General features: G+C 55.1%; 2 protein-coding genes across 6 annotated transcripts; one reads left to right on the top strand and one right to left on the bottom strand.

The window, feature by feature from the left end:
• Positions 1–19,345: 19,345 nt before the first annotated feature.
• BRF1 (BRF1 general transcription factor IIIB subunit) lies at positions 19,346–91,097 on the top strand. 4 transcript variants are annotated; one of them, XM_044774425.2, is made up of 18 exons: positions 19,346–19,895; positions 30,383–30,463; positions 48,507–48,680; positions 62,795–62,826; positions 65,703–65,775; positions 73,011–73,160; positions 74,271–74,364; positions 75,629–75,755; positions 76,289–76,328; positions 76,413–76,505; positions 82,751–83,020; positions 84,485–84,546; positions 85,201–85,282; positions 85,422–85,477; positions 86,627–86,880; positions 88,323–88,374; positions 89,309–89,480; positions 90,013–91,097. In XM_044774425.2, the coding sequence occupies exons 1-18, from the start codon at positions 19,712–19,714 to the stop codon at positions 90,048–90,050; spliced, it is 2,034 nt and encodes a 677-aa protein (XP_044630360.2). In that variant the 5' UTR covers positions 19,346–19,711; the 3' UTR covers positions 90,051–91,097. The 4 variants fall into 4 exon arrangements, with proteins under 4 accessions (XP_044630360.2, XP_044630362.2, XP_044630363.2 ...); XM_044774427.2 differs by having other exon boundaries at positions 19,551–19,895; positions 84,488–84,546; XM_044774428.2 differs by lacking the exon at positions 48,507–48,680 and having other exon boundaries at positions 19,574–19,895; positions 62,744–62,826.
• On the bottom strand, positions 66,987–69,566 carry BTBD6 (BTB domain containing 6). Of its 2 annotated transcripts, XM_014854411.3 has the most exons (4): positions 68,826–69,186; positions 68,610–68,700; positions 68,356–68,474; positions 66,987–68,177 (listed from the first exon to the last, which is right to left on the bottom strand). In XM_014854411.3, exons 1-4 carry the CDS (start codon positions 69,182–69,184, stop codon positions 67,145–67,147), a joined length of 1,602 nt encoding a protein of 533 aa, XP_014709897.3. In that variant the 5' UTR covers positions 69,185–69,186; the 3' UTR covers positions 66,987–67,144. The 2 variants fall into 2 exon arrangements, with proteins under 2 accessions (XP_014709897.3, XP_070370572.1); XM_070514471.1 differs by lacking the exon at positions 68,610–68,700 and having other exon boundaries at positions 68,826–69,566.
• Positions 91,098–111,715: the final 20,618 nt, after the last annotated feature.

Genomic DNA, 111,715 nt, shown 5'->3' with positions numbered 1-111,715 from the left:
GAGACTGGAAACACACTGTGTGCGCTGTACCTGTGACCCTGTGCATGTCTGTTTGTTAAGGGGGGACCATACGGACACAAAAATGTTAGTGGTGATGAGATTGTGGCCTTCTGTATCTTCCAGGTTTTCTATAGTGGACAGATATCACTTTGGTCATCAGAGTTAGTTTTTTGGCCAGAACCTGTTATTTGCTTTGTCGCTCTCTGTGTTTAAAAATGATTCCATGTTCATCTTCCTTCCAAGGACCGTGGGTCCCAGGATGACTGCCCTGAGAGCTGAGAGGACACCCCATCAAATGAGCCCCCACCCCCAGCCCAGTGTTTGGAGCACGGCTGTTCTTTCTGATGGCTGTTTATTTGAAGCAGGAACTTAGTTCCAGAGGAACCTCTCTGGACGGCTGGAGTGGCTGGGTGTGGTTGGGGAGGAAGGCCCCCAGTAGACAGTTCCCTAGAGTCCTGGGATCCCAACAGGGCACCCTGAAAACCTTTGCTGAGGACCTGACAGTGCGCCACCTGCCCGTCAAGTTTGTAAAATAAATCAAAGCCGTGGATTTCCAAGTGGTTGTTTCCCGGCAGCACTCCCGCTCTGTTGGAACCCCAACTCCTGGAAGACTGGACTAAGTGAAGGCTGCCACCCCTTTACCGCGGTCCCGCCCCTCGTCGCTGGGGGGCCCTCCGCCTGCAGGTGGTGGCTCTGGCATTTCTAGTTGGTGGGTTGGGACCTCCTGCTCTTTGGAAACTCATTCATCTGTTCAGCCTGGGTTAAGATGATGCACCCCGGGGGCTGGCCCCGTAGCGCAATGGTTAAGTGCGCACGTTCCACTTCAGCAGCCCTAGGTTTGCCGGTTCGGATCCCGGTGCGGACATGGCACTGCTTGGCAAGCCATGCTGTGGTAGGCGTCCCACATATAAAGTAGAGGAAGATGGGCACGGATATTAGCTCAGGGCCAGCGTTCCTCAGGAAAAAGAGGAGGATTGGCAGCAGTTAGCTCAGGGCTAATCTTCCTCAAAAAAAAAAAAAAGATGATACACCCCAGGCTTGGGGACGTGATGAAGCACCAAGCAGGCACGAAACTCCCCTCCAGGAGAGGGGAGGAGGCAATCTCCAGGGTGTGGGCACTGTGGGGCTCCCCTCAGGCCAGGCACCATGATGTGCGTCTTTGAGCCGTGAGCACTGCAGGCTCTTGGGCCTGGAGTTAGCCACAGAGAGTGTGCTGGCACTTGCCTCCGCCATGCTCACGTGGGGCGGCTGCTGCACTCCTAGGCACTGTCACCTTTGGAGTGGCTCCAGCCAGTCAGGTGAGTGGCCAGGGCCTCCTTTAGGGCCCAGGCCTGGGTCAACTGGATGGTTCCAGCCTGCTCCAGCCCACAGCTCTTCAGTGCCTTCTCTGACTTCAGGAGCAGGGCAGAGTAAGCTGTCCCGAGTGGAACAATGGACAGATCTGGGAAACCTCTGGATGTGGCTTATGTCATATCCCACTCCCATGAGTGGGACACGTCATATGGCTGAGCCACCATCACTGAGGTTGGGGCTGAAACTCTTTGCATGGAAGGCACAGCGGCTCACAAGCAGTGGCCAGGGAGGCAGTCCCCTCACAAGGAAAGGAACAGTTGTGACCAGGGATTCAGGCAGCCTGGTACAGGGCAGGTGCACAGGGAATGACGTGAACAGGAAGCGTGGCTGCAGAGCTCCAGACCCCAGGGCATGTCTGAGATGCTCCATGAAGGTGGAACAGGAATGTGGGTATTTGGCACAAGAACTCCATAGGATGGGTGGACTCACCTTGAAGGCACCACCAATAATCCATCCTTTGATATTCAACATAGGGTTAGAGATTCAGACACCTAGGAGTGCCTGCCTGTCTTATTGCCCTGTCCACCCCTGACGAGAGCCTGCACTTCATGAGTCGAGACAGTATGTGGCACCACCCCTGGGATGCTCTGCTAAGTGGCATGGAGCAGGCATCCCATGAACTACGGCTGCTGACTGGCTGCTGTGGAAGCTAGAAATTCCACCAGGAGCTGTCCCAGGAAACATCCCAGGCGACCCTCACAGAGTTGAGTCAAAGGTTCAAACATTTGTTCGTTTAATAAATGATTGTCAAGCCAGTTTTAAACCCTGGGAACATAGGAAAGAAAAAGCAGGGCATGGTTCCCACCCTCGTGGAGCCTATATTCTCCTGGAGAGAGACTATGAATAGGTCAACCAATGCACAAAAACGGTGTACGTTCAGAGAATGGAAGTATAAACCCGAGTGGTGTGGCCAAGACAGGATGGAAGGGGAAGATGTCTGAGCTGAGGACTGAAGGACAGTGGGGAGCCAGCCACAGAATGGGCAGCACTGGGTCAGGAGCACCCAGGAAACATGTCTGCTTGGCTCAGGCTCTGGAGGGGTAGAATATTCCCCAAGAGTTTAGATCAGGGCTGCCCTCAGCCTGGTTTGCACTAAAAATTCATAATCCCTGTGTTGTCTGGGAGACCCTAAGCCAAGACATTATCCCAGAGTTCCAGGTTAGGAGGGTCCTAGGCGGCTGGCGGGAGAAGCACAAATTCCCCCGGGGGGGCCTCCTTCGTCCCAGACTGTGCAGAGTTGTCAAAGAGAAAGGCAACTAGGCTGGAGATGACAACACCAAAGGAAACAAGCCACCATGTGCTCGAGTTAAAAGAATCGACCGTGAAGGACTTCAGATACTGAAGTTATCGCCTATAGATGAAAACACAAGTGGGTTTAAAATAAACATGTGGAGGAAGAAGATAATATAAGAACAAAGGCCAGGCAGTTTTCAAAAACAAAAATTGAAGAGAACTTCTATAAACAACAGCAAAAAAATCAAAGTTTGTGAAGTTCAGTGGATGGGTTAAAATAGCAGATTAGACGCAGCTGGAGACAGAATCGATGAAGCGGAAGACAGATCTGGAGAAATTAACCAGATTGCAGTGCTAACAGAAAATGCAAAAGAGAGATAAAAAATGTGATGACAGGGGACCAGCCCACTGGCGTGGTGGTGAAGTTCGTGTGCTCCACTTCTGCAGCCTGGGGTTTGCTGTGGCAGCATCCCACATACAAAATAGAGGAAAATTGGCACAGATGTTAGCTCAGGGCCAATATTCCTCACCAAAAAAAGAGAAAAAAGGAGACAGGTGAGAAGGTCTGTCACACACATTTGCTCAGAGTTCCCCAACAATGAAGGAGGCCCTTTTGCCAATGGGAACCTCTAGAGTCGTGCAGCTTTAGGGCAGAGCATTCTGAGCAAGTGAGCAGAGTGAACAGCAAGTGTGGAGTCCTACAGTCAGAACTGGCGCCGCCCCGGCAGGAGCAGGGCCAGCAGGAATGAGAAGTGTGGGGACAGGTAGAGAGTGGGCGGGGAGCCTCGGCCCCACTCAAGCCTTTACTCCTATTCTGAGCATGCCCTGGGGAGCCACTGGAAGGTTCTCCACAGTGGGGAGAGACAATCTGCTTCCTGCTTCTGAAGGCTCCCGCGTTGTTCTGGGAGAATCAATTGTGGGGGCAAAAGTGGAGTGGGAGACCCTGGGAGGCATGGACGGAGGGGGAGCCAGGGAAGGGGGTGAGCTGTAATCGCAGGATCACATCCATTGTAAGATGGATTTTGGAGGAAGAGTCACCAGGATTCGGAAATGGACTGGAGGAGGAGGATGAAGATGTGAGATGGAGGTGGTGGTCGCTGTGCCTTCATTGCAGGGACAACTAGGGAGGCGAAAGATGAGAGGAGGAATGAGGGTGAGCCGTGCCGCACCCAGTGGGCAGGTGATGATGCTGTCAGTGGGCATAGTAACAATGTAATGTCGATAGATAAGGACAATAGTCTATCGGAAAAGTCCTTCCAGGAAACAGGCGGCGCCCTCCCATTGGCAGCAGGTGTAAGGGAATCCCAGACAGTGCAGGGCCCCAGGGGCAGGAGCTGAAAGGGGACAGGGAAGGAGAGTCCTGAGAACCTGGGAGGAGGGAGCAGCGTGGAGGGGCCTCCTCTATAGGGTGTGACTTTCAGACCTGGCCTGGGCCGGCACACAGAGGCTGATGCACCTGGAAGCCTGGAGATGAGGGAACCTGTTCATTCAGAGGCCGAGCTAGATAGAAGGAGTGGCTCCATGCAGGTCTGTTGAGTGACGGGATGAATGAGGAAGAGCTGGCAAAGGAAACCATGAGCCAGAGGCATGGCCCGCATCACTCCAACCCCAGCGGGTAGGAAACACCACGGAGAAGAGATCCTGCTTAGAACAGCAAAAGAAACCGAAAGGACCAGGGGATAAACCGGATAAGTTAGAAAGTGTTGAAATTTGGGAGATAAAAGAGGTTTACTCACTCCTTTAGTCTGTACCTGAACTGTGATCTTCATCGAAATGCTGATTTGGAAATACTTAAATTAATTCTCAGATGTTTACAGAAACCTGAACGTGAGCATATATGGCCAGGATGCTTTTGGAAAAGAAGAGTGAGGAGGCACCAGGTCTGTCACAAGGACGAGATGATCGATGTCGCTGAGCACCGATCAATGGAACAAAGTTAAGGGCCTGAGTCGTGTGGGAAGTTAGGACACGTGGAAGCTGCAGCTCAGGCATTAGGGAGAAGGCAGATGATCCACAAATGGAATTGAGGCAACTGGCTGGATCTTTATCTCACTCCTTAGCAAAATACGTTCCAGATGGAGAAAGAATTTAATTGTGACATATAAATCTATAAAAGCTCTACAAAAAATTAGAGTTTATAATCTTGGAGTGAGGAGGGCTTTTACAAGCAAGCCACACAACTCCAAAGGACAAGATTAATAATTTTGTCTATGCCTCAAAAAAAAAAAATTGTAGTCCTCTGACCACAAACTGGGAAAAAAATTGCAACAGATGCATCACAAGATGATTTTTTTAACTCATAAAATGCTCTTGTAAATCCGTAAGGAAGAAAAAGAACCTAATAGAAAAATCTGCAAAAGGATACAACCCCCATTGCACATCCACATTAAAAATTAAATTATATAACTTAATTTTATGAAAAATAAAGGTAATAAAGACACAGCACTCTTCCTAATAATTTTAATACATTTTACAATTATCCATGCTCTTGAGATGTTTATGTCTTTTCTATCTAGATGGTGGAAACACCGCTTGCATCTCTTCTCCAATGCATACTCAGCGACATCGCATTGGTGACATCGCACTGGCGGCTTGAAGCTGGCGGCGGTGGGAGCATTTACATAAAGGATATCGGCAGACAAAGGCCGCTTGATGTACTGCTCTGTTTGTTGCCAAACTTCTCAAAAGCAATACTCAGGGGCTCATCTCACAAGAACTCGGCTCTTGAAACTCCTCACCCACTGCCATGGACCCTACAGGGCATGTGGGTGTCACAGTTTCTGCAGATTTATTCTTCCAAATGAATCCTTTCAGGGTCAGGAAAATGATTTTTTTAAAAACCTTAAACAGAGTTGCAGATGCTTCATTTCCTGGAACAAAAGATAAAGTTCTGAAGCAAAGAAAGACAGGTAGCAGGCAGTGTCGTTCCTCCTGAATGAGTTTATGGGAAAGAGCTCGTTCCCTGCTCCTCCTGCTCCACGCCCCTTCCCTGAACTCGGCCTGCATCCAAACCCACAACTCTAGAGGCACCGCCAGAGCCAGGATTCTATCAGCGCCTCTGCCAGGCCCCCAACACCTACTACGACACGTGCAAAGGTCACCACCTGCATTTCACAGGAGAAGGCATTGCATGGCGGCAGCCTTGGCCAGGAGTGCAGGACGGGGATGGGGCACCCTGGATGGGGAGCCCGTCACCAGGCGGGCAACCCCTCGGCTCTGCCACCCAGACTCCCATCGAATATGGCAAAATGGGAAAGTGGCCTCGAGGGCACTTTCTGAGAATAGAAACACTGCAGGAAATTGCTGGCTGATAGCCAGGCTATGTTTGTGCACCTGGAGACGTCAGATGTCTCTGCATCCCCAAACCCACCATCAGTAGAATTAAAAAGCAAACAGGAGAAACATATCTACAACATATACTGTAGGCCAAGGGTTGATGCCCTTGGTACCTGAAAACTTCCTGCAAATGGATGGGAACAGAGATAGGGAAGCATGTTCCATGGAAGACTGTGGATGGAGACGGATTGGCTGGAAATCATGGGGATGGCCTTCACACATACAGAGATGCCCGTGTGGCCTGTCAGAAATCTGGAGAATGGAACCCCAGTGTCACTGTGTTGGCACTCGGTGGGAAACGGGTGCCAGGGCCCTGGAGGGGCTCCACCAAGGTCCCTTTGGGGAAGCCACTGGAGGATGGCTAGGAGCGCTAAGCCGCCCTCAGACCAGTGGGGAGTAGGGTGCGCCTGGAGGCCCAGCCAGCTCGGCATCTGAGGGTGAGAGCACAGAATCAGCTCCAGGGTCATGGATCAGGATGTGGTTAGATCAGCCATGGCACAGCCACCCCATGGAACATTCTACAGCTGTGAGAAATGATGGGCTCAAAAGTGGCTAAATATTGAATGTATAATACGATTCTATTTGGTTAACAAAATACACGCGTAAATGCATGTGGACACAAAATACGTGTTTACATGTATGTGATTATACACGTAAATGAACTGTTTACAGGCAGGGAAAAATACCAAAGGGTTAGAAATGAATCCAAAGTGTCAAGAAATTATCTCTGTGGAGGGAATTCAGTTGATTTTGTTTTTCCTTTTTGCTTATCTTTATTTCAAATTTTCTCCGCCGTGAACGCGTTAATTGTGTAATAAAAATAAAGGAAAAGAATACAAGCTTCTGCAGTCAAACCCCAGCCCGAATGAGCAGGCTGCTGACCAGCATCAGGCGCCACCTGGCTGGGGCTTCGCTGAGTCCTGGAAAAACCAAAGGAACAAGGGCCCCCACCCCAGCCCCAGCCCCAGCCCCGTGACACACTGGGCTGTTTTTGTGAGATGCTGTCTCACTGAAATAACGTATCTAACATTAAAGAAATCGTGCACATCTATGAGGCGGTGAAAAGGTCCCAGTGGAAATGGTTAGAGAAGTAACGATGATTCACAGTAGTAAGGATTCGAGACCGTCTGTGCATTGTTGCCAGTATTGTGAATTGAGAGTGAAAACAAGATGCACGCTTCTCCATCTCCTTGATGTAGACTTACACAGACTTAACGTGGCCTTAGGTCACGACAACACCCTGGCGTCTCCGTTTACTCGTGGCTGGTGTCCGCTGGTCGTGCTCAGCGCAGGTGAGGCTCAGGTGTGGCACCTCTGGGGCTGGGACCCGAAGCGGCCCTCTGCCCGGTGGCCTGGCAGCAGATCTCGGGCTCACAAATATCCCATGGCATCCTGCGGGTAAAACCAGAAATGTCAACAGGGATGTGGGAACAGGTGCATGCGACATTTCAAATAGCAGAGCTTATGGGGCTGGCCCCGTGGCCGAGTGGTTAAGTTCGCGCGCTCCGCTGCAGGCGGCCCAGTGTTTCGTTGGTTCAAATCCTGGATGCCGACATGGCACTGCTCATCAAACCATGCTGAGGCAGCGTCCCACATGCCACAACTAGAAGGACCCACAACGAAGAACATGCAACCATGTACTGGGGGGCTTTGGGGAGAAAAAGGGAAAAATAAAAAAATTAACAAAAAAAATTAGCAGAGCTTAGGGAAAGGAATGTCTTAACGACAGAGAAAATGTCGAAATCGGCCATGGCACATCCACCCCGTGGAACACGAAGTTTCAGGGAGAGAGAACGCAGTTTTAACAACGTGGGGAGATGCTCGCCGTACATTATGGTGTGAGAAATCAGGATAGATAGCTGCTTCCACAGTGTGCCCTGGGGTCAGGAACAGGGCACAGAAGCCCCAGCAGGACATTGCCTTCCCCCGCCCCGTCCCCCGCCTCTTCCTGGGGTTATTCTGGCCCTGAGCATAAGGGGCAACTTTGTGTTTAAATTTTAATACTTCTCTGTGTTTCCCACAATGGAAACAGTGTCACAATAAGCCAGTAAGTGAGTTAAATGTTGGAAGAGAAGGGAAAACAGGAGGCCCTAATACAGAAATCGGCAAAGGACGGTCATGGATAATTCATGACAGGTGGGACACCCGTGTCCAGCCTCAGTGCCGTTCTGATTAATGTAGGAATAATTTCTGCTTTTCCTTATTTTTCTAATGTTTTACAATTAGCAAAACTAATTGTAAAATTGTATAATTGATTTTGGTAATCCGAAAGCAACATTGTTTCTTTTCTATTCTTTTTTTTTTAAAGATTTTATTTTTTCCTTTTTCTCCCCAAAGCACCCCCCCGTACATAGTTGTATATTCTTAGTTGTGGGTCCTTCTAGTTGTGGCACATGGGACACTGCCTCAGCGTGGCCTGATGAGTGGTGCCATGTCCACACCCAGGATTCAAACTGGTGAAACACTGGGCCATCAAAGTGGAGCCCTCAAACTTAACACTTGGCCACCAGGCCAGCCCGTTTCTTAAGTCAAAGAAATAAAGTCGGGCCAGATGGAGGTGGGCCCGGCATGCTGGGGTTTATGCCATAACAAGCTCAGAGGTGGGAGGGGCGGTATAGTTTTGAGGAAAAAGAGACATGAGTGACACGGCATTTTTCAAAGACTTGTGTCATCAGTGGTGGTGTGGGATCCAGGAGAGAGGGACATCTGGGTGCATCTGCCGGCCACAGGTGGAAAGGCCGCAGGAGCCTGGGGGGCGCACGGCCCCGGACCAGCCTGGCTGGAGCTGTGAGCGAGAGCCACTGGAAAGATGGCCTGAGCGTGACTTGTGACTGCTTGGGTTTGGAGAGGAGGAGGAGAGAGGAGTAAGAACCAGCCCAGGTTTGGAAACTGATAGTCCCCCAGGAGAAAGAGAAACTTCAGGAGGGGAGGCGCAGTGCAGAAAGCAAAACCAACACCAAGCCACCCGGGAGTGTGTGGGATGTGGAACGACCGGGTGGGAGCTGGGCTCTATGTCATAGAACTGCAAGGGGCACTGAACATCACAGACCCAAAGCACCTCCTGGGGAACTTCCAGACCCCATACACCGGTGAGACTCGCCCTGACATGTTTGTTGGGGGTAACTTAACTGGGGCGGGAGGGGATTAACGGGAGGTGCAGGGAGGGGAGGTTCGTCCCGAGGGCCGCCTGCACAGAGTGGAGGGCCAGGCACTTCCCACGACCAGGGAGCCTAGAGGAGAGCAGGTGAGGAATGTCCTTGTCCAGCGAGGAAAACTTACCCATCCAAAGAATAACTAGTGGGCGTTGTCCCCTGTGGGCCATGGGATTGTGTTTTGTACATAATGTTAAACTTTGCAGTAGGCTGGGAGTTTGCAGAAATAGGTCCAGCTATTCTACTGACTAATACTGTATGCTGACTTTAATCCAGGAGGACTCTGGCTCAGGGGCTGTGTCACCGTTGCGCTGTCCCCTCCCCAGGTCCTTCCCTTCTTGGGATATGTACTGGGGTCATTGGGGTTAGCCAAGGCTTGGAGACATCAGGACATCCAGAGGTCCCTGGTCCTTAACCTCAAGGTCCTCTCCCCAAGGATGCCCTGCTCGGAGGACCCGGGTGCTCCTGCAGGTGCCTCCCTTGGAACTTCTGGACCCTGTGCACCACGAGCTGATTGGGGCCCTCAGTGAGGCCCCAGGGACGGTCATGGGAGGTGACACCGTGACTGTAGGCAGCCTCAGAGCACAGGGATCGCATAGCACCCAGGGACCCCTCAGATTCTCCATTTGCCAAGCCTGACCCTTGCAGGGTTGTAGCAGAATCGCATACGTGTTAATTTGGCCTTAAAGGTTTTTCACACTGGTAAAGGATGAGGTGATTCCTGGCTTGCTAAATTATGAACTGCCAGCTTTTATCCTCCCTTGCCCGCCTTGGTGCATCCCCTGGTGAACTTCTTCCTACCAATCAAGGAGGTGCCTTCTCTGAGCAGATGGATCCAGGAAAAGTCTCCATCCCCAAAAGGCAGTGGCCACAGCCGCGCACCCACTCACGAAACAATGCTCCTGTATCTCAGGACACTGGATGTCTTGACCTCAGGAACTTTCCAGTGGCCTGCAGAATTCAGGGTTCAAAGGAACCATGGAAAGAGGTCAGGCCTCCCTCCACTCTGTCCAGGGGTGGGACCAGAGAGATGCTGGCCAGGCAGACGAACCTGCACGAGGGACTCCTCCTGCCCCTTGTGGAAGTGGGAGACTCCAGGTGACTGACTGTGCAGAGGTTGTCTGGCTGTGCTGGGCCAGGAGGTGGGACCCCAGGGCTCTGGCCCTTGGCCTCTGTGGTGGAAGATGGACTGACCCCCACCAAGTCACGCAATGAGGGCTGGTGGATTTGCATTCTGAGCAGTCTGAAAATGTAGCTACTGTCCATGGCCTGTAGGTTATTTCCCCTAGAGCTCCCTACAGTGCTGGGCTGGAGGTGCCATCAGCCCGGTCACGCAGATGAGGACGTACAAACTTGGAGAAGTCGCCCACGGCCATGTAGCAGGTGATGTTCAGGCGAGGTGATGGGAGCCTGCATGCCCAGCCTTGGTCCTCGCATTTGCACTGACGGCTGCCTGTGGGAAAATGTTTTAAAATGTACCTGGGATTCATCTTAATTAGTATTGCAAGGTAATAGACTCAAGACAACTGCCTTTGAAAGAAGACTTTATTCCTTATAGTTCCCAGACAGCGGGGCACAGAATGCCACGCAGGGCCATGTAGGAAGCATCTGTGTGGGTCGTGAGGCAGAGGGAGCAAGGGGGAGGCATGGGCAGAGCTTTCATTGGGGTTTCCAGGGGAAGGAAGGGGCAAGAAGGTGGGCATGCTGAGCAGGCTTAAGATTGGCCTCTGGGCTGGAAGGTGGGCTCCAGTCCAGAACCTGGCTCTGGGGGCATTTAGGGCAGGAGGACAGTGTCCTGGACTGGAGGAGCCCATAAATGGAGGGGGGGGGGTGTCTGCATATTTGCAGATGGGTTGGTTTGCATATCAAAGGAGCGCCCCACCTCCCTGAGTTGTTTGTTATCTCTAAGAATTATCTAACCCAGGTTTGCAAGGCCCCAGGATGTCAAAGCATCATGAAATATACGAAATAAAAAACATGATTAATACAGAAAGCCACGAGGAGTGGGCAGTTTGCAGGCACCTGGTCTTTCCCTTGAAACTGTAATTCAGCGGGCAGGTCATTTTTCTCGGGCCCTACAGAATGGAAGTCCTTCCTGGTTTGTGTTTCAGGAAACCTCCAGCTTAGATGAAAGCTGCTCTCTCTGCATCCTGACAGGACAGTGCGGTGCTCCAGCTCTCGGCGGCCCCTCCAAGAAACGATTATGCCCCAGGCCCCAGCTGGGCCCCCCTCCCCGTCTGCTCTGTGTCCCTGGGGTCAGAGAGGTCTGGAGAGGACCCAGGGCCCCTGTTTACTGGTGAGGGGAGACATGGCTTGACCTCCCTGCGCCCTGGCTTCCTCTTCTGTGCAGGGCAGGGAGGGTCCTGAGCTGCTCATGCCGGGAGCCCACGTGGGTGCTCAGGGTGTGGTGCCCTCCGTCTCCCCACGCTTGGCTCTTATAGCTTGTCAATCAGCGCTTGCACCTGTCAGCCAGTCCTAAATGCTTAGTGAGTGTCGCCTGTGTGCTAGCTGTTGGGGGTCCCCAGGGGAACCTGACAGATGTTCCCAGGGAGGCAGCTGCCTACATCCTCACTCCAAGCTGGCTTCATTCTTTATACCCTCACGCCACCTCGGGGTGCCTCACTCCCGCTCTGTCGTCTGTTCTGAGCAAAGACTTCTTAGTCCAGGCAGCAGCCACCTTCCGGCCATCACTCAACTGAGCCACACTCTTTCAATGTCTTGGCTTTGTGGGTGTTGTCACCTCCACACCCCCACTCCTTTGACCAATGAAACTCCAGTCCTGCCCTGCCAGACTCAAATGCTGTGCCTGGGGTCCCCAGCTCCTTTGCACGTGCCTCCATCAGTGACCTCACACAGGAGCCCTCCAGTGCATCAGGTGAGAGCAGGATTCAGGGACCACCCGGGGCCAGGTTGAATTCTGGCTTTGCCTCCTACTGGCTGTGTGATGGGAGCTGTCACCCCTCAAATTCTCAGGGCGTTCCTCTGTAAATGGGAGCAGTATCTGCAACATACTGTCACCATAAGGATTGAATGCATTGTGCACATTTTGCATAGAAATTAATTACAGAAATTTATTTGAGAAATCCCCAAATATTTGGAAATTAAACAACATACTTCCAAATAACTCTTGGGTCCAAGAAGAAATCAAAAGGGAAATTAGAAATAATTTTGAACTGAATGAAAATGGAAACTCAACATATCCAAATATGTGGAATTCAGCTAAACTAGTAATTTTAATTTAGTAACACTATTTAGTAATGTACAGCGCTGAAATGCCTATCTTGTAAAAGAAGGGAGATCTTAAATTGATGATCTCAGCTTCTCCTTTACAAAACTAGAAAAAAAGAGAAATTAAACCCCAATTAAGCAGAAGGAAGGATAGAATAAGAATCAGAGTAGAAATCAATGAAATAGAAAACAGAAGAACAACAGAGAAAATGAATATACCAAATGCGCTCCTTTGAGAAGGTCGGTACAACTGGTAAATGTCTAGACTGATCAGGAGAACGAGGACAGAGACAGACAGGACCAGCCCCCGGGTCTGGATGGGAGGAGATGTTGCTCATTGTCTTGATTGTGGTGATGGTTTCATGGGTGTAAAGGCCAATCAAACTTATCAGATAACCTTTGGGTCCAAGAAGAAACCAAAAGGGAAGCTTATCAAATTATAAATTTTAATATGTGTGGTGATTATGTCAGCTATACCTCAATGAAGCTGTTAAAAACACAAAAGCATTACTGGCAGAAATTTTCAGACCTAAATAAAAGGTGAGAAAAAAAAGCCAAGCAGAGATATCAGAATTCTAGGGGGGTGCCTGGGGACCCCTCAGACTCTCAGTTTGATCCCTGAAGGGCATTGCTGTGGAAGCAGGAAGACCGGGAGCCCTGCAAAGCCTGGAATAACTCTGGAATCCTATCAGAGCCAGATTATATCAAGGAGTGGGCCCCAGCCTATTTGATTGACGGAAGAAAAATAAATTCTCTCTGAATAACAAAGACATCTCCCAGAGACACACAGTTTTTCTTCACAATGATCATCATTTATTCCAAAATTACCAGGAGTGCCAGGAAACAGGCTCGCATAAAGCAAGAACAAGCAACAGACATAAATCTATAGGTCACCAGATATTGAATTATTAGAATGAACCTTAACATGTGATTAATATGTTCAAGAAAATAAATGAAAAAACAGGGAATTTCATCAGAGAATTGAAATCTAAAGAAAAAGAATCCAATGGAAATTCTAGAACTGAAATATAAAGTAACTGAACCAACAATTGAATAGATGGTTTTAAAAGCAGATTACACACAGCAGAAGAGAGGATTAGTGAAACGGAAACTAGATAAGCAGAAAATCCCCAGATGGAAGCGTGGAGGGAAAAAGGAGTGAAAACACAGAGGATGAGGAATACAGGACCTAGTCAAAATCGAACAGGGGTGTAATTGGAATCCTAGAAAGAGAGGCGTGAGAGAGAATGGCCCGGAAGCAATATTTGAACAATTTTGGCCAAGAATTTTAAAAATCGAGGGTGAGGTGTTGTTCAGTCACTGGACTCAGGACATGAGGAAATTTTGTATGTGTACACGTACATGCACATAAAGACAAAAAGCCATAGATTCAAGAAGCTCTGTGAATTATGATAGCATAAATACAAAGAAAATACCCCCTGGGAACATTGTGGTAAAACTGCTGAAAATCAAAATTTTAAAAGCATCTGGGGGAAGAAAAGGTACACTATCTTTAAAGTGGAACGCAAAGATACAAAGCAGACTTTTTCAACAGAAATGATGGGAGCGACCCACAACGAAGAATATACAACTATGTACTGGGGGGCTTTGGGGAGAAAAAGGAAAAAATAAAATCTAAAAAAACAAAAAGAAATGATGGGAGCAAGAGAGCAAGAAGACAATCTCATGACGTGTGGAAAGCGCTGGAGGAGAATGACCCGCAGCTCCGCCCCCGCGCCGGCCGGCCCCTCCGCTGTCCAGCCGCCAGCTGCGTCCCCGCGTCCCCACCGCCCGGGGCAGCAGCCGGGCTGCAGTGTCCCTGGGCGCTCAACGCGGGGACGCGCATCCGGGGCCCCGCGCCCTCTCTCACCGCCCCCTCCCCGGGGCCAGCATCTCGTGGCCCTGTGGGCGTCTTCAGAGCAGTCAGCCCCGCCAGGCCGAGAGGGAGGCTCCCCGCACTCTTCTCCCGCAGGAGGGGGAGAAGAGCCTCCTGCTCCCGTGAGCGCCCCCCGCAAGGAGGCCGCCAGGGTCCAGCCCCATCCCACGTGGACCGCAGGGATCTTGTGAGCCGGGCCGCTGTCCTCGAGTGTGGGGGCTGGACACCGCCTGCTCTTACTCTGGATAGGAGCCCCACTGCACACCTGGTCACCCTCCCCTTTGTCCACATCCATGATGGGCACCAGGGAGAGAGCGACAGTGCTCTCTTGTCGTGGCCCACTGGTTCTCCGACCATTCCCCCACTGGGGTGGTGACACACTCTCGGGACCACATCTCCAGCATCTGCTATGGGGCCGGCGCTCGTCCTCTCCAGCCCGTGGCGGCTCTCCTGGTCTGAGTGCCTGCCCTAGATGGACGTCCAGCGTGTGCACTCATGTGTGTGCCACATGCGCTTTCAAGGACGTGTCCCCAGTCCTCCTCCTCCAAGAAGCGTGCTCACCCCCTGACTGTGGCTGGACTTACACATGGAGCTAGGGGCGTGAGTGGTCATCATCAAAGTCCATTGCCTGGCTCTGGCCCACTGCTGTGGGGCAGCTGGCCGCCCAGTGGCAGGACAGCCTAGCAGTGCAGTGGGAGGCCCACTGCTGTGGAGTCCGGGCCACACCACAGCCATGCAACCCTCCAGGTCCACTCGTCTTCAGAGGACTGCAGCCGTGGCCCATGAAGTGACCGAGCCTCCTAGAGACCCCAAGCCAGAACCATCCAGAGCCACTGCTAAGCTGCTTCCACATCCCGACCCTCAGAAGCGGTGGGATCATAAATGCAAAATCAATAAAAGAAACCTTAAGGAAACTGGACTGGAGGGCCTGTTGGGGGTTCTCACGCCCTGTCACACCTTGTCACTTACACCAGCCAGAAAGAGACTGAGTCTTAGGACAGGATGTAAGACTACCTTACCAGGAAAGGAAGATTTCTCTCCCCACCTGGCAACAGCCCAGCCAATGAGACGGCGTCGCTGCCCTGAACTGTTACTTTCCCCCAACGGCCTTTCCATCAGAACAGCGCCTCCCTGCTCCCCCTTTACTCTATAAAAGCAGCTCCCTGCCTTGTTCTCTGGGCTTGCTTAGTAGGGCTTGCCATAGGTACTGCCATAGGTCCTGCATCCGGAATTCTAATTATTTTGGCTATTCCCAAATGAACTCATTTTGAGGTAAAATAACAGGTGGATTTGATTTTCAAGTTGACATAAATATTTGTCATTTTAAGCTGCCAAGTTTTGTGGTAATTTTTTTTTTTTTCTGAGGAAGATTAGCCCTGAGCTAACTGCTGCCAATCCTCCTCTTTTTGCTGAGGAAGACTGGCCCTGAGCTAACGTCCATGCCCATCTTCCTCTACTTTATACATGGGACGCCTACCACAGCATGGCGTGCCAAGCAGTGCCATGTCCGCACCCGGGATCTGAACCGGCGAACCCCAGGCCGCCGAGAAGTGGAACGTGCGAACTTAGCCGCTGTGCCACCGGGCCAGCCCCTGTGGTAATTTGTTATGCAGCAATTGACAATTAATATACCAGGAGCTGGCCCCATGGCTGAGAGGTTAAGTTTGTGGGCTCCACTTTGGCGGCCCAGGGTTTTGCAGGTTTCGGTTTTGGGCGTGGACATAGCACCGCTCATCATGCCACAACTAGAAGAACCCACAACTAAAATATACAACTATGCACCATGGGGATTTGGGGAGCAAAAGCAAAAGAAAAAAAAGATTGGCAACAGTTGTTAGCTCAGGTGCCAATCTTTAAAAGTAAATAAAAAAAGGGGGCCGGCCGGTGGCACAGCGGTTAAGTGCACACGTTCCGCTTTGGCAGCTCAGGGTTTGCCAGTTCGGATCCTGGGTGTGGACATGGCACCGCTTGTCAAGCCATGCTGTGGCAGGCGTCCCACATACAAAGTAGAGGAAGATGGGCACGGATGTTAGCTCAGGGCCAGTCTTCCTCAGTAAAAAGAGGAGGATAGGCAGCAGATGTTAGCCCAGGGCTGATCTTCCTCAAAAAAAATAAAAAAATTAAAAAAAATAAATAAATAACCAAAAGTTGGCCAAAATATGGAGCAATATTGGACTATGGGACTGTAAGTTCATAGAAGAATTTTGGGGAACAGTACATAGCATGTTGAGGGTACACATGTTCTGCACTCCAGCGATGCCTCCTGGGGTCTTCCCCTGGAGAAACATCCACATATGTTGGGGTGGGGGTGGTGGGGAGGGGAGCTGGGAGGGCTGGGGGAACAGAGGGGCACAAAGACGAGGACTGTCACCACAGCAACCTCAGTTTCCTCAGCACAAGATTAATAAAAAAAAAGTCTGCTCTGTTCTCCCAAGGAAAGACTGTACAGCAGAAAAAAGGAATGTCTGGGTGTAACTAAGTCTCAGAAACATTGAGGAGAAAGAAAAGCAAGCTATGGAAGGTTAGGTATGATGTCATTTATGCATAATTGTAAAATATGTGAAACCATAGTGTCCATTGACTATGGACAGTATTAAAATATGCTTGGCATTGATGATGACCCCGGGCTGGGTAGTGGTTACCTTCGAGCAGGGAGGGAGGAGAGTGGACTCTGGGGGACTCAAGGGCTGTGTTCTTCACAACCCAGACCTAACAAATCAAAACAAGGCAAACAAAACAAAGATAAGTGAACCAAATAGCAAATGTGGGAAAATGCTAAACTTTGGTGTGGCAGAGTGGTTGCTCCTTAGGTCTTTTCCTATTTTCTCTTTACTTTTAGGTGTGCTTGAAAGATTTTTATTAAAAAATAGAAAAGCCACTAGTTTAGGCTTTTGAGAGCAGATAGGTCCTTCTGCTTTGCATGTTGTCATGACCCATCCATGCACTGTTTCCCAGCTTCACTGCTGGCTTGCCCCCACCCCGTGGTGAGAAAGGCTGGACTGGGTGCTGGCAGGTGCTGGAGAGGACGGAGGCCGCACCCAGAGGAAGGGGCTCACGTGGCAGCCACCCTCCCCCCCCACGGTAAATTTCCACTGGAGATTTATGATGTCCTCCTGTATTTGATTCCAATAGACTTGAAGTTTTGTTTTTACTTTTAGCTCTTAAGGCCACTTGGAATTTATTTTTAGAACAGTGTGACATTGGGCTTCAATTTACCCTTTTCCTCCTTTAAATGGAAATCCCAAAACCGTTGAAGACTCTATCTTTTCTTCAGTGATTTGGGGCTGTTAAATTTCCTTGTATATTTGGGTTTATTTCTGGATTCCTGGTTTTATTCCACTTGTCCACTTGTCTGTCCCTGTACAAATACCACATGGTTTTAATAGCTGTAATTTGATATAATATTTTGATATACAGAAGGGCAATTTTCCACTCCTTGAGTTTTTCTTTTATAATTTTCTTGACTGCTCTTGTGGATTATCTCTTCCAGATGACCTTAGGATTGTCTTATCAAGTTATTTGAAAATCTCGTTGACATTTTGATTGGGATCAAATCGACTTAACAAACTGACTCATGAAGAGTTTATGTACTTATAACTTTGCTTCCAAGTGGGAATGGAACGTTTTCCAATTTAGTTTGAGCTCCTATTGCATCCTACAGTCAAGGTTTAGAGTTTTAAAAAAATGTAGTCTTGCCCATTTCTTTTTAGGCTTATTCTCAGGGATGTCATGGGTGTTGCGGCGACCGTGAATGGCCCCTGCCCATACTTGAGGGTGCGTGTGGCTGGGGGGACACAGAAACGTGATTGTCATGGGTAACCACAGGTGGCACAAGTAGCTGTCAGGACGCGGGGAGTCCTAGGGGGACAGACAACACGTGGTAGGGGTCGCATGGAGGCGTCCCGGCACCCCGGGCCCGAGTCTCCGCCCTTGACTTGAGCCGTCTGGTCCCTGAGCTCCGTTTCTCAGACCTCGCTCCAGGCCACCCCTCATCCCGGCCCCCAGGCCCTGGTCCCGCCCCGCGTCCCACCCTAGGCCCAGCCCACAGTCCCTGGTCCCGCCCCGCGCCCTACCCTAGGCCCGGCCCCCAGCTCCGGGTCCCGCCTCACACCCTACCCTAGGCCCCGCCCACAGCTCCTGGTCCCGCCCCGCGCCCTACCCTAGGCCCGGCCCCCAGCTCCGGGTCCCGCCTCACACCCTACCCTAGGCCCCGCCCACAGCTCCGGGTCCCGCCCCGCGTCCCACCCTAGGCCCAGCCCACAGTCCCTGGTCCCGCCCCGCGCCCTACCCTAGGCCCGGCCCCCAGCTCCGGGTCCCGCCTCACACCCTACCCTAGGCCCGGCCCACAGCTCCTGGTCCCGCCCCGCGCCCTACCCTAGGCCCGGCCCCCAGCTCCGGGTCCCGCCTCACACCCTACCCTAGGCCCGGCCCACAGCTCCTGGTCCCGCCCCGCGCCCTACCCTAGGCCCGGCCCCCAGCTCCGGGTCCCGCCTCACACCCTACCCTAGGCCCCGCCCACAGCTCCGGGTCCCGCCCCGCGTCCCACCCTAGGCCCAGCCCACAGTCCCTGGTCCCGCCCCGCGCCCTACCCTAGGCCCGGCCCCCAGCTCCGGGTCCCGCCTCACACCCTACCCTAGGCCCCGCCCACAGCTCCGGGTCCCGCCCCGCGTCCCACCCTAGGCCCGGCCCCCAGCTCCGGGTCCCGCCTCACACCCTACCCTAGGCCCCGCCCACAGCTCCGGGTCCCGCCTCACACCCTACCCTAGGCCCGGCCCACAGCTCCTGGTCCCGCCCCGCGCCCTACCCTAGGCCCGGCCCCCAGCTCCGGGTCCCGCCCCGCGTCCCACCCTAGGCCCAGCCCACAGCTCCTGGTCCCGCCCCGCGCCCTACCCTAGGCCCGGCCCCCAGCTCCGGGTCCCGCCTCACACCCTACCCTAGGCCCCGCCCACAGCTCCGGGTCCCGCCCCGCGTCCCACCCTAGGCCCAGCCCACAGTCCCTGGTCCCACCCTAGGCCCCGCCCACAGCCCCTGGTCCCTCCCCGCGCCCTATCCTAGGCCCCACCCACAGCTCTTGGTCCCGCCCCGCGCCCCGCCCCACCCCAGCTCCAGGCCCCTCAGACCCCCGCCCACAACTCTCGGCCCCGCCTGCGCTGGCCGCCCGACCTCTCTTCCAGACGCTAGCAAGCGGCCCGCGAGGTCTGCTTGTTTTTCGTTCCGAGGTCCGGTGGCTGGCCCCGCCCCAGAGGTCGCGGGTTCGAGTCCTCGGGTCCTCGCCGCGGCCCCGGTGCCCCTCTCCGTCCCGCGGGCACGGCCGTTACAAGCGGCGCGACCCCGGCGCGCGCTGCGAATCTGCTGCTGCGAATCGGTGGGCTGAGCGGCGGCGGCGGTCTCGCGAGAGTCTGGGCGGCGCGGACAGGGCTGCGGGCGGGCCCGGCGGGCCCGGCGGACACGCGGGCGGGCGGGCTGACCCGTGGACGTGTGGACCGTGGTCAGGGGTCGGCGGGCGGAGCAGCCCGCGTCCGGAGCCGACGGCATGACGGGCCGCGTGTGCCGCGGCTGCGGCGGCACTGACATCGAGCTGGACGCGGCGCGCGGCGACGCGGTGTGCACTGGCTGCGGCTCGGTGCTCGAGGACAACATCATCGTGTCCGAGGTGCAGTTCGTGGAGAACAGCGGCGGCGGCTCGTCGGCCGTGGGCCAGTTCGTGTCGCTGGACGGTGGGTCCGGGCGGGCGGGCGGGGGAGCGGAGGCGGGCAGGCTGGGGCTCGGCGTGGCCCTAACCTGGGACTCAGAGAAGCGGGGCCCGGTGCGAGCGGGCGGCCTGGGCCGGGATCGCGCCCGCGCTCCGAGGGAGCGGCGGTGAGCCGGGCCTCGCGTCGCTGCAGTGAGCACACGGTGAGGACGAGGGGAGTTGCGCGGCCCCGCGGTCCACTCGGGCTGTCTCTTCACTGTCCCCCTCTCCCCACCCTCCTCGGGCGGCCGGGTTTGTTCTCCGCCCTATAGTTTTGTTTTTCAGGAATGTCCCATAGATGGAATCACACTACTGCCTTTGGGGACTGGCGTCTTTCCCTCAGCCCAGTACCTCTTGAGATTCGCCCAGGATGTTGCGAGTATCAGTTCTGGATCTTTTTGTGCCTGAGTGCTGGTACATCCTGTGGATGAGTTCTGGTCCATCCTGTGGCTGAGTGCTGGTCCGTCCTGTGGATGAGTTCTGGTCCATGCTGTGGCTGAGTGCTGGTCCATCCTGTGGCTGAGTAGTGGTCCATCCTGTGGCTGAGTGCTGGTCCATCCTGTGGATGAGTAGTGGTCTGTCCTGTGGCTGAGTGCTGGTCCATCTGTTGATGAGTAGTGGTCTGTCCTGTGGACAAACCATGATTTGTCGAAGGATACTTTGAGATTGTTCCAGTTTGGTGTGATTATGTATAGAGGTGCTAAACGCATTGGGTGTAGTTTTTTATGTGAACCTAAGTTTTCACTTCTCTGGGGTGGTTATGCGGGAGTGGAGTGGCTGGGTCGTACGGTAGCTGTATGTTGTTTCGTGAGAAGCTGTCAGGCTGGTTGTCAGTGTGGCTGAGCTGTTTTGTGTTCTCTCTGGTTGCTGCACATCTCTGAGCACTCGATGGTGTCACTGTTTTTGTTTATCATTCTCATGGGTGTCCATGGGCCTCATCTCAGTGTTAGTTTGCATCTCCCTAATGCCTAGTGATGTTCAACAGCGTTAGTGTTTATTTGCTGTCCCTCAGTCCTCTTTCTTTGCTGAAACGTCTGTCTTTTGCTTGTCTTTTATTCAGGTTGTTTGTTTTCCTACTGTTGAGTTTTGAGCGTTCTTTAAATATTCTAGTTACAAGTCTTTTGTTGGATATGTAATTCGTAGAGCAGAAGTTTAAAATTTTAATTACAAGTTTTAGATTTTGATGCAATCCAATTTATCAATTTTTTTCCTACATTGTACTTTTTGTGTCTTGTCTAAGAAATCTCACCCTAAGTCACAATGTTTTCTTCTGAAAGTTTTCTTTTCTTATGTCTTACATTTAGATCTATGACCGTTTTGCGTTTTCTGTAAGGTGTGTTGTGTAGGTTGAGGTTCAGTTTCTGCGTGACGTCCAGTTTTTCAGCACCACGTGTTCTCGAATTTCTTGAATTGCCTTCGCTCCTTTGGCAAAGATCCCTGGGCAGCGTTTGGTGGGTGCATTCCTGGGCCCTTTGTTCTGTTGATCAGAGGGCCAGTTCCCTTGTCTACACAACACTGTCTTGTCTACTGGGCTTTTGTAGTAAGTCTTGAAATCGGATACTGTGCATCCTCCAGCTTTGCTTTTCTTTTTCAGAATTGTTTTAACTATTGTAGTTCCTTTCCGTTTCTACTCAATTTTAGGATAAGTTTGTGTATATTTACAAAAATTCCTGCTGGGGTTTTGTTTGGAATTGCATTAAATCTCTTGACAAATTTGGGGAGATTTAACATTTTTACCATATTGTGTCTTTCAACCCACGAACACAATACGTCTCTCCGTTCATTTAGGTTTTCTTTGCTGTCTTCCATGAGTGTTGTGTGGTTTTCAGCATGTAGCTGCTGTACATTTTTTTTAGATGTATACCTAAGATCCAAATAGAGCTTTTGTAAGTGGTGTTTTTTTTTAATTGTTTTCAATTGTTCATTGCTAGTATATAGAAACATGGTTGGATTCTGTTGTTGGCCTGTTTCCTATGACCTTGCTAAACTTATTAGTTCTAGGAGTTTTTAAAATAGATTCCTTGGGATTTTCTATGTAGACAATCATGTTGGCTTCAAGGAGGGGCTGTTTTATTTTGTCCTCTTATTTCTCTTTGTTGCCTTACAGCAGACATGCTTGCCTTCTTCCCAGTCTTAGGGGGAAGCAGTCTCTTCCAGCTCAGTATGATGTCAGCTATAGGTTTTTGGTACCTGTTCTGTATCAATAAAGTTGTGGAAATTCCCTTTCTGCTCCTAGTTTGCTGAGAGTTTTTATCACGATGAGCGTTGAATTTTGCAGTATGCTTTTTCTTTATCCACTGAGACAGTCTTGCATTTTTCTTCCTTAGTCTGTCACTGAGGCTGATTTTTGAACGTTGAACCTGTCTTGGATTCCTGGGGTGAACTTGCTTGGTCGTAGGATATTGTTCTGTACACGTGGTGCTTGATTGGATTTGCTAAAGCTTGTTGAAGATTTTTATTCATATGTTCACGTGGAATATTCATCTGTAGTTTTGTTGTAAGGTCTTTGGTTTCAATATCAAGGTAATGCGCCATGTGGAATGAGTTGGGAAATGTTCCCTTCTCTTCTGTTTCCTGGAGGAGATTGTACAGCATTGGTGTTCTCTCTTCCTTGGATGTGTAGTAGGATTCACCATTACAGCCATCTGGGCCTGGAGATTTCTTTTTCAGAAGGTTTTAACTACAGGTTCAATTCCTCTAATAGCCATAGGTTATGGTCCTATTGTAGATTGTCTTGCACCTTGGGTGAGTTTCTGGTCTGCGGATGTGGCTCCTTTGTCTCAGTGGTTGCATTCACACACACAGAGTTGGTACCATTCCCTTAGGATCTTTCTGATGCTGCAGGGTCTGTAGTGATGCCTCTTTTCCTTTCAAGTATTCGTGGTTTTTTGTTTGTTTGTTTTAGTTTTTGAGGAGGATTAGTCCTGAGCTAACATCTGCTACCAATCCCCCACTTTTTGCTGAGGAAGACTTGCCCTGAGCTAACATCCATGCCCATCTTCCTCTACTTTCTATGTGAGATGCCTGCCACGGCATGGCTTTCGCCAAACGGTGCCATGTCTACACCCGGGATCCGAACCGGTGAACCCTGGGCTGCCAAAGTGGAACGTGCGTGCTTAACCACTGCGCCACCAGGCTGGCCCTAGGTGTTGGTGTTTTATGTCTTCTCTCTTTGTCCCGTTGTCTCTCTTGCTAGAAGTTCATCAATTTTATTGATCTTTTCAGAGTACTGGCTTTGGGTTCCTTGACTTTCTCTCCTGTTCTTCTCCCCGCGTCATTTCTTATGCACAGCACACATCTGTGTGTTCTCCCGTGGCGACTTCCTGGGACTGCTGGCATGGAGGCTCCATGGTGCTGTGTTTTCGGCTTTGTCACCTGTTGCCAAACTGCCTCCTCGAGTCATCCAAGACTTCATTTGATGCCTGTTGAGACGAGAGTAACAACAACAATGAGAATGAGTAATCGTGGTAGCTGACACTTAGGGTTTTCTGTGGGAGGGTGCTGTGCTGAGTGCACTCCTTGACCTGAGGACAGTGCCTGTCCTCACTGCAGACAGGGAAGTGGGTGCAGAGGAGATGGATGCCAGGGAGTCCCAGATGTGAGAGATGTGCTCCCACCCATGCACAGCAAAGTTGGTTGCACAGCCTTGTGAGCACAGCCTCAGAGCTGGGCCCCGTTTGGTGATGTGATTTAAAGGTCATACAAAGATGCCTCTCCAGCCCAGGCTGGCTCTGTCCTGTGGGCCCACTCTCCAGGCGTCCTGCTCTCTGGGGGGCCTGCAGGGAAGTGCTGTAGGGGTTATGGGTTCTTAGCCCCTGTGGGACCCAAGGAAGCAGCGCCTGGGCAGGGGCGGGGCAGAGAGGGGAGAGGGCAGCCGCTCCATCCCCCGGGTAGGGCTCTCCCAGATGCCTGGCCTCCTCCCTTCCCCATCACAGCAGCCACTGCACCAGGCTGTCCACCTTGGTTGCTCTCAGCCCCCTAGCACAGGAGTGTGTGCACAACCAGCCCTTTTTAGCTTTTCCTTTGCCCCACCCTCATCCTAGAAGCTGACCTTTCTCTCTGAGTTGCCCTTTTCTAGGTCCCAGGACTGCTGCATGCTGTCTTTCCTAAGCGTTCCTGCTTATTTTTTTTTTTTAGATTTTTTTTTTTTTAAAGATTTTCTTTTTTTCCTTTTTCTCCCCAAAGCCCCCCGGTACGTAGTTGTATATTCTTCGTTGTGGGTCCTTCTAGTTGTGGCATGTGGGACGCTGCCTCAGCGTGGCTTGATGAGCAGTGCCATGTCCGCACCCAGGATTCGAACCAACGAAACACTGGGCCTCCTGCAACGGAGCACACGAACTTAACCACTCGGCCACGGGGCCAGCCCCCCTGCTTATTTTTTGAGAACTGAGCGTGGACAGGTGGCTCAGCAGTTTACTTGGGAATATGTCAATTAGACATCAGGGCCATGTGGCCAGAGGCCCTGCCACTGAGGGCTCGTGACCAGGCTTCTGGAAACCACCCCAGTGCTCTGGTGTCCAGGGGCCTTTCTGAATGAGCAGCCACTGTGCTCCAGGCCGGGACCCAGAGGTGGAGGAACCTTGGTCTCCCTGGTTCCCTGGAAGATGTTTGTGGACCAGCAAAGTGTGGGTCCAGTGTCCTGGGCGGGACACACAGACAGCACCTTGCTGAGTGGTGGTGATAAAGGTGGTGCTGGGGACACCCAGGCTGAGTCCTTCAGCTGATGGGCAGCTGGCGAGGGGTTGGGCACAGGCAAGGGAAAGGTGATTGACCAAGAGAAGGAACCAGTGTGTAAGGACTGCAGGCAACCGGGTGTGGCCAGAATGGCAAGGCAGTGGGCAGAGCTGGAGCTGCTGGGGCCTCAGCTGGGTGCTAAGGAAGGGTCCTGCTGCTCCCTGGGCGAGAGGCTCGCTCCACGTGTGTCAGGGACCACGGAGTGGAACATGGTTTCCCAGTGGGGCTCAGAGAGTGTGTAGCGGGCCCACTTCAGTGTCCTGTGCCATGTGTCCTCACTGAGGGTGTCAGGGACAGCAGTCCTCTCCCCTAGGTGTCCCCTGCGCACTTGATGGTACCTGACACTCCTGTGGGGCGCTCCCCTGGGCTGCAGCCTGAGGCAGAGGGAGCTCCCACACCAGGCAGCCGAGGCTCCTGCTTCCCCAGGTCCTTCCCTCCCTCCCCTGGGGAGCCTTCCCATGGTGTCCATAGTCACAACTTGTTGTGGCTGCAGACTTTGTCTTTGAAGTCAGGGTGTCTGTAAGCGCTAGTGTGCTTGCAGTTATGAGTAATGAAGTCCTTTCAGCACATGTGTGGCGGGTGAATCCCCAATGCAGTGAGAAAGGTTTGCTGCCCCATCCCTGGGCGGGCGGTGGGGGGGCACCCAGGAGGTGGAGCCGCTCCTGTTTGCTGGGGAGCTCCCTCCGCCCTCTGCCCCTGGGGCTCTCCGGGCACAGCCTGGCGCCCACTTGGAAGGTTCTGCGTCTCTTTCTATCCTGTGGGCCCTCAGAGCCCCGCTGAGTTTCTGGCGGAAGGGACTTGCTCTCAGGAAACGGCTGAATCCTGTCCTGGAGGCACTTGGGTGAGAGGGGACCGTTGTTTGTCAAATGTTGTTTCTGCTTTTTTCACCCACCATGCTCCGTGCTGCATGGTGTCCTTAGTCAGAACTTCAGTCACCACAAAACAAGCAGCTTCCTGCTGGAAGAAGTTTAGGCTGCTGCCACTGTTCAGCTGTTTATTCATAAGCGGCGAGAGGTGTGTGTCCTCAGTACTTGGGGACTCCCCGCGGTCTCGTCAGTGTCTTTCGGATGCTTGGAGGGGCCTCCGTCCACGTGCAGCTCAGGCTGCAGACCACTGAGCTCCTCTTCCATCCTGGAACCGCTCAGCGGGGCCTTGTGTGGGTGTCTCCCCTTAGAAGGAGTTTCACAGCAGTGACAGACACCACTTGCCTTAATTACAGCTAATACAAAACGATTAAAGTTTTTGCTTGCCCATGTTGGAGGAATCCGTGAGTGAAACCAGGGCAGTGCTGGGCACGGGCGTCCTCCTCCACCGCGCCTCTCCCTTTCTGGTCTTGGGGTGTCGTTGTTGCTGGCTTTGTCCACGACGCTCAGAGTGGCAGAGCCGTGACGCTGGCCTTGCATCAGGCCTTTGTGCCTCTCGCTAGTGCAGCCGCGTGCCCTGGCTCTGCTGGGAGCGGGATTGCGGGTCCCTCCCCTGCTGGCCACAAGGGGGCGGTCTGGGCCCGGCCCCACCGGCAGAAACTGCACCTTCTGCTGTCCCGTTCGGCTCATTGTATTGTTTTTGTTACCAGATCTTGTTACAGAAAATAGCAGGTGTTTTTAGAAGTAGAGGGAATAGTAGGAAGGGCATCTGAAGAGCAGGGATGTCGTCTGGTGGCAGTTTTGGCCAGTGCTTCAGGTTTCTTCTTTCACGCTTCAAGGGACCCCAGCCTGGTGGTTTTAGCGAGAATTGCTGAATAAGCACTTTTCATACCATCCATGAGTGCTTTCCGGATGTTATCTTTTGTAACCGCTTCCCCAGTGGGTGGTGTTTGTTGAGTAGTGAATCTGTATCAGTTCAACAAGCAGGGTTTGACACCCCCCCCCCCCAGCTGCCTGGACCAGTGAGGTGCCGGCCTTGCAGCAAAGAACTTAGTCTGCGGAGGGCACTCCTGTTCCTGTTTCCCCTGGGATCACATGACAAACTGAGGCTACACAGGGAAATCGGAGAGCTGGGGGCGGGGCTGTGTGTCTGTGTGAGGGTGTGTGTGCATGCACATGTGTCAGTGAGTATGAGTGTACCTGTGTGTGTGTGTGAGTGTGCACGTGTCAGTGAGTATGAGTGTACCTGTGTGTGTGTGTGCATGCACACGTGTCAGTGAGTATGAGTGTACCTGTGTGTGTGTGTGCACATGTGTCAGTATGAGTGTACCTGTGTGTGTGTGTGCATGCACACGTGTCAGTGAGTATGAGTGTACCTGTGTGTGTGTGTGCATGCACATGTGTCAGTGAGTATGAGTGTACCTGTGTGTGTGTGTGTGAGTGTGCACGTGTGTCAGTGAGTATGAGTGTACCTGTGTGTGTGTGTGTGAACCTGTGTGTGTGTGCATGCACATGTGTCAGTGAGTATGAGTGTACCTGTGTGTGTGTGTGAGTGTGCACGTGTGTCAGTGAGTATGAGTGTACCTGTGTGTGTGTGTGTGAGTGTGCACGTGTGTCAGTGAGTATGAGTGTACCTGTGTGTGTGTGTGTGAACCTGTGTGTGTGTGTGTGCACATGTGTCAGTGAGTATGAGTGTACCTGTGTGTGTGTGTGTGAGTGTGCACGTGTCAGTGAGTATGAGTGTACCTGTGTGTGTGTGTGAACCTGTGTGTGTGTGTGTGCACATGTGTCAGTGAGTATGAGTGTACCTGTGTGTGTGTGAACCTGTGTGTGTGTGTGCATGCACATGTGTCAGTGAGTATGAGTGTACCTGTGTGTGTGTGTGAGTGTGCACGTGTCAGTGAGTATGAGTGTACCTGTGTGTGTGTGTGTGCATGCACATGTGTCAGTGAGTATGAGTGTACCTGTGTGAGTGTGCACATGTGTGCATGGGAGGAACAGGAGTCAGGAGACAGCTCCCAGAGCACCGGGAAGGTGCCTGGTGCAGGGGAGATGGAGAGGGACAGCAGAGGAATAGGAAACAGGTCCCAGAGGGTGCAGGGGGGGTGTTGGGTGGTTCTGTGGCAGTCCTGGGAGTGGAAGCTGGATTGGAGCCGGTCGGAGAGTGAGGAAATTGTGTTTGACACTCAATGAAAATGGGAGTATCTATTCTTCTTTCCTCCCCAGAGCCCAGTGCATGGTTGTACATCCTAGTTGTAAGTCATTGCAGTTCTGTGTGAGCAGCTGCCACAGCGTGGCAGGTGACAGATGGGTGGTGTGTTTCCATGACAGGAAGTGAACCCCGGCCGCTGAAGCGGTGAGCGCCAAACTTAACCACTGGGCCGTCAGGGCTGGCTCAGAAGTCTCCGCTCTTGTCCAGCACAGCATCGCTCTGTGATCTGTCCTGGCTGCCTTCCGTCTGTGTCTAAGCAGGGAGAGGTGGCTGGGAGGAAGGCCACTGCTATCTTTGTTCCTAGAAGATGGGGCTTCAGAGGGTTTATACTGTTTCATTGTCCTTTCTCTAATACAGTATTATTCTAATTATTTATTAAAAGCACGTATCCATTTTAGTTAAGACAATATGGGATTCTTCTTCTTTTTCTTAAATAAAAGTTGGGGGAAGGTGGAAACAAGCAGGTCAGGATGTGGCTGTGCCAGTCAGGTGACTGAGTGATGATGGCCTTCTTCAGCGATTCCATTGTCTACAAGATTTCAGATATAAAAATTCTCAAGTTTAAGAAAGCCACTGCCACCAGATCAGGAGGATAGGTGACGCAGACTGCTGGTCGCAGCCCTGTGAGCCCGTGTTGGGTTTCTGCAGAGCTCAGAGGTAACACACTGTGCTCTTGGAAGCCCCCTCATTCCTGGGCCCTTCTCCAGGCCCCGTGTGCCCCACCTGGGCTCTCCAGCCCCATGAGGATGCGTCGCTCAGCCCTCTCCCTCCTCGCCCTCCACAGCTAGCTTCTTTTTTTTATTTTAAAGATTTTATTTTTTTCCTTTTTCTCCCCAAAGCCCCCCAGTACATAGTTGTATATTCTTCATTGTGGGTCCTTCTAGTTGTGGCATGTGGGATGCCGCCTCAGCATGGCTTCATGAGCAGTGCCATGTCCGCGCCCAGGATTTGAACCAACAAAACACTGGACCGCCTGCAGCGGAGCGCGTGAACTTAACCACTTGGCCACGGGGCCAGCCCCCTTTTTTTTTCTTTTTAAAGATTTTATTTTTCCTTTTTCTCCCCAAAGTCCCCTGGTACACAGTTGTGTATTTTTAGTTGTGAGTCCTTCTAGTTGTGGCATGTGGGACCCCGCCTCAGCATGGCCTGGTGAGCAGTGCCATGTCTGCGCCCAGCATCTGAACCGGCGAAACCTGGGGCTGCCGAAGTGGAGGGCGCGAACTTAACCACTTGGCCACAGTAAGTCTATGGTGACCTGTGGGCAGCAGTGGGAGGCCAACACCCAGTGTGACAGCAAAGCCATCTCCAGGCCCTGCCACCTGTCCCCGGGCACTGTGCTCTACTGGACAGGGTCGTAGGCTCTGGCCAGTCCCCCACTGGTAGGCAGTGCTCATTCCCCACCAAATGGGGCTGGCCCTATGGTCGCCGTAACCATAGGAGGCAGCAGAGGACGCTGCCCAGCTCTGGCTCAGCCCTAAGGGGGCTGCTGTGGTGGGCGGTCGGGGGCCATCCGACTAGTGTTTTTGTCTGGAATTTGGTTGCAGTCACTGTTAAGTGGGGGACCATGCCTGTTCTGTGCTGTCTGTGCTGGTGGCTGCCCAGGGATGGCCCGAGGTCCCTGCTGGCCCCAGGAGGTGGGCCACATGCTTTCCCTGGAGGCCTGTTCCCAGACTTCAGAGAGCTGGCTTCCCAAATCCGCGTCACTCTGAGTTTCCATCTCATCCTCACACGTTTCTCTGTCTTTCTGATGGGCCCTGCACCCTTGCCTTCCCCCACATGGCTGAAGTTGTGTGGTCGTGTCCCCTAACTGCAGAGGCCTCCAATCCTTTGGTCTGTACTTGGTAACAAATGCACTGGCCTGTGGGATGGGTGGCCTTCCGGGCTTCGCTGCCTGTGCTTGGCCACTTGAGCCCCTCGCTCCGGTGAGGCACTTGTTGGAAGATTGCGGGGCTTGTAAGTCTGGTGAGCAATCCGGATGCCCACCTGGCTGTTTTCAAAGGGTAACGCCAGAAGCCCCAGGCCCGAGCCCTGCAGAGCAGGGTGTGTGGGACTTCCTGGGGTGCCTTGGAGACCTGAGTTCCCAGGCAGAGGGCCTGGGGCATCCTGGCCGCCACTCTGCGGATGGGCAGCACACGGGTGGATAGAGGGGCGAGCGCCTCCTGCAGACCGGCTGGTGCAGAGACTCAGGGCCACAGAGGACACAACCCTGCCCTCCAGGAACCTGCAGTCTCATGGGGAGATGGACGCAGTAACAAATGGCCACCCTGCAAGTGTGACTCCTGTGAATGGGCTGGCCCAGGGCACGCAGGGGGCCGGGGTGAGGGACCTGAGATGGGCCAGGCTGGTGCTGTAGTTTGGAGGCGAACTGTGTGCTTGCCTGACCGCTGTGGGAGCGTGGTCCACTCTGGACTTCGAGTCCGTCTGGAACATGGTTAGAGAATACAGATGGGCATGGTCCCCCTGCCTGGCTCCAGGTCAAGGCCACAGCCCGGTTGGCAGGGCAGAGCTGTGAATGGCAGGGAGGACCCCCCTTCCTGCTGTCTCCTACTGTGAGCACTGACCTGGCTGTGTTCTTGCTGCGGAAACACCCGCTGTGATGAGAGGGCTGTCAGCGTAGACTTTCTCTGCCCAGTTATGCCTAATCAGTCTGATTTGTGTTTCTAGGTGCTGGCAAAACCCCAACCCTGGGTGGTGGCTTCCACGTGAACCTGGGAAAGGAGTCGAGAGCACAGACCCTGCAGAACGGTATTTCCTGGCACGGGTGCTGCTGGACGAGGGCGGGTTCTGAGGGTGGGAATGAGGATGTGGGATGAAGGAGAAGAACAGGCAGCCTGCAGTGACCCCCATCGCCTCACCCTCCAAACCCAGCGCAGGCTGCACTTCTGGGAACAGTCCTGGAGTCCCTTCCCCTAGTCATCAAGACTCCCCTGGACTCCCCGCCCAGGTCCTCAGGATCCCCCTGGAGTCCCCTCCCCCAGGTCCTCAGGACCCCCTGGGTGTCCTACAAAGACTCTGCCAGGGCTACTGGGTGAGATATGTGGGTCCTGCTGGGCTCTCACCTGTTTGTTATTGGTCTCAGTCGAGACAAGTACAGAAAGAACAAATTTATGGCAATTTGACCTGCAGTGCCATTTCCATTGTATTTTATAACAGTACCAGCCAGTCCGCACCACGTTGGCCTGGTTTTAATTGGGCTGTCTCCTTATTATTGAATTATAAAAGTTATTCATATATTTTAGACACAAGGCTCTTATTGGTTATATAATTTACAGAAAATGTTCACCATTCTCGGGGCTGCCTTTTCACTGTCTTGCGGTGTCCTCTGAAGCAGGAAGGTTTTAGTTTTGGTCATGTGCAGTTTATCTGTTGAGTCCTTTGTTGCTGTGCTTTCTGTGTCATAACTGAGAAACATGCCTAATGCAGTCCCATCATGAAGATTTGTGCTCGTGTTGTCTACTGAGTTCTATGGTTGTAGCTCTCTGATTTAGGTTTCGATCCACTCTGAGTTGGTTTTACGTATGGTGTCAGGTAGGGGCCCAGCTGTGCCCTTGCCTATGGAGATCCAGCTTTCCCAGCATCATTTGGTGAAGAGATGATATTGAGCCAGTTGGTGCCTTTGTTGAAAATCGGTCGGCCATAAATATGACCAGGTGCAAACAAGACCACAAGTTCCAGTCATTGCAGCTTTGTAGCAAGTTTTGAGATTGGGAAATAGGAGTCCTCCAACTTTGTCCTTCCTTTTAAACATTGTTTTGTTGACTATTCTGGGTCCTTTAAATTTCCTTATGAATTTGAGGATCAGCTTGTCACTTTCTGCAAAGCAGCGTGCTGGGGTTTTGGTAGAGATGGTGTTGAACTGGGTAGATGAATCTGGGGAGTGCTGCCCTCTTGACAAGGTGAGCAGTCCCCGGTCCCTGAGCATGGCGTGTCTGGCTGTTGATTTAGGTTTTCTTTGATTTGTTTCAACAATTTTTGTGGTTTTCAGAATATGAGTTTTACATTTCTTTTGTTAAATTTACTCCTTAGTATTTTTTTTGATGCTGTTGTAAATGGAATTGTTTTCTTAATATTATTTTTGGTTGTTTCTTGCCAGTGTTTAGAAATATGGTAGATATTGTTCATTGATCTTGTATCCTGCAACCCTGGAAAACTCATTTATTATAATAGTTCTCTAGTGTATTGCTGAGGATTTTCTACACACAAGATCGTGACGTCTGCAGAGAGAGATGGCTTTACTCTCCTTTCCCACCCAGATGCCTTTTTGCTTTTCTTGGGCCTGGTTTCAGGGAGAGCATCCCTCTGCCACCACTGGGTGTGGTGTTTGCTGTGGTCAACTCTGGCAGGGACGCTTTCTGCCGGGACCTCTCAGACACATCCACGAGGACACTCTCAGGAACATGACGGCATATGCGAGCGCCTCCGGAGTTGGTGCGTCCCCATGCCCTGTGGTCTTTGCCTGCGCTCTGGGAAGGCGGGCTGGACCGCTAGAGCACCTTAGCTGCATGCTGGTCACTTCTTGGCTCTCTAGGACCCGCTTCCCCTCCCGGCTGCCACTGTGCGCGGGGCGGCCAGCAGCTCGCAGGGCCCGCACAGCCGACCTCCACGTCGGCTGACTAGACTACCGTGAGGGCGGGGTGAGCTTGTCGTATGTTTTTAGATTTCATGTGCTGCCTTCTTTGAGCTCATGGGTTTGTTATCCGTGTCGTTAGCGCTCATCTTGTTTCCAGCTTGATTCTGCTGTGGTTAGAGGTCATCCGCCAGAGCATTTCAGTCTTTTGAAACGATTTGACGCTTGCTTACGCCCTGCATGTGGTCACTTGTGGTCCATTTGTGGCACCTGAGTGTGTTCTCTGCAGTGAGTGGCAGTGAGGTCAACTTCCTCCTGACGCACGTTGACTTCAGTTCTGCTTGTTGTCTCTGTCGCTGAGAGGGCACATTACAGCCTCCCAGGGTGACATGGATGTGTCCATTTCTACCCAGAGTTTTGTTGGTTTTTAGGTTTGCTCGTTTTAAGACTCTCTTATTGAGGGCTGGCCCCATGGACGAGTGGTTATGTTCACGCCCTCTGCTTTGGTGGCCCAGGGTTTTGCCGGCTCGAATCCTGGGCGTGGACATGGCACTGCTCATCAAGCTATGCTGGAGCGGCGTCCCACATGCCACAACTAGAAGGACCCACAACTAAGAATACGCAACTATGTACTGAGGGGCTTGGGGGAGAAAAAGGAAAAATAAAATCTTTAAAAAAAAAAAAAAGACTCTGTTATTAGTGCATAGACATTTAGAACCATCCCTGCTGGCAGTGCGAGCCTCGTGGCTGAAGCTGTGCCCGGCCGTCATGCCCACCTGGCCTTGGCCCAGCCCCACCTTGTTCTTCTAGTTGGTGTGCCACAGAAGCGTTCTTTTTCCCTTTGGCTAACTTTAAAATCTTTTGCATGTGAAGCACTTTATTCAGTAGAGAATGTATTTCCAAAAACCCGTGGTATGTTTACTAGAGTAGGTTGTACTCAGACCCAAAGAAATTGTAAAGAGTGACATTCATGCAGACATATTCATGGCAGTAAAATTGGAAACTAACAATAAAGAGAGAAATAATCCATCTTATTAAAAAATACCTTCAGATAACCCTTGGTTTAAGTAAGAAATTAAAGCAGAACTCACAGGCTCCTCAGAACAGGGTGTCGGGGGCCTGGGCCCGGGGTCATGGGCCGAGGGAGGCCAGCGAGTCCAGCCTCTCGGGTTCTGTTGACTTTGACCAGAGCGGCTGCTGGCTTCTTCCGTCCTCCGAGATTGTCCTTTCTCTTCGCCCTGGTGAGTTTTTGCCGATTTTATCTCCTCACTGTCACTTTCTGTAGCTGTGGGGAGGGTTAAAGGGCAGATTGTATTGCGTCTCCCAGACGCTCTCTAAGAGGCACAGCTGCTGCATTTGGTGGGCTGGGCTGTCCTGCCGCCTCTTCCACCTCATGTGTTGGTCTTTTTCAATAGCCTTTCCTGCCATTGCCAGTTGAATCGTGTTTATGTTTCCCTGTTTCCTTCTTATTCCGTGTCCCCCTCCTCCCCTCCTGCCCGGCGTGGGGTTGTTGGTGGTGTCACCTCTCAGTGGTAGCCAGGTTGTGTTCACAGAGACGTGCTTCTCTCAGTGGCTGAGCTCGTCTGCGTCCTCCCACCTAGGAAGCCTCTCGCTGCGTTTCCTGCCCACCGCCCGCACCAGCCTGTTGGGTTTGGGTGAAATCTCTGAATTTAGCTTCAGCTGTTCCTATTTTCGTTCAGTTTTGGTGCCTTTCTTGGAAAACAAGAAAGTTGGAAACGGAACATTCTGACATCTCAGAGCCCCCTCATCCAGAGCTGCACATGGAGGCTGGCAGCTCCCGGCCTTCCTCCTTCCCTGCCTCCCGGGACTCCTGTGCCCACACCTGTCCCTTTCACGGGTCCTCTCTGCTTTTGTGGGGAACATGCTTGGTCGGTGAGAGAGGTGCTCTGGCCCGTGGGTGGCAGCGGGCTCTGTCTGCCCCGGGTGCTGCGGTCCTGCAGAAAGTGGGCTGCAGCCATCCGGGTCCTTAGCGAGGGAGCTCACTCCCAGTCTGCGTTTCGACCTCTCTTTCTTTCTTGACAGGGACCTTTTGGGGTTCTCTCTCTGACTGTGGGGTTCTGGAGTGCCACGAGGCTGCAACGTTTTCCACTGGCTTGATGAGCCCTTTCGTTTGGGAGACGTTTCTCGGGGGATGTTTTTTCTTTTCTTTTGTGTCTGTTTTTCTCGTTGTACCACACATATGGTAAAGCACATAAGATGAGCTGACTTGAGTGAGCTGCTGGGTGAAACTACGTGCGGTGGGGGCTGCCTGGCAGGGCCCGCTGGGACACGTGTCTTGTGCCCAGGAAGCCACCTCTTGCCCATTGATTTTTCTTTTTCTTTTTCTTTTTTTTTAAAAGATTTTATTTTTTTCCGTTTTCTCCCCAAAGCCCCCTAGTACATAGTTGTATATTCTTCGTTGTGGGTCCTTCTAGTTGTGGCATGTGGGATGCTGCCTCAGCGTGGTTTGATGAGCGGTGCCATGTCCGTGCCCAGGATTCGAACTGACGAAACACTGGGCCGCCTGCAGCAGAGCGGGCGAACTTAACCACTCGGCCACGGGGCCAGCCCCGATTTTGCTTCTTCTGTTCCACGAGACCGTTGGATCCATGGAGGACATCCTTGGCTGCATCGGCGGTGTGTCCCTTTGCTGCCAGCAGGACGTCCTAGTGTGAGAGACGGCGGTCATGTGTCTCTCTGCCTCTCGGGGACGTCCAGTGTCCCGTTTTGACTGCTGATCGTGAAGCTGCGTGCACGCTCCTGTGCGTCGTCTTCTGGTGGACGCGGCACCTGCGTGCCCAGGAACGGGCCGAGAGTGGGGTTCCTGGGCCCTCTACAGTTGGGGCGGCTGGGCGTTTGCCAGTGTGATGGGCGGTGCACCCTCCCGCCGGCCCTCGCCGTGGAGGCTGCAGCTCCTGGGCGTCAGTGCTGCGCGTCTGTTGGTCTTTCCAGAGTGAGTCGTCCTGGTGGGCATGTAGAGAGCTCACGCCGCTTCGTGTGCTGTCCGTCTGAGAAGCTGTGGCAGCCGCCTTCACCTGGGCCTTTGGGCCGTTTGGAGATTGTTTGTGAGGTGCCTGTTCATCGTGTCTTTTGCACAAGTTTTTTAAAAGATTGAATTATCTTTTTCTTTTTGGTTTGTGGATGCTCTTTATATATCCTAGATTTGAGTCCTGTGTTGGAGATATGTATTTGGAATCCTTCTCCCAGTTGATGGCTTGTCTTTTTGCTTCTTAGATTAGTTCTTTTTTTTTTTAAGGAAGATTAGCCCTGAGCTAACATCTGCCACCAATCCTCCTCTTTTTTTTTTAACTTTTTATTAAGATTATGATAGTTTGCAACCTTGTGAAATTTCAGTTGTATATTAGTGTTTGTCAGTTGTATTGTAGGTGCACCACTTCACCCTTTGTGCCCTCCCCCCACCCGCCCTTTCCCCTGGTAACCACCAATCAGTCCTCTTTGTCTATGTTTAACTTGCACCTATGAGTGGAGTCATACAGAGTTCGTCTTTCTCTATCTGGCTTATTTCACTTAACATAATACCTTCAAGGTCCATCCATGTTGTTGTGAATGGGATGATTTTATCCTTTTTTATGGCTGAGTAGTATTCCATTGCATATATATATACACCATATCTTCTTTATCCATTCATCAGTTGATGGGCACTTAGGTTGCTTCCACGTCTTGGCTATTGTGAATAATGCTGCGATGAACATAGGGGTGCATGGGACTTTTGGAATTGTTGATTTCAAGTTCTTTGGATAGATACCCAGTAGTGGGATGGCTGGGTCATATGGTATTTCTATTTTTAATTTTTTGAGAAATCTCCATACTGTTTTCCATAGTGGCTGCACCAGTTTGCATTCCCACCAGCAGTGTATGAGGGTTCCTTTTTCTCCACAACATCTCCAACATTCGTCACTTTTTGTTTTGGTTATTTTTCCATTCTAACAGGTGTAAGGTGATATCTTAGTGTAGTTTTGGTTTGCATTTCCCTGATGATTAGTGATGATGAGCATCTTTTCGTGTGTCTATTGGCCATCCATATATCTTCTTTGGAGAAATTCTTTGGAGAATGTCTGTTCATGTCCCCTGCCCATTTTTTGATCGGGTTGTTTGATATTTTGTTGTTGAGCTGTGTGGGTTCTTTATATGTTCCAGAGATTAACCCTTTGTCGGATATATAACTTGTAAATATCTTTTGCCAACTGGTGGGTTGTTTTTTTGTTTCAATCCTGTTTTCCCTTGCCTTGAAGAAGCTCTTAGTCTGATGAAGTCCCATTTGTTTATTCTTTCTATTGTTTCCCTTGTCTGAGGAGTTATGGTGTCCGAAAAGATCTTTTTGATACTGATGTCAAAGAGTGTACTGCCTATATTCTCTTCTAGAAGACTTATTGTTTCAGGCCTAATCTTTAGGTCTTTGATCCATTTTGAGTTTATTTTTGTGAATGGTGAAAAAGAATGGTCAATTTTCATTCTTTTACATGTGGCTGTCCAGTTTTCCCAGCACCATTTGTTAAAGAGAATTTCTTTTCTCCATTGTATGTTCTCAGCTCCTTTGTCAAAGATTAGCTGTCCATAGATGTGTGGTTTTATTTCTGGGCTTTCAATTCTGTTCCATTGATCTGTGCACCTGTTTTTTGTACCAGTACCATGCTGTTTTGATTGCCGTAGCTTTGTAGTATGCTTTGAAGTCAGGGATTGTGATGCCTCCGGCTTTGTTCTTTTTTCTCAGGATTGCTTTAGCAATTTGGGGTCTTTTGTTGCCCCATATGAATTTTAGGATTCTTTGCTCTATTTCTGTAACGAATGTCATTGGGATTCTGATTGGGATAGTGTTGAATCTGTAGTTTGCTTTAGGTAGTATGGACATTTTGACTATGTTTATTCTTCCAATCCATGTGCATGGAATGTCTTTCTATCTCTTTATCTCATTGTCAGTTTCTTTCAGGAAAGTCTTGTAGTTTTCATTGTATAGGTCTTTCACTTCCTTGGTTAAATTTCCCCCAAGGTATTTTATTCTTTTTGTTGCGATTGTGAATGGGATTGAGTTCTTGAGTTCTTTTTCTGTTAGTTTGTTGTTAGAGTATAGAAATGCTACTGATTTATGTATGTTGATTTTATACCCTGCAACTTTGCTGTAGTTGTTGATTATTTGTAACAGTTTTCCAATGGATTCTTTGGGGTTTTCTATATATAAGATCATGTTGTCTGCAAACAGCCAGAGTTTCACTTCTTCATTACCTATGTGGATTCCTTTTATTTCTTTTTCCTGCTGAATTGCTCTGGCCAAAACCTCCAATACTATGTTGAATAAGAGTGGTGAGAGTGGACACCCTTGTCTTGTTCCTGTTCACAGAGGGGTGGCTTTCAGTTTTTGCCCCTTGAGTATGATGTTGGCTGTGGGTTTGTCATATATGGCCTTTATTATGTTGAGGTACTTTCCTTCTATACCCATTTTATTTAATGTTTTATTCATAAATGGATGGTGGATCTTGTCGGATGCTTTCTCTGCATCTATTCAGATGATCATGTGGTTTTTGTTTCTCATTTTGTTAATGTGGTATATCACGTTGACTGACTGGTGGATGTTGAACCATTCCTGTGTCCCTGGTATAAATCCCACTTGGTTATGGTGTATAATCTTTTTGATGTATTGCTGTATTTGGTTTGCCAAAATTTTGTTGAGGATTTTTACATCTATGTTCATCAGTGATATTGGCCTGTAGTTTCCCTCTTTGTGTTGTCCTTGTCAGATTTTGGGATCAGGGTGATGTTGGCTTCATAGAATGTGTTAGGAAGTGCTCCATCTTCCTCAGTTTTCTGGAATAGTTTGAGAAGGATAGCTATTAAATCTTCTTTGAATGTTTGGTAGAATTCTCCAGAGAAGCTGTCTGGTCCTGGACTTTTATTTTTGGGGAGGTTTTTGATTACTGTTTCAAGTTCTTTACTTGTGATTGGTCTATTCAGATTCTCTATTTCTTCCTGCTTCAGTTTTGGGAGGTTGTAAAAGTCTAAGAATTTGTCCATTTCTTCTAGGTTGTCAAATTTGTTAGCAGATAGTTTTTCATAGTATTCTCTCATGATCTTTTGTATTTCTGTGGTATCCGTTGTGATTTCTCCTCTCTCATTTCTAATTTTATTTATTTGAGTCTTCTCTCTTTTTTTCTTAGTGAGTCTGGCTAAGGGTTTGGCAATTTTGTTTATTTTTTCAAAGAACCAACTGTTTGCTTCATTGATCCTTTCTACTGTCTTTTTTGTTTCAGTTTCATTTATTTCTACTCTAATTTTTATCATTTCCCTCCTTCTACTGACTTGGGGCTTTGTTTGTTCTTCTTTTTCTAATTCTGTTAGGTGTCATTTGAGATTGCTTATCTGAGATTTTTCTTGTCTTTTGAGGTGAGCCTGTATTGCAATGAATTTCCCTCTTAGGACCGCTTTTGCTGTGTCCCAAATGAGTTGGTATGGCGTATTTTCATTTTCATTTGTCTCCAGATAATATTTGATTTCTTCTTTAATTTCTTCAATAATCCATTGTTTGTTCAGTAGCATGTTGTTCAGTCTCCACATTTTTGCCCCTTTCCCAGCTTTATTCATGTAGTTGATTTCTAGTTTTATAGCATTATGATCGGAAAAGATGCTTTCTATTATTTCAACCCTCTTGAATTTATTGATGCTTGCTTTGTTTCCCAAGATATGGTCTATCCTTGAGAATGTTCCATGCGCACTTGAGAAGAATGTGTAACCTGCTGGTTTTGGATGGAGTGTTGTATATATATCTCTTAAGTCCATCTGGTCTAATTTTTCATTTAATTCTGTAATTTCCTTGTTGACTTTCTGTCTGGATGTTCTGTCCATTGGTGCTAATGGGGTGTTGAGGTCCCCTACTATTATTGTATTGTTGTTGATGTCTTCTTTCAGTTTTGTTAATAGTTGCTTTACATATTTTGGTGCTCCTGTGTTGGGTGCGTGTATATATTTATAAGTGTTATGTCATCTTGGTGGAGTGTCTCTTTTATCATTATAAACTGCCTCTCTTTGTCTTTCTTTATCTGTTTTGCTTTGAAGTCTGCTTTGTCTGATATAAGTATGGCAACACCTGCCTTCTTATGTTCATTATTAGCTTGGAGTATCGTCTTCCATCCCTTCACTCTGAGTCTGTGTTTGGGGCTGAAGTGTGTTTTCTGGAGGCGCATATTGTTGAGTCTTGTTCTTTAATCCATCCTGCCACTCTGTGTCTTTTGATTGGCGAGTTCAATCCATTTACATTTAGAGTGATTATTGAAATGTGGGGGCCTAACACTGCCATTTTATCACTTGTTTTCCGATTCTCTTGCATTTCCTTTGTTTCTCGTCCCATGATTTTTGGACTACCAATTCAGGTAGGTAGTTTTCTATATTTGCTTTCTTCTTATTTGTAATTTGTGTCTTTATTCTTGTTATTTGTTTAGTGGTTACCATGTGGTTTGTAGAAAACATCTCATAGATGAGATAGTCCATTATCTGATAGCCTCTTGTTTCCTTAGATTAAGATGTTCCATCCCTTTCCTCTTCCCCTTCTAGGTTGTTATTGTCAGATTTTTTTTTTCTTCCTTCTTGTGTTGTGAGTTTATGGTTAAAACAACAAGGTTATATTTATTCCTTTCCTTTTATCTTTAATGTTATATTTAACTTTTGCTAATCTGTTCTGGCGGAGAGCTGCTACTTTCTGTTATCGTCCTTCTACTTATTTCCTTTGATCTGGGTTTTGTAGCCCCGTTCCTTTTTTTGATTTTTCAGGTATGAGGGTTTTCCTGAGCATTTCTTGTAGGGGAGGTCTTGTGGCAATGAACTCCTTTAACTTTTGTTTATCTGGGAAAGTTTTTATTTCTCCATCATATTTGAAGGATATTTTCTCTGGATAGAGTATTTTTGGCTGCAAGTTTTTGTCCTTCAGAGTTTTGAATATATCATTCCACTCTCTTCTAGCTTGTGAAGGATCTGCTGAGAAATCTGCTGGAAGCCTTATGGGGGTTCCTTTGTAGGTTATTTTCTTCGCCTTGCTGCCCTTAGTATTTTCTCTTTGTCGTTGACTATTGCAAGCTTCACTACTATGTGCCTTGGGGTTGGTCTTTTTCCATTGATAAAGTTTGGAGATCTATTAGCTTCTGTCACATGGAGTTCCATCTCTCTCCCCAGATTTGGGAAGTTCTCAGCCATTATTTCTTTGAACAGGCTTTTTGCCCCCTTCTCCTTCTCTTCTCCCTCTGGGATACCTATAATTCTTATGTTGCATTTCCTAATTGAGTCAGATATTTCTTGGAGAGTTTCTTCATTTCTTTTTAGTCTTAGTTCTCTCTCCTCCTCTATCTGCAGCATTTCTATATTCCTATCCTCCAGATTTCTAATTCTGTCTTCCATATTATCAACCCTACTGTTCAGAGAGTCCAGATTTTTCTTAAACTCCTCCATTGTGTTCTTCATTTCCAATGTTTCTGATTGGTTCTTATTTATAGTCTCAAGCTCTTTTGTGACATGGCTCCTGAACTCGTTGAGTTGTCTATCTGTATTCTCTTTTAACTCACTGAGTTTTTTAATGATGGCTATTTTGAATTTATTGTCATTTAGGTTATAGATTTCAGTGTCTTTGGGATTGTTTTCTGGGTATTTGTCATTTTTTTTCTGTTCCAGAGATTTAATGTATTTTTTCATACTGCTTAATGGCGTGGATTTGTGCCTCCACAGAGAGATAGAGTTTACTTACTGCTTCCACTTGCTTGTACTGGAGTGTTGCGGGGGAGGGAGCAGCTGTTTAATCTGCACCGACCAGGAACCCTGTCAGCTGTTGCTGACCGGACCTGGGCCCCTCCTCATGGTCACAGTGGTCCTGTGGGGTCTCTTGTCAGCTGTGGGGACAATCGCGGGGGGTGGCCTCAGGCTGCTGGTGCCGACTGTCACAGACCACCTAGATGCGCTCCCTCCTTAGGGTCTGCAGTGGTGTTATGGTATTTCACAGCAGCCAGGGACAGGTTCACCTAGATTCGCAGCTCTGTCACCGTCAGGGCCCACAAGACCTCAGTTGTCCACTGTGGGCCGCAGCAGAGCTATGGGTATCTTCTGCAGTCTGTGGTTAGCTCACCCAGCTGTGCTACTTCTGTCTCAGGGCCTTCCAGCCTTGTGATTGCTGGATGGGGTCTCTCCAGTAGCCTCCCCAGAGGCTTTCCCTGCGGCTGCTGTGGGACCGTGGATTTTCCCCCTGGACTGCGGAGCAGGCTTGCTGGGGCTCCAACCTGCCCCAGCCCACTTACACGGGCTCACTGGGTTTCCCTTCCCTCCTCTGGGCCACAGCAGGAGACCATGAATCAGAGACAGCTGGTGGGCTGCTGTACCACCCGGGATCCTCCTGCCCTGGGGCCTCTCCACTAATGCCAAGTAGAGGCTTTCCCCACGGCTGCTGTGGGACCGTGGATTTTCCTGCTGGGCTTAGGGGCAGTCGTGGAGGGCTTAGGTAGGGCTGTCATCCCCGTTTACACTGTTGGTCTGCTGATGCGTGACATGCCCGCCCTTGATGTCGTGGTGATGCTATGAGAATGTCCACTGGTAGAAAGTCGCGTGCAGGTACTAGGCTGTCTGGGGGTCGGAGAGTTTTCACTTATCTCCACCTCCACCCAGGGAGAAGTCCGTCCACCTTCTGATGTATAGTGGCACGGGTCTCTCAGGTGTCCTGAGATGCTGTGTGTATATCCTTTGTTGACTGATGAATGTCCAATTAATTGTAGTTCGAAGGGGGAGAGACAATAAAACTGCTTACTCTGCCATGTTGCTGACGTCACTCTCCAATCCTCCTCTTTTTGCTGAGGAAGACTGGCTCTGAGCTAACATCCATTCCCATCTTCCTCTACTTTATATGTGGGACGCCTGCCACAGCATGGCTTGCCAAGCGGTGCCATGTCCGCACCCAGGATCCGAACTGGTGAACCTTGGGCCGCCGAAGCAGAATGTGCACATCTAACTGCTGTGCCACCAGGCCAGCCCCTGTCTTTTTGCTTCTTAATGTTGTCTTTTTTTTTTGCTGAGGAAGATTCACCCTGAGCTAACATCCACCACCAATCTTCCTCTTTTTGCTTGAGGAAGATTATCACTGAGCTGACATCTGTGCCAGTCTTCCTTTGTTTTGTCTGTGGGATACCACCCCAGTGTGGCTTGACGAGTGGTGTAGGTCCGTGCCCAGGATCCAAAGCCGTGAACCTGGGCAGCCAAAGTGGAGCTCACTGAACTTTAACCACTCGGCCATGGGGCTGGCCCCCTTAATGTTGTTTTTTGACAAATAGAAATTTCTTAACTTTAATGAAGTCTCAATATACTGTTTTTTTATGGTTAGGGTTTTTTGTGACTTATTTAAGAACTTCTTGTCCATCCCGAGGTCTGGAGATGCTGTCCTTTGTTTTTATCGAGAAAGCTTTATTGTTTTTGTTTTGCATTTGGTTTGTGATCTCCCTCAAGTCAGTTTTTTATATATGGTGTGAAGTGGGGGTCGGGGTTTTGTTTTTCAGCATCCAGTTGTTCCAGCACCATTTATCAAATAGACCAGCCTTTCCCCAGCACACTGCTCTGGTCCATTTGTCGTCCATCACCTGACCACATATGGATGAGTGGTGTGACACCACAGATCTGCTCTATGTGCTGTCTGTCTGTCTGTCCCTCCTGAGGCCAGTGCTATGTTGTCTCAATACTGTGGTGTTACAGTAAAAATCGGTAGTGTGAGTTCTCTGGCTCTGGTGTTCCTCAAGATTGTTTGGGCTATTCTAGCTCCTTTGTATTTCAAAATGAATGTTAGAATCAGCTTGTTGGTTTCCAGAAGAAAACTTGCCTAGATTTTGGTTGGGTTTACATTGAATCTGTAGATGAATTTGTAGGGAATTGCTCCATTTCCTCATGAAATCTAATAATCTGTAGATTCTTTTCTTCTTCGTTACCAGTCATGCAGCCAGCAAATAGGTATTATTGCTTCTCCCTTTCCTATCTTATAGGTGTCCTTTATCTTCAGGGCTCTGTTTCATTTTGTGTTGCTCTGTTGCGTAAGCTGCACCATGATGTTGAAGAGAGTGGCAGGGGGATGTCCTCGGTTGGTTCTTGACCCTCATGTGAGCGTGGTTGATATCCCCCCGTGTTAAGAATGATGTTAGCATTTTGTCACATGCTTCTTTGTATCTATTGAAACGATTATGTTTTTTTCCTGTTTATTTTGTTAATGTGATGAATTTCACTGATTGATTTTGTGACTGTTAAATTCATCTTTCATTGCTGGAATAAATCCTTTAGTCTTTCTCTGTTCTCTGTAAGAGCCAGTGTGTGACTTACCAGTTTCTTCCTTAAATGTGTGGTAGAATTTACTAGCAAAGCCATCTGGGCCTTGAGTTTTCTTTGTGAGATGATGTTAATTATAGATATAATATTTTTGGTAGAATTTTAACAGGACCATTTGGATTTTCTGTCTCCTCTTGTCAGTTTTGGTGAGGTGTACTTTTCTCCTTGTTGTTTGTCTCCATAATTCCAGTTCAACTTTGTTGTCCCAGAGTCATTCATAGTGTCCTCTTCTCATGTGTTGGTGTCTCCTCTTTGTTCCTCACCCTGGCAGTTTGCACTTCACCCCTTGTTTCTACACTGATCCTGCTGCGGTGTATGAGCCTGGCGCCCGTGTTGACCCCCTGGCGTCGGTGTGGCTGTGTGGGTCTGCCCTGTGGTGTATGAGCCTGGCGCCCGTGTTGATCCTCCAGTGTTGGTGTGGCTGTGTGGGTCTGCCCTGTGGTGTATAAGCCTGGCGCCCGTGTTGATCCCCCAGTGTTGGTGTGGCTGTGTGGGTCTGCCCTGCGGTGTATCAGCCGGGCGCCCGTGTTGGCCCCCTGGCGTTGGTGTGGCTGTGTGGGTCTGCCCTGGGCTCTCCCATTCTGTTTGGTTGGGTGCTGCTCTGGGTCATCCCCTTTGTTCAACATTTTCTGTTTACTTTTGTGTTCTTTTTCAGCTTCTCAAGTTGGAAGCTTCCATCACTTTTTCAAGCGTTCTTTTTCTCATATCTGCATTTAAAACTGCACATTTCTCTAATCTTTGGTCTAGCTGTAACCTACAAGTTTTGAGAGAGCTCTTTGGACTTTTAGTGCTGTGGGGTTTTTAAACGTTTTATGGGGAAACACATGTGGCCGTCTAGCAGGGTTGCAGAGAGGGCCTGAGTGCTCCCAGCCCTCCCCACCACAGGTACCTCCACGACCTGCACAGTGAGCAGAGCCGGACGGGACATGGCGCAGGACCACTGATGCTCCTGCCGCCTGGGGTGCCCTCCCAGTCCAGGGCCCTGTCCAGGATGCCAGGCTGCATGGAGCCTCATATTCCATAGCCTCCTCCGTCTGTGGCACCTTCTCCCAACCTGGACACATTTGAGAGTCCTGGGCAGGTACTGCGTGCAAGGTCCCTCGGCTGTCTGTTGGGGATCCCACATAGGTGGGGCGCCCTTCTCTTTGCCCCATATCAAGATGTACCTGAAGTCACGTGACTTGTCACGGGATGTTGGCCTTGGTCACTGCCAGGCTTCTCCATGAAAGGCCACCTGTATTTCCTCTGTTCCTTCGAAACAAGTCACTTGGTCCAGCCTGCGCTCAGACTGGGAGGAACTGCATCTGTCCTGGGTGGTGTTAACGTGTGTGGTCACTGGCGGTGTTGTAGGAGACACCGCGGCTCTGCAGTTGCCCTGTTTCTCCTTAAAGCTCTGCCTCCGCTCCTGGTGCCCATCAGCTGACCTCCCCTGCAGCCGTCTTGTCCTGGTGCCACCGTGTGGTCCCCACACTCCTTCACCATTCGTCTTCGGAATTTACTCTCCAGTAGGCAGCATGGGGCCTTCGCTGTCAGCTCTGTCGGTTTACACTCTGTTTGGAAGCTCGTTATCAAGTCCACACGATGTGGATTTTTATTTCTTCCTGTGGTGTTCCTTCATCTTTATGAGTGCCCTCTTTCTTTCTGAGAGTCCTTCTCGCCTAGAAGCTGTGCCCGCGGAGGGGGAGTCTGCAGGGGCGGCTGCATGTCTCCCCCCGGGTCCCAGCGGCCTTCTGTGGAGTTGTGGCTGGGAGGACCCCTTCCTCCAGCTCCTAGCTCACTTTTTAAATCTTCATCTGTGCCCACTCTGCTGTTCGTTATTTTTGAATTTTAAAAAAAGTTTAGTGATCATATTTTTAATTTTCAAGGACTGTGTCTTTTTCATTACAGCCCATTTATGCTTTTCTATGAATTGATGTCTTTTCTGACATTTTGAGGATGTGCTGGGGCTCTGAAAGCTGTCTTCTCTTAGCAGTCTGCTGGTCGAGCTTGGGGTTTTTCTGCCGTCCCGTTGCTGTTTCTCACAGAGGTTGGATGATTTGTGGTTGTTTGTTCACATTGATATGAATGTGAGTCTGAAGTTGAACCCCTTACTTCTGCAGCTCATGCAGGGCCCCTGACGGCTCTGGCTGGCCCCGGTCAGATCACAGGAGTGTCGTCTCCCGTGCAGCCAAGCGGGGACAGGTGTGATGTGTGGCCCTGCTAGTATACCCGAGTCTCTGGGCCAGGCCAGCAGCATTGCCTGGGTGGCATCGTGCAGGCCCTCCTGGCCTGGGGGAGGCTTGCTGGGGGGCCCTATGGCTTGGGGGCTTTTGTGTGGATCAGAGGGTCTGCAGATTCTTGAGCAACGTGAGGTAGATCCCTCCTTCCCCACATTCCCAGAGGCGCTTGCTCTGCTGAGCACTGCCTGTGTTCATTTTCACACTCGCTGTGCTGATGCCATGGTCCTGGAAGGATGCTGTTCAGCCACCTCTCAAATGAAAAGGCATGCCTTGTTTTGACAAAGTGTCAGAATTCCGCAGGCACCTCTGTGCTAGTGCATTTACTTCTGGCCCTCATTTATTGGGAGGAAGCCCAAGGAGAGTCAGCTATGGTTAGTTACTTAGGGATTGGTTCTACGTAAACTTCTGTTTATTAGTAACATCTTAGTACGTTTAAAAACTTTACAAATACCTGTGTCATATGACTTGTTCAGTCCGCAGTTGTGCTTACTGAACCAGCATGACTGCGGGGACATGGGGGTAACTGCTAATGGGTACAGGGTTTCTTTCTGCGGTGATGAAAATGTGCTAAATCATGGTAATGGTTGCACAGCTCTGAATATACTAGAACCATGGAATTGTACACTTTAAGTGGGTAAATTTGCAGTTTGTGAATTATAGTCTAATAAAGATACTGTAAAATAACTTACTGCGATAATTCCCAGCCCCTCAAGCCTCCGGGGAACCCAGCCTCTGTGTTTGGGGGTTGGGATGGGGGCCAGCCTTGAGTCAGCGCCCTCCAGGGCCACCTGTCTCTCTCCTTGTGTGGCGGGAATTCTCAAACATGCAGCAGAGTGCTGGTGGGGAGCGAGCGCCCAGCGTCGGTGGGTGTCCCGTCAGAGCCTCGCTGGGCAGCGGGTGACTGTGTTCGTCTGTCTGACGTGCTGAGCGTGCGGTGCTAATGGGGAGGCGGTGATCGGCTCTGTTGTCTTTCTGTCGAGTTGGTTGGGCTCTGCCCAGACCTTGGCTCTGGGGACGGTGACCCTGATCCGGCGTCAGTTCAGCCCACCTGGAGGCCTCAGAGCTGCATGGGCTCCGGGCAGCCCCCAGGGGCTGCTCGAGGGATCAGGACTGCAGCGGGAGGGGAGCTCTGTGGGTGTGCTGACCACCAGGTCCCTTGGGTGTAGTGAGGTTCGTGCCCTAGCTGCCAGTCCACACGCTGGCTGCCAGTTCTTCGGGGCGCTGCCTCCCTGGGTGCCCATCTTTGGCCAGTGGGCATTGTGAGGTGTATGTGGGGCAGGTGGGCCAGACTGTGAGACAGACCAGACTGGAAGAGACTGTGCAGCCCTTGCCTGCCCAGCCCACACCCTTGTCAAAGATAGCAGGGGAATTGGCGCTTAGCTCTCTGTGGGTGAAGTGGGGGTCCCTGGCTTCCTTCCCTGCCTGGCCTAAGGTGCCTTTGTCAGAAGAGAGAGGACGCCAAGGGGAACTGCGAGTCGCTGAGGGGTCTGCCTGCCCACCGTGCTGACACAGCAGATGGAGGTGTTGGGTGCAAGGGGACCCAGAGCGCGCTGGGAACGACCGTTGACTCCAGGCCTCACTGGTGTTTCTGCTGTGGCCTCTGGGCTGGTTCTGTGCTGTGCACCAGATGGCCCACGGTGCCTCTCCTTTGTGCGGGTCGCAGGTCTGCTGCTTCTCCTGCTGCTGTCTTTTAGGCCTATCGCTTGTGGGATGGGCTTGCTCCAGGAAGGGGGTGTGTGATTGTTTGCTGGGGTCAGTTGACATCTTGGTCCCCCAGGGGTCCCGTGCCCCTCCTCACCAGAAGGCCTGGTGTGGCACGTGCGCTTCCTAGGATGGCACACAGTAGGCTGGAGCAGTGCCATCTTCTCCGAGCCTGGAACCTGGCCAGGCAGTGGCTCTTGGAGGAGAGGCTGGCGGGGTCGCCAGCTGGCCACAGCAGATGGGGCCCTGCAGGGAAGGCTGAGGCGGGTGTGACCCAGCCCCTGGCTGTTGGAGCAGGAGGCGGAGCCTAGGGCACTCAGCCCGGGAGAGGGGGCCTTTCCACACAGGCCCACGGAGTCTTGTCTCCTGGCCGGAGGCTGTGTCTGTGAGACATTGCTCGGTGGTGGGGAGTGGCAGCAGGCCGGCCAGCCCAGACAGAGCCCTTTCCGGACACCCTGAGCTCAGGAGGCCTCGAGAGAGACACGTACCATGCTGCCCACGCCCACCCGGGCTTGGAACTAACGCCATTCGACGTGGAGGAGAGAGTTTCGTGTGGCACCTGAAAATTGTAGGAAATTCGCACCCAGTGTCCGTACGTGAAATTTTACTGGAACACATACAAGGAGTGAACTTAAAAATATAAAAGGAGGGCCAGCCCTGGTGGCCTAGTGGTTAAGTTTGGCGTGCTCCGCTTTGGCAGCCCTGGTTTGGTTCCTGGGCCTGGACCTACAGTGCTCTGTTAGCGGCCATGCTGTGCTGGCAGCCCACATGCAAAATAGAAGAAGGTTGGCATGGATGTTAACTAAGGGCGAATCTTCCTCAGGACGGAAAAGGGCAAATCTCTATTCTTAATCGTGAATTGCTGAGGCAGTCATGTGACACTTTTATTTTATTTTTAACAAGTTGTCAGTTAACCAACAGTTGGGAATCCGCGGTAACGTTTCATGTTGTGTCCTAGGGAGGCGTCAGATCCATCACCTGGGGAACCAGCTGCAGCTGAACCAACACTGCCTGGACACAGCCTTCAACTTCTTCAAGATGGCCGTGAGCAAGCACCTGACCCGCGGCCGGAAAATGGCCCACGTGATCGCGGCCTGCCTCTACCTAGTGTGCCGGACGGAAGGCACACCGCGTATCCTTTGGTTCGGGGCCTCCCGGAGGACCCTGTCTTGGCTCTTGGTTGGCCCCCTCCAGTGTGGCTGGTCATCACAGTAACTCGGTGTTTGTGTTTAATAGAGGCACCCGTTGGGTTAACTGTCAGGATGCGTGCAGGGCTTTCTGGACTCGAGGTGGCCGTCTACCGAGTGAGGAGCTGGGGAGCGGGGTGCCCATTCCTCCTCGGCCCTTGGGGAGGATGGGGTGGGCGCTCTACCGGCCGCTCTGCAGCATCTTCCTGTGGTTGTCCGGTTGTAGCCAGGCCGGTGTCCTGTGGTGTGGGTGGGTGGCTGTGCAGAGGCCTGCTGGCCTCCCTGCCATCCGCCAGCCTCCCCTTCTCAGAGATGACTGTGGTCTGCCCTCTTCTTGTGCTTAAATGGCTGTGCTTGCATCATGAGTGTGGCCTGCGCTCCCCACTGCCCTGGATTCACATGCATCCAGAATTCTGTCCATTGCATCTTCCTGAAGAAATCCTTCCAGGGCTTTCTGGTCCCTCCGCTTTGGCCATCTGCTGTCTGTGCTTTCTTGTGTCTCTTTTCCTGTCACTCTGGGGCTCCTGTCACCTCTGGTGTGTGGGACCCTGCTCCTGGCCCCATGTCTTCCAGTGGCTTGCTGAGAATGGGCACTTGAGAACATCTGAAGATGGTCTTCCTTCCGCCCGCACTCTTAGGGAAAGCCTGGCGGAGTTCCAGGTTGCAGATCGGTTTCCCAGAATTTGGAAGGCGGTGCCTCCCGCATTCCCGTCGAGCAGTTCGGTGCCCTGATCCCCCATCCTGCGTCTGACGGGTGGGCTGTTCTCGGGGGCCTGTGGCGCCTCTGTCTGTTCTCGCTCCGTCTTGCCGTGCTGAGGATGCACAGCCCTTCCATCTGCAGCCTCCTGCACAGCCTCCTGAGCCACCCTGCTTTCTCCCTCTGCGTCTGTTCATTCTGCTGCCCCACCCACCTGCCGCCTGTCTTTTCCTTCCTCTTCTGCACGGTTTCACCTCTAGCTTTGGGAGAGGGCCTAAACCTCATCTTTGAACGAGGTCTTCGTTTCTGCTTTCATGTTTTTAATTTGAAGAACTCTTTGTGTTCTCTGAATACTTCCTTTTTGTGAAATCCCGTTGTGCCTGGATGTGGTGTTTTCTCAGCTCTTGTAGGAAGCAGCCATCGTCTTTGAGCTCTCTTCTCCCGTGGTCTGTTGGTCTCTGTCACAGGCTTTCCTTGCTGGCAGGAGGCCCTGGCTGTCTCCTGCTGTTTAAGCGGGGAGTACTGGGAGGGTCCTGGGACTGTGTGCCTGGGTGGGCGTGTGGCGACCCTCAGTATCAGAGTGTTTCATTAAGATGTCTTTAAAATCTTGAAATTTATCATTTTAGCATAAAAGTGTCTAAAGCACATGTATGCTTTAAGGGCTGATGTCCAAGACGCAAGTTAACAGAGAGCCCACCGCTGGCCCCCGTCACAGCCCTTCCTCTGCCAGGGTCGCACTGCCTGGGCTTGTGTCAGCCACTGCCTGGCCTTTCTGTGTGCTCTGAGCGCCCAGGGGCGTCCCGGAACAGCAGAGGCCTGCCCCACCTGGCTCTAAGGAGGACTGCGTCCTGCCAGAGGGAGGGCACGCGGGGAGGGCACGCAGAGCCTCCTGAGAGTTCACAGGAGCCACTGGGGCCGTCGGGGAGCAGGGCACAGGTGTGCAGACTGGCTCAGGAAATGTGGCTGGGGCAGCAGGGAGCGAGCTGCTTCTGCCCCCACTGGAGCCCCCTCACTCCCGGCAGGTCAGAGCAGATGCTTCTGTGGGGAGGAGTGGGGGGAACCTCGCCATGAGGGTGTCCACCAGCTGGCCAGGCCCGCTGACCAAGTGGAAAGAGCAGTGTGGTGCCCTGCACTCCCTGGGTGGATGGGAGAGTGGCATAGCCCCCGTGGACAAGTCAGAGGTACCCCTGGCCGACAGGCCCACTCCTCCCGTCTGTGAGAAAGGCACCCAGACGTCCACACACACACTTGTGCGTGACGTTTGTATTCAGAGCCGCACCTCCTCTTGCAGCCACACGTCCCCCGCCAATGGTTGGGGTAGCATAGTGGGCGTGTCCACACAGTGGGCTGTCACTCAGCGACAGAAAGGGACAGGGTCATGCGTGAGCCTCGGAAACATGACATTCAGTGAAGGAAGCCGGACACAGAAGGCCATGCGTTGTGTGATTCCTTTTATAGGAAATGCCCAGAACAGGCGAATCCCCTGAGACAAAGCACATCAGTGGTTCCCAGGGGTTGGGGGAGGTGATAGCTGAAGGGCTGGGGTTTGTTTCTGAGGTGATAAAAATGTTCTAAAATTAGATTGTGGTGATGGTTGCACCACTCTGTAAATAGACTAAGAGCCACTCAACTGCATACCTTGAGCAGGTGAATTTGTGGCCATAACTTTGACCTTGTAAAGCTTTTTTTTTTGGTGAGGAAAACTGACCCTGAGCTAACATCTGTGCTAGTCTTCCTTTATTTTCTGTGGCGTGCTGCCACAGCGTGGCATGATGAGTGATGCTAGGTCTGTGCCCGCGATCTGAACCTGCGAACCCCAGGCCACTGAACCAGAGTACTCAAAGTTAACCACTATGCCACAGGGCCGGCCCCTTGTAAAGCTATTAAAGACGAGACAGCAGGGGTGTGGGGAGGCTAGCGCTTGGCCCCTCAGCCTGTGGGGTCCCCTCAGCAGTCTCGCCCCGGGCAGGCCTCAGGATGGCCGCTTTTGGGGAGGAGGGTTGGGGGGTACAGCTGTGACACGGTCCTTTCTGTCCTCTTCTGGTTGCTGGCACCACCATCCCTCCCTCACCCAGACAGAGTCGCCAGACTCATCATGGACACGCCTGGGCTCTCACCACTCCTCTCTCATTCCTGCCCCTCCGCCCTCCCTGCGCCCCTGGCTTGGCTCTGCAGTCCCTGTCCTGGCACCGCCTGCCTTCTACATGAACCCCAAGCCCCTGGAGCACACGCAAAGGCCCCGCTCTCTTCTCCTGACCCGGACTGCCCGCAGTGCCCCCAGCGTCTCTCCCGCCCCCAGGTGTGCCAGGCCTTGCACTCTCACAGAGGTGTCTGGCACATGTGGGGGCAGGCTTGGAAGAGAGTTGCTCTGCAGACCTTCTGTTCCTGGGCCAGGGTGGGCAGCATTGACAGGCAGGTGCACGGGCCAGCGTGTTTCCTGCAGAGCTGTGTCCAGGTTTGTTGGTGCAGTCGTGAAAGACAGCAGTGGGAGGTGTTTTTGCCCACAGCTGGTTTTAAGTCTTTGATGTTTACTGGGCTTTAGCCGAGCTGCCAGCCGGCCTGTATGTGAGCAAGTGAATCGAAGCCAGGAAGCTGCTGTCACCTGTGACCTGTCACCCCTGTGGGAGCCCTGGGCAGGAGCGCAGGGCCACACAGAGCACTCCCACGCCGACTGGCTGCGTCTTGCCCTCCGCTACCTTCAGACCCTCATCCTCTCCCCGGCTTCCGACTGTGCCTTCTCACCCCGGGGGCTTGCTAACAGCAGGTTCTGGTTCACAGGGCTGGGGTAGGCTTCCAGAGTCTGAGCTTCTGCCCCTCCAGCCACCCCTCCAGAATGTCCCTCTCTTCAGGCTCAGCCGAGAACCTTGTTTCTCACCTACTCAAAGAACAGCGCAGTTGGGGACCCTCCTTCCTCCTGCCACCGGGCTTCCCAGGTCACCTTTACCTGCTTTCTTCTGTTCCCCTCTGCTCGCCTCCCCAAGGACAACCAAGGAGTTAAAAATGTTTTTAAATAGACTTTATTTTTTAGAGTAGTTTTAGGTTCACAGCAAAATTGAGAGGAAGGTGCAGCGATTTCCCATATGCCACCTGCCCTGGGACACAGCCCGTGTCGACATCTCCCACCAGAGCGGGGTATTGTTACAACTGGAGAACCTCTGTTGGCACGTTGTCATCGCCCAGAGCCTGTGATTTATCTTGGGGTTCACTCTTGGAGTTGTACATTCTTTGGGTTTGGCACATGTGTAATGATGTGTGTCCATCGTCATGGTGTCACACAGAGAGCATGGGGTTGAGAGAGAAGGCCTCAGGATGGCTGGTTAGCATCTGTCAGAGGTGCCCAGCATCACCGGGCAGAAGGAAGTTGCAGTTTCAGACCCACGCCAGTCTGAGTGGAGAGGGCTGCCTGCAGCCGCTGTTGGAGCCTGGGCCCCTGGAGCTCTGGAACTGCTGCCTGCTGGGGTCCCATGGTGCTGGGCGTGTGCACACCCAGGGGTCCAGCAGTCCTGCTCTGCTCGGCCGCTGCATCCAGCCGTCAGCACCGTGAGCAAGGTGGGTGTCTGTGCGGGAGGAGCCTCCCCTCCTGGCTGCCTTCCATCTCTGGGGGGCGTCGTTTGATGAGCTGAGTTCTTAATTTTAATGAAGTCCAATTTGTCTCTTCTCCTTTATGGTTAATGCTTTTGCACCCCGTTGAAGAAATCCTTCTCTGCCCTAAGTTGTGGAAATACTCTCCCTCCTAGAAGCTTTTGGTTTGACCCTTCCCACTGGAGTTTAGGGTTTTGGAGGAGTTGGTTTGTGTGTCTGTTGTGAGGAAAGGGCCAGGGTTTGCTTCTTCCCGCTGGGTGTTCTGGTGACCAGGTGCCATCTGTCGAAGACCTTCCCTCTCAGTGCACAGTTCTGGCGCCGCGGTTGCCAACCCAGTACCTGTGGGTCTGTTGCTGGTGTCTCTGACCCCTTCTCTTGCTCTGCTTGCCTGTCCTTGTGCCGAGACCAGACTGCAGTCATGCCTCGGTCTGCGCACGAGGTTGGTTCCAGGACTCCCTACCTCACCCCTCCGGATGCCCAAATCCTGGGATGCTCAAGGCCCTTATATAAAATGGCATGGTATTTGTGTACAATCTACGCACATCCTCCCGTGTACTTTAAACCATCTCTAGACTACTTATAATACCTAATCCAGTGTAAGTGCCGTGTAAATAGCGGTCTACTGTATTGTCTAGGGAATAATGACAAGAAAAGTCTGTACATGTTCAGTACAGACACAGCCATTACAGGCCTTTCCATCCGTGGCTAGTTGAATCCAAGGATGTAGAACTGTGGATATGGAGGACTGACTGTATTTGAAAAACAATGGCTTATAATATGTCTTGAGATCTGTAGCATGAGACCCACGAGACCTCGAACTCCATCCAGCTGTTCTGCCTCACTGATGTCTGGGCCATTCTTGGCCCTCTGTTTTTCTGTATAAATTTTTGAATCAGATTGTCCATTTCTGTAAAAATCTTTCTGTGATTTTGATTGAGGTTTATGGATCAATTTGGGGAAGTTGACATTCATTTTAACAATATTGTTGATGCAAATAATCTGTAACCAATTTATAAATCAAAATTGAGGTGAGTTTATTATGAGCCAGATCTGAGGACCAGATAGCCCGGGAGAGTCCTTTCACAAAGGAATGGAGCACTCCAAAGAAGTGGGGTGGACAGCGTGGTTATATGCCGTCAAAGAGCCTGCATCCCATGTGATTGGAATGTCCCTGTTACAACAGTCAGGAGATTGCCCCACTGGCACAGCGATTCACACAGCAGTTGAGGGACACAGCAGGTAGCAGGTCTGTGGTCTCCAGCTGGGTGGTCACAGGTGGGCGCAGCAGTCAGTCCCTAGCCCGGGGAGAGAGGCTCATCCTTAAGGAAATGCCCGTGTGGGAGAAATTACTTCTTTCTTAAAGGGCATCATTCTTGTTTTGGGGACGTACTAAATGCTTAAAGCAGACATACAGTCGTGCTCCACGGCCACGTCAGCCCCTTTTGGAAAAACAAGGTCGGGCCAAATTGGTTTTACACCAAATGGCTTCCTCGTATGCTCTAGCATGTCCTGTTGCCTGCCATTAGTTTCTCAATATTGAATCTTCCAGTCACTCAATGTCCCTGAGTTCTTTGGGTGGTCTTTACTTTTCCTCAGGGATGTTTCCTTACCTTTGACAAGGAGGTCTTACTCGTCCTGTCTTAGATTTGTTCCTGAGGATTTGTTTTGTCGCTAATGTGTAGAACTACAATTGAGTTTTGCATGCTGATGTTATATCCAATAATACAAAATTCAGTTCTTAAGCTCACTTCTTGAACTTTGGATTCTCTTGTTCTGTTTTTAACGCATATAGTTGTGTCTGCTGCCAGTTTTAGTTCTTCCGTCTGATCCGTCCCCCTGCCATCTGTCTTTGGCCTGTGGCGGCCCACGTGGTGGTGACAGTGGTGAGGGTGGTGTCTTGGCTCCTTCGTGGGCCCTGGAGGGTGGTTTTCGACCCGTCGCCTTAGATGTCTGCTGTAGGTTTTTGTCGATGCCCTTTGTCAGGGTGAGGGTGGGTCCTTTTTCTCAGCTGCCACGAGCTTCTATCGGGAAGGACAGTGCATCTTCCGTGTGTGTTGGTGTGGTCATCACGTGGGTTTCCACGTGTGTACTGAGGTGAATCACACTGGCTGCTTTTTAAAGGTTGACCCAACCTTGCTCACTCGGACTTGGTCATGGCACGTCACCCTTTTTAGATATTGCTGGCTTTTCTTTGATAATATTTGTGTAGGGGTTGTGTGGTTGGTCTGTGTTTTTCTTCTTGTAATGTCTTTGTCAAGTCAGTGTGTCATGGTCACACTCGCCTCCCGACTGCTGGGGGAGTGTCCCCTCATGCTCCGTGTCTGGGCAGTCTGGGGTGATCAGGACCGTTTCTTCTTTAAGTGTTTGGGGAAAATCGCCATGAAGCCATCTGGGCCTTTAGCTGTCTTTGTGGAAAGGTCGTAATTAGGGATTCAACTTCTCTAACAGACGTAGAACTATCCAGACTTTCTGCTTCTTGTTCCAGTTTTCGTAAGTTGTATTTTGCAAGGCTTTCATTCAGATCATTTCAAACACCCAATGTATTGGTGTAAAGCTACTCTTAACATTCCCTATTATCCTTTTAATGTCCATAACAATTGTTGCGAAGTCCCCTCTTTCGTGTTATGTTGGTAATTTTGCCTTTTTGTTTCTTTGGTCAGTTTGGCAGGGGGGTTACCAGTTTTGTTAGTGGTTTCTTCTTGATGACAGCTTTATCGAGATGTAGTTCACATACCATACAATTCACCCATTAAAAGGTGCAGTTCAGTGGTTTTAGTTATAGTCACGAGATCGTGCAGCCATCACCACAGGCAGTGCCTGGACATTTCCATCACCTCGAAGGGAAGCCCGCCCGCCCCTCATGCCCGTCTCTCAGGCCACCAGCTCTGAACTCGGTGGGCTGCCTTCTGTCTTTGCCTGTTCTGATGTTTCGCGTAAACGGGTTCGTCAGTGAGGCCCTGGTACGTCCAGGTCTAACCTTTGAGGCCCTCTTAATCTTAGGTTCTCTTCATCTTAGGTTCTTGCACCTGATGACACGCAGGAAGCCAAACACTGAGGCATCGGTGCGTGGAGATGGAGAAAGATGTGTGTAAATTGGCCAGAATGTGTAGGCAGGAGCCTGGGTTCGCTCACGTCCACCTCCCCAAGAACAGGAAGCGGGGGGTTTATGGGACTGAGGGGCTCGGCAGGAGGAGCTTCGGGGAAACAAGGGGTCAGTCCTGACGGGCCCCTGGGCAGTGACTTCTGGGTTTCAAGGCTGCTGAGCCCCGGCTGTGGATCTGGTGATCACAGCCTCCCTGCAGGCATTCTCTTCCTTCTGCTGAACAAGCTCACAGCCCTGAGAGCCGAGCACCCTCAAGTGAGACAGGAAAACAGCAAATTGGTGGAGCATCTGTGGTACCTCAGGGATGGGCTTCCGCCCAGCCACCTGTTTTCTGGAGCAGCAGCGCCGTTTCCCGTCGAGCTTCCAGTCTCTCCCGTCCTCGCCAGCGCTCTGTCAGGCTTCTTAAAGACCAGACTTTGCTTTGTTGCTTGTCTCTATTGTACATTGATTCTGTGTTTCATCACTTTCTTTCTGTTATTTCTTTCCTTCTATTTTCTTTGGGTTTATTTTACTGTTTTTCCAGCTTCTTGAGACAGATGCTTAGGTTCTTGATTTTAGTCTTTCTGGTTTTCCTCATATAAGCATTTGAGACTCTCACTTTCTCTCTGGGCGTGTTTTAGTTACATCACACAGTTTGATGTGTCATATTTTTATTATTCAGTTCAGAATATTTTCTAATTTCCATGATTGTTTCTTCTGTTGGTGCAAATAATCCATAATCAATCTATAGATCAAAATTGGGGTGAGTGTATAATGAGTCAGGTTTGAGGACTAGCCTGGGGCCTTCCTTCCCCAAGGCAGGAAGGGCACCAAAGAAGTGGGGTGTCCAGAGTGGTTCTATACTGTCAAAGAGCATACATCACATATGACAGGAGTCTCTTTTACTTCCGTCTCAAGGTGCTTAACTGGCACAGCAGGTCAGTGGTGGGCAGGTCAGTGGTCACAAGGTGAGCACAGCAGGTCAGTAATTAATCCTTAGTTTCCAGGAGGAGATGCTTATCCTTCTGGAATAAACATCTTTCCCCCCATACTGGGGGGGACATTACATCCCTGTCTTTAAGGGCATCACTCTTGTCTTTGGGACATAGTAAATGTTTACAGCAGATGTACAATGCATGCTCCACAGGCCACATCAGGCCCTTTTGGAAAAACAAGGGCAAGCTGAATTAATTTTAAACCGAATGGCTGCCTCGTATACTCCAGTATATATTAGTGCTTTTCATTTGTTTATCACTTCTAAGATCCCTGAGTCATTTACAATGTATTGCTTATTTTGACAACAGTTGGGGTTTCCGGTTATCTTGTGTTACCAGCCTCTGGTGTAATTCCTCTGTACTTGGGGACATTCGCTAGGTTGTTTCCAGTGCGTGGGGATCAGATTTCCAGCCCAGCAGAGGGCCTGTTTGGTAACTGCCACGTGCAGCTGTTGGGTGGATCGTTCTCTAAATGGCACTTGGGTCAGGTTGGTTCTTCGTGTCAGATCACCCTTTGCTGGTTCTGAAGGAAGAGGGTGCAACCCCCCACTGCCCGTGTGTACGCGCCTGTTTGTCCTTCTGTCTGCTCGGTTTTCCATTCTATCCTGAAGCTGTGTTACTGGGAGGACACAGAGTCACGACTGGATGCCTTCCCAGTGGAAATGACTCTTTTACCATGATGAAATATGAACGCTTTTCCCTGAAATTCTGCGTTTAGTTTTAGTGTAACCCTGCCGCTTTCTTTTGCTCAGAGTTTATGTGGTATTTCTCCAGCTTTTAAAATTCAGTCCTCCGTGATATATTTAAGATGTGTTTCTTATAAGCAGCATATAATTGTGGGGTTTTTTGGTCTACTCTTAAAATCTTTTTTATTGGAGAATTTCGTCTGTTTACATTTAATGTACTTACTGATGTATTTGGGTTTAATTCTAGCATCTTACTCTTTTTCTACTTGTTCGTTTCTTCTTTGTTCTCTCCACCCCTGCCCCCTTAGAGAAATCAGTGTTGTGTTTGAACAAACCCCATCGAGCTTTTTGGTCCTACCTGTTCTTAGGATCTCTGTGGTGCTTACCAAAGGCCACCCTGTGTCCTGACTGGCCGGGTCCACCTTCAGCCAGCTCATAGACGTGTCCCAGGTTACCATTGTGCTGGAACTGGCAGCTTCACTCATGTGGACCCCATTTGACCCTTTCCATTCCTGTCTTTCTGTGCTTTTACCTGAGGTCATTCTTTCAGTATAATAAAAGTTTTTTTTAGTATGTCTCCTGGAAAAAAAATTCTCTCAGCTTTTGTTTATTTGAAAACATCTTTATTTTGTCTTCATTGTGAAAGATATTTTCGGGGTCTGAGGGCATCGTGGTGCTGAGGCTGCCCGAGCTTGGGGGTGAGTGACCCTCTCCAGGTTGTACCCAAGCTCCATCAGAGTGTGGCCTAATTCTGCCCTCTGCCAGGCCTGCTGCATCTCAGGTAGCTGGGGAGGGTGGAGGGCTCAAGCCCATGAGGCCACCTCTCTTTTACACCTTCAAATGTTGTATCGAATTGTGTACTTTTTGCAGGAGTTGTGCTGTGCAGGGGCCTCAGGGCAAGTGCTCTTAGAGCTTCTGCCACAAGTGCTCAGTGTGTACAGGGAGCAGGCCCAGTGCGTGAGAGAGCGGGCCCAGCGCGTGAGGGAGCAGAGACTTCCCCTTGGCCAGCAGGAGTGCTGTAGGCAGGGGCGGAGTTGTCCCTGGCAGGGTGTGGCTGTCAGCTCCTGCTCTAAACAGAGCTGTGGGCGGGGCCCGTAACTGCCAAATCGCACTCGGGAAAGATTGGTCAGAGCGGGAGGGACCTGCAGAAGGAGGGTGTGGCATTGGCCAATGGATGGGCGCTGGGCTGGTGGTCCCTCTCAAAGCTCGAGGTTTTGCTCCCAGGTGCTGACGGCGCTGTTGTCCGGGAACTCACCCTCTCTCATCCCACTGGGACCTGGGAGTGGTGGAACTGGTTCACATCGTGGGTGCCCCACTGGTCCCACTGTTCATTCTTCTGCTCCAAGTGGCTTACATGCACACGCATGACCTTTCAGACTCTCTTTTGGATTGGACGTGCAAGAGCAGTTTCTCTATGTGGGCACCCTGAAGAAACATTTATGTGTGAGGCCATGCAGAGAAACTTCATGTTCTTTTTTGACCTTTAGTTCTGCCTTATTTAAATCTCTGTAAACTTCTCCATTTACCGAGAAGGAGCCACACTTGAAATCAGGTCCAGTCTGTGATTGCTCTCCCAGAAGCAACATGGTGATGGTGCAGGTGGCCTCGGTCCCTGCCCCACTCTAGCATGGTGGAGTGGACCCCTGAAACCACCTGCACCCTTTCTCAGAACCTGTTGAAGGTCTGTGGGTGCCCTCATGCTTTACTTTGTTTGGACTCTCAAGAATGTCTAGAATCTTCTGAAGGTGTTTTATCTGTCACTGGCCTTTGTGTTTATGCATCTCTTCTAGGACCAGCCCTCAGAGTCGGTGTTCAGTGAGCAGAAGTGCCACCTATGAGAATGTGGCAGGGACCGGGAGGGGGGCAGAGAGTCCCCAGGCCATCGTAGCAGGCATGCTCATGCCCAAGCACCGTGTTCAGTACTCCCAGGGCCTCAGACAGGCCTCATCCCCGCTAACTTAACTTTTACATCATCCCGGCAGTTTCAGCGGGCTGGTATCCCTGGGCCAAGAAGGTTGGGAGAGGCTGTTTAGCAAAAGAGAAAGGCTACTGGGAAGGAGACAGGCCCACTGGCCGTGCTGGACAGAAGACTTTTTGAAGCCACCAGAAGATCCCCAAATTCCCATTAATTAGGGGACCCCCCATGGGCCAGGCCCCAGGGGCCTTGACAGGCTCTGGCCCAGGATGGGGCAGAAGGGGAGTGTGGACGCCCTGTTGAGGGAGGCAAGTAATTCAGATTGTCGGGGCTCGGAGGGGGAGCTTGAGTTGTCTAGACCCCCTGTGGAATGCTTCCTAGCAGAGCCAGTGAACATCGGAGCAGGGGCCCTGCCATCGTCATCGCAAGGAGAGCAATCATTTTAACTTAGTTAAAAGTTGAATTCCAATCTCCTTTTTAAAATATACACGCTTTCCCCATCATTGTGCTATGAAAAACCTCAGACACCTGGCAAAGTTGACAGAAGCTGCAGGCCCACACCGCCTGGAGTTTGCGTCCACACCTGGCGGGCCCTCTTTCCGCCCTCTTCTCACCGCTCCCCACCATCCCTCTCTCAGCCAGGTGCTTTTTGGGCACATTTCAAAGTAAGTTGCTGACATCTGCCCACTCCCCACGAGCCCTTCAGGGTCGGATCATTAACTGAGTAGATTTCAGTATTTATTTATGGTTCTTTTCTCCTTTTGAGGTAAAATTGGCATAGGATGGAATGCACAAGTCTTCCTCATACCATTCAGTGAGTTCTGACAGATGTGTGCGTCTGTGCAGCCAGGTGTCCCATGAGGGTACAGAGCAACACCATCATTGCAGCAGCTTCCCCGTGCCCCTTGTGGTCAGGGCACCCACTGTTCTGATGATGCCCGTGGATTAGTTTTGCTTGTTCTGGACCATCCCAGAGGGAAGCATGTGGTGCATGCTCTTTCCTGATGGCATGCTTTCGCAATCCAGCCATGTGGTGTGTGTGAGGAGGGCTCCGTTGTGGGAACCTGTGAGCAGTCATGCTGGCGAGTAAATGCTCAGAGTGGGAAAGCTGGTCAGAGGGCAGGTGCATGTTTGTTTTTACAAGAAATGTGCAGTGTCTTCCCAGCATGTCTGTCCCGTGTGCGCCTGCCAGCAGAGGGTGTGAGCCGGGCCCATCCACGTCCTTGCCCACATTCGGTGCTGTTGGGGGTGTCACTTTAGTTCACGTTTCTGTGACAGCTGACAAGGGCAGGTCTTATTTCATGTGCTTATGGCTCTTTGCTTCTCATCATGAAGCATCTGTTCAAAACTTTTGCCCATTTTTTTGGCCTTTATTATTATTATTTTAAAAATAGATTTGATTTTTTCGAGCAGTTTTCAGCTTACAGGAAAATTGTGCAGAGTTCCATGTGCTCCTCCTCTCCCCAAAGAGTCCCTGTTAACACCTGGTGTTAGTGTGCTGTCTGTTACTGTTGAAGGACCAGCATTGATATGTTATTATTAACTGAAGTCCACAGTTGACATGAGGGCTGACTCTTGGTGGTGTACGTTCCCTGGGTGTGACAAATAGACAAGGCCCCGTGTCCACTGTGTGGTTTTGCACACAGTATTTCCACTGCCCTGAAAGTGCCCTGTGCTCCGCCTGTCCCCCACCCCCCCGTCCCTGGCACCCATGGGTCCTTCCATCTCCATGGCTAGGCCTTTGCCAGAGCATCATCCTGCTGGAATCACACAGGGCGGAGCCTTCTGGTTTCCTTTTTTCTGTTGTCTGTCTTTGTTTTGTTTTTTTTTGAGGAAGATTAGCCCTGAGTTAACTACTGCCAATCCTCCTCTTTTTGGTGAGGAAGACTGGCCCTGAGCTAACATCCGTGCCCATCTTCGTCTACTTTATATGTGGGACGCCTACTACAGCATGGCTTTGCCTAGTGGTGCCATGTCCACACCCAGGATCCAAGCCGGTGAACCCTGGGCTGCCGAGAAGTGGAACGTGCGCTCTTAACCACTGTGCCACCGGGCCAGCCCCATGTTGTCTTTCTGATGTTGTGGTTTCCACTCCTTTATGCGCGTGGCCTTCCTTTCATTTCCCCTGACTTGGCTTTCTTTTCTTCCTGGTTCTTTTCACTGGCTTGTTGGCTGGCTCTGAGTGTGCTCTGTTGTCCCGTGGCTGCGCTCGCCTGACATGCGTGCCCTCTGAGACTGGGAGACAGGGTGCCTCTTATTCAGGGGCCTTTGACACCGGTTCAGACACCCGCCACCTCACGTGACACTGCTTGTGTGAGGCTGTGGCATCAGGGACTTCCTGTCTCCTTGAAGTGTTGGGTCCAGCATTTCCCTTGGGACACCTGGTCGGGCTCTAATTCAGCCCAGGGGATTTCTTTCTTACTTCTCACAGCCACAGCAGACCCATGAATGACATGAATTTTCACTTCATTTGACAAGTCTGCTTAGCGCTTGTGTTTTGTATTTTTGTGTATGTGTCCAGCTGAATTTGAATCACTTAGGACATATTCTGGTTACTGTTTAGTCATCTGCTGAGAGCGAGGACAGGTCCCATGCCAGAGTCCCCACAGCTGTCCCCTTGAGCACCAGCTCTGTGGCGGTGCCTGCTGGCCACCAAGGGTAGCCTAGTGTCTGTGCGTCTGTCCCCCAGGACCACGAGTCCTGAGGAGAGGACACTGCCCTGCAGGCGCTCAGTGGATGCTCCCAGAGTGGAGTGAGTGTTGTCGTGCACTTTGCACTTCCGGGCTGTGCCACGGGCAGACGACCCTTCAGTGCAGTGGACACCTGATGGGGCAGGGCCCGCGTGGGGTGCGGGAGCTGCTCTGTGCAGGCAGCGTGCACTCTGAGGACCGTGTGGAAGGTCCCGGGCCCCGCTCTGCTCCCCTGTCCTGGTCGTGGTTCACAGGGGGCTCCCGGGAGGTCTGCTCAGCCCTGATGCTGCCGCCTCACTGTTCTGTCATGACCGGATGCCGGGCTTAGATTCACAACAAGGTCCTGTTGCTGGTTTGTCAGGTGGCTGGAGCCGCTGGGCCTGGTGCAGATGCTCCTTGACTCCTCTTGCAGACATGCTCCTCGACCTCAGCGACCTGCTCCAGGTAGACCCATTTCCTTTCTGAGTCCCTCCCCAGGGCGGGCTGGGGCTGGGGCATGTGCCACACACCTCGCTGCTTGTGCTCCTGCCCCGGGTGGGAGGGTCCACCGGCTAAGGACACACAAGAGCATGGTCTCTGTTTTAAAACTGGCAAACTGAGCTGGTGGGGATGCAGTGGAAACAGTGGGGTCACAGTGTTGTCTTGGGGCCAGGCAGCGCCAGCCTCAGAACCAGTGGAGGGAGCCAGGTGAACTTTGTTCGAGGCAAAGGAGAGTCTTTAAAAGACCAAAAAAAAAAAGACTCACATGCATACATTTTAAACAATATGAAAACTTGTATTTACAGTCTATTTAGAGAAACTTGCTTTCTGGGTACCAGGAAAGTGTTTTTCTGCTGCATCTCTTGTTTCCAGATGGCTGAATGTAATGGAAAGACCCAATAAGAGGGACCCCTGTGTGAATGGGACAGCACAGGGTGTGGGCAGCACCAGGGTTGGGCCAGTGAGGTTCTGCCTGTGTTCCCGGTGACAGTGCTGCGGCAGGCCTGGCCCCACCCTGGGTTGGGGCCCAAAGTGATCACTCCACTGAGGACTCAGAAAGAGGAAGAATGTCATTAAAAAGCGGTATGACTACAGTGTGAGGACTTATGCAGAATTCACACAAATTCCAGCCCTATGAGGAAAGCTTTGTCCAGGTCCAAGTGCCCCACAGGGGGTCCAGCGAGCCGGGGTGCCACACTGTCCCTGGTGCTGGGGCTTCAGTGCCCCCTGGTGCTGACCGGCAGGTAGACTTTTACCTAAATCAGATGCTGCCTATACTTTTGTCCTCCCAGCTGTCTTTATAAATGGCCTCTCTCAGAAGTCCTGCTGAAATTGTCTGTGGTCAAGCTAAAAATAATCCATTGGAATTGTGAAAATGCAGTTCAGGGCAAGGCTGCATGGCCTTGTTTCCCTCCTGGTGACTTCCCAGGAAGGCGAGGAGTGAGGCCCGTGCAGGGCGGCCCCTCCAGAAGTGCTGGGGCACCGCTTGGAAGGGAGACGGAGGGGTTCTCAAGGGTTTTCACTGGACACCTTTGGAAATGGGAAACCAGTCAGGGTACAGACGGAAGAGGGCGACTGGAGTGGATGTCCCTGCTCCCCTGGGCTGAACCAGGGCCCAGGGAAAAGTCACTGTGCTGACCAACGAAACCCTGTACGTTCACGCTGGACCTACACAGACAATTTGGTTTGACCTTTTAATGCCGCAGGTGGAGGGCTGTGCCTTGGGCCCCCTGGGCTGGGTGTGAGGTGGCCTGTAGCTGGGAAGTGGGCAAGGCTGGCCATCACCCCTGCTTGGCCTCACATGCTGCCCCGCCTGGAGGAGCCCATGGCAGGTGCCTTCCCCCCGAGTGGTCTCCCCAGGCTGGGCCAGGCGGGGTGTTCCCAGGCCAGATGTTGTGCACTTGTCCTTGCATGTGGAGCGTGCTGTGTTGGGTGAGGGCCTCACCCAGGGAGCTCGCACTGCCGACGGCTAACTGCTTAGAGGAAACAAGTGAAAGACTTAAAATTGGAAGAGACTACCCAGGTTTTGGGTCTCATTTCGTTTTTATTCATACACACACCAGGGTTAAGCTTCTCCCCGGTGTTGAGCTCACAGTGAATGTGGAGCCGTGCGGGGCCCTGGCACCCCCTGCGCCCTGAGGGTCCTGGCAGGAGGCCCCTTTTGTCCCTCTTATGGTGCAGCTGACATAGAGGTGCTCACTTGCTTGGGGGCACAGCTCCCCACAGGCCATCTCCGTCCAGGAGAGGAGTAGGGGGGCTGGCTGGCCACACCCAGCCACGGCCAGCCGCCTTCACGGAGACTGACCCTCGAACTAAGTGTCAGTGTCACGATTTCTAATAAATACTAATGAACGTTAGTATCTCTGGAATCCAATGTGTGCATTTTGTATGCACAGCCTTTTTAGAATTTGTCTTTGCATTTGAAGTCCATTCAGAGGGCCCTTTTATTTGCGTGTCCTCTGCGGGACATGGTTAGGTGGTGGGGGGGGGAAGGGGCAGCTCCTTGGGCGGCCGTCAGTTCATCTACCCTGGTCTGAACAGAGGCATGAAGTCAGGGGGTCAATATGCTGGAGCCTGGTAGGAACCCAGCAGAGGGCTGGGGGGCTCTTAGGAAGACGCATGCGTGCACACACACGCATGCACACTTTGGTGGGCAGGCCAAGGGCAGAATGCCTGTCAGAAGGCAAGCTCCATGAGCCTCCCAGCCCCACATCGGAGCTTCTCCTGGAGCCTTCAGGGGTGTCTCAGAAGGAATTAGGGAATAACTGGCCCATCAGGTGGAGGGCGCCCACTGCCGTCTGGATGTGGAGGCTCAGCTCCTGCTGGGCAGGCCCCACAGGTACCCTCCATTTCCTGCTGTGAGGGGGACTTGCTTTGCACCATTCTTTAGCACCCTGGTCCCGACGGTAGCAGGCACCCACGTGTGCTGTCTGCAAGCCCAGTGATGGATGCATCACACGCCAAGGTCGTGATTTTTCCTTGGCATCTTTTCTGGTGGCCTCTGGGGCACTGGGCCAAGGGGTCATTGTCTAGGGAGCCACAGGCCAGGCTTGACCAGGTGAGGGAGCTCCAGGGCAGGTGAGGACAGGTGTGCCTGCTCTGCACATCCAAGCTTCCTGGCCCGGGCTGCTCTGTGGCCAGCAGGGCGAAGAGGTCGGGCCGAGGTGTGACCTGGAGGCCTAGTGGAGGACGCCTGGGCTCATGGGTGCATTGGGTTCCCCGCAGTGCTGCAGGGGGCTCTGACATCGGATTCTTGAATGATGGAATGTGCATTTTAAGAAAAACAAGCAAATGTTTCCTAAATACAAATTCCATTCTCAGTTGTGATTTCTTCACGACAGGTGAACGTTTATGTGTTGGGGAAGACGTTCCTTCTCTTGGCGAGAGAGCTCTGCATCAACGCGCCAGCCATAGGTATGCCTGGGGCAGCTGCTCGGAGTGGGAGGGGGTCACATGCAAGAGCAAGGACTCCGCAAGGTAAGACGCGTCTCCCGAGGAGCTGCCAGGAGCCCAGCAGCATGGGGGTCATATCTGGTTTAAAACCAGGAGGCCTGTGGTCGGTCCCCGGCAGGTGTGGATGAGGTGTAGATGGAGGGAAAGGGGGTGCTGCTGCGTGTGGGGGCCATCTGTCCACCTCTTGAGGAGCACACCTGGCGCCAGGTGCCTCGGGGAAGGCAGGGCCTCCGCACAGACTAGGGTGCTCTCCTGGCTTCGGTCGGCCTTTATCAGAGCTTTCCCAAGAGGCCCGTTCCAACTGGCTGTTCAGAGGGGCTGCCCCCTACTTTGCCCACCTGTGTCTAGAAGTGTATTTCCTCATATGAAGGAGGTAGCATGAGGGGCCAAGGAGGTTGGGCTGGGCGTGCAGTCCTGAATCACCCAGAGGATAGTCTCTTGGGGCTGGGCCAGCAGGGTGCTGCAGGGTGGCCTGGGCCCTGGGTCCAGCAGAGTGCACCCCACACCCCACCCCCTCGAGTTGGAGTCCTCCAGTAGGGCTTTGAGCAGTTAGCGATGCTTTAGGAGGTACAAATACAACCGGACACCTGGCCTGTTCCAGTGTTGTAGCCGCAAACCCTGAAGGTGAGTACGCCCCAACGGTAGAAGCCTGGCCTGCTGGCAGAGGGCAGGCTTGGAGACAGATGGGCCTCCCTGGGACAGTTTGCTTTAACCACTTAGCATTGTTAGCACTGTGGGCCTTCTGTGATGGCAGGGAGGAATATGAGAAATCAACACCCCAGTTTGAGACTTCTCTTAGTCATTTATCTACATGTCACTCCCATTTTATTAAAACTTTATTATGAAAATCCACTTAAGAAGATGAACTGTTTTAGGGGACTTTTCCCCACTTTTGGATAGGAAGGGCAAGTCTTAAGTGAAGCTTAGAACCACTTAGAATCTAAGAAGGTGGGAGGGACAGCAAAGCCTGCAAGGCAGGCAGTGTGGGTGCCACTGGGAGGGGATCCAGGGCCGCCTGGTGCCTCCCAAATTTGCCCTCCACCTGAGACGTGCACCCCAAATACAGGAGATGCCCATGAGGCCCAGCAGCCAAGATTCAGAACCCGACGCTCTGGCTGTGTAGGAAAGAGTCTGTTTCACAGCTTGGCGCTACACCACTGCATACAAAAAGATACAAAGTAATGGAAGCCTTTAATAATGGCGAGAGCCTTAAGGCAGTCAGCTGCAGAATAAAGGGGTAGCAGAGCGACTAGCACTCCTGGCTGCAGAGAACGGCCCGCGGCACAGCCCTCCCGTGCCTCACAGCACGTGCCTGCCACCCCATGGCGGCTCAGGCGTAGAAGATGAGCTCTGGGATCTGCCCACCCTGCACCCCAGTCCCGTTGGTGCTGTCCGAGGAGCACTGGAACTGGAAGGTCACCTTCCCACACTGCACTTCCGTCATGCCCTCTTGCCCAAAGTAGCTGAGTTCGCTGCCGTCCAGGACGGCGCTGGCTGTGTAGAAGGTGTCCTGCTCGACCTGCACAGGGTGTTCAAACCAGACTGAGAAGGTGTTGCTGGACCCGTCCGAGACAAACTTGGTCAGGTTCTGAGCCAGGACCACCCCCAGCCGCTTGAGTTCAATCTTCACGCTGTACTCGGCTTTCCCAGAGCTGGATCCGTACAGGCCCAGCCCTGCGATGAACACCCTTCTGTCCACGGCAAACTGGATGCTGTCACAGCGCCCACGGTAGCGCCACTGGTTGCTGCGGTAGGCGGAGGACTGGAAGCGGTGGCACCTCTGTGGGGCGAGGCCCTTCCTCTTGGTCAGGGGGAAGTCGAGGAGGGGCTTGTTGGCTGCCGTGTACCACAAGAAGATGTTGTGGGTCTCCTCCAGCGTCAGGATGTCCGACTGGGCAGCGCCGTTGGCAAACTCCTCCAGGGTCATAGTGGGAATTCGGACCAGATAGAGGGCTGGCCCCAAAACGTGCCGCTTGTTGCGTGGGGTGACTGGCAGGCCCTGCCTCTTGCACTCTGCCTCGGCCCAGTTCAGCACAGCCTCAAAAACCACCGCCTCCTTGGTGTTGAGGGCCTCCCGGGTCACGATGATTTCCAGTGTCTGCCAGTCAATTTCACAGAAGCCCTCGGACCTCAGGGCCATCTCAGCCTGCGCATCAATGACCTCCCAGCAGCGCTGGGTCAGCTCAGGCTCTTCAAACAGCCGGCTCTGGGACAGCAGGACACAGGCATTTTTGGCTTCTAGACTCGTCTCCAGAAAGTTGACACATGCTTTTGCTAACGCTGGGACAATGTACTTTTTGGCAGCGTAAAGAGTGGCCAGCACAGTGTCGGCTTCTAGGTCGATCTCGTCACTGTACATGTACCTAGACAGGGCAGGGACCACATCACAGGCTGCATGGGGCATACTGGGCACCCAGGGCCTGGGAGACAACCTCATCATCAGTTCTTGTGGACTTCCCCTCCAAAGCTGTGGAATGCTGGCTGGAGGCAACCAGGAGCAAGGACCCACCCCATCGTTGCACGCTATCACAGCAGACTTACTTTAACAAGATCAGAAAAGCTGCAGGCTCCACGTCGGGGATGTGGATTTCTGACTTGACTTCTGCCAGGTCCCCATAAAACATGGCATAGAAGACAGAGCTACCCACGGCCAAGACATACTGTGGATGAGAGAGCGCTGCCCTGAGCCCCTGGTCCTCCCTGCCCCAGCGGCTGCCACACCCGGGGAGAGCACCGTACATACTCAGAAGGTGGCTGGTCCCTTCGGGAGCTCAAAGGGCCTAGCCTCTACCAACCTTGTGAGCAGGCACCCTCTGGGCCGCGCCCGGGGGCCCCACAATGAAGTGGACGTCGGCCATGAGCTCGTTGTTGAACATCAGCGCGTTCCTGCAAAGGGCAGAGGCACACGGCTCGGGCCGCGGGGCGCGGGGGCGGAGGGCGCAAGGGCTGGAGCCAAGGCCGAGCAGGGGTGGGGGTGCGGGCGTGGGGCGCGGGGCCGAGGCCGGGCTCACCTCTCGCGCAGTGTCGGGTGGAAGGACTGCCAGTTGGGGCTCTCCAAGTTGTTGTTGTCCGGCGCGGGCGGCGCGGGCGCGGGCGGCGGCGGGGCGGGCGGCGGGGCGCTGGGCGGGCCCTTCCTGCCCGCGGCGGCGGCGTTGCTGTTGGCGATGTCCGTGGCGGTGGCGGCCGCGGCGCCGGCGGGCGGGTACAGCTCCGCGGCCATCTTCGCGGGCAGGGCGGCCTCGGCGCGCCGGGGCGTTGCGCCGTGCGCCCTCGCGCTGCGCCGGGGCCTCGGGGGCGGCTCTGCGAGCACGAGGAGCGCGGTCAGGCACTGCGCCACCCGGCCGTGCAGGCAGGCCAGGGGCAGCAGCATGGGGCCGCGGCGGCCGGCCTGCCCTGCTCGCTCGGGCCGACCCGCTCGCCCGCCCGCCCGCCGGCGCCGAGCCCGCAGCCCGGCCGCAGGGGGCGCCGTCCGCCCGTCCCGCCGCGTCACGGCGCGCCCAGGCCCCGCCCCCGCGCCGGCCCCGCCCCGCCCCGCGCGGGTGACGTGCGCGCCCCCGGCCCCGGCCCCGCCTCGCGCGCAGCAAGTGCGTGCCCGCGGCCCGGCCCCGCCCCGCTCGAGCGCCGCGGCCGCCGGCGGGCCTGGGCGCTGCCTCGCGCGGGACGGGGCGCTCGGAGGAACGGGCTGCGGGAGGGCCAGTCGGGCGGCCGCTGCTGCGCGAGCGTCGCGCAGAACCCCGACGTGGGGCTGCCATCCGCAGAGCCTTCTCTGCCTGGCTTCCCGCGCGGTGTCCCCGGCGGCGGGCGAGGGGTCCGCGGGGCCGAGATGCTCCGGGCCGGAGGGCTCGGCGGCCGCCCGACCCCGACCCCGACGGGCGCGCTGTCCTGTGCTCCGGGGCCCGCGCGTCTTCGGAGACCCTGCGCTGGTCCCCCGCCCGCGGCTGAGTCGGGGGCGGTTGGTTGAGGCGCGTTCTGGAGGTTCCCCATCCCGCGTCCGACGTTGTTCGACAGCATTTTCTCCTGTTTTTAAGGTGGTTGTCCCATTTGTCGTCTTTGGTTTTGCCGCCTTTGCTTTTGATGCCATATCCAAGAAATCACTGCCACGTCCAGTGTCAGGAAGCTCTTCCCCCGTGTCTTCTTCCAGGACTTGGGGTTTCCTGTCTTACTGTTAGGGCTTTAATCCATTTCGAGTTGACTTTGTAAATGGTGTCAGCGACGGTCCGTCTTCATGCTGAGCGCGTGGCTGCCCGTGTTCCAGCCCGGTTTGTGGGAGGGACGCTCCTTTTCTCGAGGCGGTCCCCGCCCCTCGGGATTGTGTGGCCCCTGTGGGCGCTGTTTCTGGGCTCTCCATTCCGTTTGGTCGGTCTTATGTTATTATGCCAGTATCCTACTGTTTTTTGGTTTTATCTTTTAAAATTTTTTTTCTGGTGGTGGTAATTTGTTTATTTTTCTTTATTACTCTCCTTTGCCTACTTTAAATACTTTATTTTGTTAATTCTCAATTTTCTGTTTACTTAGTTCATTAACTCTTTTTTAATTGAACGTATAAGTCTGTAAAGTTACTTAAAAGATTGTTCTTTAATTTCCTGTTTGTTTGGAGGTGAGGGGACCATGTTTATCTTTCTCTTGCTGATGTTTAGTTTTTTACACTCTGGGTCAAAGGGCATGTCCTGTGAGGTTTCTGATCTCTGGGATGTTTTGAGGGTGGTTTTGTCTGTTAGGACGTGGTCAGTTGTCTTTGCTGGTCCACAGGCGTTGGGGAAGCACGGTTACTCTTTGTAGGGTAGTGAATTTGAAGTGCACGTGTTACATGGAGCCTGTGGTGATGGCACCCAACTCCCCGCTAGTGTCTGTTCCTCCTAGTCAGCTTGTCAAGTATGAGAGAACTGTGTTAAAATCTCCCATTATTGTGGTTTGGAAGTTTCTGTTTGCAGCACATTTTGCTTTATTTCGTTGGTGCTGTGTTCCCATGTGTCCACAGATCTGTGACTGTCTCATTTTCTGTTAGATTGTTGTTTTCTTTCCGTCATCCTGTGCTCCTCTTTGTCCTGTCAGTGCCCCCTTGCCTTGGATCTCGTGTTGCTTGCCACATCACTGCTGCCTCTTCTGGGTGACCCTGCTTGGTGTGTCCCAGCGCAGCCATTGGGTCTTGACCTTTTTACATTATTTTTTTAGTGTCTCTTGTAAACAGTACATCCTGGATGTTGCTTTTTTGTCCAAGCCGATTAGGGAATCTAACATAGGTCGTGTGATCTTTGTTACTTTCTCCTATAGTTCTCTTTTTTCCTTTCCTAGTTGAAATGCCCAGTCCCTTCCACTCCCACCCCAGTCTCCTGGCGTATTTGTGTTGTAATTTTTACCAGTATTTTTAAACTGACAGTTTCCTATTTCAAGAATTACTCAGTGTCAAAGTCTTACGCAAATCTGGATGAGATCTTTTAACATGCTTTTGATCATAGCCCTGGCGATTTATGTTTTATTCAAAATAGTTAGAAATCTTAACAGTGATACTATTTTTATTTAGTATTTATTTATTTATTTATTTTTGAGGAAGACTGGCCCTGAGCTAACATCTGTGCCCATCTTGTATATGTGGGATGCCTACCACAGCATGGCTTGCCAAGCGGTGCCATGTCCGCATCTGGGATCCGAAATGGCAAACCACTGTGCTACCGGGCCAGCCCCGATACTATTTTTAAAACATATCCGTTTTCTCCCAATAATATCTTTTTTAGCAACCAAATCATCAAAAAAAGCCCAAACCAACCCAAAACAAAATGCCGACGGTGGAAGTAGGCTGTAGCTGCAGACTGCCCAGGCTCAAACCTGACTGCCTTGGGTGCTGTGTGCTGTCTGTGTCGTTTGCTCACCTGGAAGGGGGATCAGTGGAAGCTGCCGCCTGGGCCGCACAGCTGAACCTCGTGATATAACAAGACCAAGAGGCACCGCTTGCTGCTACAGCCCCCACAGTCGTGTGAGGAGTACTACTCAGGTCCACGCAGTCCCTTTGGGACCCAGGCTGCTTCAGGGGCTGCTGCCAATCTCTGTTTCCTCAGAAGCCTTCCTTGGGTCCTTTATGTGAGCCAAGACTGGTAGGGGATGGAAGGGGTGCTTCTGGGATCTCATGGGGCTTCCAGGGGAGAGCTCAGTCACGAAGGGCCTTGTAGATTCGGGGGGGCAGAAGTGGCTGGGACAGCGCCCAGAAGGAGGGTGCTGAGTGTTGGTGAAGAACTGCGTCTGTCTCACCTGCCCCTGCTGCTGTCGGGGGGCTCAGTGAGCTGGCCAACCCCCTCCTCCCCCGTGCCTCCCAGGGTCCTCCTGATCTGCCCTTGCCCTCCTCTGGATCTTCTGTGCACGCCTCATTCCAGGCCACCTGTGGCTCTCTCCAGCACCTGGTCCTCAGGCCTCAGCCCAGACGGCCCCTCTTGAGTGAGACTTGCCTGAACGACCCTGTCCAGAGGTCTGGCCGCTGATGTTCTCTGTCGTAGAACCCTGTGTCGTTCCTTTAGTCCCCTAGGGCAGTCGCTATCATCAGCAGAGTTTGTTACATCACGCTTGGTTGGTCTTGCACGCCCCAGAGGCTCGAAGCTCTGAGAAGCCTCGTCTTTCAGCTCCTAGCCCAGAGCCGGGCATGGGGGAGGCGCTGGTGAGGGCAGTGTGTGTGCGCCTGCACCGCCCCCTTGAGCCCGCTGGCTTTCCCTTAATGAGAGAGGGACATTATTTACAGAGATACACGCACACCCGCAAAGGGTAGAAGGTGTATGCTGGCGTCTCACAAGTGTAAATGCAGCGAGTGTGTGAAACCGTGCTCTTCTTCATGGTGGTCTGTGAAATGCCACACGAGGTAGCAAGCTACCGTGTGCATGTGCAGCGGCATGTGCGCTGTGTGGGCCCCATGCCACCTGCACAGGCGCCCAATGGGGAGGGGAACACAGTGGTGGGGCCAAGCACAGCGAGTAGGGGAGGGGGAGCATGGTGACTGGGGGGAGCAAGAGGGGAAAAGGGAACACAGCGGGTGCGGGTGGGGGAGCACAGCGGGCTGGGGAGGGGGAGCATGGCGAGCGTGGCAGTGTGCTCACCATTCCAGCGAAGCCAGGGAGACTGCACGGAAGGACTCAGGGTCCCCAGACTGGGGTGAAGCCACTGGGTGTGTTCCGCCCCAGGGCTGCGAGCCCACTGATGCACCGTGTCTGCCGCAGACCCCTGCCTGTACATCCCGCGCTTCGCCCACCTGCTGGAGTTTGGCGAGAAGAACCATGAGGTGTCCATGACGGCCCTGCGGCTCCTGCAGCGGATGAAGAGGGACTGGATGCACACAGGCCGGCGCCCCTCGGGCCTTTGCGGGGCAGGTACACTGGCCTGGGCCAGCTGGCCCCTGTGGTGGGGGTTTCTGTCCCTGCCTTTTGGCAGGCTGAACTGGTGGGTCATCCCAGAGCCACTGCCCAGGCCTGGTGCTCAGCCCCTAACCCAGTCCTCCCGGACTTCCGCCACACTTGACTGCCACAGTCCTGGGGGAAGGGGCAGGACCCTCAAGAGGCCAAAGGGACTGCTGGGCTCCCTGCCTTGATCCCGGGCTTAACTCTTGGGGTGCAGCCAGCCCTGCCCTGGACCCAGGGCCCAGTCATTACTGAGATGGCACCCTGGCCTTTTGGGTTGGTCCCTGGACCCCAGAGGGCAGTTGTCTGATCTCCCCTCTGGGCAGCAGCTGCCCGCAGACAGTCTTGCTCAGTTCCCAATGCTGTTGGGTCTGACGCAGCCCCCAGACCTGGAGCCCCTGCCCGGGGAGACCCTGCAGGTAGTGGGCGTCAGTCTCCTTGGGGGCTCTTACGCCCTCCCCAGCCCTCAGGCCCCACATCTTCCTGGAATGCCAAGGGACCAACAGGATCGGCGCTGCCGGGTTCGTTTCCACCTCCGAGCCTGCCTTTCCAGTTTGCACTGGAGATCTGGCCTTTTCTAGGGTCTGGCCAGCTTTGGACACTGTGCACTCTGGGGCCACCCCCTTTCTCCCCGACTTTGGGCTGTGTTCTCAGAACCCTTGGCTCCATCACCAGCCGGTGTGTCCCGTACGAGTCACCTCAGAGTTGCTTCGTTTGCTTTGAGGGGTTATAGAAAGTTTTCAGAAAGTATGTTTTAATTCTCCTCGTATTTGGAAAGGAAACGTGTGATAGAGCACTTTCTACATTTTTTTAAATCATGGCATAGTTGCCTGCAAAGGGGTACGTGGCTCTGAGTTGTTCTGAAAGTCACGCAGACGACCCCTGGCCACCGCCCACAGTAAGGTAGAGAGCACTGCATCGCCCCAGGGCTCTCGGACAGCCTGCCAGCTCTCTGGCATGCAGCACCCAGGCCGGGGTCTCACTGCCCAGGTCATTAGCCCTCTGAGCTCAGGACCAGCCGTGGCCATCCTGGGTGGCAGCAGAAGTGTCCTGTGTCTAACTCCCCTTTGTGTTCCTTTCCAGCACTTCTAGTGGCAGCCAGGATGCACGACTTCCGGAGAACTGTCAAAGAGGTCATCAGTGTGGTCAAGGTCTGCGAGTCCACGCTGCGGAAAAGGTGGGTGGCTCTTGTTCACGGTGTGGGGGCCATGGATACTCTATCCATCAGGCCCAGCAGGACCCAGCATGGCCCAGGTAGCAGAGGGACTACCCACCCTCTCCCAAGCACCTTGGTCAGTCCTTGTGGGGCCACACCCACTGCATCCACAGTAGCAGCCCCTTTTTTCCATCCCATGTTTTGCTCTAAGTTCAAGTGAGGCCGATGGTGGTTTTTGAAGTTGCCTTGATTTACAACACTCAAGAAACGAGCACTGAGAGTGGCCTTGCCTGCCGCTTGGTCAGTGCAGCCAAGTGACCGGTCTCCCTGGGGGACACAGGCTTAAACAGAAAGCCACCGCGTCTGTTTAACCAAGTGGGGCATGTGCCTGCTTTGGGGTGTGGTGTTCACAGGGTCACTGTGGCTCGGCTCCATCAGATGGTGACGCGACAGAGCAAGCCCGGCATTGCTGGTGGACCTATAATCATACTTTTATTGTTGTCGACCTGAGGCACCTGCTGAGCTCGGATCCTGTGACAGTTTTCAAAGACGGAGGGAAAATTATTTTCCTTATTTGACCACTAATTCTTTTAAAAAGTTCCTCTTTGAGTATTTTGGAGATTTTATAAAATGTAGGAAATTGGCCAAGCTGATAGGAATTAACCTTGTTGAGGGGTGGGCCTGGTGGCATAGTGGTTGGGTTTGCACATTCTGCTTTGGCGGCCCGGGTTTTGCAGGTTTGCATCCCAGGTGCAGACCTACACACTGCTCAACAAGCCATGCTGTGGCAGCATCCCACAGGCAAAATAGAGGAAGATTGGCACAGATGTTAGGTCAGTGATGGTCTTCCTCAAGGAAAAAAAAGAAAAAGAGGGAGATTGGCAACAGATGTTATCTCAGGGCCAGTCTTCCTCACCAAAAAAACCCCCAAGACACACAAACAAATAATTAACCTTGTTGGGCACACTGCAGCACAGAACCCCTGCTTACTGGTGAGTGCTTGAGGCTGCTGGCTTGGCCTCCTTTCCTGCAGGTCCTTCTCTGAGTCTCCCTGTGGGAGCGGTGAGGGTGCCGTGGCCTCTTCTCCCAGGGACCCCAGCTCCTGGCAGGATCGAGTAGGGATTGAGAGGCTGCCAGAGGGCAACGGGGCCTGTGCCCGCAGCTGAGTGCAACCGGGGTGCTTGGCCAGGGCACCAGGCCCCTCTGAGGGACCGTCTTGTGAGCAGGCCCCAGTTCAAATGGCTGTTTTCGGGGCATCGGGTCCCCTTTCGCGTCTCTGTTTTAGGCTCACGGAATTTGAGGACACTCCCACCAGCCAGCTGACGGTGGACGAATTTATGAAGATCGACTTGGAGGAGGAGTGCGACCCCCCTTCGTACACGGCTGGGCAGAGGAAGCTACGAATGAAGGAGGTGAGCCACCCCCGCGCCTCACCCGGCTGCCCCTCACCCCTCAGCCGGTGAGCTCTTCGTAGCTCTTTGCAGACCTACTGTGTCGTGTTCTTATTTCGAAACAAGTGGCTTAGTTCTGAAGGCTAAACTGGGTCATAGTCCAGGCACGGCTCGTGGGGAGAGGTGACCGGGGGTTAGGGCAGGGGCTGAGCCCTGGGGTATCTGGGGGCTGTGCCACGCTGACCTCGGCTGCAGTCTGTGCTGGTCCTGAAGCCGCGTCATCAGCACGGGGCCTGCCTCAGACTCTGCCTGGGCGCTTCTAGAGCAGTTTCTCGGGGCAGCACGGCCTCTCCAGGGCCTGCTGACCTCCCGGCATCCTCAGGTGTTCTGCTTTTCACCCCATGATCAGCACCAATGAGCGAGTCCCGAGCCAGGCCAGTGTCAGAATCCAAAGGGCCTGGTGGTCAGTGACAAGAGGCTGCAGGGGCACCTGGCGGGTATCCAGCTTACGCTTCGTTCATCCTTTCATGAAACATCCTTGTCTTCATTTTCAGCTTGAACAAGTCCTGTCAAAACAACTGGAGGAAGTTGAAGGTAACAAGCAACCACACAGATGCTTCAGGTTCCTTAGAAAGTTGGAATTGGTGCTTACGTTCTACTTTTAATGTATTACTTCAGGGGAAATATCCAGCTACCAGGATGCAATTGAGATTGAACTAGAGAACAGCCGGCCGAAGGCCAAGGGGGCCCTAGCCAGCCTGACGAAAGACGGTGAGTCCAGCCGCATCCCTGAACCCCCGAGCTCTTCACTATGCCAGGCGCATCTCCCCCTCCCCCTGCTGACCTTCAACACCCCCCCACCGCCTCCTTCCATGGCCACATGGTCCTATGTCACAGCCCCACTCCCACCACAGCCCCAATGCACTGTGCCGAGTGTCCCACTGCCCCAGGACCGCCCATGCTACCCTTTCCCCCAGGACCCAGCACTGTCCCGGGCAGCTCATCAGTGCTGAATCTTCCAGATGGATCTCCTGTCCCCATTGCCCTGAGCTGCAGTCCATCACCGGGGGTGCTGCCTGCGGGAGGGAGCTGGGCCCTGCGCGTACCCGAGCGCCTCTGCACTGCTGCCCCTCAGTGCCGTCTGGTCGGCTTAGGCGCCCCCCACTTCCGGTTTGGGCCTCGCAAAGCTGCTGTGAGCAAGCCTTCTCGGGCCGATCTTTTGTGCACACACGGTTTTCCTTTCTCTCTGGTTCACTCTCATGATGCCGTCCTTCCCAGTGCTCCGGGGACCCTGTCTGTGGTTTAGGCTGCCGCCTGCATCTCTCTGGTTGTCAGAACCAGGACCAGGTGCTGAGTGAGTGCTTGTGCCGCCAGCCACGCCTGCCGGATAGCCATGGTTTGGGCCTCCTCACGCTCTTGCCCCCAGGTTTCTGTGGCTGCTCTTGGTCATTTGTTCTCACATCCTGAAGTGCTCCTCTCCGCCCGCCCCAGCCCCAGCCCCAGCCTGCGCTCTGTTTTCGCTAGCCTGGAGAAGCAGGCTCTGCCCTCCCGGCTTGGCTTTCCTGTCTGCAGACGCCCTCGGGGCCCACTGCCTCCCTGCTGCTGCCCTTGTGCTGTCCTCCGTGGGGCTGTTTGTGGACGACGCTGGTGTGCAGGTGCTATTGTGTGCTCTTGTACATTAGGATTCTCTTAGTGCTTGGCAGCTCCTCGCTGGATTTCCCAAGTAATTAACCAAGAGCGATGCTGTCACTGCTCTTTGCTGATTTCCAGGCCCCCGGGTTCTCCCTCTGCCAGTCAGTTGCCTGGCCCTTGAGGCCCCTGCTGAGTCGAGGGGGTGGCAACAGGCCTGTCGCTGGCTTCCCTGCAAGGCCTCCATGCCACCCGGACACCCGGTGCAGGCTTTGGGCCATGATGCGACCTTATCCTGGGTCCACGGACTCTTCCTGACTCAGGCAGGGCTGAGGCCCCAGTGTCTGCAGCATTTGGAAAGGACATGGGCATTGTTGGGATCGACAGGTGCGATCCCTCATCTTCATGTGTCCCTGGGCCGAGCCCACCTGTGTCCAGGATGGTGAGCCTGTCACTTGTCACGCGGCAGCATCTTTTCCCTCTGGGTCACCAACGCCTTTTGCACAGAGTTGAACACAACTGTGTCTTGAGATACTTTTCACTTATTATTTCCAAGGCTTTCTTTTTTATCCTTTCTTATTTTGCATGGTTTTGTTTTTTCCCTAGCTAGTTTATTGATTTCCCATTAAACCAACTTTTGCATTGGTTTATTAACTCTGCTGCCTTCCTGCGTGCCGAGTCAGTAAGTTCTGTGTCCACCTGCTCTCCTTGTGTTCTGGCCTTCCAGTCACTGCCTGACTGGTTTGCTCCGGCACGTGGCTGTGTGCATGTGTGGCAGCGTGTCCACTGTGCGTCATCTGAGCTGCCTTCTGTGTCCTGCTGGCAGGTGCTTTCTGTTGCTCACAGTCTCAGGTGGTTTTCCTCTTCGGCGCTAAGAGTCGAGGGAGTTGAAAGTTTGGGGGAGCGTGGGGTGCCTTTGGTTTCCCCATTTGATTGTTAATTCCCATTTATTGTGTTGTGACTGGGAGTGTTGCTGGCGCTGTCCCTCCCTTGTGTGACCTACCGCGTGTTTGTGACCAGGTTCCTTGGTCCAAGACGCCCATGGGCACTTGTGGGGGAGGCCCCCTCTGCTCCAGCTCCAGCTTCCACCTCCGTCAGGTCATCTTGCTGCTACGTCCTCTGGTTTTGTGATCCTCCCTTTCTCTGCCCAGTGACCTCTCCTGGACAGAGATTGCCGATGTCGGCTGCCTCCGCTGCCACTCCCGTGGTCGCCATTTTCCGACTGTGGCGGGCGTGTTTTTGGTGCCTGGCTCTGTGTGACGTGGAGGGCTGGGCACAGCCTGGTACCCTCCTTGGGTCTGAGCATGCGCCCTGTGGTGTCCCTGTGCCGGCTGCTCTGCCCTCAGCCTCTCCGTCACGTCTTCCTCTTCTCCACGGAGGAGCTGGACTCTGCTTTCTGATGCAACTGGAAGCTTTTACTCTTTAACACTTGAAGCAAGCTCGTTCACGTCTGTCACTGTGCCTTTTTGCGTTCCGTCCTCGGGACATTGGGGAGGTTTGTGTTTTGGTCCCGCTGGTTTTCTGTGTGTCATTTCTTTCAGTGCTCTGTTTCTCAGGCAGTGCCTGCCTGCTCTTGCCCTGGCCGAGAGAAAACAGGCTCTTTCTACCCGGCCTGGCTGTAAGTTATTGTTGGCCACGGCTGTCTGGTGCTGTCCAGGGGCCACCCCGTCTCCTGCTCCAGTTTGAGCTTCTCACATGCTTCCCCTCCCAGTGAGACTGTTGGGGACGTGTCCCTCATCCATGCCCACTCCAGTGTGGTTATCCAGACCGTTTCTGCATTGTTAGGATAGTGGGTATTTCATCGCATCCTGCCCCTCCCACCTGTCTGGTGCTGAGCTCGGGATTAAGCAGAATGGGTCTGGCCCGCCTTGGGTTGTGGGGCTGCTCCTCAAATCTCCTCCTCCTGAACCCCATCCTTGAACCTCGCAGCCCGGAGTCACAGGATGGCCTGCCTGGAGGGAACATGGCTCCGGTGTTCCCTTTCCTCTGTGTGTTTCTCTGCTGCCAGAGGGAGAAGGGAGGCGGGCTGGTGCAGGAACTGTGGTCCAGTTCCTGGTGGAGGTGCTGGGGTGGGGCTGGAAGTGCTTAGAGAAAAGATAGAGGAAGAGATGGGCTGAGTGAGGAACTGAATAGGAGTCCCTTCCTCAGAAGAATGTGTTGTGTGTATCCAGAGTACCAGGCTCTGGGACTCTGCGGCGGACAAAGCGGACAGAGACTGCTGTCCTCCCACTGCTGGCCCTCCTGTGGGGACGTCAGCGACACACACATGGTAATGAAGTGGGCTCCATGGTGCAGCTGCATACGATGGAAAGGGGCCAGAGAGGACCATGTTTCAGGAAAGGCCTGAAAGAGTCAGGGAGCCGTGCATGTGGTTTGGGGGTGGTGCATGTTCCAGGCCGAGAACCTGACAAGTGCCCAGGCCGGCCTGGGTGGGGCACAGCAGGGAGTCCGGCATGGCCAGTGGGAGAACTGCCAGCCATGGCCTGGGGCGTCCTGGGTCAGGCTGTATGGGCCATGCAGAACTGTGGTTTTCACGTGGGGCACAGTGGCAGCCCCAGGAGGGCCTGAGCAGAGGAGGGACATGGTCTGACTCAGGTTTAAGGGGAGCGTTGATTGTAGGAGTGAGAGCTGGGCTGGGAGGTGAATGGCCTGAGGCCGGCCTGGTGGAGGTGATGAAGCGGGGGGGAGTTGGTTGGACTCTGGATGTGCTAAATTCTAGGGCTCAGCCAGCAGGATGGGAGTGCTAATGTCTAGGGCACCTGGTGACCAAGGCCCGGGCCTGTTCACCTCAGGCTGGGGTGCCCGGGACCTCGGGGCGGAGATCCACTTGATTTGTCGAGAAGGATCATCACTCCACGGGGGTTTCCTGCTCTTGGAGAATCTAATGTTTTTTTTCCCCAGGAAAACATTTCTCAAGCCCGTCTTACGGCATTCAGTGCTAACCGTGTACTTCCTAACACATTTAAAAGAAAGAAACTTAAAACTGTAGTAATATTTTGTACGGTACTCTTTATTAAAATTAAGTGTTTGGATGACTGTTTATTAACTTTATTAAGATATTGTCGACGTACAGCAAACTGCACATATCTAAAATGCATTTGGTGAGTTTTGACATATGTGTACGCCTGTGACACCATCATTACGATCAAGATAGCAGACATATGCATCACCCCTGAAAGTGTCCTCCCGCCTGCCCTGTCCCCAGGCAACCACTGAGGTGCCTTCTGTGACTAGTGTCACCTTAAAAAGCAAATTCGCCTGCTATTTTATCTCAAAATGAGCTTATGCAGGGATAGCCAAAAGAATCACAATTGCGGATGCACAACCTATGGCAAGGCAGGGAATGAGGAGGGAGGTGCTTTTATAGAGAAAAGGGAGAGCAGGGAGGGGCTGTTTTGATGGAAAGGCCTTTGGGGGAAAGTAGCAGTTCAGGGCAGCACCGCCTTCTCATGGGCTGGGCTGAGGCGTTTCTCATTGGCTGGGCTGTGGCGTTTCTCATGGGCTGGGCTGAGGTGTTTCTCATGGGCTGGGCTGAGGCGTTTCTCATTGGCTGGGCTGAGGTGTTTCTCATTGGCTTGGCTGAGGTGTTTCTCATTGGCTTGGCTGAGGTGTTTCTCATGGGCTGGGCTGAGGCGTTTCTCATTGGCTGGGCTGTGGCGTTTCTCATTGGCTGGGCTGAGGCGTTTCTCATTGGCTGGGCTGAGGTGTTTCTCATTGGCTTGGCTGAGGCGTTTCTCATTGGCTGGGCTGAGACGTTTCTCATTGGCTGGGCTGTGGCGTTTCTCATTGGCTGGGCTGTGGCGTTTCTCATGGGCTGGGCTGAGGCGTTTCTCATTGGCTGGGCTGTGGCATTTCTCATTGGCTTGGCTGAGGTGTTTCTCATTGGCTTGGCTGAGGTGTTTCTCATTGGCTGGGCTGAGACGTTTCTCATTGGCTGGGCTGAGATGTTTCTCATGGGCTGGGCTGTGGCGTTTCTCATTGGCTGGGCTGAGGTGTTTCTCATGGGCTGGGCTGAGGCGTTTCTCATTGGCTGGGCTGTGGCGTTTCTCATTGGCTGGGCTGAGGTGTTTCTCATTGGCTGGGCTGAGACGTTTCTCATTGGCTTGGCTGAGGTGTTTCTCATGGGCTGGGCTGAGGCGTTTCTCATGGGCTGGGCTGAGGCGTTTCTCATGGGCTGGGCTGTGGCGTTTCTCATTGGCTGGGCTGAGGCGTTTCTCATTGGCTGGGCTGAGGCGTTTCTCATGGGCTGGGCTGTGGTGTTTCTCATTGGCTGGGTGGTTGCTGGGTTATTGGGCTCTTCCTGTTTGCTGTAATTAACTGCTTGAGATGGGGCGGAGAGCTCCCCCTACAGGCCTTGCTGACTCTAGTTTAATTAAAGTTACTTTTATTAATTTCCACACCAAAATTAGTCGTATATTCTCGAATCTTATGTAAATGGGATCACATGGTGTGTGCTCGTGGGTCCCTGTGGCGTTTTCACTCTGTGTGACTGTTCTGAGTCGGTGTCAGAAGTTCGCCCTGGTGGAGTGGTGGTCGCTCGCCCACCGCTGGGTCCTAGGCTGTGGGATTGCTTCTAGTTTGGGACTCTTGCACACAGACCGCTGTGCACACCCACATACAAGTCTTCACGTGGACGTTCATTTCCTTTCCTCCTGGGTGAATACTGACGAGTGGAATTGGGTTGTGTGGGACGTCACATGCTGTCCCTTCCCTAGGTGGGAATTGGTGGCCCGAGATGGCTTCATCTGCATCTCCATGGTGACATGATGACAGGGGCTTATTTCACGTCCCTGTGTTTTCTTGCCTGAAGTCTCTCTTCGAATCTTTTTGCCATTCTTTATCAGGTTGTGTGTTTTCTTCTTGTGGGGTTTTGAGAGTTTTTTATATATTGTAGATACAAATCCTTTGTCAGATGTGTAATTTGCAAATAATTCTGTGGGTGGTCCTTTTATTCTCTTAACAGTGTCTTTCAAAGGACAGAGTGCTCAATTTTGAAATTGAGAAATGAAATCCAATTTCTCATTGTTTTATGGATTCTGATTTTAGTGTCATATCTAAGAAGTTTTTTCCTAATTCAAAATCACAAACATTTTCTCCTATTTTTTTCTAAATGCTTCCACCTTTAGGTATGTGTTGAAGCCTGCTGCCCATTCTGAGTTAGTGTTTGCATGGAGTGCGAGGTGAGGCCGAGGTTGTTCTGGGCACATGGGCGTCGGGCACCTCTGGGACCAGGCAGATCTTTTGGTGGTTCTTTCATTCTCAGTTGTTTAAATAAGTGCAGTAAATGCCATTTGCAGCCGAGCAGAAGTGTTTCTCTCCACAAAAGCAGCGGGCTCTCTCTGCCTTTCTGCCTGGTTAACAGGTGTTGTGGGAAATTGTGTCCCTAGGCTCCGTTGAGGACACTGCATCCAGCTTATTTGGTGAGGAGGATGCGGAGGACGAGGAGCTGGAGGCCGCTGCCAGCCACCTGAACAAGGACTTTTACCGGGAGCTCCTCGGCAGCGGCAACCCTGGCAGCTCAGAGGCGGGAGGAAGCCCCGAGGCGGGTAGCCGGCCTCCTGCCCTGGAGTCCCTGCTGGGCCCATTGCCCACGGCGGCCAGCCTGGGCATCTCAGACTCCATCCGAGAGTGCATCTCTTCCCAGAGCCGTGACCCCAGTGAGTGCCGCACGCCTGGGAGGAGTGCAGTGGGGGTTGGGGGGCTGAGGCCGAGATGGAGGTTCCCAGGTCTGGGTCGTTCCTCCCAACCTGTGCGAGGCGGAAGTGCTGCCCTCAAGGTGCCGCCTTCTAGGACGGGCTTGGGGGGCACTGCCTGCCCCGCCCTGCAGGGCTGTGTGAGCAGTCGGTGACCCGGCGTGTGCTGACATCCTAGATGCCAGCAGGGCTCGTCCCCATCTCTGGACCGCCCCCGCCGGCTAACCTAGTGGGAAGCGTTGGCTGAGGGTACAGTCTCTGCTGCTTAGATGGTCGGCACTTGCTGAGCTCCAGCAGCGGCAGTGACAGGCACCTGAGCAGGAAACAGCTGCTGCCCCCTGGCTGCGGAAGACCTGGGATGCTGGCAGTTTCGGGAAGAAGGCGGATTTGGTTCCATCACGTTTCACTCCCAGGAGCAGGTCCTGGTTCTCTGCCAGGATGGGCTTCCTGGGTGTCCCCACTGCAGAGCACAGGCCCCGCCTCCTCTCCATGCACCGAGGGTGTGGCCTCTGTCTGTGAGGAGCCTCTGTGAGGGGGATGCCGCTCAGAGATGCCGTTCGGCTGCTCAGATGTTGGTCACATGCCCTGTCAGGCATAGCAGTGGGCAGCTGTGTGCCTGCCCTGGGGTGGTGGTCTGGAGAGGAGAGGGACAGTGACATGGACACAGCCTATCAGCTAAGCACAGGCAGGTTAGACCATGAAGGGCTGCCATGTGGGCTCACGCATGTCCTGCAGAGCATGGGCAGAGGGCACATGCAAAGGCCTCAAGACAGCCGGGCGCTATGACGCTGGAGCAGGAGGAGGACATTCTGGCTGGAGCTGAGTGAGCGAGTGAAGTGAGGCAGAGCACAGAGGGGCGCAAGGGGTGTGTCTGAGCACCAGGGGAGCACTGGCATGGCAGGAGAGCTTCACAGATGGCCTGCTGTGTGTGACGGGAATCCCAGGACTTGGCAGAGGACCTTCGGGTGATGAGTGCCAGTGGAGAGGAGGGGCTGCGCCCATTTCTGGTCTGTGCAGGTTGTGCTTTTGACTCAGCTGGGGCAGGAAGGCAGTGGCCGACAGGTTTTGGGGTTGTCCTGCGTATTATCACCGAAGGCTCCAGGGCCTCTCTCCTGGGCTTGTTGAGCAGAGAACTGGATGACCTGCCCTCTCCTGATCTGGAAAAGCTCCTTCAGGACAGGAGAGACTGGGACTGGGGGATTTTCTCTGCCGCTCCAGATTAGCATCCTGCTTCCTCCACGTATTGGGGGGATGTAAGCCCCATTCCCTGTGGGCATGCAGAGCACAGTGCCAGCCCCCACTGGTGGTGAGGGGAGTGGGTTTCTGGAAGCCTTGTGACAACCCCTGAGTCCTGAGGCCCCAGGTGATGTTTGTACTTGTTAACCAGAAGTCCACTCTATATGACGCTGATGCTGTCCTTCCCTCTAGAAGATGCTTCTGGGGATGGCGAACTGGACCTCAGCGGCATCGATGACCTGGAGATCGACAGGGTAAGTGACTGCCTGCTCTGTGCGCCCCTCTCAGGGCTGGCCAGGGTCTGTGGTCTCCTTGCCCAGGCCCCTGTCAGAGGGCCCCAAGCCTGCACTGGGCCATTGCAGCCTCGGGGGATGGACAGCCTGTGCTGGCCAACGCCAGTTGCGCCTGGATCAGTCTGATTGAGCGTCTCGTCATGGGGACGCCCACTGACCCCAAGTGTGCCACACACTCCAGATCCCAGGTTGTGGGCCTGCAGGCTCAGCACTGTGTCCAGCGGCGCTTGTGCCCCTTAGGCAAGAAGTCTATCCCCTGATTTCATCGTCACACGGCACCTGAGACCACACGCTTGTTCCTAAGTCTGCTTCTTGCACCCTCAGCTCAGTCCCTTCTCGGGACCCGTGTCCCTGCACTCTGGTGGGCCCGGCTCCTGTGCCCGTGAGGCTTGTGAGCTGCTGTGGGGCTAGGGGACATGGCAGGGCCCGTTAACAGACCCCGAGGCTGGCGTTGGAAAAGTCAGAGGATGACAAGTGTCCCGCATGTGCTCTCGATGACGAGCCATTAGCCCAGTCTCCACATGTGTCCCCCTGGGTCAGAGGCCTGCTCCCTGACCAGTTTACATGAAGGGGAAGGATTGTGCCCTCTGAGTGTGACGCTGTGCTCTGCCCCAGTATATCCTGAATGAGGCAGAAGCCCGTGTGAAGGCCGAGCTATGGATGCGCGAGAACGCTGAGTACCTGCGCGAGCAGAGGGGTAAGCATTGCCCGCCTGCTTGCCTGCCCATCGTCTGCCTGCTCGCCTGCTCGCCCGCCCTCCCACCCGCCTGCTCACCTGCCCTTCCGCCCACCTAGCCTGGGGCCCTCGGTGATCTTGACATTCGTGGGCCTTTCAGAAAAAGAAGCAAGAATAGCAAAGGAGAAGGAGCTCGGCATCTACAAAGAGCACAAGGTAGGGTGCGCTCAGTGCGCATGGAGACCTGCCTTTCCCCACCCCAAGTGGCCATGCAGGCGGTGGGGTGCACTCTGGTCCCCGAGCTGCGTCGCTGGCTGCCCAGTCCTGTGCTGTTGTGCCTCCGTGGACGGACGCCCCATCCAGCTCGTGGAGGGCACCTAGGCGGGCCGGGTCGGGACTCAAGGCTTGTGCCGAGTGCCTTGGGCTTGAGTCGTAATCAGGAAAAGAGGCCTGCCCAGCCTCACCGGGCCCCGGCCCACCCCCGTGACCAGGAAAGCCTGCTTGTCATGTCTTCCTCGTCCTGCGGGTGCTCACAGTGACGTGGCTCAGCAGCTCTTGCGTGGTTGGGCTGTGATGTCTGACCGTGGGGCCACAGTGGGGAGTAGTTGAGCCCCTGACTGAGCAGAAACAGAGAAGGAGCAGGGGCCAGGTCGTCTCGATGATCTGAAAGCTCTGCTCGAGGGCCTCCCTGGGCCTGGGAGGGGAGGAGGCTGGCAGGAGGCCTGAGCTCAGGGCTGGGCTTTAGACCCCCAGCAGTATGATCCGTGTTACTGCCCCACGATGGGGGCCATGTGGGAAGGTTGGCAGGCAGGAGAGGAGGTGGCAGGCCCAGGGTGGGCTCCTCTAGGTGGTTTGCAGCTCCGGCGCCCAGGATGAGGTCCAGGGAATGTCGCACCCTGCTGGGTGGTGGATCCTGGGCACAGGGAGCACGCTGCTCTGCCCTGTTCTCGTGGCCCAGGGCCCAGCACAGCCGGGGGCCCACGTGGTGGGCTTGTGGGCAGTTTGTAGCTGTCACTGTCTGGTGGCCCTCTGGCACTAGGCTGGCCCCATGCCCTAGGGACCTGCTCCCTGCTGATGGCAGGGCTGCCTGGGAGCCCTGCTCACTGGGCAGGGCAAGGCTGGGGCCGGCCCAGGCTAGCTTCCCTCATCAGTGGCCCCCGGGAAGGGCTGGGCCAGGACCCCATACACCTTGGCTCCCTGGGGGTGGGGGTCCCCATAGACCCTGATGGCTGAGCCCCCTTCCCTGCCCCCTTCACAGGGGCTTTCCCTGGAGTCTGCTGGCCCCGCTCCCGCATCCTGCCTGGCCCCTAGCAGGTTTGCAGGTGCCGAGACCCACAGGAGGCTAACTCCTGTGTTTCCATCAAGCCCAAGAAGTCTTGCAAACGGCGGGAACCAATCCAGGCCAGCACGGCCGGGGAGGCCATCGAGAAGATGCTGGAGCAGAAGAAAATCTCCAGCAAGATCAACTACAGTGTGCTACGGGACCTCAACAGCAAGGGCGGGGGCCTGCAGAGGGAGGACGTGCGGCCGGAGGACAGGGCCAGTGCCAGGAAACTGTCACGGAGGAAAACGCCAGCCAGCAGGAGCGGGGCTGACCCCGTGGCCAGCGTGGGGAAAAGGTACCGTGCCTGGTGGGCTGGGCAGGAGCCCAGAGCAGGCGGAGGAGGCTGCCGGGTGTCTGCCCCCCACATGCTGGGAACCAGTGTTGGTATCCAGTGTGGCCCCCGCTGCCCGTGGCTCACCTTCACGTGCAGGGCTGGGAGCTGAGGAGTGGGCTCCAGCCCTTGGAGGCCCTGCAGCATCAGGGTCTGTTCTGTCTCAAGGAGCAGGCGGGCCAGGCCTGTGCTCCAGCCAGGGCCTGCTCTCCTGGGAGGGTCCCCAGTGCCCCCTCCCTGGCTGCACTGCTCTCTCTTCTGAGGCCGAGGGGCAGGGAAGTGAGAGCAAGCCACCAGTGGCAGCACGGGGGGCAAGTGAGGTGTGCACCCCTGGCGGGGCTGGCCAGGGCCTCCTGTGCCATGGCCTGCTGTCAGGCAGCTGCCAGCTCACACCCTGGGCCCTGACAGTGTCTGCCACCCCTGCAGCTAGTCACTGTGGCCCCGGCCATGGGGAGAGGCTGGCGCTCAGCCTCACAGGATGCTGCGGGAATGTGCGGGTCACCTGGAGGGGAGGGATGGTGCGTTGCTGTGATGCTGCACTCCTACCCAGCCCGCCCTTATTTTCTGTTTTGCTGCCATTTTTAGTCGTGACTTATCTGAGAAGTGTGTCCAGACGTTCCTCTGACGGGCTCAGAAGCGGGCACTGCGAGTGGTCTGCCCTACCCTCCTGGGGCAGGGCCATGTGCCCTGAACCTGTTTGCTCCTCACTCTGGGGTCACTCGATGGGTACCGTGTGGACTCCCAGACCATGGGAGGCAGCCAGGGGACCCTGAGACCTTGGGTGCTCTGCACGCCTCGCAGGGTCTCCTTCCCCTCAGGACCATGCTTGGGTGAGGCGGCACATCGCCCATCTCCCAGGCCTGTCAGCAGTGTCCCCACAGGGGCAGGCAGAGGGGCAGGTGCAGCCAGCAGTGCCAGTGTCCCCTGCTCTGCTTATTGTATATACCAGAGCCCTAGGCTCTTGGGCCCCACGTGCCCTCCCCACCCAGCTCAGCCTGCGGTTGTTGGAGGGAAGGTGGTGTCGGCGAGCCCACATCTCTGGGGTCCAGTTGTCCCCCTGGGCTGTGCTGTGTTTGCTGTCCAGGCTGTGGGAGGTTTGGCAGCTGGATCCAGAGGTGGGTTTGCATGAGTGGTGGTGGGGCAGTGGCCCACTGGGCGGCGACAGGTCCACCAGGCCGCTGGCTGGCTGGGGACCCACTGGCGGGCTGGGCTGTGCGCCAAGGGGAGGAGTGTGTTCTCCAAGTGCTCACAGACATACTGTGAGGCCCTTCCCTTCTTCTCTCCTACCCTTTTCCCTACTCCTTGCCCCCACCAGAGAGTGTGCACCCACATCCGGGCAGGGCCCCATTCTTCCTGACCGATGGGGACGTTCTGGGCTGAGGGCACCGTGCTCTGCTTTCTTCCAGGTTGAGGCCAATGGTGTCAACACAGCCAGCTAAGAAGGTGGCTGTGGGAGAGGTACGTGGTGACACAGCCGGGCTGGGGACCTCAGGAAGCAGCAGACTCCAGATACGATGTCTATAAGTGAGCTGAGAAGATGGGTCCTGATGGAGGGAGCGTTAGCCGCCCCTGCTGCCTTGGCACTGGCCTGGCACGGGCAGAGAGAATCCTGAGGCCCAGGGGTGGCAGAGGAAGTACCCAGGGGTGCATCTGTTACACAGGGAGCCTCAGAGCCTGAGGCTACCAGACAGCACAGGCCAACGTTGAGCTGTGCCCCGTTCAGCCCAGGCCCCAGGCCATTGGAGAGCCTCTGTGGGGAGCGAGGCCCAGGTCCAGGTTCTGGCCAGGTTGGTGCTGGCGATCCTACTGTGGATAGCAGCCTTGGCTTGCTTCCGGGCCCTCCCAGGTGGGGGTTCAGGGCTTTTCCCTCCTTATTGCGGGGCGCTGGTCTGGCCCAGGAAGCAGGAAGGAGAAGCAGTGAGGGAGGGTACCCAAGGGGTCTTGGGGGTGAACACAGATCGGGGTCACTGGGGGTGGGCCTGAGCGTGACTTTCCAGATAGCTGTGCCGCCAGGCTCATCCTCGGGCAGGAAGCCCGTCTGCCCTCAGCAAGGCCTGTGGTGGGCTTGCATAGCTTTCTGGAGGCTCTTGAGTCTGCAGGGGGCGAGGGGAGAGGCAAGGATGAGGGGCTGATTGGGAGGCCAAGGGGCTCGGAATGTCCTCACTGACTGCTCTTGAAGGGCGGGAAGTGTGCCTGCTGGGGGGTCGCAGCCCACGCCACGGCCTCTGGGAGGCCAGCTGACGCTGAACAGCTTGAGTGCTGGGCTACCACGGTGGGCATGCTCCTCTGTGGTTGCCACAGCGGGCATGTTCCTCTGTGGTCGTCAGGGGCCATGCCCCACGCCCCAGCCTGGCGAGCTGTCCCAGAGCCTGTCCCCCTCGTTCGCCCACAGGCCTTGCTCCCGAGCTCCCCTCTTGCGGGAGCTGAGCCTGCCAGGCCTGCGGTGGTCGTGGTAGAGAGCGGACCTGTGTCCTACCACCCCGAGGAGGAGCCTGAGGAGGAGGACCCTGACGAGGAGGACGGGGAGCCGTGCGTCAGCGCCCTGCAGATGATGGGCGGCAACGGTGAGGGGCTCTGCATGGCTGGCAAGGCTGACACAGGCGCTGGGCAGGGCGGAGGGGGCTCCCCGAGAAAAGCACGAGCCGTCAGCCCCTGACGATCCTGAACTTGGGCTGTTGGCTTCAAGGTGATCTCTCTTTCACCGGGGAGGAAATGTGGGCGAGGACGCTTTATAAATTGGCCGTATCCGTTTTGAAGTCCTCCGGCATGCTGGGAGGAGGCGGCCAGCCCTGCTTGCAGTGAGGGCTTGGCGGGAAGGCTGCCTGCCAGTAGAAGTGGGGGCCCCCCTGTGCACTGCTCATATGGACTCTCAGCGAGGCACCAGGCCCCCCGCAACATGCATGCCAGGCCACTGGCCCCAGGGACCTGCAGGGATAAAGAAACCAGAATGGAGTCCTCGTTGACGGTGGTGGGCCTGTGCCGCCGAGGCCTGGGGGGCTGTCCTTGCAGCCTCAAGGGGGCAGCCTATGGGGGTGCCTGGGCCCTTGACTGCACCGCTCTCCTCAGGCGTCTGTGACTGTCCTTTGTGCTTTGCAGATTATGGCTGTGATGGTGATGATGACGATGGCTACTGAGCTGTGACCTCGCAGCCAGGTGACGTCCTGGTGGGACACCCTGCCGGTGCCTCAGGAGGGATCCAGCAGCACCTCTAGGCTGGGCCCGTGGGCGCGAGTGCTGAGACTCTTGGTGACCAGACGGGCATTGCTCTCTGGTCCACAGCCCTCATCCGTGGCCATATGTGGCCTCCGTGGCACTTGCTGTTGGGACCACGTTTTGAGCAGTGTCAGGAGTGTTTCTGCCCAGCGAAGGGGCTGGACCGACAGTCTGCGTGTCAGGTCAGATGCAGGTCTCACAGTGCCAGAACCCTCACAGGCAGGCTCTGTGGTGTTTCCATGTAAGGAAACAGGCCTAGTGCTTGTCCCAGGCGAGTGGAGGACCAGGCAGCCCAGGGCCCCTCTCTGCCCCTTGTGGAGCCAGTGCCCTGCACCCTCCCCTTGAGAAGCACTTTGCGTCCAGCCCCTCCCTCTGCTGGTCCAGCCAGACCTCCAGCCTCCCTTCTGCCCCCTGGGCGCTGGAGTCCACAGGCTGCCTGGCCCCAGTCTGGCCCACCAGTGACTTGAGTTGGTTCAGCATCACTCAGCAGTCTCACGACCAGCCGGCTCTTCTGTGCCCGTGCGCACATTTGTGCTGGGCGATGCCGGCAGCTGAGCCCGGTGGAGAGCTGCGGATGCTTCCTGTCTGAGCCGCCCTGCTCTGGATGGTTCCTGCCGCCCTGAGCCATTCTGGGGGCCAGGCCTCATCCTTGCAAGGCCCAGGGCCCATTTTCAGGGTCTTACCTTCGGCACTGCTGCTCTGGGCATGGCCGGGGGCAGGACAGGCACTTCTGCCCCTCGAGGCTCCCACCTTGGCTCCACCCCGCCCCCAGGAGAGGATGACCCCAGTGGCAGAGCCATACCACCCTGCCTTCCTGGCGCCAGAGCCCCTCGCAGAGCAAAGCGGTCTGCAGGCGGGATATTCTGAGGTCCCGTGGCTGTGCCCATCTGCCTGCACCCTGGGGCTCTTGGAAGTGTGGAGTGGAGGGGTGGGTTGGATGAAACAAAGATCTGTTACTTGAGCAGAAACTCGCTGAGGCTGTGGTCTGTGTTTCTGCGTCTGGCTCCATGGCTGCCCAGGAGGAGTGAGGCCCAGCAGGGTGCTGCTCTCGGGGTGGTGAATGGTGGGCAGGCTGGACTCCAGCCTCCTGCCAGCCTCCAAGCTCCGTGCACCCGGTCCTGTTGTCGGATCATGATGGGGAACCCAGCTCAGCATGTTCTCACAGCCGTCTGTTCTCACTTCACCAGCACTAGCCCTGTTTGTAGGAAGTACGCATCCCCGTTGTCCAGGCACGGGCTGTCCTGGTGCTGGGCCCCTCCTGGGGTCCCAGGGCAGGTGAGGGTCTGGCTGTGGCAGCTCTTAAAGGAGCCCCAAGGCTCTTGGGGCTGGGGGTGCTTGCTGTTGCCACGCAGGGAGCAGACAGTGGGCCAGAGCAGGGTGACGGGGAGGGGGCAGGTGGAGGGGAGGCCAGAGGAGTCTTCTTCCCCAGTGAGAGCTGCCTGGGGAGTGCTTCCACTCAGCTGGGAGAGAAGGGGTTCCTGGGCACCCCCGAGGAAATGGGGGGAGTCGACAGGTGTGGGGAGTGTGTTGTTCTGCAGGAGCAGCAGCTCCTCTCCTGGCTGAGCTTCCCAGAGGGGATGTTGCTTTGGCCCAGGAGGAGGAGGGCCACGTGACACACAGAGTTGCCGGCGGGGGTGGGGGGGGGCACAGGGAGGGCTTCTTCCGGGATGTTTGCAGCAGACAGATAGACGGACGTTCAGATGGACGGAGAAGCTACTGGGGGGATGGAGAGCAGAAGGTGGAGAAGATTTGAGCGGAGGGCCAGTGCCCTGGGAAGAGAGCCAAGGTGGCCAGGAGCAAACTGAGGCTGCCTCCCCAGCTGTGCCTCATCCACCCTTGCAGAGGGAAGCTGGAGAGGGGCAGCTGGGACCCAGGGACTTGAGGCTGGAAGGGGAGGTCTGGGGGCAGCAGTGACCAGGTATCTGGCTGAAGCAGGAGTCGTAAAGCCCCGAGATGGCTGGGGGACAGGGAGGGGGCCCTGGTAGGGAGGGACAGTCCCCTGCGAGGGTGAGGCCAGGAGCACTCAGCATCAGGGTCCTGGAGTAGTGGGAGCCTGTGCCACATAGGGGACACACAGGTGGTGCCAGCAGCCACATACTTGGGTGGTGACCCTGGGGGTGAGGCCCCAGGTGAGCAGCCAGTGGCCAGGGTGCCTCTGGGCTCTGGCCAGCACCCCTTGTACAGGCCACCACTGCCATGCATGTGGGCCCAAAGGGGACATGTGGGCCTGTGTGCACCTCCCTCCCAGCCCTGCATGCCACCCTCCCAGCCCCGAGGGAGGATGACCTGTTCCCTCAGGTCCCGAGTCTTGGGGGAGGGAGGGAAGGAAAGAGGAGGTGGAAGCCTCGGCCCCAGCACTCGCCATGCTGTCTGGACATCGATCCAACCTAAAGCAAGCTCCCTCCAGCTGCTGGCCCAGGAGCCGCCTCTCTCCTGGGCTGAGGCCTTAGGGAGCAGTCTTGGCAGGGAGGGCTCAGGCTGCAGCTCCCGGGCACCCTGCAAATCGCGGCCCTTGCAGCACAGCCTCCTGCCCCGTCCCTGGCCTCTGTGGGTCCCTGGCCACTGTGGGCGGCAGGACTGGGCCCCACAAGGGCTTGGAGAGGCCTGGGCACCTGAGCTGGGGAGTGAGCAGGGCCCCAGCGGCCCCCATGCCTCTTGGTGAGCAGAGCTGGGCCCTGGTACCCTGTGCTCACGTCTGAGGGTCAGTCACTGAGTTGCTCTGATGGCAAGTGGGCAGTCCCTGGAGCGGCAGCAGCGGTCAGGCCCCGGTGTGAGGGTCAGCCCCATGGAGGTACGTCTGTCAGTGGATCAATTTGTGGCCTCTGTCTGGGGTGCCTCTCCCTCTGCCATCCAGGCTCCCTCCCCCCTGTGCCTGAGGGCCCCTCTGCTGTGGGCTGTGCCCGGTGGACCTGCTCCCCACCCTGGGCTCTCCCACCCTGGGCTCGGAGGGCTTCCTTGGGAGCTGGAGACACATCTTCACCTCCTACTGAATAATTGCCAGTCACTGGTGTTGACCCTCAAGCTCCTGCACACCTCCTGACGGGGGCACTGATTCCCTCCTAGTCTCTCAGGTGAGGCCAAAGGCACAAGAGCTTGAGTGATCACCCATGGTCACCCAGCTGGGAGGTGGCCTCCCTGGCACCTATCCTGACGACCACCCTGTTCCTGAGGAGGTGGGCCCAGGCATCCAGGGTCTGGCTGTACCCACTCTCAGATGTCTGCAGGTCCTCCCCAGGGCCTGGTCAGGGGACCGCAGGCTCACTCCTGAGGAGAGCACGCAGCCGTCCACCACCTCGCCGTGATGCCGGAGAGCCGCTGGGAGGAGGCGTCCTGTTCCCCAGATGGGAGCCCAGCTCCCCAGGGTCCCCGAGGCTGGCCCATCCCTGTCAGTGCTGGGGCTCCCTCATGGGACCCGGGGTGGGGTCGTGTGCCGTGCTGTGGCTGTGCAGGTATTTGCACACAAGTGTGTGTGTACCCGTGATCACATGTGTGCCCCAGGCAGTCCCAAGAGCGTGTGCCTTCCCCTGATCCTCCAGTGCTGGACCCCAAGACCAGCCAGGCCATCAGCCCCCACACACACGCCGCACTGGGCCAGTAGGGCCAGAAGGGCCAGCGTCCTGTCACTGGGCTCTCCTGGCTGTTTCCTGCCCTCCTCACATCCACCTCACCTCCACCAGCCTGTCCCCTCCCCAGAGGCCTGGAGCAGAGGGGAGCACCTGAGCCAGGGCCAGCGTGGAGCCTCACACACACGCCCATCCACACACGCATGCTCACACGTGTGTGTGTCCTGACCTGCTCCCAAATGTGCACGTCCTGAGGGGCTGCAGCCTCCAGAACACCCTTCAGGGTGCTGGGCCTTGGGCAGGCAGGGGGGTTCTGCCCAAGCCAGGTCCACACCCAAAGATGCCCGTGGGCCCGTGGTGCTCTGGATGGTGCTGCTCCTTGCGGGCACCATGACAGGCTTGCCCTTGTGCCCACTCCCACAGAGGATGGGAAGGGGAATGGCTGAGGCCGGGGTCTGGGGTCTGTGTCCCCAGCACCTGCTAGTCACCCAGCCCACGCCATGCTGTGTGACCTTGCACCAGTTCCCTCCCTCTCTAAGGCAGAGTCGAGCCTGGACTACAGGTAGCCTTCCTGGCAGTGCTTATTGCCCCAGGCTCCTCCAAGAATGGTGGGGCAGGGCTGAGACTGCCTCCATCCACACAGGGCCCTCACAGATGGGCCACGTGCTGAGCCAGCCTTAGCTCCGGCCTGCCCCGCTGGAGCCTCTGCAGCCCAGTCCCAGGCGCCCTGAGCAGGCGGTGGGGACCCAGCAGTGGGCAGCAAGGGTCGGGCAGAAGGGAGGTGGAACAGTGGAGCGCCCCCTGCGTCCACCTCCCAAGAGCTGTCCCCACTGGATGTCATCTGCACAGTCACTGAACAAGGTCAGCCTCAGCTGTGCCCTCCCCTCGCCCTGCTGCCACTGGTCACTAGTGGCTTCAAGGTCACGTCATCCTGCTTGGTTTTGGGTCTTGCCTGCCCTGGGCCTGGGCCCACGCACCTGCCTCCCACCCGGCTGCCCCCCACCAGGTGTCCTCCTGCAGCCGCCCAGGGTTTTCTGGGTTGGTCAGGCCTCTGAGCAGGTGGCAGGGCTGATGGCCACCCACTGGTACCAAGACCCCTAGGGACAGACTGAGGGCCTCCTTGGAGGAGAAGCAGGCGCGGGGCAGCCTGAAAACAAAGGCCCGCCGACAGTGCATCTGACCGCTGGCTGCCTCAGGAGCCCAACCTGAGCCCCACTGTGCCCCGCTAGGGGTCAGCACCCCCACTGCAAAGACGCAGACACGCTGCTGCCTGCCTGCCTGCTCAGTGCCGTCACAAGTCCCAGAGCAGCCCACCCTCCACCTTGCCTTCCCAGGACGGGGCCTGGCGACAGAAGCACCTCTGTCCACCTCCTGCCCCTCCTGCATCCTTCTGTCCACTGCTTGCCCTCCACCCCCAGGCCCTTCACCCTCCTCTTCTACCCCCATTCTCCACCTGCCTCCTACCCCTCCATCTACCCCCCAACCCCACCACCCCACCCCCCGTCTCTACATCCACCTCTGCAGGCTGAACACGGACCCAGCAGCTTACACCCTCCAGGCCTCCAGCTGCTCCGTGGTGCTGTCCAGTGGAGCAAGGCCTGGGTCAGGCTGGGCCCGTGGGCCCAGATCAGACACAGGGCTGCTGCATGGACACGGGCTGATAGGCCTGGGGCCAAATGTGGGGGCTCTGTCACTGGCCTGGGCCTAAGCCTGCTTCTGGGTCAGGCCCCCACTGCCCGGGCTCTGACCATCTCCTCCACACGTGGCCACAGTGCCCAGCGGACCACCAGAGCTCTCGGAGCTTGGAGCCCGGCAGACCCCAGCTGCCTGCACCCATATTGAGCCCCCAGTGTGTCCCCCACTGCAGGACTGGGCCTGGTTACTGCCACCCCTGGGCAGCAGGGGGCACCCCAGGACCAGCTGGACTGGGGCAGGGCACTCAGCATCTGGGGCCGCCCTTCTGTCCCCTGTCCTGCAAGACCCCGCAGCCTCGAGTCCAGGCCCCTGCACCCCAGCCCAAAGGTACCTGCCCTGGGGCCCACCCCCACAGGGACCCAGCCACCCTCACATGCACCCTGGCCTCTTGGGGGATGCTGAGAGGGGCCGATTGGTTCCCGAGGGGAGGGTCTCCTGAGCCAGGGTCATCCAGCTGTGATGCCGTGACTGGGGCCCATGCCTGCACATGGCCGGTGGCTTCCCTGACTGGTCAGCACCTGTCTGTGCCGCTGTGCGCCTACGTGCCTGGAGGGTTGGCCGGTCCCTGGGGAGGCCTGGGCCCCAGCCAGGCTGGCAAGGGGTGGGGGCCGAGGGACGGGCTCCAAGGCTGCAGGTCTCAGGCACTGGCTGCCCGGGCCCTTCAAAGGGCCCGTGGGCGGTGGCAGAGTGGAGGCTCTTTATGGTTTTCCTGCCCGGAGAGGAACCTGGCTCAGGAAGCCATTGTCCCCACACAATGGGCCGGGCTGGGACTCGTGAGGGCAGTGGCCCCAGATTGGTGGGACCTGACCCTGACCCTGATCACAACCTTGATCCTGGTCTGACTGACACACTGCCACCCCAGCTGACCCTGACCAGGCCGGTGCATGGCTGCTCCTCTCTGAGGCCGGGGTACCAGGGAGGAGTCATGACGGCGAGGGGCACTCCTGGGGCAGCCGTGCAGGTGTGGGGAGGGGTGCTCTGCTGCCCAGGCCGGCTGGCGGGCAGGGTCTGAGCAGAGGGGTCAGGAGGGGCAGGTCACCAGACATTATAGGGAGCAGCCTGCTGAGGCCACTGTGCCTGCCAGAGCCCGGAGGCCCTGACTGACTGAGGTCAGAGTGGCGGCCGCGCCCACTGGCTGGAGGCAGGGCCCTCTCTGCCAGATAACGTGGGACTGTCCTTTCCTTGGCGGCAAGGGGCCTTTGCACCGCCGGTCTGAGTAATCGCTTCCCCCCATTTGGAGGTCACGGTGAATAAGGACATTGTCTGCCAGGTGCCTGCCTTGGTGGGGCCTGGGAAAATGACCGCCCGGCACGTCGCAGGGGGATGGCCACTGTAGCCCCTGTCCCTGGCCTCAGCAGCAACGTGGAGCTGAGCCAGCAGCTAAGGGGACGCCCCTTGGGCGGGAGGGCATGGGTCAGCGCAGGCCAGGCCACAGGACCCAAAGTGTCCCAGCAGGGCCTGACTGCCAGTGTCCGCAGGTCCCACAGAGGGAGGTGGGTGCCCTGGGCCCAGAGCTTGAGCCAGGATCAGCACCTGCGTGTGCACATGTGCACACAAGCGTCTACTTGCACACGTGTAGAGACGTGTGCACATCGGGTCGATCATGAGAAATGGAGATGTTACAGTTCACACCTCTGTCCATCCCCTGCATGGACTCCACCCCTCTTCCATCATCCCCCACCATCTCCCCCTCACCACCTCCGGCTTCCCCTCCTCACAAAGCCCCTTGCCAGAGCATTCCCTCCAACCACTCACAGCACTCTGGGAGGCATGAAGTTCCCACCCTTTGGCTCATGGGCTTAGTAACTCAGCAAGCATTGGCAAAGCCTCATAACAAAGTGGTTCCTTGGAGGTCAGAGGTCGGAGTGGGGACATGGCAAGGAGAGAACAGCCTCAATGCTGTCAAGACCCAGCGGGGGGTGGGGGAGGAGCAGAGGTGGGAGGGGACTAGCAGAGTCTGAGCAGGTGGGCCAGGTGACGGGGTGGGGAGCAACGGGTCGGGGCCTATTGGGTGTGTGGGGCAACGGGTGGAAGTCTGGAGTGTTGGAAGGGTGCCACGGGTGGAAATAGGGCTCACCAGCCTGTGGATGGCATTCGAGGCCGCTCGGTGTACCCCCGGGCACAACTGCTTTTCAGAGACAGAGCTCCCAGACCACTATCACTGACCCCGGCCTGGGAACGTAAATGCTGGGGAGGGGCGTGGGTCGCAAGGCCCAGGCCACATGGCCCAGAGGAGTGCACAGGCACACGTGGGCGCACACCCGTGCAGAGCACCAGGTCCGGCCCTGCGGGCTCTGCGAGCAGGCAGGGCTGCTCAGTCCTGGCCAGCAGGCGGCGCTGCAGGACGGCCAAGTGGCCTGAGTGGGACAAGGAGCCTCAGGCTGCGTGTGTGATGAGGACCTTCTTGCAGGTTTCGTGTGTGCGTGTGCACGCGTGTGCATATGTGTGTGGGTCAGTGCCTTGAAGAGCCCCTCTCCAGGGAGGGGGCCGCATTTCTCCTTTGGGAAGGAGCCCCCTCAGGCAGCTGGTTCCTTTGCCATTTACGTCTGCCCTAGGGGGTCCCCTGAGGCAGGGAGGGGCGCCCTGCGCCATCAGACCCCAGTGAACCTCCGCTGCCCTCTCTGTCCCTCCCCAACTTCCAATCTCGTCTTTACCACAGAGGGTCCCTGGATGCACTGGACCAAGGGTGCTCTGGGAGGGTGGGGAGGTGGTTTCTGTGGGTGGGCAGCAGACTCGGTTCCTGCTGAGGGCCCAGTGAAGCTCAGAGACAAGCTCCATGGAGTGGAGGCCCCAGGGTGGGAGGGGTGTAGGGGTTAGGTCAGGAAGGCCTCCTGGAGGAGGAGGGGTCCACACTGGGTCCTGAAGGAGGAGGAGCTGGTCAGGCCGCAATGGGGCACAGAAGAGGCAGGTGGGCTGCCGACCTGGGGCTGAGTGACAGAGGGCGTGCAAGGGCAGAGGGGGGATCCCAGGGGGTGGGGTGTCGTGCTGGTAGAGTGGGGGAGCACGCATGGGCCACAGAGGTGGGGGTGTGTGCTTGGCTCTGGTGAGCCCTGCAGCCCCAAGCTGCCACCCTCCTGGCCACAGGCACCTGGCCTTGGGGAGGTGGACAAATGGGTGGGGGCACCTCAGCTCTGCTGGCTGGGGATGGGGGGGGTGGACCCAAAAAGATGAGGAAGATGCTGGTGGGTGGAGAATGGTGGGAGGGCAGGGCTGGAGTCCTGTGAATGGGGGCTTAGAGCTGCCAGCCAGGTGGCGAGGGCAAGAGGGCGCAGGCGGGTGGGTGTGGGCCAGGGTGTCCCCAGGCCGGCTCTCGGTGAGTCACCGCTGACCCGGCGTCCCGGCGCCGCAGGGGCCCAGGCCGCACTGGCCGCAGGAAGTGGCGCGGGCTGATAAAGGGCCAGAGTCAGAAGCCACCAGGCCTCCCACTTCCTGCGGCCGAGCAGCAGGGCTCAGCACTGGGCGGGGCCGGGAGGGCGGCGTCTGCTGTTACAGTCCCGGGGTCCATGGCCCAGACTGCATTGCCCACATGACGCAAATGTGGTCCGTGACCACCTGGCTGTGCCTGTGGAGGATGCAGTGGGGGACATCACGATGGGCGCAGACGGTCCCCAGCGGCCACTGGCAGGAAGGGTGCTGCGGTTCCCAGTCTTTGGATCAAGGGGCAGAGTGGAGAAGTGGTCAGAGCAAGGACACAGCCAGGGCCAGGACTGGGGTGAGGAGAAGGTGGCAGGAAGGCCAGTGTGGGTGTGTCCCCCCCTGGGGGCCGGGCTGCATCCCCCTGCCCAGGCCACAGAGGTGTCCTGGTTCCTGAGCTTACCCAGCAGATGGGGCGCTCACAGCACGTGGTGGGTACAGGAGGACAATTGGCAGGTGGCCTGGCTGCTTGGAGGGCATGATCCCAGGCCACTGAGTGGCCGTCTGGGCAGCCTCACCAGGGCACTCCAAGTGACTGCAGCCCTTCTGCACTCCAGCACTTCCGCTGTGCCTGTGGCCACAACCTCCCAGCTCAGCAGGAGAGCCACCACTGTCTGCAAGACCCTGCTCACCACCTCCGCTGCTCAAGCTGGTCCTGCATCATCAGGGCCACACCCCAGCACCCTCCACCCAGTGCCACCATCCCTACAGCCACCCCACCCAACCCAGCCCCTCGGACACTGGCAAGGAGCCACCACGCACGTGCTCTCCTTGGTGGGCCGGCCTCAGGCAATCACCTCCTCTGTAGCACTGCCACCATCGCAGCAGAGGAGAGTGGATAGGACAGGCCTGAGAGGCAGCTGGTGTCAGGGCAACACCATCTCATCCTGGCAGAGGCCCTGCCTGGGACCTGGGCACACCCTCTGGCTGTCCCACTTGTGCTCCTGGACTCCCTGCCCTTCCCCTAACACCTGGCTGCAGCCTGTGTCTGGGCTGCGCCCTCCTGCTGGGTCTGTTCTCCATCCCCTCCTCCCCCGGCAAACTTAACACATGTCGCCTCCTCCAAGAAGTCTTCCTTGGCCCCCCACCCACTATGGCTGAGTCAGAGCCCTCTCCTGGGCTGCACAGTCTGCAAGTGTCCCTCTGTCCTGACTCTGCCCACCCTGTATCATCCCTGTCCTGGGGAGGCTCCCACCAGGCCAGGGGCTTGTGGAGGGCAGGGCTTGCCAGCCCCTGGAGGCAGTGCTAGGCAGTGGTGGCAGAGCTGTGGCTGGACAGCTGGGACAGGAGGGTGCCGTGGGCCTGAGCTCCCGACTCCTCCCCCTCCCCCTATGGCTTTCTAATCCAGGGGTGGCTTCTTCCAGAAGATGCTGGGAACCCCCTCCCCCCAACACACACACCCTGCCACTTGCCCTGATTGCAGCTCTGGCCTGTCTCACTCAGGAAGCCTCCCAGGTCAGGGTGGGGACGTGGGTGCACCTGGGCCCTCCAGAGCCACTGCGGAGCTGACTCCTGACCTCCTCTCCATGACGCAGGTCGGGGCAGGGACCCTGACTCCTCCCTTGGAGCTGGGCTCTCAGCGCCCGGCCTCCGCACACTGAGCTGCCCGTGTTCACCACAGTGCCCAGGGGCCGCAGAGGGAGGAGTCCCCAAGGCGGAGAGCCCCGGGGAATATGGCCCTGGGTGGCCTCCACCACCTCCCCTCCCGATGGCGCTGCCCCACGGCCCTGCCCGGAGCAGACGCTCTTCGGGCAGGCGTGAGGACCAGGCTACCCCCGCGACACAGCGGGCCGCCGGTGACCCTCGCAGGAAGCCAGGGGTGCAGGGACAGCCGGCCAGGCTGTCGTTCCACCGAACAAGGCGCGGGAGGCGCAGCCAGGCGCCGGCGTGTCCCAGCATCAGGACGTCCGATGCTTTTTGGGGGAAATGTCGAACATCACGCCCTCTCCAAAGCGTTGCTTCGTTTGCCCGAGCAGCGGCCCGGCGGACCGCCCGGGGTCCGGCACCGCCAAGGCCGCGAGCGTGCCGGGACGGCCCGGGGGCGGGGCCACGCGGGGCGGGGCCGCCTCCAGGCTAGTGTCCGGATTGGTCCGCGAGAGGCCGGCGGGGGCGCGCCGGCTCTCCATTGGCCCCCAGCTTGCAGGGCGGGGCCGTCGCCAGCCCCGCGCTCCCGCCCTGGTCCCTAGCCGGCCGAGCCCGCGGGGCCGGGTCTTATCAGCACCAGCAGCTGGCGGGCTGTCAGTGCGCGAGCGCCCCGGCCCAATTCAATGGCCATTGTCCGCCGGCCCCTTTGTTCAGGAGGCGGCCACTTCCTGCGGGGCTGGGCTGGGGCGCGCGGGCAGGAAACGCTCCAAGCCGAGCGAGGCCCAGACGCCGAGGCCGCCCCAGCCTGGGGTCAGAGGCTGCGGCCACCTGCCCGGGGCGTCCTGGGCTTGGGGCCGGGGGCTCCGAGCTGAAGCGGGGTTCAGCTGGGCTCAGCTCAGCCGTCTTCTCTGGATCTGTCTGCCCGTGTGCACGGTGGGTGGATGAGCCAGAATGTCCCCTCCTGGGAGGCAAGAGTGGGGCTGGGCTCCTGAGACCAGGTGCTGTAGAGCTGAGGGAGGGGCAGAAGGAGGAGAAGGATCCCCAGGCAGACGGGAGCCCTGCCCAGGTCTGCTCTCTTCCCCGATCCCTGGCAGGGGGTGACAGGCTGGAAGAGGTTAAGAACAGCATCAGGCAGGACTCAAGTTCCAGGGGACGGAAACCCAACCGCCACTGCCCCCCAACAGGAGGAGGCAGGACAGTGGCAGGGTAGGGGAGTGAGGGAAATGCCCCAGGCATCCCCTGCTGTGGACAGGCCGTCTCCCTGCGCCCCTGATCAGGCCTCCGGTCCCTGGTCCCCTCTGCTCCAAGGCTGCCCACTCACCAGGCCCGACGGGCCAACCCTGTGCAGCACTCCAATTGGCCGGCCTCGGCCACATGCTCACAGCTGGGAGTGGGGTCTGTGGGAGTGGGTGGGAGACAGCCCCAGCACCACAGCTCACCAGTCCTCACCAAGCCAGGGAGGCATGGGTAGTCACAACCTCTGCTCGCTCTCCCACCTGCGTGGTGCGGATCTCTTGGCCAGCCTCCAGCCCACCCCTCTCCCCTGTCAATGCAAATAATACATAACGAATCTATAAATCAAAATTGGAGTGAGTTCATGAGCCAGATCTGAGGACTAGCCCGGGGTCTTCCTTCCCCAAGGAAGGAAGGGCACCAAAGAAGTGGGGTGGACAGCGTGGTTATATACTGTGAAAGAGCTGGCATCATATATGATTGGAATGTCCTGTCCACAACAGTCATGAGATTGCCCCGCTGGCACAGCGATTGACACAGCAATTGATGGACACAGCAGGTAGCAGGTCTGCTGTCTCGAGCTGGATGGTCACAGGGTGGGCTCAGCAATCAATTCCCACCCTAGGGAGAGATGCTCATCCTTAAGGCAATGTCAGTGTGGGAGAAGTTGCGTCTTTACCTTAAGGGCATCATTCTTGTCTTTGGGACACAGCGAAGGCTGAAAGCAGTTGTACAATGCATGCTCCACAGCCACATCAGGCCCTTTTGGAAAAACAAGGTCGGGCTGAATTAGGTTTACACCAAATGGCTTCCTCATATCCTCCAATATATCCTATTGCTTGCCATTAGTTTATCACCCCAGTGCCCTAGCATCTCTAGCAGTTCCTTCCTCTGAAGCCCCCATGTGGCCAGCCCTGTCAAACCCTCCCCTGACTCAATCCAGCTCAATCAAGAAAACCACCACGGGTATTTCCAGTGTCGGAATCTAATATGAGAAGTTGGTGACAAAAGGCTTTGGAGAGCTGGAGGAGCACCACAAGGTCAGTCGGGCAACCCAGAAAGCCAATTCTGCAGGAGGCCACCGCCCGAGGTCAGAGGAACCGAGGGCAGACCCCTGGTCGCTGTGTTGCCGCAGGGCTGGGCTGCTTGGGCAAGCCTCGCCCCCTCTGAGATCCTTAGCTATAACACAGATGTCAGCAGATGAAACGAGGTGTCTGATGGGGAGCACCCAGCACAGCACCAGAACTTAGTAGGCACTTTACAAAGAGCAGTGAGCGTTACGAAGGCTCTGGGCACCACCAGGGAGAGAGGGCAGCCATGCCACCCCTGTGCCTTCGTCTGAGGAGCTGGAGGTCACAAGGTCCAGGAGAGGTGGTGGGGGCCTGAACTTGAATCCATCTGAGAGGCTGATGCCAAGTGGGGATCTGACATGGAAGAAATTTGCGAGAAAACGCTGGTGAAGAATCAAGGCGGGGCAGGAGGAGCGGGGAGAGCCTCTGACCCCAGGTAGGATGCCTGCCCCTGGGAAAGCAGAGGGGAGGCAGGAGGAACGGGCTGGGGGGGGGGGCGCCTCTGCATCCCTGTCACACTCCATCGCTCTGCTGGAGGCTGGGAGCATCTGAGACTCAAGGCCTCAGTGCCAACACCATGTGGTCCAGAAGGCAGCAGCCGGGCCAGTCAACTGGGCTCCTGCAGCAGGATGTCCGAGTGGAGCCTCGTCATGTAGTCATGCGGGCCAGCCCTGCACCGGTGTCAGGGATGCCCAAGGAGAAGAGCTGTGTGTTCCTTAAGCAAGGCAGTGGGTCCCACTGTCTCTGTGCTGGGGGGACCCGGAGGGGAAGGGTGGGGATTTGGGGAGCTGGCGTGAGACCCCAGAGCTGCAGGAGAGGGTGTCTGGCCACAGCAGGGTTGGTGTGGGGGTGGGCAGGAGGGTGGTGAGCCTGGCCCAGGAGAGACGAAGAGGACAGTGGCCGTGGGAAGGGGCAGGGGGCTGGGGGTGGTAGCCAGGCGTCTTATGGGTCACATGAGCCCCTGGGCCTCAGGGTCTCCAGAAGGGTTGAGACCCAGAGGTCAGGAGACAGTGCCCTGGAGAACCCATCAGAGTGGGAAGGTCAAGGCGAGGGGATCTCCGGCAGCCCTGGGAAGGGATGAAGAGTCAAGGGTAGAGGTGGATGGAGAGAACCAGCATCTTTATTCTGTTTCCCCGAAGGGGACAACTCAGCGTAAGCCTGGGCTCCGCGTTTGTCCCGGCTGCCCTGAGCTTGCCACCCTTGTCTGCCCCCCATGGCTTCCTCTCCCAGGCCCCACGGTGGGGCTGCAGGGTCGAAGGTCGAATCTCCACCCAGGCCCGGCTCTCACAGCTCTTCTCCAGAAGGGAAAGCCCCCAGGGGGGTCCCTCAGGATCCTCCTGCTACCAGCAGGGACTGTCCCCCCTCCCTGAGCAGGTCAGACGTCCCCTGGGCCCTGCGTCTGACCACCTGGGCCATTCAGGACTGCCTGCTACCCAGGACCCGCAGGTGGGCACCAGCGCCTTCAGCCTTGGCCTCTGCGTGGTGGGCTCCTCGGCAGTCACCGCTCAGCCTCCCCATATCCAGGAGCCCCCAGGCCACCCCGCCCCTTGTCCAGAATGTGGAAGGGGGCTCAGGCATTGCAGTCTCTACCCCTCCCTCAAACCTAGGACCCATGGCCTGCCCTCACCAGGCCCCCCTTAGTGCTCAAGCCCATGGGCACCCCATCTCTGAGCTCTTGGGAACAGAGACCCTTTGTCCCCGAGAAGCTCTCCTCATGTCCCCCATGGTTGGCTCCTGCACAGCTGTTAACACTCTGCCGGGGGCCCCCTCCTCCAGGAAGCCCCCGTGTCGTCTCTGAGCCCTGGTGCTGCCTGTCCGGCTCCAGCCCCTCCGCACGTGGGCAAGCTGCTGGGGCTGGAGCTGAAGCACGGGAGGAGGGCAGGGCCGGAGGACAGCTGGTGGGCCCTCGCCCGGCCCTGGGGGCCAGGGGCTGCAGGGCTCTTGGGGCACCGAGCTCTGGCAGACTTGGCTAGAAGCTCCTCTTTGTGGGAGGTCTCGTGTGAATCACCCCTCAGGCGCAGGCACAAATGCAGGAAATCGCCATTCTATTAAACTCTATTTTCTCCCACAGAGGGGAAAGTCTGTCACACGAAGGTCATTGTTCCCCGGGCTGGTGTTTTCCGGGTGGGCTCGGTCTGTGATGGGGCTTGCGCGTTCCTGGGGCTCCTGGCTGAGCTGTTTCCCTTCGAGACCCAGGGGCGCCTAGAGGTTGGGAATGTGGGGCCTCCGTCCAGCCCCCAGCCCCAGGGCGACACCAGAGCCAGGGTCTGCACTGTGTGGCAGCTGAGTGAGGTCAGGCTGGGGTTCAGCATGCCGCCCACATGCTCTCCGCCTGCCTGTGGGCCTCCAGGTCCCATCCAGGCCCTGTTCTAACCTTCCTGCCCCCGCGGGAGGGCCACCCCAACCCTGTCCTGTGGCCCCTGCAACCTTCCAGCCCTGGCCAGGGGCTCCTGCCAGTGTGCCCAGTGCTGCCTCCCAGCCCCCAGCTCAGCTCGGCTCTGCTTATATGGGCTACTCTGTCCCGGGGGGACCCTGCCACTGTTGGGGACAGGGCTGGGCAGGTGGGAATCCAGCCTCTGCCAGGCCCCGGGGGCACTGAGGGGCAGGCAGCCTTCACATGACCCCACCCCTGCCCTGGGGCCTACCATCGAGTCCCAACAGGGGAACACGGGGTACCATGGGGGAGAGGGGCGGTGGCATCACCCGCCTTAGCTCCCCTGCCCAGGGGGCGACAGGTGCATGAGGGGCCGCCACGAGCACCCTGGGCAGCATTGGAAGGGCTGTGGACAGCAGGCGCCCCTCTGTCATCCTGGGGGCCCCACTGAGGAGCCGGGCCGCTGTGGGGGCAGGTGCAGGGCTGCCCTGCAGGAGCCACAGACCCCAGGGCCCACCCAGCACTGAGCCCCAGATTAGAGCCAGACAGGTGGGGGGTCGGGGTACATCGCAGGCTGGAGGGCAGGCCTGGGGGGTTGGGTCTCAGGGCCAGGCTGCGCATCGGGGCCCTGGTGGCCGGGGTGGGGCAAGGAAGAGGCCCCGCCCCTCCGCCTCCAGGTCTCCTAGCTCGGTGGCTCCACGGTGGGGCCTGGGCGCGCGGGCCAAGGAGGGATTGCCGCCCGCCCCCCGCACGCACACATGCACGCACAGGCACATGCGCGCACACGCACGCACCTCCACTGTCTCCGTTCCCTGCTGAAACGCCAGTCAGGAACAAGACAGGCCGACAGACAGACAAGGCCAGGTGAGCTCTGTCCACACAGCCTCGAACACGGCAGGTGGCGAGAGGCGCCGCCCGGCCCCTGTCTGCGGGTCCACCCCGGGGGGCGAGGCGGGCGGAGAGAAGGCAGAGCAGCGTGGCCGCCACTCTGGGCGGGGCGGACCCGCGGACAGAGACAGGGCAGACCCACGGACAGAGACAGGGCCTTCGAAGATGAGCTCCGGCCGTGGGAGCCACAGGCTGCGAGGGAGCAGGCGGAGGCCGGGCCGACTCGGGCGGGGGCGGGGCGGGTGGCGATGGGTGGAGCGGGGGCAGCAGGCGCGCGTCTCCCTGAAGGAGAAGGGAAGGAGAAGTGGAGGAGCGGCATCTCCGGGCAGCAGCGTCTGAGCCCCCGGCCCCGCGATGGCACGGAGCGCCCCCCCACGTGCTGCGGCCGCGGACCCCGCCGCCCCCCTCCCGCTGGCGCCGCCTCCCCGCGGTCCTCGTGCGGGAAGCCCTAGGAATCGCTTCCTACTCCGTTTGTCTCTCAGAGGCAGTTGCCCGAACAGAACTGTGACGCCGTCGGCACGCGAACGCCAGGCAGGGGCCCGGCTCCTGGACGGTCCAGGAAAACGTCCCCACGCTGGCCCGACGGGACCCCCGCGAGGCCCGGCTCATGTGTCTCTGGATCCTCAGGTTCTCCTCCTTTGCAGGAACCTGGTGGTCTCACCTTGCCCCTGATCGCATGTCTGCTGAGGACAGGAGCGAGTGTGGGACGGTCAGCGAGGGGTCCGTGCAGGGTGACCGCCCCTCAGTGGTGTCTTCCGTTAGAAGGCGCGTGCTCTCTGGTTGTTTTTCTTGTGTGTATTTTTTTATTGTGGTAAAATACACCTAATATAAAATTGACCCTGTGACCGTTTTCAGAGTCACACCCAGTGGCATATTGGTGCACACTCCCTGTCCACCTGTCTCCTATTGCCCTCTCCTTCACTCCAAGCGCTCTGGCCACCCCAACTGGCCACCAAAGATGAGTGTCATTCTATGGCCAGGCCAGGCACGCTGCTGCCCCCGGCCTTTTGCACCTGCACTGCTCCTCCCAGATACCTATTCAGCTGGCTTCTATATTTAATCCAGGCCTCTGCTCAGACAGCATCTCCCCAGAAAGGCCTCTCCATTCGCTCCCCAGTGCATTCCCTGTCCCCACCGTGTTCCGTCTCCCGCCCAGTACTCAGCACCCTCTGAACATATCTGTGCATATTTGCTTGCTTGTCTGTTGTCCCCCCACTGCAATAGAAGTCCCAGGAAGGCTTGGGCTGCTCTGTCACTGTTGTACCCCCAGTGCCAAGAACTATGCCTGGCACATAGTGGCTGCTTGCTCAATATTTGTCAAATGGATCGATGAATTCAGAACAACATTCTTGGTGATGCCAACACAGTAGGGATGGGAGAGAGTTTGCTGAGAGGACAGAGGAAGGGGACGCGCGGCAGAGCCAGGTCCTGTGTGGGCACTGATATGCGCCAGCAGAAGGGGAAAGGGCAGAAATGTGGGTCTTAGTAAGTTAAGAGCAACTACCAAAAGAACAAACAGAGTGTCACTGTCAAAGCAGCGGATGGAAATTTTATTTATCCAGTGGAATGTCAGGATGGAGGAAAACAAGGAACGAAAAAAAAAGTGTTCAGTAAATAGTAAACCCAAAATCAATGGCTGAACTGAGTCTGAACATAACAGCAATGACAGTAAATACAAACAGGTTAAACTCAGCAATCACAACCAGAGGCTCAGAATGGAGGACAAACCCCCCAAACTAGGACTACACTGTCAAAATACACTTAAGACAGCAGGACACACAACGCTTGAAAACAAAAGATGGAGAAGTTTCAACCAAAGGGAAGTGGGGGTAGTTATTTTAATAAAAAAGAAAATAGATTTTAAAGTAATAGCATCTTGACGGACAAAGAGATACCAATACTTGTGAGATGAATAGCAGATCAAAAAAACAGAACATATATGCAACTAAAAGCACAGCCTCAGAAGACAGAAAGCAACAGAGGACAGCCGAGCCAACAACTGTCGCTGGAGACGGAAACACTCCCCTCCTCTCAGGAACCGACAGCTCAGGCATCCACAAGCAAGGATGTGCACAGTCTGGACGCTGCGACAAATGGAAAGAGGCACGCTCTCTTCTAGTACCAATGTGACATTCTGCAAATCAACACGTATCAGGTCCCGAAAGAGGCCTCAGGACGGCTTGCGAAGGGCGGGAAGCCACACTGGGGGTAAGCGGACAACGATGCAGCGCCTATGATGTGCTGGAGGAAAGTGATTTCCAACCTGGAATTCCATACTCAGCCCAGCTATCATTCAAGTGAGGGTGCAATAAAGGCTTTCTCAGACCTAGCGGTTAAGTTCGGCACGCTCTGCTTTGGCGGCGCGAGTTTGGTTCTCAAGTGCAGACCTACACCATTCACCTGTCAGGGGCCATGCTGTGGTGGCAGCTCTCGTACAAAAAGAGGAAGATTGGCAGCGGATGTTAGCTCAGGGCGAATCTTCCTCAGCAAAAATAAATAAATAAATAAATAAATAAATAAATAAGGCTTTCTCATAGAGGCAAGATGTTACAATGTATCTTCCATGCACTCTACCTCAAGAAGCTACTAAAGGATGTGCTCCATTCAAATGGGAGTGTAATCCAAGAAAGACAAAGGGCAGGCATATGGACCCCCAGTGTCTAATGCAGGAGCCAGGGGATGTGAGTCCCAGGGGGTGGTGAAGGGAGATGTCTGCAGGACAGCTGTGCCCCTGTGAGTGCCAGCCACCCAGATCAGAGTGACACAAGAGATGGCACCTCTGGGGCAGCTGAAGATGCAGCTTCCCCCAGGAGCATCTGCTTTGACTGATGCCTGACCTACACTGGAGGACTGGGACAGGGCCTGGTGGGTTCAGAAGCAGAAATACAGGGCCGCCCATGCCCCAAGCCCTGCCAGATGCCCCAGCCCTGGAGGCCTGGGCGTCCCTGCCCACTGATGGCCCCAGAACTGCTCCTAGAAACACTCAGGGAGGCTGAGGCCAGACCCTGACCCTGTGCTCTGCCCAGCTTCTCTTCTCCTGGAGCCTTAAGCTGAGCAGTTTGTCAAAACAAAAGCGAATGTAGCTCGGGACACACCGCAAACACAGAGAGGGGTCAGAAGGGCCGGGGACGGCACACAGTGTCCGGAGGGGGTGACTGTGGTGCGGGTAGAGCCCCAGCAGCTTCCAGGGTGCCAGACCTGTGCTATTCCATGACCTGGCTCCTGTGTGGCTCTGTCACTATTATTCTTTAAACTGTACATTATACAAATACATTTTTTTATATTCTTCTGCATGTCCAACACATTTCACTGTTTAAAAATCAATGGTGCTCCTTCGCCCTGGTGATGATCCAGAATTCTCAGAGAAAACAGGACAGAATTCATGATGCAATGAAACACTTGGGACCCGGGGATCAGCCTGCAAAGGAGGCCTGGCTCCCAGGGAGGAAGTCTGGACACAGGCAGCCCCAGTGAGCCCACGCGGAGCCCAGGAGACACGAGTCTCTCCCAGGTAATGTGCACACCCAACGCCACTCCACTCCACATGCCTGCATTGGCTTTATCACACTCGTTCTAACATTTGTAAGGAAAAATGAAGGTCGATGATAAATAGTTAATTTTGAAAAACTGAGGGGAAAGCAGAGGGCGGAGCTTGAGAGTCAGAGATGCAGGTGTGCCCTGAAACCACAGCGGTGGGACAGGAAGCGGCAGAGGGGCAGAAAGGGAAGCCTAGAAGCCGACTCCCGCCTGCCTGTGGGTCTAGGCTTCTCTGGAGAACCTGAACTCTGGGCGGGACCAGCGGACACCCCGTTTGTGTGGCCCCCTCTGGAGATGCTGAAAGGCCCAGAGAAAAGACCCCTTGGATACCGAAACCTGGGGCCCCCACAAAGGGGCTGGTTTGCAGTGCAGCCCCTCAGTCAACAACAGGCCACCCCAGACACAGACAGGGCCTCCTAAGCCCAGATTAAATCAAACAGAGACAGCAAGGGGGGACCCCCCGAGGGTGAAAACATGTCCAGGAAACAAGAAACAAGGATGCATGAGGGAGAGAGAAGCACGGACTCCACAAGGTTAAAAAACACGGCAGAAATGTGAACAAAATGGGCGGACTGAAGATAAAATTGAGAACTGAAGGAGAAAGAGACAGAAATAAAAGAGAAAAGTTAAGGAAACCTCCCACATCCACATCCGCGTAATCCAGCATCCACCAGCTGGACTTCCAGAGAGAAGGGGAAAGCAAAATGATGATAAAGGCCTAACATACAGTGCCCAAACCAAAGGGCACACGTCTCCAGACCGAAATGGTCACCAGCCACCTGGCCTGGGGTCGAGAAACCCAGCCGGAGACAGGACGCCACGGATCTGGGGACCTGACCACGCCGAGAGAGAGACAGGTGCCAAAAAAGGTCAGGAAGGGGCTCGGCGGTCACCACGACACCAGGAGCAGCCAGCACCTTCATCGTGGGAAAAGGATTTTCAAACGAGAATTAACCACCGGTCAGACGGGGGGCAGGGTGAGGGGCGGGTGACGTTTCCCCACAAGCTAAAGGTCCCAACTAACAGGCTTTCACGAGGCATTTCCAGGACGAGGAGGGTGTGGGCCAGGGGACAGGAGGGCATGCGGGACTGACGCAAGGAAAGGAGCTCATCAGGGGGACGAGGGGACTCCACGACCCTGGAGAAGGGAGCACGAGGCCAGGGTGGCAGGAGGAAGGCCGCTGTGGGACGGCGGGGCCCTTGCTAAGGAGCAGCAGTGGCTTCTCCAGAGAAGCAGGACAGATGCACACATATGTGTTACATTTATCCACATAAAACAGAACAGATATTCAGATACGGATACATCTCTCTCTATATAAATTTATTACAAGGAACGGGCTCCCACGGTGACGGAGGCTGAGGCCCACGTCCGTCTGCAGTCGGCCAGCTGGAGCCCCCGGAGCCGGCGGCGCAGTTCCAGCCTGAGTCCGAGTCCGAGTCTGGAGGCAGGAGACCCACGTCCCAGCTGGAAGACCGCCCGCCAGAGGGCAGACCCCCTTCCTCCGCCTTTCTGTTCTGTTGAGGCCCCGCGACCCGGTGAGGCCCCGCCCTGGGGAGGGCGTCTGTTTACTCAGTCCACTGATTCAGATGCGAATCTGGCACAGAAACGCCCTCACGGTCCCCACTAGAGAGTGTCCCATGAGGTGCCTGGGCCCCTGGGGCCCAGCCGAGCTCACACACAAATGCACCACTGAGGAAGGAAAGGAGTCATTAAACCAGAATGTAACGCACGGAGGAAATGTGAGCACAGCGCCCTTGTTAACATGCCACAGGGGGCACATGCTCATGAAGGGGGAGGACACCCACACTCACCCAGCCAGAGATCGTGAGGTGCACGTATCCGGTGAGACATAAAAAGGGGTGTGTGCACGTGGGCATGAGGGAGAAAAGTGAATCCGCCAGGGCTGAGAGGCTGAGGCAGTGGACGCCCCTCCCATATCCCCTCCACGCCCACCTCACCTCCTCCTCACAGGCCCAGCAGCTGGCCAGGGCATGTGGACCCTCTGTGGTGTGTGCTCAGGAAAGGCGATGTGCCCTGTCCCCTGGCCCAGACCTTGGAGCTGAATGGTCATTGGTGCTCACAATGGGGGCTTCTGGGCAAGGGTTTCCTCCTAATTGCAAAACAGACACCCCTCCCCTTTACTGATGCCACTGGGTCTGTGTGCAATACCTAGGTCACAGCAGCCACGTTGTGACCATGAGGTTGAGTGGGGGGCAGACCTGCTGTG

The sequence above is a fragment of the Equus asinus genome, chromosome 7, assembly GCF_041296235.1.
Source record: "Equus asinus isolate D_3611 breed Donkey chromosome 7, EquAss-T2T_v2, whole genome shotgun sequence".
NCBI classification, from domain to species: Eukaryota; Metazoa; Chordata; class Mammalia; order Perissodactyla; family Equidae; genus Equus; species Equus asinus.
This window is presented reverse-complemented; position numbering and strand designations above follow the sequence as displayed.

Coding starts and splice junctions, on each gene's coding strand:
- BRF1 (XM_044774425.2), top strand. CDS start 19,712: ATGACGGGCCGCGTGTGCCGCGGCTGCGGCGGCACTGACATCGAGCTG. Junction 74,365..75,628: donor GAGTCCACGCTGCGGAAAAG/GTGGGTGGCTCT, acceptor TCTCTGTTTTAG/GCTCACGGAATTTGAGGACA. Junction 83,021..84,484: donor TTCCCAGAGCCGTGACCCCA/GTGAGTGCCGCA, acceptor CCTTCCCTCTAG/AAGATGCTTCTGGGGATGGC.
- BTBD6 (XM_070514471.1), bottom strand. CDS start 69,566: ATGGCAGCCCCACGTCGGGGTTCTGCGCGACGCTCGCGCAGCAGCGGC. Junction 68,475..68,825: donor CACCCGACACTGCGCGAGAG/GTGAGCCCGGCC, acceptor TCTCATCCACAG/TATGTCTTGGCCGTGGGTAG. Junction 68,178..68,355: donor GCTTTTCTGATCTTGTTAAA/GTAAGTCTGCTG, acceptor TGCCCTGTCTAG/GTACATGTACAGTGACGAGA.